Source organism: Pipistrellus kuhlii, unplaced genomic scaffold, assembly GCF_014108245.1.
Source record: "Pipistrellus kuhlii isolate mPipKuh1 unplaced genomic scaffold, mPipKuh1.p scaffold_m20_p_1, whole genome shotgun sequence".
Lineage (NCBI taxonomy): Eukaryota > Metazoa > Chordata > Mammalia > Chiroptera > Vespertilionidae > Pipistrellus > Pipistrellus kuhlii.
In genome coordinates, this window is record NW_023425404.1 from 70,612,798 (window position 1) to 70,756,976 (window position 144,179).

General features: G+C 38.4%; 1 protein-coding gene, 1 long non-coding RNA gene and 2 other non-coding genes across 12 annotated transcripts; 2 read left to right on the top strand and 2 right to left on the bottom strand.

Moving 5' to 3' along the window:
• Positions 1–33,648: 33,648 nt before the first annotated feature.
• On the top strand, positions 33,649–108,346 carry ARHGAP5 (Rho GTPase activating protein 5). Of its 9 annotated transcripts, XM_036451297.2 has the most exons (8): positions 33,921–34,204; positions 38,792–38,884; positions 46,581–50,471; positions 77,865–78,012; positions 95,516–95,593; positions 98,480–98,611; positions 100,185–100,290; positions 104,534–108,153. In XM_036451297.2, exons 3-8 carry the CDS (start codon positions 46,752–46,754, stop codon positions 104,859–104,861), a joined length of 4,512 nt encoding a protein of 1,503 aa, XP_036307190.1. In that variant the 5' UTR covers positions 33,921–34,204; positions 38,792–38,884; positions 46,581–46,751; the 3' UTR covers positions 104,862–108,153. The 9 variants fall into 9 exon arrangements, with proteins under 9 accessions (XP_036307199.1, XP_036307233.1, XP_045441231.1 ...); XM_036451306.2 differs by lacking the exons at positions 33,921–34,204; positions 38,792–38,884 and adding an exon at positions 33,649–33,782; XM_036451290.2 differs by lacking the exon at positions 38,792–38,884.
• Positions 53,526–69,689, bottom strand: LOC118726492. The gene is made up of 3 exons (XR_004990309.2): positions 69,679–69,689; positions 69,036–69,041; positions 53,526–53,700 (listed from the first exon to the last, which is right to left on the bottom strand). It is a non-coding gene; the product is annotated as an uncharacterized LOC118726492 (long non-coding RNA).
• Positions 108,347–118,918: 10,572 nt separating the features above from the next.
• On the top strand, positions 118,919–119,025 carry LOC118709774. The gene has a single exon (XR_004985129.1). It is a non-coding gene; the product is annotated as a U6 spliceosomal RNA (small nuclear RNA).
• A 906-nt stretch (positions 119,026–119,931) lies between these two features.
• LOC118709775 lies at positions 119,932–120,038 on the bottom strand. The gene has a single exon (XR_004985131.1). It is a non-coding gene; the product is annotated as a U6 spliceosomal RNA (small nuclear RNA).
• Between the last annotated feature and the right edge of the window lie 24,141 nt (positions 120,039–144,179).

Here is a 144,179-nt window from a genome sequence, read left to right on the forward strand (position 1 = left end):
TTCCTCCAGATGCTATGCTCCATAACCACCTCAGTTCATTACAGTGATTGAGAATTTGGACTCTGTAGTCATTGTTCTTCTGAGTCTTCTGAGCTTGTAACTATGAGAATCTATAAATTGAGTACAGAAAAGGTATACCACTTAAGGATTACATAAAATAATCCTTTGGAGCACTCACTAGTGCCTGGCACATAATAGAGGCTCAAAAAATCTTTGCCTAATCTTATTATACCAGAAATAGACTCCGAAGGCAGGCAAGAAGTTAGGGCTTGCTTGGGTGGGTACTAAGCAACTACTGTAGCTTCTTAAAGTGATGATTGACATATTGAAACTATCATAAAGAACAAAGGACAGCCCTGACCGGTTTGGCTCAGTGGATAGAGCGTGGGCCTGCAGACTGAAGGTTCGATTCTAGCCAAGGGCATGTACCTTGGTTTTGGGCACATCCCCAGTAGGGGTGTTCAGAAAGCAGTTGATTGATATTTCTAACCCTCTATCCCTCTCCTTCCTCTCTGTAAGAAAATTAATAAAATATATATTTTTCAAAAGAACAAAGGACAGAAAGGAAGACTGGAATCACAGAGGCCTTCAAGAGTTAGTTGCAGCCTTACCTAGGTCTGGAGGTTCACATTCAACAGATGAAAGAAATGCAATTTTATTTCCTCCCAGAAACAAAATTAAGATATATTGATTGGGGATAATTTTTAAATTTCAGAAAAAGACAAGAATATTAAAATTACCCATGATAGCACATCTAAGAAATAATCATCATCAGTATTTTGTTACATATCCTTTTTATTTTTGTATTTATATGTGTTAATTCATGTTTTAAGTTTACCATATTTAACTACAGTAAAATAAACACTTTTGATGTACTGTTCTAGAGTTTTCTTTTTAATATATTATTTTTGATTTTTTTTTTTTTTTCCTAGAGAGAGAGGAAGGGAGAGGGGGAGAAACATCCATTGGATGCCTCGTGCATGCTCCCTGCCAAGGATTGAGCCCGAAATTCAGGCATTCAACCAAGAATTGAACTAGTGACCTCTTGGTACATGGGACTGTGTTCAACCAACTGAGCCACACCAGCCAGAGCCTGTTCTATGAGTTTTGACTAACACATATTGTCATATAGCCACTGGTACAATCAAGATACTGAAGAGTTCTGTCACTCTAAAAAAATAAACCTCTTTTCTTACTCTCATCCCCAACCCCAGGTGACCACTGATCTGTTTTCTGTTTCTATAATTTGTCATTCCTGGAATGTCATAATTGAAATTCTAGAGATTGTAGCCTTTTGAGTCTGGCTTCTTTCACTTAACATAAGGCATCTGAGATACATCTATCAATATGTTTCTGCGTGTACGAGTAGTATTTCTTTTTATTGCTGAGTAATATTTCTTTGTATTGATGTACTACAGTTTGTTTCTTCTTACCAGAAGGATATTTGGGTTGTCTCAAGTTTTTAGCAACCTGAATAAAGCCATTAGTAATAAGTTTTCATTTCTCTAAAGTAATTACTGTGAATGTAATTATTGAATCATATGTTAAATACATATTTGTAAGAAAATTTTTGTTTTTCTTATAATGCCAAATTGTTTTTCTGAGCACCTGTTTCACATTTGCATTTCCACTAACAAGTATAAGGGTTCTAGTTGCTCCACATCCTGATCAGTATTTAGTATGATCAGTTGTTTTAAGCCACTCAATTATGTATACTAGTGTAGTGGTATATAAAGGTGGTTTTGATTTAAATTTCCTTAATGAATAATGTTGTTAAGTATCTTTAGTTGTATTTTTTTAAAATCTTTAAATAGAAAACATTTATTTATTCTTTTCTGATCTCTATGCCCCCTCTATTCTTCTTTTTTTTTTTTCTTGCCTTATTGCATTATCAGCACCTTCAGTATGATGTTGAATAGGAGTGATGAGAGCATCTATCCTTACCTTGCTCCTAACTTAGTGAGGTCTTCACTGCTGGCTTTGATGTTAGTTTTTATTTTATTGTAGATGCCCATTATTAGGTTAAGGAATGTCCCTTCATTTCCTAACTTGCTAAAAGTATCATGAATAGATGTAGAATTTTTTGAAATGCCTTTGCATGAATATTGAGATAATCATATTATTACCAGGATCTGGGGAGTCTAAAATCTCTGACTTACAGTAGTAACCTTAAAATATAACAGATCTCTGATGTTTGTAAATAATTTTTTTCTTCCATTAAAAATATTTTAAAGGAGACATCTGTTATACTTTCAACAATAAAGATAAATTTTAAAAAACAGTTGTGTAGATAGATAGATAATAGACTAAAGGAGCCATGCATACATATGGGCTCAAAGAGAGAGTATCAACAAACTTTTGATAAGTTTTATTCTGAAGCATTTTTTTATTATTATTTTGAGATGTTTCATCCCTGCACAAGTAAGTTTTTTCATTAAAAAAAATAGAAAGAAATGTATTTTTCTTCTCTAAAAAAATGCTTTCAAGACTGATATGCTGTAGGCACCTGCTTTAAGCTTATTTTTAGAATTTAAGAATCTGTTGTTTTCTTTTAGAAAATACAATCTTGTTACTCACAATTAAAATGGCATTGCTTTATTGTATGTGAGAGAAAGAACTTGAGATAATGGCAAATCTTGCCAAGGCCCTCAAGGATGCTAAGCATGAGCTTTGGAGGAATAAGGTTTGTTTTGGTGTCTCTCGTTTCCAGTCTAGGGTTAAGAAGGATCTTGGTTTCTCAAAATGTTTGCACGAGAGGATGAACTTCAATGTTTGCATCGTTTCCCCTGTTTTATACTCTCCTCGCATAGACCGTAGCTTAGAGTTTCAGAGAAAAGGCGCTTTCGGCAAGTGCAAAGTGGTATTGTCGTGTTGCTACTGGAGCTGTCTGTGAGAGCCAAGAAAATAGGACAGGATGAAAAGGAAGTAAAATAAGTCATAGTGAAACCTCTTCTCTCAGAGGAAGGAAAGCAAACATTGAAATATTGCTTTTTCCTGGCTGCTTATTAAAGGGAAAATTTGCCTACTGTGCTGGAAGAGTCTCTTATTCTTCGCTCTGTTGATGTGAATGAAGCATCCAGCTTGTTTGTTTTTGTGTGCATTACCCATTCTGTGTCTTAAGAGGAACTCTGCTGACAGTGAGTACTGAACAGATTCAGCATTTCTTTGATTAGAAAAGATGTCAATTTGTTTTAATCATTCAATAATTTATATTAGACCAATTCCCTCAAACAGTTCAATTTAAAAATGTTTGCTGAAAAGTCCATTTGGATTTCTGAAATGTATGGATTCATTATTTATATGAGAGGGAAGATCTCGTTTTATTTTTAATACGGATTCATTCTTTTGAAATAAGATGCTATTTGGATATTTTGTGGAACTTACATAATTTTGTCACTTTCAGAAATAAAAGTGTGTAAGGTATTGTAAATTAATTAACATAAAAACCTTGAGTTTATAGGTATAGAATTGTAGTGTCACATCATGCAATTAAATATAGCCCATTCTATTTTTGTAAGTTCAAGGTCATTGGTCTAAATTACAATGACATAATTTCTGTTATGATTGTTGGTGATTGGTATAATTTGACTAATTATTGCCTAAACAATGGAGGTTGGCTGGGACTCAAACTGAAACCAATGCTTTTTTATATGAGAAGAGCAAGGAGACTGAATGCGTTTTCTTTTGTCATTCATTATGATGGGCTGCAAGTAATCATAAATATTGCACTGAGCGGTATAGGAAGCTTTCTTTTCCAGGATCATCTTTCTAGAACAGAATAGAAGGCAACCCTCCAGAGAAAAATAAATGATTGTGTTTAGTGAAACATCGCATTGGCTGACTAATTGGAAGGACAGTGGAAAAGTCCCACAGGAAATGGTCAGGAGCCTGTGACTTTTATAGTCAATACTCTTCTTAGACAGAGCAAACATTCCTTTTAATGACATAAAAATCCATTTAAATTGAAGTAACATCTGCCCAACCTTTTTATCTGACCACAGGGTCAAGGAACACCATTGCCAGGTAAGGAAATAATTAAATGTTTTGTAAAATATAGGAGGAACTTGTGTCTAAACAATAAGAGAGCACAAGTTTCATGCCTATGTGAATTCCCTATGAGCATGTGTTAAAAGTTTGATTTTCTCCTGTTTAAAAAAACGATGAGTGCTACTTTTTTAAAAGACACTTGTGCTTTTAGGTAATTTAATATCCTATGTAATAAGAGGCTCATATGCTAATTGTCCCCTCAACTGGGAGTTTGACCAGGGGGTAGAGCCTACCAGCCAACAGCCTGCAGCTCCTTACCCTGGCTGGCCAGACCCCATCCATGCACGAATTCGTGCACCAGGCCTCTATGTTACATAATTTACTAAAACCTTCTTGGCCTTTTCACCTTTTCTAGTAATTTCTTTGTCTGTTTTGACCACAAGCTTTGAATAAATGGATGAAAAGAGAACTTGGTCAATTTCCAAAGGCATAGAGATCTGTGTGAGTACGGATAACCAACCCCACAATTCAGAATAGAAAGATTAGGGGAAAAAATAGTGTGCACTGTTTAGCTGTCATTCTAATACGTTAGGAATTGCTCAGGGCTCTTAGGATTTCTTTCTATCTCTACTAAAGCTAAGGAACCCGCTGGTCCCTGGAGGTGAGGGGTGAGCTGTAAGGGTTCACTTCTGAGGAGGTGCTGCTGGGACATCCCAGGCTCAGAGATGGCAACAAGCTTCTTTCAAGAGCCTCGAGGCAGTGAGGTTGTCCAAGCCAAAGCAACAAGAGTGAGAATTCAACCTGTCTCACAGTCACTTCCACAAATTCTAGGTAGAGTTGCCCCATCTTCCCCAACTCCTTGCGAGGAGCTTTATTTGAGAGTGTTCACAGAAGCCATAAATCCAGGTCCCTAAATGCTGAATCCTTGATGCCAGAGAACTTTTTATAGAAAAGAACAATAGATTGTATAAGGCAAATCTTCCATGCTAATATCACATTCCAAAATTAATTCTGTAGTATTGAATGAAATAAATTGCCTTTAGTACAGCACAATGCGGGGGGGGGGGGGGGGAGGGGGAGAGAAAAGAAAAAGTAAGTTCCTTATTTAAATCTCATTTGAATATTTGATGCTTCTCATTTTAGAGATTGTCTCATTTCCTTAGCAGCTAATGACAGGTAGGCAGAGACAAGCGGACTGTTGTAGAGCTGGACTTTATGGAAACAAAAGAGGCTTTCTTGAAGACAGTATATCATACTGTTTACACATGTCAGATCTGGAACCGTGCTTCCTGGTTAAATTCTTATTCTTCCATTACCAACTATGAATCCTTAAGCAAGTTACTTAACTTCGTTGGATCTCAGTTTCCACATTTGTAAAATGAAATATATAATTATACCTAACTCAAAGGATTATTGTAGGGTTTAACTAAGATCACTCATGCCTACTAGTTGATAATATTTTAGCTGTCATTATTATTAATTCATTTCATCTACTTTGATATCCCTTTTTCTGACCTTTTAGACACCAGGATTATTCAGAATTATTACTGAGAATTATTTTGCCTATCCAAACTTTGAATGGATATAAACAATAATTCTAGGAAAACTTCTCTTAGCTACTAAATAGACACATTTTCAACAAGGCCTATCTCTCTGTGTTCTTCCCTGCATTGATAGAATATCCTTAGACCATAATTATACCCAAAGTTATTTAAAAGGGGCCAAAGCCTCAAAGAAATTAGGTAAATGCAATGGGCCATACTCTTCTCATTGGTCTTGGTAGAGGGAGCTCTGCAGTTCCATCAGCCCCTTCCAGGCTCACAGAACTGTGTTTCATTTTATTTTATTTTTTTAAAAATATATCTTATTGATTTTGTACAGAGAGGAAGGGAGAGAGATAGAGAGTTAGAAACATTGATGAGAGAGAGTCATCGATCAGCTGCCTCTTGCACACCCCCTACTGGGGATATGCCCGCAACCAAGGTACATGCCCTTGACCGGAATCGAACCCGGGACCCTTCAGTCCCCAAGCCGACGCTCTATCCATTGAGCCAAACCGGTCTCGGCTGAACTGTGTTTCATTTTAGAAGGGGCAGTAAAATGGGAAAGGAGAGGTGCTTGAGCATGAACATAGCCTAGTGCCCATCTGGTCTTTGAAAGCTCACCAGTGGGTTGGTTCTGAAGTTCATATTTTGAGTTAATATATGCCTTAGAAGTTATTGGCTAGAATTTTTTAAACAAGAAAAGAAAAAATTACTTTGTTTTTTTTTTTTTTAGGTCATAGCATTTATGAATGTTTATTAAAGATTAGTATGGAATATAAAAAATTGTTTTCCTCCGAATTCTTGACCTAAAAAAGTAACCTTTTCATTTTAACTTCTAAGCCTACCTTGCAATACAAGTAAATACACTGTAACAATATTATACTCCTGAGCTGCAGCAGAAAACATTTTATCTTTTTTGGATGCTGCAAAATCATAAACTGGAGAAGTCAAAGTCAGTTTATGAGCTCTCCAAGATCTTACTAAGGAAATAGCTAGAAAAATACATAGAAAAAGTATATTTATTTTATGAAACATGCAAAATAATTTCAGAGCACCTCCCTAAGTGATTCTATTGCTATGTTATACAGACTATGTAAGATTATGAATGCATTGAGTTTACTTAATATGATCCTTTTGGGAACATGGTTTAATTGAAAGCTTTGGAGTTAAAACTAGCATCAAATAAATTGAAAAGTTCCTTTTTAAATAAAAGCTGCTAAATTATATTGCAAAATGCTGGAGAAAATAATACACACTGTGTAAATGTGAAATTAATGTCTCCCTCAACATGGCTCTTAGTGCATCTCAACTTAGTTCATAATTGGGTGAGTTGTTTCTTTTGTTTCTGGTGATTCAGATTTACCTCTTCATAATATATCATTTACTTGTCTCTTCCTGTAGCCAAATTCGCTAGACGAGGCTGTTTGCGTAAGCAAGTAGTGCCTTCTAGGAAGGTGTTAATAAGTCACAGAGCAAAGAGGAATATTTCAAGGGAGGTAACCATACACACAATTTTCTGAGAGTGCAGCAGGTTTGCTTAATTATTTTCCTCCTTGAGCTAGAGAGCTATAGATTTTTACCAGTGGTCTTCCTTCTCGTTTGTAACTTGTTTCTTCATTTGTGTGATTCATTTCACTTGTTAAACTTGCCTCCACTGACACTACACTTTGGGCATTCTAAAACAAGATGTAAATCAGCAATTCTCAACCTGTGTTTTCAGTTCTCAAGGGTATGTTGATGTAAATCAAAGGCTATCTTTAGTTCTTTGAAAACAAACTGAAAGTAGCTTTGAACTTCAAGATGCTATGGAAAATTAGAATGAATGATTGTGTAACAACATGCTTTCTAAGATATGAAATACTATATACTTGAAGAATTCTTTGTATAGATGTAACTACTGGATTGAAGAAATTCGTTGCTAAGCAAACAATTGAATTGAATTGTTTTAAATATATAACTTAAGTTATACCTGGTTCCATCTTTGGATTCTCATTCCTTTCCCCCAAACTCATGGTATTTGGAGGCACTGTGTTAACATAATACAATTTATAAAGCAAGACTCTGCTTCTTACATTTAACCATTGAAATGCGTGGGCTTCATATATCATTATCATTTTAAAAGTGGCTTATTTAGCCAAATAAAATCATAGATGTATGATTTTAAAAAAATCTTCATTTTACAAATGAGGAAACAGAGGCCCTCAACAGGTAAACACATTGTTTGAATTCACCCAACTGGTTAGTGGCCTCTCTCCACCAGGATTTTATTCTATTTTTTTCTCCTGCTATACCAGATTACTATTTTATTGGCATGGCTCCATATACAGTATCTTAGAATAAAGCAGGTGGCAAGATAAGAGAATAGTAAATTGAGAATTGGCAATTTGGGGTTAGGTCTACGACATTGTTTTTTGCAAGTGTATGTAAAGATCACCTATGTCACTTACCCAGATGCCTGTCTAAAATGTAGATTCCTAGACCCTACCCCAGCCCTATTGAATCTCAATCGTCTAGGGGTGGAAGTCAGGAAAATGCAATTTAAACAACCTCTCTAGGTAATTTTTCTGCACACTAAGCTTTGTATTCTAGAGGCCAATGTTGTCCTACATGCTTCACTATAATATTATTTAATATGTTTTAAATTACATAATAACATAATCTAGTCCCATTTGGAAAATGTGTAGTGCTTTGCAGTGGATTCTAAGAAGTGGTACAGAGGAGGCCTGTGGTGAAAGGGAAGGGCACTGAGTTTGGGCTCCAATCTAGACTCTGCCACTTTGCTACGAGGATCTGGGCAAGTTACTTCCCTCTCTCGGACTCTTAATTTTTCTCCTTTAAAGAAAAATAATGCTGCCCTTGCAGGATTGCTGGGAGGTAATGGATATAAAATACCTGGCAGGCACTGGGCCTAGCATAGTAGAGGCATGCAGCTATAATTACTGTCATTACTTAAGCTAATATAACTATTATATTCCATGCCTCTTCTCTTACCTTTTGAAGTAGAAATACACTGAATTCTAGATTATTTCAGGCCAAGCTCCCATTTTGTGGAGTATTTCTGTCTTTTGCTCCTTCTTCCCTCCTGTGTGGCTTCCAGCCTACCTCTTGGCTATTTCACTATTCAGTAGTCACCTCCACCAGGAGAAAAGGGAAAATAAGAAATCAACTCAAAATATCTATTTTCCTTATCCCTTATTACTTTCCGTAAGAGATATGGTTTGAGGGAAAGAGGCTGAATCACTGGCCAAAATGGCATTTTTTTTCTCTCTCCAGTTTTATGAGAATTTGGATAGTTTTTAATTTTTTAGATAGTTTCTGTTTCTGCTCTTATAATGGTTAAATGGTAGTCCTCTACTTACTTGCTTTCATTGGAATTAGTTATTTTAATCAGCATTGCATGATGAAAGGATATTTCTAAATGAATCATTTTGAATCTTGTTTCCTTCCTTATTTTTTAGGGAAACTAAGAAGATCTGGTTTAAGAAAACTCATTAAGAGCCTACAGAGAAGGTGCCTGGGTATGAAGTAGGTCAAATCCCGTCACCCCGGTCATGCCCTGGAGGCACTGCTGACATGCTTTTCTAGCTTGGCAGAGGTGGCCTGTGTGGGATGGATTCCTGGATTGCACAGCTCCTGGGGAGGTACAGGTTTGGACTCAATGAGATCAAGAGTCTTGATTTTCATGTAAAATAACCTCAGTTTTTTTCAGATTTTCAGATTTTTCCTCATGAAAAGTTCTGTATCCCAGGTATTTGGTGTTTGGGGTCTGCTGCTTGGGACAGAGAGCTACAGCCTCAGCTGCAAGAACTGTGGGTCTCCAGAGGTGTCCCACACAAAGCATCATAGGAAAATGCATCATAGGAAAATGAGTGTAGCAATAGGGAACGTTTTTCTTAACCTGCTGGTATGTAGTCAGACCCTGGCAGGAGGGCAGGGGTGCTGGTGAGAGTGGAGGGTGTTAGGTATTTGAAGGCCAGGTCTTCTCTTCTCACTCTTCACCTATTGCCGGCCCTGAGTCCTGAGAGGGTGTCTGAGACAGGCCCTCAGGTGGACTGATGGTCTAGTTGAGATATGTGACATGACCAGTCTACTAGAATGGCCTCTCTTGAGGGTAGGTATTATTGTCTACTTCATTCCTACTGTTGCTTTAATCCCACTGCCTAGAACCAGGTCTGGCATACTCAATAAATATTAGTTGAATAAATGGATGAATTAATGATCAGTGTTTATAAATGTTTGTTAAAGAAAAAGAAGAAGAAGAAGGGGTAGGGGGAGAGAAAATGAAAGAAGAAAATCATGAGATGATGCTTGGCATGGTTGAGTCAATCTGATTATCTGAAAATGCCCTTTGGCCAATATTTCTTTGGCCAAAGGTATATATGATTTCTGCACTGCTAGACTCTTCAAAGAATTCTAGTGTCTATCTCTGTGAGCACTAATTCTAGTGACCGGTTGGATGGAAAAATAATTATAGTGAATAACAATAGTAGCAGCACTTACACTACGTAGATTATCTTTACCAATCCATTTGTAAAACTTAATGAATGATAATGCAAGTATAATTGCACTTTGCCACAGTGATGTAAAATTTGATATGATGTAATCTCACTGCCATTGAGTCACTGGAATGCAATGTTATAAACCAGTCCTGAGGGAAGCAGGCTCACCTGGTTTCTCTATACAGACAATGTGTGTGTGTGTGCGTGTTTATGCTTGTGTGTGTGAGTGTGTCCATCTAAATGCACAAAGCCTACTCAAATCGTTTTAGTGATAACCTTGATGCCGGCAGTTGGGTTACTGAGTAAAGCAAAGTGTGATTTTCACCCTAATACCACATCCTTTTTCCGAGGTCATAGTTTTCTGGGAAGTTTCCAAAGCCACAAATGCAAATGAGATGTGCATCTCTAGAAATTTCCCTTTTAAGAGAATGGCAGCGCGCCAGCGAAGGTGAAGCACAGGACATGCTTTAAAAAAAGAGCCCCTAACTAAGCCCGTGTTTTATAGATCTGCTTTTTCACCCTTACTTTGTCCTCTCTTTTTGCTTCTTTAACACTTTGGCTCTTGTAGACACTTTATTTAAAGTCCATGAAGACAAACTGGAATGAGGAGAACTATTAAATAAACTGTAGTGTCCTTGAGTGTGCCCTCTGTGAAAGGCCGAGGGCTTTGGAGGGAGACATAAGTGGGAGGTTTGGGTTCTAGTGCTCATCTAAATGAACTTTCTTACTAGAGTTCTCTTCTGCAAAAGAGAGAATGAAATAGCCTCTAAGGGTTGTTGTGACAATAATATATATAAAATGAATAATATATGTAAGTAATATATAATGAATAATACATAATGAATAACATATATAATGGATAATATATATAAAAATGCTTAGCACAATATCATGGCATGTATAAGGTGTGTACATAATTATTGCCCTTATTACCTGATATTATTAACCCCCTCAACATCCTGCACAAAATAGGCTGCCTCAGTACCTGAAAAATCCCCAGAACTAGAGTAAATTAAGGGGGGAAAAAAATAGTTATGCTTTCTTTGTCTTTCTCCTTTACTTTCACACAAAACACATCACTTCTGACACTTCTCGTCAGTAAATGTGTAGGGTTCTCCCCAGCTACCCTCTCATCCCCCCCATTCCCTCCTGCCAACAACAAGCATTCTCTTTGACATTTGTTGGATATTCTACAATTTAACTCATCTCTGGTACCATCTACCTGAAGATAGTGTCAGATAAGGGTTTCAGCCCCAAAGGAAAGCCTCCATCCCTCTTTAGATGCCATCATAAGTAGTAGGTTCCAGGGAACTCACAACTACTGTCTGACTTGGCCACAAAGCAGAGGTTCCCATTATAGACTCCTTGGGTCTGATTAATTTGCTAGAGCAGCTCACAGAACTCATACATTGATCAGTTTATTAAAGGATGTGATAAGGAATACAGATGAACAGCTAGATGAAGCGCTATGTAAGGTGAGGTCTGGGAGGGTCCCAGTGCAGGGCTTCTGTCCCCGAGGCTTTGGAGTGTGTCACTCTCCTGGCATGGATTCATTTGCTTTCCTGGAAGCTCTCCAAACCCCTAACTACTGGGATTTTGTGGAGACATCATCGCATTAGCATGATCAGTTACTAACTCCATTTCTAGCCCCTCTCTCCTCTCTAGAAAAGTGGAGTGGGGGTGGGGCTGAAAATACTAAGCTTCTAACCAAGGCTGGTCTTACTGCTGACCAGCGCCCATCCAGGCGTCACCTGGGAACCCACGGAGTCACCTTGTTAGAATGAAAGATGCTCCTGGTGCCCTTCTCACTTAGAAATGTATAAGGGTTTTAGGACCCCTGTGACAGGGACTGGGGACAGAGGTCAAATATTTTTCTTATTATAAATCACATTACCACATCGAGCCTCAGGGCAATCCTTCCTTCTCTCACAGACTATTGCAGTTAGAGGTAGAATTGTTCCCCAGCTCATTTTCATAAACACACACACACACACACACACACACACACACACACACACACGCATGCACACACGCACGCACGCACGATCTTTTATGCTGCTCCCTTTGTTGTTTGTTGCTGCCTACAGGATAAAAACTAAGCTCCTTGTTGAAGCATGCAAACCTTCCTCATCTAGCTTTGGGTCTGTTGACTCATTTCTTGCTGATCCTGAACTGTGTCTTCAACCTTGACATGCCCTTTCACACTCTGTGCCTTTGCATATGGCTTTGTTTTTTTCCAGCCTCCAGTGCTCTTCCACTCCTCTTCAGCCAGTGTATATCCACTGTTTCTTCTTTCAAGGTGAAGCTCAGTGCTCTCTCCTCTGTAAAGCCTTTCCGGAATGCCTGAAGCCAAGACAGTTACTTACACCCTTTCTGCCTTTCTGATTCTCATGGCTCTTTGTTTATATCTCTATTATAGTTGGCTCATGTAGTAATTAAAATTCAAACACACCTAGTAATGCCGCTTTCCGGATGTCTAACCTTGGGCAAGAACTTAACCTCTATTAGCCTTGTCTTCCTTTGCAAAGTGGAAGCAATACTAGAACCTATCTGAGAATTATTTATGTTTTAAATGAGATCATTCATATAAAATATATAGTACAACACCTAGAACATGGTCTCTTTGGATCTATCTTTGCTAGACTATGAGCTACGTCATTTTTGTATCCCCAATACCTTGCAAAAAAGCCTGGGACACAGGAGGTATTTAATATATGATCGTTGGAAGAAAAGAAGGGAGCAAACAAGCTACCTTTCGTCTGTATTAACAAAGAAAACAGAAAATGTTAAACTGTATTTATGAAGAAGGCTCATTAACTGTCCTTTCACACTTTATTTAACACTCCTGGATCTTCAGCTACAAAAAATGTCTGTTCCACTCCTCCCTCAGAAAAGCTATACAAGAAATAACATGCAAAAATTACACAGCCTTAAGTTCTCCAGGCACTTCTTAGCTACAGAAAATAACCAACACTGTCCCCCAAAAAGTGAAGAAAATTATCTCCTATATTAAGAATGCATATAAACTATGAAATGAAAGAAATTTGGTACAATGGAGGTCAGATAACACTGTCAATAGCATTTCTAGAGTCCTCCATTTTTCTGCATATAGTGTCAATACTTTTGTTTTCAGGAAAATTCACTTTCCAATTATCAATTCTTTTCTCTTCTCTATTATTATTATTCTTTATTATTCTATATAATAAAAGCCAAATAAGCAAATTGCCCCTTCAATTGAAGTTCCACTGAGAGTTTCACTGCTTGACCAGTCGCTATGATATGAACTGATGACCAGGGGGCAGACGTTCCAACCAATAGATTAGCTTGCTTCAGGTGCTGGTGGGATGGACTGGAAAGTGAGGTGTGACCTGAGAGCAGTCAGGAACTTTTAAGGTTGGGATTGGGACTGGGCAAGATGGCCCTGATTGGCCTTGATTGCTGGCCAGGTGGAGGGACTCCACCCATGCACGAATTTCATGTACCAAGCCTCGAGTTGTTAATAAAAATGATACTGTTGTCTTCTTATACTTAAAATTCAAAGCCAAAATTTTAAAGACAAACACTGTATTTCATTGTAATGATATAACAGCCCATTTCTTTCTGTCTAAAAATGAACATTGGCAGTAGGTAGCAAAATTTGGGGATTCTAGTTCAGGGGCAGATATTGGCAAGTCAATTAATCCACCCAATTTTATAATTTTACCACCTTAATATTGATAGCATTGCTAATTAGTTCTTAGATGCTTTGAAATTTTTAAGAATTGTTTAATTTTTCTGCAATTCAAGTTTCTCATTTGCAAAAAGAGGGTAAAAATACCTATGTGAAGGTATGAATGTTAAATGAGTAATGTGTATAAGATATCTAACATGGTGCTTTTCATGTAATAGGTACTCAATAAATGTTATTTTCTTTCTCATTAGGATTTTGTTATGACACCATGTTTTAGTCAGATTAGCATGTTTACATATGGGTCTACCTCACTGTTCTGAAAACTCATCCAAGGCAGGAATTCTGTCATATTCATCTGGATTCCTAACAACCAGCAAACTGCTTGACACAAAACATGTGTTTATACACAGTTATGGAAGGCAGGAAGAAAGAATGGGAGAGAACAAAGAAAAAAGAAAGGAAGGAGAAAGTGAAAGATAAAGAACTAAATAATAGGTACAGTTGAGTATCATAGAACAAAAATCTATATAATTATTCATGATACTGCATTTTAAATATTTGTTTTACACATTAATTCTAATAATTCTAGGATATTACTAACATTATAAAATATAGTTGAATATTCTTTCATAATTTTGAAATGAAAACAAAAACAACCCTGATATACTGTATGTCTCCTTTTGTTTTATCTCAATATTCATAAACAAGCATTACTGAATGAAAATTGCTTGTCAAAAGTGTAATTAATGTGAGATGGAGCTATGATTTTGATGGCATGTGTTATTTACGTCAGCAAAACGAGAGGAGTATCACCATGTTTTAGGGCTCTTATGTGGCACTTTGAAAACTCTGTAGTCTGCAATTTACTTGTTCTGTGACCTAGTCAAGGTGACTTGTCACGGGGAAAAAGCACGTTTCATGCTTTTTTAATGACATGTTTGACACATAATATGAAATGACATAATCTATGAAGTATAAAGTTGGAGTGCATACCAATCAGACATGTTATACTTGTTGGTTACATAATTTACTGTTTGAAAATTCCTTATCTGATATCAAGAAGAGAACAAGAAGCTGCTACAAATACAGGATTTCTTTTTCAGTCTTCTCAAATAGACTTCCAGTATCCCTCTAACACATGCTATGGCCCTAACTTCCTTTTATCTTAGGCTTTTTGTTGCTGTTACTATTCTTTTCTCTTAGTTGACAGTTGATGAATACTGGTTTTTTAATTTTTTATAGCATTTAATCATAAAAATGTAAACAACATAAAATCATAACAAGAAATTAATCTTTGACATATCCTTATCTACTTTTCTTGATCTCCATCTACTTTCTTCCATGAGTATGTATCCTTCCAAACCTTTTTAATATATTAAATGTATGAACAGATACATATATTTTCTAGATAAATGGGATCCAGCTATGTATATTTTATTAAGCAACATGCTTTTATTATTTTTTTACTTAATACGTCTTGGAGATATTTTTATGTTTATACATATAAATTGATCTTATTCTTTCTAATGGTTGCCTAGTATTCCATACTATGGTTCTAACATAATTGATTTATCCATTCCTCTTTAATCAGAATCAGTTTGTTTTCCTTTTCATACAGCAATGGACATTCATGTCTATTCACCTTTCCACAGGATAGAATCCTAGAAGTGGGATTTCTGTGTTAACGGGCACACAATTTTTTGAGTGCCACAGTCTATTGCAATATTTAGTAATCATTACTATTTGGTTATCATTCCCCATTTTACACAAGATTGGCTTCTACTCTGGCTTAACTGATTCTTTGAATACATTGAGATGTCAGCATAAAGAAGCTTTAACTTCTTTTTTAATTTTTAATTTATAATTTTTAGAGAAAGAAACTTGATTTGTTGTTCCCCTTATTTATGCATTCATTTGTTGATTGTTATATATGCCCTGACTGGGAATCAAACCCAGAATCTTGGCATATCCTGGGGATGCTCTAACCAACTGAGCTACCTGGCCAGGCCTATAGAAGCTTTAGGTTTTTAAACAGAAAGGGGAAATGGAAGTTTGTGCTACTTGTGTAAATGTAATCAGAAATGTTTAATGGTGTTGTAACATTTTATTTTCACCATAAGATTCATTTTAAAGTTGAGTTCAGTTTAAGTTTTATATTTCTTTTATCTTGTACCACATCCAAGGGACATTTAACTACTGGTATTTAAATGGGTAATCACTTAAAAATTATTCTACAGCCCTTCCCAGTGTGTCTCAGTAGATAGATCACCGGCCGCACACTGAAGGGTCTCAGGTTCCATTCCTGGTCAAGGACACGTACCTGGGTTGCAGGTTCCATCCCAGGCCCTTATCAAGGCATGTGCAGGAGGCAACCACTCAATGTGTCTGTCTCACATAGATGTTTCTCTCTTTGTGTCTCTCCCTCCTTCCTTTTCCCTCCAAAACCAATGAAAAAATATCCTTGGGTGAAGATTAACAAAAATAAACATAAAATAAAAATAAATTATCCTACAGAATGAATTTTAAGAGGAATAGCAAATATAGAATGAAGTGTTTCTCAGTAGATTAGACAATTGCAATCCAGTTCTATTGAAGCCCTACAAAATGATTACTGATGAATTGAATGTACGTTCTTTGGGTTTTGGGGGTGGGGGAGTGGGGAAGACAAATGCTTTCATTATTTCCTTTGTATCACAGAAAGGGAAACATCTAAGAATCCTGAATTTTTAAGTGTTAAAAATGAGAGATGTAAGGTACAACTATATGGGTCATGCTTTGAGCTGTCTTTTCTAAAAAGATCACAAAGATTTCTAAGAATGAGATATATCACAGCCTCTCAAATGGGAAGTTATAAATGCTGTTCAAGGTGGATTGAGGAATTAAGGCCATATAGTTTGGGAGACTGTCAGATGATGGTTTTTATGGGTTGTTTGGCTTCCTGGCCTCCCTCCTGTATTCTCTCCAGTATGCTCCCTCACCTGTCCTGACTGCTATGGTCACAAAGAAAGTTAACCTTCTTATCACTTTATTGCTAAACTTGTGCCATAGCTTCAAACAAAAATAAAACAATTTTTAAAGTAGAAAAGAGTCCTTGGAGATCATTGACTCCTTCCTCTTGCCCTGAAGCAATGAAACTGTGAGCTGCATTCTGGTGTAATCACAGGTCATCTGTCTTTCCAAATGGCTTCTACCAAGTTTCTGCCATCTCCTTTTCTATTTTTTTAATTAAAAAAAAAAGCTTATGACTAAGGAAAACACAATAATCAAATCAAACTCCTCCCTCTCCCCGCACATATGCCCATTCCTTGGCCCTTCCCTACTCTCTCACTATCATGGCTCCTTCTCCTTTTTCAGACTCTGGTCGGTCATCAGCTCCTTGGCGATGGAAACCTTTCTTAATATACTCTCACTTCCAATGGAGAGCATTCTAGCATGCTTATCTATAACTTGATATTGTTCTCCCATTAAACAGTGAAGATAGGGGATTTGCCTTTATCTTCATATCTCCAGCACCAAGTGCAATATCTAGTACTCAGTCTTTGTATAGGAGAGATAACTACTTATTTTAAAAGGTGACTACTGTCTGATTTGGTGTTTGTTAAGATGCCAAAAGGCATCATGACACCAAAAGACATTATGTCCACTGATCATTTTGTAATTTAGCACATGGAAGTGACTAAAGACTTGTGTTGTAGAGACCTTGAATCAATTGAATTGGACCAAACTGATTTATAAAAATGTGGATTTCTCAAGGGCATTTGTACCAAGAAACATTTCCAAATTTGTGTGGGGTTGTATTTAGGTTTAATTATCTTCTTTTTCATTTTTAGATGAGGGCAAGAATGATAAGACTTTTATTGAAACAAAATATGCTATGGAAACTACTTATAGTCGCATTTGGGAAACGTTTAAATGTGCGTGCTTTTGCAAAAGTGATTAAACTAAAACAGAATTAGCAAAAATTTAGGGTTTGAGATTAGCATAGAAATTAATTTCTAAACAAGCAGGTTGTTTTGTTTCATTTAATTGCTCCCTGTGTGATTATGTAAAGCTGAAATTAATTTCTGAACTTTTTTAAACCATTAAAAACTATGGTAGTGTTTTTCAAGTTTTTTTTTTTTAATTTAATGTTTTCTTTTTTATCCTCACCGAGGATATTTTTTCCATTAATTTCTAGAAAGAGTAGAAGGAGGGAGGAGGAGGGTTGAGAGAGAAACATCAATTGGTTGCCCCACATGCCCCAACTGATAATCAAACCCATGACCTTTTGGTCTATAGGCCAATGCTCTACTACTAAGCAAACCAACCAAGGCTCAAGTTTTTCTTTCTGTCTGTGTCTAGATTTCCATTTTATGCCTTCCCATCATGCAGTGCTCAGGCAAGGGCCTATTTATACCCTTGTACATTTCTGACTAGTTGCTTCTGAACCTACTTATGTCATGCAGCACTTTCCAGACTGTATCTGAACCACTCCTTAATCAGAATATTTTTTTAAAAGATCATTACCCCACCGAGAAGTCCTGGGAAAGCTTCATGAGGAGACTGCTCAGCAGCTTTGCATTTGCAAGTGCTTAATCAGGGTGCAAAGCTTGCTCCAGCTTGCAGTCAGTTTCCATGAATGCAACTGTATCCACACAGAAGAGAGACTATGAAGGAGGGCAACTCCTTCTATGGGCCCACAATGTGGCTCATCATCCTAACTCATTCAGGACCAGGAAGTATAAAAAGAAGGAGGAGTTGAATTGAGAAAAGTCTTAATGCCATAGTTCCTGGCTCTATAAAAGTTTTTGGGTTTAATATCTCTATGATTTGGGCTCTAATTTTTCCCTTTTCATTGCCAGCTAAATCCCTGCACTTTTATCATGCTTACCTTCACATGACTGCTTAGACTTTTTACTCAATATAATTTTTATACCTAGGTGAAATGTAAACATTGTAAGCCCTTGTTAAACTAGTATGGTTTATTCTGGATGACAATTATATTGCTCCAAATTAACAGCTATTCTTCTTCTAAGTACCTTAAATGCTTAATAGCTCTTAAAACATTGGCTATCCCAAGTTTCTTGGAGTACAACTCTATTTCTAGACTCCTAGTATTTATCTATTTATTTATTTTAAATTAATTTATTTATTGATTAAGGTATCACATATTTGTCCTCAACCCACCATTCCAATCTCCCACAATCTCCACTTATGCCCCCATCACCATATTGTACTTGACCACTGGTTAGGTTCATATGTATGCATACAAGTCCTTTGGTTGATCTCTCCCTTTTATCCCTACCCTCTCTTTGAGGTCCAACAGTCTGACCCATGGCTCCTTATCTCAGGGTCTCTTCTTATTCATCAGTCTATGTTGTTCACCATTTCCCCTAGATGAGTGAGATCATGTCCTACTGGAAATATACTTATAAGAATCAAAAATGAGACAAGCAATAATCATTATGCTTAAAGGCATATGAATCAATCTTTTTAGTGAGCTTCTTTCTGGGCCACCAGTTCAAAATCATTAAAAAAAGAAGAGCTGAGTGCATGGTGTTTAAGTATTATATAAGTATATTTGTGTAAAAAGTCATATTAGCTTTGTATATAAATTCACTTTTTAAAAATGGTCAAAATATGCCTGGCAGCATGGCTCAGTGGTTGAGGTTTACCCTAGGAACCAGGAAGTCATGATTCACTTCCCGGTTGGGCACATTGCCAGTGTGGGGGTGCAGGAGATAGCTGATTAATTATTTCTCTCATCACTGATATTCCTATATCTCTATCCTTCTTCCTTCCTCTCTGAAATCAAAAAAATTGTTTTCATTAAAATGTGGCCCTGGCTGGTGTGGCTCAGTTGATTGAGCAGAGTCCTATGCACCAAAAGGTTGTTGGTTCAATTCCTGGTCAGGGTACATGTCTGAATTGGGCTTGATCTCTGGCAGGAGGCATGCAGGATGCAGTCAATCTCATTCTCACATTGATGTTTCTCTCTCTTAATTAATTAGTTAACTTATTAAAATTCAACTTGATACTTTTAATTAAAAAGTTTTGGGGTTTAATAATATTTATTGAAACTTACTAAGAACTGCACTTCTTAGAATTCGACTAACTCAATCACTCTCAAAATTTTCCTGCATGTGCTATTTACATAAGCAATAATAATATTAATATTAAATATTTTAAGGTATAGTTCAACTTCAGCATTTAAAAATACACACAAACTCTGATACAGCAGCATTATAATCTTTTAATCAATTGCAATCAAAATACTGAGTTAATAGTCATCTGTAATTAGGACAGGGATAATTTTAGAGAAGAAAATCACCTACAGTGATTATTTCAAAAACTTATTACTATGAAGAGAGCATAAACAAATTATTTTAGCATTCTTTGCAGAAATTATCTCCTAATGACAACTCCATTTTAAGCTATTTAATTGACTTACTTTGTGATTCCTTGGACAGATTTCACTGTTTCAATCTATAATAGAAGGACAAGTATGTTAAAACCTAATTTTTAAAATTTAAATGAAATATTAAATATAAAATAGTATTTAATAATAAGCATCTGGATATTTATACTGGATTAACTAAACATAAATGTGTAGAAATATTGATAAATTTTTATAAGAACAACTTTCCTACCATGAAAAACATATTAATATTGCTACATATTGACATTTACAACCACATGTGAGATTTAAATCCAATTTTGTATGGTTACTAAATAAAGGACCTGATACAATCAAAGAAGTTTTAGAGCTCAAAGGATTCTTAAAGAGCAGCTAATCCAACTACCTTATTTCATAGATGAGAAAATTAAGATTCATGAAAGAGAAGACATTTGTTCATGTGTTCAAACAGCTACTGCAGACCCAGATCTCCTCAACTCAGGTTGGTCATTACTTCCCTTAAAGGGCTGACTTTTGTTGGGACCTTTAAATATGCATGTCAAATGTTGTCTAGAAATTTTTTAACATACAGGTACAATTTTCAAATGTATAGAAATGCTACAGGGATTAACAAAATGCAAATATTTTAAAATGATAAGAAAATTTATGTAGTTTTTTCTTGTCCTTTTGTATTTTTCTCATCAATAGACTTACAAAATGCTATTACATGGAAACCACTGAAATTTTTTTAAGTGAATATCAAAACTTTGGGAACCATGTCACAATATTCCTTCTTCTAACTATTAATTAAAATTTAAAATGATTTTAAATGCCAAAAATATTAAAGGGATAATGATTTCTTTATTAGTTATTTTATTATTATTATTATTAATTGTAGTGTAGTAGCAGCAGCAGCTGTTGGAATAAAGGACCAGGACTCCTCATGCAAAGATGAGTGGGCTCCGACAAGTAATCCAATGAGACAAAACAAGATGATAATAACTCTGGTATTGGTACGTATCCTGTGCCACTGGAGCATTATTTACTCTGTGCTCTCATACCAAGTGAAAGGTAATCTTCTTGTTTTATAGGAGTATTGAGACACACAGAACATCTTATTTTAATGGCATTTTTTACTGGCAAGAGTAGTATCATAGGAATATGATACTGGCCCTTTATCTCAACTTTGCTAGAGGCACTCTTAACTCTGGTTTTTAAATCTCTCTAGAGAAGCTTGCAAAACCTTATATTATCTAATTTTTTAAATCAACACTATCAGGTATTCCTTCTTTTTTTTAACCTTATGGTAGTATCAGCTCATTTCCTTTTGTTCATATGTCACTGCATCCTTTATATGCATAAAAATCATTTTTCTTTTCTCAAGTAAAAGAATCCAAGTTGCCTCGGTTCTCATGGAGTTATTTCCCACAAGTCAGTGCACTCAGAAGTGTTTGTATTAAATTGTGGACCATGAGTAGACCATGCGCAGCACATCGCTGGAGCAGAACACTCTGCCATGAGTCTGCACAAAGGAAGGGTTCAAGAAAACATTCCCAGGCTCTCCCCGATGAAACGAGGACTTGGAACACAACCCTTATTACAATTCAACAAACCAACCGCTCATTCACAGAATGTTCTCAAAGACTTCTCTGCTATTATATTCTGTGGGTTCCATGCTCGCCTGATGTACACGCCTCATCCCCATTAACTTTAATGAGTTTTACCCACACATCAAAAGAGGCTGACCCACGTAAGTGGGGAGCTTCCATATGCTGTCTTTCTCGGGAAACAAGATGCCACTGGCGTAATCTTACCTTGGTCTTCCTTAATGCCTTATTCCATAGCAGAATCTTTTCGTTTCATTTTGCACTTGCAGTGCTTCAAATCCAAATAAACCTCTCATTTGAAAGAAGAACTAAGGTCTTTAGGCTAAGAGTTTGGCAACCCAGAAAAACTTAGCTTTTGTTTAAGCAATTGAGAAATAACACACACAGCTAAAGAATTGTAACTATTACTTACGTTGTACTAAATATTTATATATATGCACCAAATATTTATATATATATGTATTTTAATTCTCACCCAAGGATATGTTTTTATTTATTTGGGGGGGGGGGAAGGAGAGAAAGAGAGAGAGAGAGAGAGAGAGAGAGAGAGAGAGAGAGAGAGAGAGAGAGAGAGAGAGAAGCATCAATTGGTTGTTCCTAAATGTGCCTCCTATATGCACCCCAACCTGGGATCAAAACTGCAACCTTGGTATGCGCTGTGATTGGGAATGAACCCGTAACCTTTTTGGTATAAGGGAGTACGATCCAATCAACCCAGCTGGGGACTAAATATTGATATTTTTAATTATTAGATTTTTCTAAATTTATTTAAATGTGTTTATGTTTTGCATATTCTGTATTATAACTTTTTCATACTATTATTACTGTTCCTGCTGTTACTAATAATCCACCAAAAGGACTTACTGAGTAAGAATTCTGTGTTTGCTTGTCTAAAGCACTTCCCTTTATCACTTTTCTTGGAATGTCCCGCTAAAAGCTTAGTTACATTGGAGGAAATAGAAACAGTATATGAAAAAGGGTGGCTTTTATGAAATGGAATTTGTGGAATGCCCTTACTTTGGATGAGTTGCAGACTTCCAAATTCCTCAGAAACCCAAATGAAAACAGTTATGTGCCAGTTAAAACAAGACTTCACTCAGTCTTGGAATGGTCTCTATGTCATTTGGTGGTATGGCACTAACCTAAAGATTGCAAAAAAACAAAGCCACAATACTACAAATTTGACAAGACAGGAGAAAAATGAGTTGATTCAAAGTGTCTTCAATATCTAGAATCTGAATCTGAAAATACCCTAATCACAAAATAAATTTGAACATGTTAGTTGGTTAGTTTGATTAAGAAAAAATTATTATCCATTTAAGTTTGTCATTTCAGAAGATTTATCTATCTATTTCATTTAACATGTTTAAAATTAGGAATTGTAAATGATGAAGCTCTTATAGAATAATAGAAATAAATAAAAGAAAAAGACTTACTTTTTCTTTATTAAAAGATGTAATCTATGGGCCTACTTCTCAATTAAGATTCAGTTCTAGACATGAAAATGAGATAACTTCAGGCATAATCCATGTCTTTCATATTTATATTTCTGATTTGAGCACAGCCTTTGGCACTTAGAGGGTACAAATTGATAATTGTTGAATTGGAGAGTATATCAAAATGGTATTCCAAAGAGATGATCTACCTAAGTTTCAAAGCTCTTATTCATTGTATTCTGTCAGTCAGTGTAATTTTAAGGAATGCTGTGAATGAGAAGTTATGAATACTATGTGCAGCATTGAGAAATATCCTCTTTTTTAAATTGTAAGAAAGTGTATATGAGAAAGTATATAAGATGAGCATGTAAGAAAGTATATATGATAAATCTTTTTCAGAAATCTTTTTAAAAAGAAAGAAAATTACCCAGGATAGTCACTGTTAATATTTTTATATGCTTCCTTCCAGGCTATTTAAATATTTATATTTTTATATTTGAATAAATTTGGGATCACATATATCAAACTCCAAATATTTTCATATATAAAATAATCCATGGTAAACAAAATATTATTCTATAACCAGCTTATATTTACTATATATCACTTTAAAACAATAAGTGCTCTCAACAAAATTAATCTAGAACCTAAAACTGAAGCAGATTTGGATCAAGGTAATAGGACTCAAGAGACTTCCTAGGTCTCCAGGTTATCAGCATTTCTAAAGTGTTTCCACTTTATATGAAGACTTTACCATTTTCAAATAAGGACATTTCATTGTAGCAATGTCACAGAGTGTTTATTAGTTATGTATTAGGGAGTTTAATAGCATTCCCTCTAAGCTTCAAGTATACATAGCAGCATCTGATCTGGAAAACACCTTTGCAAATACCTATTGTGATGATTTAGCTAAAAATACTTATCTGAATGGTGGGTTGTGGCAGTTGATTACTGCAAGTTAATTGGTGAGATGATTGGAGAAGGTAAAGAGTTTTACCCTCAGGCAAATTTAAAAAATTCTTAACAGCCAGTCCTAATACAAAGCAAACATACAGAACACTGTCAAAGCCAGATCTCTTATTAGAACTAGAATGACACTTGGAATGCATACCACAGTAACATGAAGCCACAGGCTACACTGTGGATGTACATAGAGTAAATCAGAACTGAGTATCCAAACTGCAATAGCCTCTTTTCTTTATAATCCCTAAATCAGTGTGGCACATGATTTCTTTGGGGCCACATAGTTGCCTAGCACTGCAAAAATATTAAAAGGCACGGCAGTGTTTCCGGGTATAAAATGAAAAGATTACTTTGAAGTGCTCTAAAATTATACTTTCTTCATTTAAAAAAGTTAACTCACTCTCAAAAATATAAATTAAATGAAAATTAATCAGGCACCAAGAAGGTTAGTTGTAGTGTGGTCAGTGTGGCTCAGAGGTTGAGCATCGCCTATGAACCAGGAGGTCACAGGAACATGTAGTCAATGATCCTCTCTCATGATTGATCTTTTTATTTCTCACTCCTTCTCCCTTCCTCTTTTAAATCAATAAAAAATATATATTTTTAAAAAACAAACAAAAAACCCCAAAGGTTAGTTGTAGTTACTTTTGACTGAAATGCCTCGAAAGTCCTGCTCAAGGCTCATGTTATTGAGATAGAGATCCCAATTGTCCCGGATCAGGGAGCACATCACTCACTATTTAATAATCCTTCACCCAGATGCTCTGATAGAATGAGTGTACTATTTCTAACAACAGAAATCAAGTAGAAAACTGACATGAAGCTATTCTGTTTGAAAAAGAAGGAATGGGGAAAGAAAGTCTACGTAATGACTTTGTATTGCCAATTAAGTAAACTGCCTGTAAGAATGCCCTAGAAGAGAAAGTGTTTCACTTCAGACCCATTACAATGGCTATAATTAAATAAAAAAAAAAAAATAAAAAAAGGCAGACAAAAACAAGTATTGGCTAGGTTATGGAGAAACGAGAATCCTCATACATTGCTGATGGGAATGTAACATGGTACAATCACTTTGGAAAATGTTTGGCATTTCTTATAACAATAAATATAAATTTATTATATGATCCATCAATTTTACCTAAAGGCTTATATCCAAAAGAAATGGAAACATATATTCATGCAAACTATTATCCATAATAGCCCAAAGGTGGAAAAAATATATAAATGTCAATTAACTGGTAAATAGATAAAATGTGGTTTATCCATACAATAAAATACTACTCAGTAATGAAAAGGAAAAAATTATTAAAACATGCTAAAATGTGAGTGAACCTCAAAAATTTTATGATGAAAAAAATAAGCCAGATGCACAGACCACATATTGTATGATTCTATTTATATCAATGTTCAGTCAGAATAGGTGAATCCTTAGAGATAGAAAGATAGTCTGAGGCTGAAGATGGAAACAGGACTGACTAAATGGGTACAAGGCAGATAAAGACATGGGTGAGACCATGAACAGTGTGAATGAACCACTAAATAGGATTGTGGGAACCCAGGATTGGTTACTTGGATGCTCTGGATTGCACCGTTGGGGATGGGGGTGGGGAAAGAGGAGTGATGAGTAAATTGTGAAAGTATAAAGAACTGGGATGGGGCAGGCTTGTTCTCAAAAATCTGGAGGTCGAACCCTAATGAAAGAGATTTTAGGGATGGGTTTTGGAGAAATACAAATTAACTTGGTTTCATCAGGATAAAGTGTTTTTCTCCACCCCCCGCTTGGGGAGTAGAGGGAGGATGGAGTAAGGGCCCCAAACAAAATCAACAGGGAAGAGAGTAACAGCTTTGTCCTGGGTGTGATGGTATGTGTGCGTGGGTGTTAAATTGTGAACCAGGAAAAAGTGAAGCCTGGTCTGTGGGCTAACTCTGCAAAATAATTTCAAACCAAATAATGTCAATGTAGCAAAGGATTCATCTTTGTGCACGTGGAAATGTCAGCTCAGAAAGAGCCAAAGGTTTCTGAAGCTCATACAATCAGCAGAATCTGAGACACATATTTTGGGTCTCTGGAGTCCCAGTTTGGTGGTCTTTCTACCTCAGACTATGTAATTTGTGCCCCAGCATTCCTTTGTACTGTAGTAAGGCCATTTTTATATTTTCTTTAAACTGGTAATTGATTGTACTGTGCGGAGGAGGATATGGTGGAGGAGGAGCACTACAAGACAAATGCTCCAACTTAGAAAAAGCAGCCTTTAGTTTCCTGGGGTGATGGAAGACATTTCGTCATAAACCTTACAGTACAAGAGGAAATACCAGACCATGTGGAAACATCAGCTCAGGTTTATCAGTATTAAAGAAAGTATCTATTGTCTATACTAACAATATTTTAAAAGAATCTTAGTGTAGAAAAGGTTTAAAAATTGAATCTGTGCCATGAGACCATCAGGAATGTAGGCAATACTATAGATAAAATTATGTCACTTAAAATAGTCATTAAATATAATAAAATGTTCTTTGATTGCTTTGTTTTGGTCTGTAAGAACTTAGACAAAATAAAAAGCAATACAAGGAAGCAATAATATGTTTACCTAGACCACTTCATTCCATTCCATTAGATGTTGCTGCAGACAGAACCAAGGTGGCCTGTCAAAGGCACAAGATATAATTAAAAGAAAAGGAAAAGAACAAGAAAAATCAAAAAGTAAAAAGAAAGGAAGAAGGAAGAGACATTTAAAGTAGGAGTAAGAGGACAAAAAAGAGAGAAGAAAAGGAAAAAATAAAAGGTAAAGGGATATATTATATGTAGCAGACAGTTCAGTTGCTTCAAGACAGTTTGTCTCATCCTCCTTTATACAACGCTCTCAATTTTCAACACCCCTATAATCCAAATTTTATTGCACAATAAGTATATTCACTGCAAAAAATTAGAAAATAAAAAAAAGCTAAAAGAAGAAAATAGACATTAGCTATAACCCCACCATCTAGATCAGTGGCTCTCAACTTTTTTAATGCCGTGACCCTTTAATAAGTTCCTCATATTGTGCTGACCCCCAACCATAAAATTATTTTCACTGCTACTTCATAACTAATTTTGCTATTATTATGAATCTTAATGCAAATATCTGTGTTTTCCAATGGTCTTAAGTGATCCTGCTAGTGGTTCTCAACCTGTGGGTTCCGACCCACAAGTTGAGAACCACTGCTGTAGAGCCTAAGACCATTGGCTGCTGTAAAGCCTAATATATTTACATTATGGTTCATTAACAGTAGCAAAACTACAGTTATGAAGTAGCAACGAAAATAATTTTTTAAATATATTTTATTGATTTTTTTACAGAGAGGAAGGGAGAGAGATAGAGAGCCAGAAACGTCGATAAGAGAGAAACATCAACCAACTGCCTCTTGCACACCCCCTACTGGGGATGTGCCCGCAACCAACGTACATGCTCCCTACCGGAATCAAACCTGGGACCTTTCAGTCCGCAGACTGATGCTCTACCACTTAGCCAAACCGGTTTCGGCCAACGAAAATAATATTATGGTTGGTGGTCACCACAACATGAGGAACTGTATTAAATGGTCACGGCATTAGAAAGGTTGAGAACCACTGATTTAGATTAAATCTTTGTATACATGTAGGCCATTAATATTGTCATTTTGCTTTTAAAATATTTTCTTTTATTTTTTAAAAATATATCTTTATTGAGGGAGAGGGAGAGAGAAACAGTGATGAGAGAAAATCATTGATTAATTGCCTCTTGCACACCCAACACTGCAACCTGGGTGTATGCCCTGACCAAGAATCGAACTGTGACCTCCTGGTTCATAAGTTGATGCTCAATCACTGAGCCAGCCAGGCTAAACTATTTTCTTTTCACAAAAATAGAATCATATACCTTTTATTGCTTTGTATCGATAGCCTGTTTGTTTTTTTTTCCACATAAAATATTATGGGCATTTTTCTACCTCTATAAATGTATACTTTTAAAATATTTTAAATATTGTTTCCATTCAATTTTATAAGAATTTTATTTATAGGACACATGTAGCTCTTTATGATTTTCTGCTATTTTACTTATACTCTGTTATCATACTTGTAAAATCTCAGAATTCTTAATGTAAATATTTTTTGGGTGGGGGGACAATAAAAAAAAGTTATTCAATGTATATTCCTATGGGAACCAAAGCTAGAAATAAAAAAGCATGTGTTATAGCTTGAAGAAAGATGAGAAGCCTATTTGGGAAAAGATGAGTATTATTATTTCTCACTATGTTGTAGTAGATGTGTTGAAAAATCTATGCATCCATCAGAAAAATGACATTGTTATTTGAAAGCTGTTTGAAGACAATGCAGAAGCATGATGTGGCAATTCAAACATTTACCACCTACTACAGCTTATAGTAATAGTGAAAAATGACAAAGCATTCATTGTGAAGTGATTAGACACCTTATTATTGATTCAGAAATTCTTATGCTGCACAGTTCTTTAAAATGTTCCCTGATGTTTTGGATCCACAGCCATTTGTTGCTAGTGATTCACATTTACGTACTAAAGAGATGTTATGTAGAAAAGTGTGGGTTGTCCTTGGGGAAGAGCATTTAATTCAACTTTCACAGGCTAATTCAGCATTTTTTTAAAAATATGTTTTTATTGATTTTTAGAAAGAGAGGAAGGAAGAGGGAGAGAGAGAAACATCTATGCAAGAGAGAAACATTGATTGACTGCCTCCTACACAGACTGAGGATCAAACCCAAAATTGGGTATGTGCCCTGACTAGGAATCGAATTGGCGACCTTTTGGTGAATGGGATGATGCTCAATCAACTGAGCCACACCAACCAAGGCTCAGCAATTTCTTTAAATGATCTGTATTTTCCAAAGTGAGTATCTCAGCTGGTACTTCAAAATATAATCTAAAACCTTCTGTTATCGATAAATCCACAGAAACCCATAAAACTTAGTGTTTCATATTAGCTTATTATCAAACATTTATTGAGCTTTTTACTAATAATATTCTAGTTATTGTATAGGGCCAAACATGAATTTGTGATCCCTATCTAGAGGGACTCACCATCCAAATTTGACCTGAAGAGAGGAGGAATTCGAGATATTCGAGATTTGTTCTCTGGTTAAGTAGTCATACAATAAACATTCCTGCTTCTCATTGTAATGATTTACAAACAACAATGGTAACAATCTCAGAGAATTCAGCAACCTTTGCAATTGTTTTTTAGCTTTATGGGGTTAACCTTATTGGGGTTGATTAAATTCAAGCTGCGATCTTTCATAAAAACTCAATGGAGAGTCCAGATGGCCCAACAATACCTCCTTTTGTGAAAGGAAATAACTTGAAGATTTTTGTCTAATTAAACTATTTGAGCTGGTGGGACCTGAATGAATTGTTATTCCTTTAAAAGGACTGGGCATTACAAATAATCTTTATAAAATACTAATTATTCAAAAATAGAGTTCTGCTTTCACTGTTTCAGTTAAGCCCTAGAACCAGAGAGGCATGAGCATGACATTTTGAAGTTAGCCTGTGATACCATCTTTGGGATTTAAGTCTGGAAATACAGTTCTGGAAACATCAACAGAACAAGGCCCCGTGGAACAAAATGCCAGGAAGGTCAATGCATTACTTTCCTACTTGTTCCAGCCCCATGCTCACAATTACCTAACTCTTGTCAAAATATTTTCTACAATAACAGCCAAAACATAATTAGCACCTTTTCTTCATGCTGAAAATATCATTGGTAGCCATAAAACAAATTTGAAGAAAACCTTTCAGCACCTTAATCCAGCAAATGGCTACTATGGTTATTAGTGTATCATTATTTGCCTACTAGTGAGAATGACATATCTTACCCTGCCTGCTCTCATCCTGATGGTCCTAACTCTAAGAGACAGGGAGAAAGACAAAAGTCTAGGCAAGTGAAGTGGGGTGGGGTGGGGTAGAAATTAGTTGTGAAAGTCAATGAGAAATTAAACAATCTTTCAGTGCTTTGGTTACTGTCTTCATTATTTTCTAACTTTGTGTATTTTGTCGGTAATAAAGGTGATATTCTGAAGTAGTTTGTCCCCACAAAGTATGTTTTGTAACAGACAAGAAAATGTAGTGGTCAATTTTGTCATGAATGGAAAGTCTCTTTATTTGGCTTTTTATATGTTCTTGGCTGAGGCTAGAAAATTCAAAGTAGTTATGATCAGAAATTTCCAGCAGGGGGTGCAGTTGCTTCTGTAGGGTAAATTCTTTTGAGGCTAACTCATGTCAAACATCTGCATCTTGTGTAACACTGATGGTTCAAAGCTGGAATTTTGATAACATTGTTTTATGGCTTTCATCTCTTTTGATCCTAAAAAAAGGCCATGCATATTAATACTTTATTAGAACGTGTTAAAGAACTAAAAATGTGTGACTATTTAAATTGAAAGTCTAAAATTTCTGACTAAAATCTTATTCTACTAATTTTTAAAAAAATATATATTTTATTGATTTTTTTACAGAGAGAAAGAGAGAGGGATAGAGAGTTAGAAACATCGATGAGAATCATCGATCAGCTGCCTCCTGCACACCCCTCACTGGGGATGTGCCACAACCAAGGTACTTGCCCTTGACAGGAATCGAACCCGGGACCCTTGAGTCCACAGGCCAATGCTCTATCTACTGAGCCAACCAGTCTCAGCTCTACTAATTTTTTTTTCAAATTAAATGGAGAACAAAGCCTCAAGTGATTTTACTTATACACTATCGTAGAACAAGTGCTTAAATTTTTTATTTTAGATAAGATGAATAGTTGATCTAAGAGGGCTGGTAATATTTATCTCTCGTGTGTGTGTGTGTGTGTGTGTGTGTAGACTAAATTACTTATTGTCTCAAAATTTCTCCTTTTGGATGAGAGGGAGGGTGTTTAAAGCTATTTCTTTGAAGGCATGGAATTCTGTCAATTTTAAAAAATGCCACCTTATCCTTTCATTTTTATTTTATTTTCTGCTCTTTATTTTTGTTTATTTGTAGACTAGAAGCCTGATGCACAAAATTCATACAAGAGTAGGTCTTCGTAGCCCCTGCTTTGTCCCGAAGGTCATCCAGACATTCGTTCCACTGTTCCGCTATTTGGTCGATTTGCATATTATGCTTTTATTGTTATATGTATCTGACCATTTTCAGCCATAGAATTTTGTCCCCCAATTTCCATTCTCAGATTTTTATTTGTATTGAAAACTGTATGCTTCATTTTTTGAGAAGACCAAGACCAAGTCTCATAAAAACAATAAAAATGTGTTAGCTTATTTGTACTGGTAAGCAGGTTTAGACTAACAGTATCAATAAGGAACAAAGTCCCAAAGCTTCAGGTTTCTTTAATCAAAATGAATGATGTAGGCTGACTAAAAATAATGAGTTACAAAATTATTGCTAAAAAACCATGGTTTTTTTTTGTTTGTTTTTTTAGTTTCTGGTGTCTTAATGAAGAGAAAATGATTTTAAGTCTTTTTTACCTTTACCTATATTGATTTTTAGTATCATGTTTGTTTTAGAGGAAATATTAACATATAAAGCAGGTGTAATTTTCACCTTCTTTATATGTTAATGTTTCTTTTAAAAAGCCCTGACTTATTTGACTTTGCTTTAGGTCGATACATGTCCATGGTTATAAAATTTCTGATTTAGGAAATAATTTTTTAAATATTGTAGGGTAGATAGGCTAGAGTATTTTAACATTTCAAAATCAAAGTTATGAGTTTGAATTGGCTTCTTGTATTTTCAAGGACTTTTAGTACAAAGGTCAAGAAATGCATTTAAATGCATGAATTTTCCAATCTATACAAGCAGTATGCGATTAGTACCACACTTTGAAGTTTCCACTCTCTCTCCTCCAATTTCCTCCTCTCTTCTTTTTCTCCTTTCCCTCCTCTACCTTTACTTTCATTGCAAGTGTCTTCTGCCTATGGCTTGTAACTGAAAGAAGTACCTCAGACCTTACTTAACCTATTAGGTTCCATTCAGATGCAAGGCAGTGGCTGGAGTAAGGAATTTCAGGCATGCCTTTCTAAAATTAGAGAGTAAGAGATGTAGAGAAATTAAACACCTCTCCCCTGCTTTTGTTTATTATGTTTACCTTTGGAGAAATATGGAGAGAAGAGCAGGGTGGGGAACAAACGAACAGAACTTCTGGAATTATGTGACAGATTTACTAACAAATACTTTCTAACAGATTTTAACCAAAAGGCAGTTTTTGCTTTCCTTTACTCAGAGACGGTAAATGTACGTGGCTGGCAGCAGCTGCATCTTTATAACACACACACACAAAAAACCTTGGCTAACTTCAGTACCTTATGTAACAGAAGAAATAAAGAATAACCCGAATTTTTAAATATTTACTGATGAACTGTTTTCAGTGTAGGAAAGGAATCTTCCCTCACAGAGCAATCCTAGTCCAAATTACTTTTCTTTTAGACGTAATAACGAATTGGGGGCAGATCTGTGTGTTTGCTTATTCTTTTGTCTGCTGGCAAACATTTTAAGACCTCTAAATAAAACAGATTCTGATGACCTTGGGAAAACCACAAGACCTCCGTTTCAATGGTAAAAGGAAAGGCATTTTTCCCCTACTGTTCTTTCTCTACTATTCAATGCCAGTGCCCAGATGAGAAATAATACCCTGAAAGCCCAGGGTACCCCCAAACTTGTGAAATCGGGGGGGGGGGGATTGTATATATTGAAGGCAGAATAACAAAATCCAGGTTGGGCTGGTGGTGGTGTGAACACGGGTCTTTTGGGGGAACCCTAAAACCCAACCCCAGCTTGGCATTGCGCTCAGTTTCCAGACTAAAGCGAGGGCCCGAAGCCTCCGGGTGCCTCGTGGACGGAGACAGGCTCCCGGTGGCTCCCAGGGAGCTTGCCTTCTGGGCGCGGGCGCCGCCGGGAGGGTCCCAGGCGGGTGAGGTCTGGAGGGGGCGAACGGTCCCGGGCAGCACGCCGGCTGCCCTTCCAGGAGCATTCCCGGCGGGCACGGCCCCGGGAATGCGCTCGGGCGCAGACGTCCCTCCCTCCAATTCTCGAACGCCCAGGGACCGGAGGGGGCTTTATCCAGAACCATTCCGCGCCCAGGCACGACGTTCCGCCAGGGCGAGCACCAAGTGGGGTTCTCTCGCAGGGCTGTGGCTGCTGGCTGGCTCCGGTTCGGCCAGAAACCGGAACGGAAGGAGAGGGAGAAGGCAGGGGAGCTTCGGGGTGAGCCGAGCGCGGGGAGAGGGGAGAGCGCAGGAACAGCCCTCACGCCCATGGGGAGGAGGGAGAAGGTGAGAAGGAATGGAGCAGGAGAGGGAGCCAATGGACGGGAGAGACGGAGGAAGCGGGGGGAGGGGCAGGAGCCAATGAGCGAGCCGGGACGCGAGCGAGGACGCGGCCCCGCGCCCGCTCCCCCCACCCCGTCCCCGCCCCCCGCCCCCCGCCCCGGCTCCGGAGCTCGCGCCTTTCCCGGCTCCCGGGAGACGAGGGGAGGGCGGGGCCGGCCCAGCGTGCGGCCGGGAGGCGTTGCGAGGTGAGGGCGGCGGGGGAGGGGGTGGGGGGGCTGCGCGTGCGCGCGTGCGCGTGCCCCGCCGAGGCCGCGCCGCCGCCGCCGCCGCTCCGCCCCCACCGGGTGTGTGGCTGCGCGCGCGCGCGTGCGTTCCGGCGGAGCGCGCCGGGGAGATGCTGAGGTAAAGTTCGGGAGAGAGGGAGAGAGAGAGCCGTCTGCGCGAGGGAGCCCGAGTGGCCGCCATTACTGAGCCCCGCGCGGCGGCCGGCGCAGGGGCAGGGGGGAGGGACGGGGCCGCCGGCGGCGGCGGGGCGGGAGGGAGGGTGGGTTCCCGGGCCGCGGGAGCCGTAGGGCTTCGAGGTTTCGGGGCGTGTGTGTGTGTGTGTGTGTGTGTGTGCGCGTTGTTGGGGAGCGCCGGGGAGGTGGCCGGAGGAAGGGACGCGGCGCCCGGCGAGCGCGCGCCGGGGAAGAGAGGCGAGCCGAGAGTGGAGGAGGAGGAGGCGGCGGCGGCGGAGGAGCGCTCCCCAGGAATGTCGCTGCCGCTGCCGCCGCCACCGCCGGGGCCGCTGCGGTTGAGGAGACGGAGGAGACCGACGGTGTTAGGTAGGACCTGGCGACCCCCCACCCCGCCCCCGCCCCTCCGGGCCTGCCCGCCGCCCCCTCCCCGCCCGGGACCCTGCCCGTCGCCGGCCGCCCCGCGCCGCCGGTTGAAACCAGTTCAGGGGGCTGGGGCCCCGCCGCCGCGGACGGAACCCGGCGCCGCGCTCCGGCCTCGCAGGCGGGGCGGGAGGGGTTCGGTCGGCGTGAAGGGCAGCGAGGCCGGTGTGTGTGGGGGGGGGGGGGAGGGGGGAAGAAGGGGCGCCTTCTCCGCAGGTGACGGGTTGGGGTCGGGAAGGCCTGGCGGCGGCGGCGGCCCGGCCCGCTTCCTCGCGGTCAGTCCCCTCTCCGCTCGCCCCGGTGGCGGCGGGGCGCGGGGAGAGGGCCGGGCGGCCGCTAACGAGTTCCACCTGGAGCGGGGGAGCGGGCGCGGGCGGACGCGTCTCCGCGGAAACACGATCTCGGTTTGCAAACTTAGGCGCCTTTCGGGAGAAGGAATGGAGCAGGAGAGGGAGGCCCTTTCACTTTTCCCTGCCCTCCCTTCCCGCTCGGTCCCGGGTCCTCCTCTTCGCCAGTGTCCCCGCTGCCGCCTTGAAAAGTCGGGGTGCGCCGGGGAGGAAGTTGCACCGCGCAACCAGAACGCCGAATCCCGTCGGTAGACCCGCTGGCCTGAGGCTCTGATGCCGAGTTTTCGCCCGAAGAAGAATCCTGAGAATCTCCCTGTTTCCACCGAAGAAAAGTATCGGGGTGGGGGCGGGGAGCCGCGCGGGAGCGCGCGCGCACTTACCCGCACGGACACACACTCCCTCCGCACCCCCTCAGCGCTCACCGTCTGCCCGGGAGGTGGAGGCTCCGTGCGGCTGAAAGCTGTGAAAGGTGCTCGGGAAGTCTAGGCAAAACTATTGGGACGTGTAGTAAAAATTCCGAGAGAAAGTTGTAGGGGAGACAGTTATTGCGGTGCCATCTGACAGATTCAGTTTGGGGCCCGTGCTTATTTACTACGTGGGAATTTAAATGTTTTTAAAACTAGACCAAAATAGGCATGCAGATGGTGTGTATTATACGCGCGTTTTTAAGTGTAAATTCCCATTGATATTTGCGCTTTTCCCTTTGTGATAGGTGGGGATCATTAGAGAATGTCCAGCTGTAAAACAGTGAAATACTTCGCTGTAATTTACTGATCTTTGCTTATGTTGCTTTCTACAGGTGTTGGGGGGGGGGGGGGGTGGGGACAGGGGGTGCCTGCTCCACTTATATTCATTTGGACAGAATGAATGTTAGAGAGTGTTTATTGGCATTGTGGATCTCATTCATTCACTACAGGGAATATTTCTCTAAGTATCCCACACCAGCAGGTCTTATTTTGTCATCCTTTGTACATTATAAGAGCTTTGTCACAGAATTATCATTCTTATATCAGATTTTTAGCACCCCTTCCCTATTTAAATTATTCTAGCAATTTAAAAAATTATTTTGACCTGCAAGTTAAGAGTTTTTAAGGAATAAAATATTGTTTTTGCATTCCGTTTTTGGAATTGAAGTTATGGTACAGGTTACAATAATAGTTTTGTAACTCCCTCTTTTTAATTGAAAAAATTATGTCTCATGAAGACTATACTATATTTACTCTTTCAACATTGTCAGGACTTAAGGTAAAGTGTTGCCTTTAGTATTCACTTCTTAAATATGAAATGGCATTATAGAGGTTTTCTTGGTATCTACAGAATAAGTTTCAGTTGTCACGATTTCAGTTTACATAGATATTATTTTAAGTCATCTATTTGGGCTCTCATATCCATGATTTTTTTTTCTTTATATATCAAGAAATTATGACTGAAGAAGCATTGTATAGTGTTCTGTTTCATTAATGTCTTTTGTCCTAAAAGATGCTTGTGAAATACATTTAAAGTACACTAGGGCGATTTAGTTTTAAAAGAACTGGGCAGCAACTTGGATAAAGTGATCCATCATTTGGCGATCTGGGTAATCAAACTATTTAAGTGAAGGTTGTTGTATGTAATTTTATCAAGCTAGGAAAAGCCATTTATGAAATTAAGGAAAGTAGTTATAATGGTAATAATTTTAAAATTTTGTTGTTGTTAATACTCATCCCTTGATTTTTAGAGAGTGGAAGGAGAGAGGAGAGGGAGGGAGAGAAAAACATTGATGTGACAGAGACATCTTCACATTGTTTGGTTGCCTCCAGCATGTACCCCCACCTTACCCTTGACAGAGAATCAAACCTAAGACTTTTAGGTCGAGGTTCCACACTCTTAACCACTGAGTCAAACCACCGAGGGCTATAATGGTAAGAATTTTAAATTCAACTTTAATTGGTGTTCTGACTGTTCATTGGACCTCTTAGGGATTTTTCCTGAGTGTCTAGAGACTTTCTCTAACAACCCACCCTCCCAGACAAAGGCAGCTTCTATTTTTGTCTGTTAAATGTATGTAATTAAATGTAAGATCTCCTTTGAAAAATGAAATCAACTTCATTAAAAAAATTGAAAGCCTCTGATTTGTTATTCATTAATTCAGTCTACCTTTATTTAGTACTTACTGTGTTCCTGGCCTTTATATGTTAGAGATGGCTAGCTTAGACTTTAGTTGAAGAGGTAGTTAACTATAATTATAGGAGTAAATAGTTACAAGTACTAAGAGATGCAGAAGAAGAGAATGGAATTGGGATATTTTAACTGCAGAAGTTTGAATGTAAGAGAGATAATCAACAAGGTTGGGCTTCTTTCATTGTATTTTGGAAGTTGACTGTCCACAATACCTAAAGTCAACATAGGTTGTTATGTTTTGCTCCTTAAATATCACTGGTATTTGTCACTTGGTTAAATAGTTAAGCTTTTCATTATGAAGAATTAGCTGTAAAAAGTGAATTTTCATATTTCTAGCTTTATACTAGATTTAGCCTCGTTTATGATATCCCTGACCAATATTTTAGTAAGTTGGGCACTGTAAGTGATACAAGGAAATAGTAACTATTGCTACCTTAAAAAAGAGCTTATTGCTTTGTTGACAAGTTAGACAATTTAGGAATAGTTAGATGCCAGTTCAAGGCAGAGGAAAAAAACCATATATAAGGCAGTACGTACTGATTTAAAAATCTGCGTTAAGAAATTTAGATAAAGGAGATTTGGAAGTTCCATAAAAAAGACGTAAGTTGAGACACTGGGCCAAAACACAGGAAAGCACAGGATAGATTAGCAGGTGAGGAGAAAATATAAGGTTAAAATGTAAGAGCATCAATTTGTGCCTTCGTGAGTCTAATTGAGAGATTTGGGGAAAAGTATTAACACAGTGTTAATAGAAGGCATGTTCTAGAAATAAATAATGCTTGCATTACTATATTCACTTTGCTATATTTGGTATTGCTAAAGAGCTTAGGAAAAACTACCTTGGCTTAAATAGTGTAGTTCATTGTTTTCCTGTTGATCCAAAATTTTACGCTTCTTTTTATACTTAACTTTTCAGAGCCAAGATAATACCTTTTGTTTACTTATTTATTTTTTTATTTTTGTTGACTAGAGACTAGTGGAAAATTAACATTCCAATGATCTGGGGAATTCAAAGGTCCAAATGTCTGTTCTTCATTAACTAAGAATATAACCCTTTGGATTTTTTTTTTTTTTTTTTTTTAGTATTAAATGAAATGGTCTCTTAAAAAATTTCCTGGAGTTTAAGAGCATTTCATTTCTGTATTTTCATTTGTCTTCAGACATACTGTTACCTGAAAGTCAAGTGATACCACCATTTATTGCTAAAACCAATGAGTTTTCCATAAAGAAACACTGACTTATTTGTCTTTATTTCTTAACATCTAGCAGATAATTACCAAACTTTCTTTGTCTCGGTTTGCTCGTTTCAGGTCTGTGATAGTTCAGGAGCTTTAGTCTCCAGTATTGGTCCATCTCTTGTGTTTTGTGCCCCACCAAATCTAATTTTGCATTCCACTTCCAGTCTATAAAATGTCTTCTTATTGCTTATTACAAGGTCTAATTTCTTTTTGCTTTGAAGACCCTTTATAGTTAGATCTTCAGAAATAAAAAAAAAAGCCTCTTATTTTTCAAAATGGCAATTGTGCTCTACCACTCTAACCTAATCACACACCTGGAATTACTTCTGTTTTAAATCCAAATTTTAAAGTATGTGAATGGCTTTTTTTGCACTAAAGTATGTGAATGGCTTTTTTTGCACTATGACTGCAGAGTAGAATAGTTGTAACACACTATGGAACACAAAACCTAAAATATTTATAATACTGTCTGGTCTTATATAAAAAAGTTTTCAAAACCCTGAGCTATTCCAATTTGTGCTAATCTTTCATTTATTTGAATTACATTTATCATTTCCATGATATAGCTCATTGCCTTCGTTTCCATAGCTATGGTACCATAAAGTTGCTTAAAATTAGTGTGGAAAATGCTTTTGAGCCTTTAAAAAAAAATCCATATTTCCTTGTTATTCTATACCCCTTCCTGAGATTCTTACTTGACCTCTTAATGTTTCCATCATTAAGAAAATTATTAAACTTTACCTAATGTAGTTTGTATAATGAAAAGAATGGTTTTCCCTCCTCTACAGCATTGCAGTATTGAATATCAGATTACATCCTTTCCCCTGCTGCTCAGTCCTCCAAAGTAAGGAGAAAGGACTCAGACAGACCCTGGAAGGGACGTGAGCATGTTCATAGCACTGGTTTAGTGGGCTTCTCTATACATACCTTTGTACTCTCAAAACCTCTGACATGAAGCTAAGCAGATAGTAGCTAAGCCCAGTAAATACCTAATGAGTTGTTTACATAGGTTGATAAAAATGAAATGACCTTTGGTTCTTCTGTTTTCACCACAGAATACGGAAATGGTCTAGGAAGAATTTAGAATTAACATTTACATCTTGGTGACGTGACATGTTAGAAGAAAGTATTGATTAATAATAGGGAAGGCAGTTAATGTGTTTTGGAAGTGGTTTAGGTCATTGGTTTTCATATATTTTGTTAGGGGAAACTTTGCATGTAATAAATACTTGAAATGTTAAAAGATAAAAATGGGTAAAAGCAGAATTACCTTTGGTGAGTAGGGCTTGGGGAGCTTCCCCGGGACCGCCTATTTGGACCCTCCTATTTGAAAATACTTCTATTGAGCTTCAGGCTTACTGTTTATAAACCCATAACTTGTGTTAATGAGCAGCCTATAGTTCTTGGAAAAAATATCTATACTTTTTATAAGAATATTCTGCTGTGGTAGATTTTATAGGCCCATAGTAGCATGTGTTTTTTTTTTTGTTTTTTTAATTGTGACTATCAATGTGACTTCAAGATTGCCTGGTGGTTTAGGATCTAAGGCTGAAGATTAATTCATTTATTTATCAAGTATTTGAACACCTGCTGTGTGTCAGGCACTGTTCTAGGAATATGGTTAAAAACATAACAGAGAATTTTCCTCTTAACAGTTTAATCCTAAATCCTACCAAGATATGCTTCCAGGTTATTTAGTTACTAAATTGGTGAAATTTTTAATAAATTTTCTTTGCAATTCATCTAATTGTAATCTTGTCTAAAGACTAATTCATAGGAATTGTGATTTTTTTTTTTTAGGGTTCCTTTCAATCTTAAGATTGTGTGCTTATGTATAGGATTATATTACAGAATAGGATTGACTCTATTGTTTACTTAGCTATCCTTTATAATAAAAGCCTAATATGCAAATTGACCAAACATTGAAACAGCCAGTTGCTATGATGTGCACTGACCACCAGGGGGCAGATGCTCAATGCAGGAGCTGCCCCAAGATGGTCAGTGTGCTCCCACAGGAGGAGAGCTGCTGAGCCAGAAGCCAGGCTCATGGCTGGCAAGCGCAGCAGCTGTGGTGGGAGCCTCTCCTTCCTCCCCTGTAGGCAGGCAGTAAGGAGTGAGGAGTCCCAGACTGTGAGAGCCCTGGAATTCTAACTGCCGGCTTAGCCCAATCTCTGAGGGGCTAAGCCAGTTGGCAGACATCTCCCCAAGAGGTCCTGGATTGTGAGAGGGTGCAGGCCAGGCTGAGAGACTGCCTAGTATATGAATTTCGTGCACTGGGCCTCTAGTCATATATGTTAAAATGTTTTTTTCATTTTCTTTTCTAATTTTTCACAGCATTAATAAATTTGTCAATGAACATTAAGAAAAATAACAGTATAATGGTATAATATTGTATTCATCTTTCAGTACCAGTTGATGTTTTTATTCTTAAACTATTCTAGATAAGTTTACCTGTGATTGTGGGATAAAGGGTTTTTTGTCTTCTCTTTTGAATGTGTTTATATAAGGGATATTTTATATATTTGACTTAAAGAAGATGGAGTGTGTAATTAAAAATTTCTGTGTAATTAGGTTGTGAAAATGTAATTTCCTATAATAAATATTTGTGATTTTAAAAATGTTTGTGTCAAAAATAAAAATTAGATGGTTGTTCTGGCTGAATACATTGTTACAGATCATAGTCTTCATTCTAGTGGTCTAGTTTTTTATTAAATTTTTGGGACCTTAAAATATGTGTATATTCCCTCCATAAATACTTTTAGAAAACCTTTTAGATTGATAAATTGCAGCACTTTTTATTTTAATATTTATTAGGACTCATGCATTTATTGAGTAGTTGCTATGTGAGACACTGTTCTAGGCTCTTGGGATATATTGATGAAGTGGAATGGGGAAAGGGATAGCGTTCATGAGAAGTAATAAAGAGTTAAGTTGTATAGTATGTTAGGAGATAAGGAGTTAAGCAAGGGGGATTTTGGTGGATGGTATTGGGAAAAGAGTGCAATAGCAGGAACATGCTTAACATGTCAAAGAACAGTTCAATGTTCTTTGTTTTATGACTGGAGCAGAATGAGAGTTGGGCAAATAGAATGAGAGTAGGTCATAGAGAAAGAGGGTTGGAGAAGGCAGATATAGTTGAAAGGACTTGTTTTTCACTTTTAGGAGCCACTGGAGAGTTTGAGCAGAAGAATGGGAGGATCTGACTTACGGCTGCTCTGATAATGAATAAACTAGGGAAGGGAGTGGGCAGAAACCAGGCAAATTAGTTTAGAAGCCTTGGAATAATCTAGGACCAGAGATGATGGTCAGAGTAATAGCAGTAAAGGTAGTGAAAAGTGATAGATTCTGGCTATATTTTGGAGAGCCATTAGGAATTTCCTGATACAGTGGTCCCTCGCATAAAGAACGCCTCGCACAGCGAACGCTGCACACAACGAACTTCATTTCATGATTCATACAACGAACTTCGTTTCACACAACGAAGTCGCCTGAGCTTCCAGGACCGCTTTGCCCGAGCTTCCACGATCGCTGCCGATGTATTGCATCCTTCCGCGCAGGCACTGCAGGCAGTCGTTAGTCACTGCGCTTAACTTAAGCACGTATCGCGGCAATCGTTCTTCATTACAAATTAAATCACGCACGTATCATGGCAGTCGTCCTTTTAAGTTAAACTCAATATTTTTTTTATATCATGATGTATCTAAATAAAAATAATAAAAAATTTATCTTTTTTATGTCATCTTAGCATATTTTATGCTACAGAACGAATTATTTTTTTTAACATGTATTGTTATGGGAAAACGCGTTTCACATAACAAACTTTTCGCATAACAAACTTGCTCCTGGAACGAATTAAGTTCGTTGTGTGAGGCACCACTGTACTATGATAACCTCAACATTTAAAATATTTTTGAAATTATACCTTTTATTAATGACTGCAACAATTTTGTGGAAAGGTACAAACAAAATTTTAGTTTAAACCAAAATTACTAAGAATATTTTTTCAGTTTCTTCAATTCCTTGTAGAACTTAAAAAAAATTATTATTTTTTTTTTGGTGTAGAAAGCCACTTCATGTTATTAAAACTCCATTAAAAGGGGCATGTTATGTTTGAATGGCTTAGTAAAAATATCTTAGAAAACTACGTTGTAGAGATAGCTTCATTTCAGCAGACAATTGTAGGACAGTTTTATTTAAATTTTTTATTGTCTTAATTTCTGTAAGGATAGTTAAACTTTTCCTTGAAATAAGGTTATCTAAAGGCAAAATGAGAAACTGCATTGCAAAATATTAAAAGCTTAATAACTTTTCTAATGCTTAAAGTAAAGATTGGTCATCAAGAGACTGCTACTTTTGTCTCAGTTTCTTCATGAGTAAAAATAAGCAATGATGCTAGAAGTTATAAGACAATGAGAACAAGTTATATTAAAGTTACATTAAATGTAGAAAGATATGAATATATTAACATAAATATTACCATTAGATATATTTAAAAGGAATTTTCAAAATAAACATCCTGCATGTAGACATTGGCCATTAGTTTATTAGTGGAGAGCACAAGAAAACAATGGATTCTTTCTTAAGCACAGAAGAAAAACTACCTTGGCTAGTCATTGGAGGGCAATTTTGACTTGGACATTGAAAGCCAGGGGATAATTCATGTATTTATAAATCAGGTGTTTGAAATTAAATACCCTCATAACTTATTAGAGCCAATCTCATAAAAGCTTGCTTTCTCTCATGAGGTGGTAATAACATACTAACCTAAACAAATGGCAAAATATTCTTGAGGGCAGGGTGATGGAAATTTTTTTTTCTAGTTGAGGGTTTTTCAAACATTTTTAAAATCTGAAAACATTTTTTTAAACTGAGTTAAGTAAACCTGTAAATCAGATTTTAAAAAAAGCACTACTCTGTTGAGATTTGAAAAGATAGCAAATTTATTTGCCCAATATTATTCTTTCCTATCTCTAGGTGAAAGAATTTTTCTACCACAGTTTGAAAATCACTATATGATGATTCATGACATAAGCTTTGAAGCTGACTTAACAGCAGGTAGCCTGCCCAATAGCATTGTTAGAAAGAAGGACATAGATGTTACTTACTGTATCTAATTGGTAGTTTGTTGTGAATTTGCTTTGAAAACCATAAATGTCACACAGACCTAACATTTCTAATTTAAACTTTAATATTCATGATTCAGAAATTACTGCTGTCAAATTAATTGGAGTGTGTTAAAGCTTTAGTATTAAAATTTATCCTCAATATAGAGAGTTTTATTTCTCTATTATATAAAAAACCTTCCAGTTTTCAGAAACCAATGACAGGGTGATGACTTCATGATTCCACCTATCTTCATTTAATTTTAAGGCCCTTTTATTTCTTAGTTTTTTTAAATACATTTTGTGATAGTGCTTTGTTTCTGCTCTCATACTCAAAATACTAAAGTATCTTAGTATTTTGAGGATTATTTTATAGGAGAGCAGAAATAAAGTTTAATGTGTTTGGATAAGCATGAGAAATATTAATAAAAGTATGACTTGCAAGGATTTAATTTATAGTTGAGAAACTTTTACAATACTGGGCCCATATGACATTGCATTGTTAACTTCTCTGTTAGTAACTTTATCTCTTAAACTGTGGAAGGCAAGGGACTGTCTTTGTATTGCTCTTCGTTTTGAGAAGAGATATTTGTTTAATAAAGGACTTATATATTCTAGTGTTTGTACTGTTTAACATAAAAGTTCAAAGTAATCACTAGATGTCTTCTTTTGATGTACATTTTAAAGTATGTTGTCTGCATTTTTTTGTTCGTCAATTAAGGAAAAACACCTCATATTCCATGTTTTTATTCCCCCCCCCCTTGATTGTTATCTATAGAATCATTGTGCTGTTATCACAAACTCATTTTCCTTTTTATCATAGATTAAGGCAATGTTTTTCAACCTTTTTTGGGCAAAGGCACACTTGTTTCATGAAAAAAATCACGAGGCACACCACCATTAGAAAATGTTAAAAAATTTAACTCTGTGCCTATATTGACTATATATAAAGTAATTCTCTTGAATAGGAATCAAATAAACACAAAGAAAGTATTTTATAATTACTTTATTATGAAATATTAAGTAAACAAAATAGTGAAAAATTATAAAATTCTTGTCTTGTCTGCACCTACGGCACACCAGGCAGTGTGCCGCGGAACAGCGGTTGAAAAACGCTGGATTAAGGTGTGTGTTTCTTTTAATTTTAACTAAAACCAAAAAACAAGTTAATGGGATTGGATAGCTCTGTCCTAATCTCTTTTACTTACAGTTATTGTGTAATCTGCTTCCAGATAAATATTTCTAAGGCACAAGTCTGATCACATCATTTTTATAAATCTTTAAAAGCCTCACAAGTTCTAAGAATCAAATTAGGAACTAATATTTATTAAGCACCATTTGTTTGCTATGCACTTAATATTTGAGAAAAGAAAATTTTAAAATTTATATAGATAATGTGGCCCCATTTTATAGATGGGGGAACCATGTCTCAAGAGGGTTAGGGCTTTACTGTTATAAACTAGGAAATAATAGTCCTATTAGAAATCAGTTCTACTTGTTTTCTACTTCTTGCTCCTTCAACATAGTCATATTTTATTTATTATAAAAGTGAACCTAATATTTTGTTTGAATATCACATGGCTGATGTTTTTAAAATTAATATTTAGTTAGGTTAATAGAATAAACTTTTAAACACAAGAATAAGACTGAAATTGTATTTTTAAATATTTTGCCTAAAATGTTAGTCAAAAATTTAAATTATAAGGATAGGTTCTCTTTACCATTAGTTGATAGTATAGCAAATATTCAGTATATCTGAATATCTATTATATTTACTTGAAAATTGAGGTCAGTGAAGAAGCCAGCTGTTAGGAACCAGGTGGTAGTTTTTTCCTTAATTTTTTTCTTCATCTTCATATTTAGTATAACAGGGTTTAAATATGTTAGTGGGCATAACTGAATATTTTTCCTATCTTGTAAAATTTTGATGTAGTGGAAACGATATATTGCTTTTATTTTTAAATACAATTCTACCAATTAGGAAAAAAGAGGGGGGGAGAGCCATGCTAGTGGGCCTGTATTGCTCTTTAAAAAAAAAAAAAATATACATTTTTATTGATTTTAGAGAGGAAAAAGGAGGGAGGGAGGGGGGAAGGGAGGGAGAAATATCAATGATGAGAGAGAATCATTGATTGGCTGCCTTCTGCATGCCCCACACTGGGAATCGAGCCCACAACCTGGGCATGTTCCCTGACTGGGAATCAAACTGTGATCTGGTTCATAGGTCGATGCTCAAACACTGAGCCATGCCTGGCTTATATTGCTTTTAATTCAACCTCAGAAGAATCTCCAAAAAAAATTTTATATGAGACTGATTCATTGCTTCCACATAAGTAACCTAAGTTAAATTACATGGAATTTTTTAAAGTTATTTAATGTTGCTGGTATATAGATATACTTCTTTTTATATTTTTATTGATTTCAGAGAGGAAGGGACAGAAAGAGATAGAAACATCAATGATGAGAATCATTGATCAGCTGCCTCCTGCACACCACCTACTGGGGATCCAGCTGGCATCCTGGGCATGTGCCCTTGACTGGACCCTTCAGTCCACTGACCAACACTCTATCCACTGAGCCAAAATGGCTAGGGCTATATATAAGATATTTTTAAAAGATTTGTCTGAATATATAATATTAAAATTCTTTAGATTGGTGCTGCTCAAAATGTGGTGCACTTTGTAACTACTCTGAGAGGAAATATATGCAGAAATCAAGAACATTGAGAAACAATTTGACAATTTTATGTCTCTTGAATTAATAAGAAATTGGGGCTTAGATTTTAACATTTATTTATTTTACAGAAGTGTGCTTGTAGATATGAAATAAAAAATTAGTTCACCTTAATTTGAGAAATATGTATCTAGTTAAATAATGTCATTATTTGCACTAACTCTCCATTTATTTCTATTTCACCTTGTAAGTATTTGAATATCTTAATTGTCTTTGGGCATAATATTTTATATATTTCACAATGTGCTAAAACTTCTTAAATTTCTTTTCATTCTAAAATCTTACTAATAAATTCATATGAAATTTCATTTTAAGGAACAAGATTAGAAAGCAGGTTGTTTTTAAACGTTGTGAGTTTTTAAAGCAGCTAGTATAATTTAGTTATCACCAAATACAGCCTCCAATCAGAAGGCAGGAAAATTGAGGGGAAGGAAAAGGACTAGTTGTTTTCTTGAACTCAGAAAAGAGTAGAGACAGAATGCTCATTTGGTTAATAAGGGATTGTTTAAAACTTGTGAGATATTAAATCTTGTATTAGTTTAAATTTTAGTTATTTGAATTGTTTTAAATTTTGAAGTCGTTTCACATTTATAACAATAAATCAGACATTTTATGGTGGTTTTTTAAAATACATGTAACATTGTTAACTTGCGTGGTGCTTTGTTATGAATATCTTTAATATGTATATAATTTAATGTATATAATTCACTATTAAGATTTGTTCTTTTTCTCCTCTTTCTAGGCAGATGATCTATTTGAAGATCTTGAAGATCTTTGCACAAAAATGAGGAAAATACAAAGAACCAAATATAGTTCTGAAATTCAGGATCTATATTTTGAGATGATTTTTTATTTTCAGAATGAGAAGTATATCTGGTTATCTTTATGAATGTAGAGACATGAGAAGAGAGTTATGATGGCAAAAAACAAAGAGCCGCGCCCCCCATCCTATACTATCAGTGTAGTTGGACTCTCTGGGACTGAAAAAGACAAAGGTAACTGTGGAGTTGGAAAGTCTTGTTTGTGCAATAGATTTGTACGCTCAAAAGCAGATGAATATTATCCAGAGCATACTTCTGTGCTCAGCACCATTGACTTTGGAGGACGAGTAGTAAACAATGATCACTTTTTGTACTGGGGTGACATAACACTAAATGGTGAAGATGGAGTAGAATGCAAAATTCATGTCATTGAACAAACAGAATTCATTGATGACCAGACTTTTTTGCCTCATCGGAGTACAAATTTACAACCATATATAAAACGTGCAGCTGCTTCTAAATTGCAGTCAGCAGAAAAACTAATGTACATTTGCACTGATCAACTAGGCTTGGAGCAAGACTTTGAACAAAAGCAAATGCCTGAAGGGAAGCTCAATGTAGATGGATTTTTGTTGTGCATTGACGTAAGTCAGGGATGCAATAGGAAGTTTGATGATCAACTTAAATTTGTGAATAACCTTTTTGTCCAACTATCAAAATCAAAAAAGCCTGTAATAATAGCAGCAACTAAATGTGATGAATGCGTGGATCACTATCTTAGAGAAGTTCAGGCATTTGCTTCAAACAAAAAGAACCTTCTTGTAGTGGAAACATCAGCACGATTGAATGTCAACATTGAAACATGTTTCACTGCACTGGTACAAATGTTGGATAAAACTCGTGGCAAACCGAAAATTATTCCCTATCTGGATGCTTTTAAAACACAGAGACAACTTGTTGTCACAGCAACAGATAAGTTTGAAAAACTTGTGCAGACTGTGAGAGATTATCATGCAACTTGGAAAACTGTTAGTAATAAATTAAAAAATCATCCTGATTATGAAGAATACATCAATTTAGAGGGAACAAAAAAGGCACGAAATACTTTCTCAAAACATATAGAACAACTTAAACAAGAACATATAAGAAAAAGGAGAGAAGAGTATATAAATACCTTACCAAGAGCTTTTAACACTCTTTTGCCAAATCTAGAAGAAATTGAACATTTGAATTGGTCAGAAGCTTTGAAGTTAATGGAAAAGAGACCAGATTTTCAGTTATGTTTTGTGGTGCTAGAAAAAACACCTTGGGATGAAACTGACCACATAGACAAAATTAATGATAGGCGAATCCCATTTGACCTCCTGAGCACTTTAGAAGCTGAAAAAGTTTATCAGAACCATGTACAACATTTAATATCAGAGAAAAGGAGGGTAGAAATGAAGGAAAAATTCAAAAAGACTTTGGAAAAAATTCAGTTCATTTCACCTGGACAGCCATGGGAGGAAGTCATGTGCTTTGTTATGGAGGATGAAGCCTTCAAGTATATTACAGAGGCTGACAGCAAGGAGGTGTATAGTAGGCATCAGCGAGAAATAGTTGAAAAAGCCAAAGAAGAGTTTCAGGAAATGCTTTTTGAGCATTCGGAACTTTTTTATGATTTAGATCTTAATGCAACACCTAGTTCAGATAAAATGAGTGAGATTCATACAGTTTTGAGTGAAGAACCTAGATATAAAGCTTTACAGAAACTTGCACCTGATAGGGAATCTCTTCTACTTAAGCATATAGGGTTTGTTTATCATCCCACTAAAGAAACATGTCTTAGTGGCCAAAATTGTATGGACATTAAAGTAGAGCAGTTACTTGCCAGTAGTCTTTTGCAGTTAGATCATGGTCGCTTAAGATTGTATCATGATAGTACCAATATAGATAAAGTTAACCTTTTTATTTTAGGGAAGGATGGCCTTGCCCAAGAACTAGCAAATGAGATAAGGACACAATCCACTGATGATGAGTATGCCTTAGATGGAAAAATTTATGAACTTGATCTTCGACCAGTTGATGCCAATTCGCCTTACTTTTTAAGTCAGTTATGGACTGCCGCCTTTAAACCACATGGGTGCTTCTGTGTATTTAATTCTATCGAGTCACTGAATTTTATTGGGGAATTTATTGGAAAAATAAGAACTGAAGCTTCTCAGATCAGAAAAGATAAATATATGGCTAATCTTCCATTTACGTTAATTCTGGCTAATCAGAGAGATTCTATTAGTAAGAATCTACCAATTCTCAGGCATCAAGGGCAACAGTTGGCAAACAAGTTACAATGTCCTTTTGTAGATATACCTACTGGTACATATCCTCGGAAGTTTAATGAAACACAAATAAAGCAAGCTCTAAGAGGAGTATTAGAATCAGTTAAACACAATTTAGATGTGGTGAGCCCAGTTCCCACCAATAAGGATGTATCAGAAGCTGACTTGAGAATTGTTATGTGTGCCATGTGTGGTGATCCATTTAGTGTGGATCTTATTCTTTCACCCTTCCTTGATTCTCATTCTTGCAGTGCTGCTCAAGCTGGGCAGAATAATTCCCTAATGCTTGACAAAATCATTGGTGAAAAAAGGAGGCGAATACAGATCACAATATTATCATATCATTCCTCAATTGGAGTAAGGAAAGATGAACTTGTTCATGGATATATATTAGTTTATTCTGCCAAACGGAAAGCATCAATGGGAATGCTCCGAGCATTTCTATCAGAAGTTCAGGACACCATTCCTGTACAACTGGTGGCAGTTACTGACAGCCAAGCAGATTTTTTTGAAAATGAGGCCATCAAGGAGTTAATGACTGAAGGAGAACACATCGCAACTGAGATCACTGCTAAATTTACAGCATTGTATTCTTTATCTCAGTATCATCGGCAAACCGAGGTCTTTACTCTGTTTTTCAGTGATGTCCTAGAGAAAAAAAATATGATAGAAAATTCCTATTTATCTGATAGTACAAGGGAATCAACCCATCAAAGTGAGGATGTTTTTCTACCATCTCCCAGAGATTGTTTTCCCTATAACAACTACCCTGATTCAGATGATGATACAGAAGCACCGCCTCCTTATAGTCCAATTGGGGATGATGTACAGTTGCTTCCAACACCTAGTGACCGTTCCAGATACAGATTAGATTTGGAAGGAAATGAATATCCTATTCATAGCACCCCCAACTGTCATGACCATGAACGCAACCATAAAGTGCCTCCACCTATTAAACCTAAACCAGTTGTACCTAAGACTAATGTGAAGAAACTTGACCCAAACCTCTTAAAAACAATAGAAGCTGGTATTGGCAAAAATCCAAGAAAACAGACTTCCCGGGTGCCTTTGGCACATCCTGAAGATATGGATCCTTCAGATAACTATGCGGAACCCATTGATACAATTTTTAAACAGAAGGGCTGTTCTGATGAGATATATGTTGTCCCAGATGATAGCCAGAATCGCATTATTAAAATTAGAAATTCATTTGTAAATAACACCCAAGGAGATGAAGAAAATGGATTTTCTGATAGAACCTCAAAAAGTCATGGGGAACGGAGGCCTTCAAAATACAAATATAAATCTAAAACTCTGTTTAGTAAAGCCAAGTCATACTATCGACGAACACATTCAGATGCAAGTGATGACGAGGCTTTCACTACTTCTAAAACAAAAAGAAAAGGAAGACATCGTGGAAGTGAAGAAGATCCACTTCTTTCTCCTGTTGAAACTTGGAAAGGTGGTATTGATAATCCTGCAATCACTTCAGACCAGGAATTAGATGATAAGAAAATGAAGAAGAAAATCCACAAAGTAAAAGAAGATAAAAAGGTAAATTTAATTTATGACCACTATGTTTATAAAGATTCTTTTTTTTAACCTTTAATATACTTTTTTTCTTCAATTTAATGAATTTGACATCAGTGAGAACTTAAGCTGCCTTATGTCGTTTAAAATTTTCAGAATATTTTATGAGGGTCCTTTTATTTTTATTTTTTATTTTTTTACTGATTATATTGAATTTCACTTATTTGTGCTTTATCTTCTTTGGGTAATTTTATCTCATATTCAGCATGGAAATTCTGCATGAATATAGTCTCTATAAAAACCCAGATATAAAGTGACTTTGTGGTTTTTTTCCTGTATTGTAAGCGTCCATTTGTCTGGTTTTTCCCTTCTGAACTATCAGTTTTGCAATATTAATTTGATATACCTATCTCACACAAGCATGTTAACAGTACAATAGACTGTAGTAATTTGTAGTCTTTTAAATTTATTAACTTTTTGGGCAACTTTCTTTGTGGATTGTGGTATACAGCCTACAGATTTGCAGAAAGGTTTCTTAAATTTGAATTGTAGAATTCTGTTCAAATAGCAAGTTTTAGTCTGTTTTATTTTAAATAGTTACTAATTTATCTGATGGTATGAAGTTAGTTAGAAACCTAAAATATATATGCTATTAAAGTTGTATTTAATAATTTTTATTTTTATTAAATGTTTTTCACAGTAGTTATTTAAGCACCGTTATTTCTATCTGTCATGAGTGTACATAAACTTTTATTCAAGGTTTTCAGATAGTATTCAATAGATTTTTATACTACATATTGGTAATTTCTTCATCCAGTAAGTCCAGTCTTAATATTTAATTTACTGTAGCCAACTACTATTCATTAAACTAAATTAAAGATACAGATACTTTGAGTAACCTTATCCTAGATAGATTACCTGTATATAGTAATTGCTTCCCTATAGTTGGTAGCCTCCATTTTATTTTCTAAGTTTAAGCTGCAATATTTTAAAATTTATCATTGTTTTTCAGATTAGACATGTAAATGGGAAGGCTCATCTAGATCTATAACACAAACTCAACTTACAACACTCTACTAACTAAATATCTCTGGCATCTTTTCACAGTCACCCTATTATCACTAGTCCTCACTACATATTTTATCACTGCCAAAAGACTTCAGTACTTTTTTTTGTAATTTGCTTATATTATTGAAACTATTGAATGCTTATTAACAAAAATAAGCATACAAAGTCTTTCCATTTTAAATTATTGATTTTTTTGGTGTTATTTTCCTTTTTCTTTTTTAATCCTCATCTGAGGATATTTTTTCCATTGAATTTTTTGAGAGAGAATGGAGTGGAGTGGGGGGAGAGAGAAAAAGAGAAAAATTAGCCGGGACCGGTTTGGCTCAATGGATAGAGCATGGGCTTGGGGACTGAGGGGTCCCGGGTTCAATTCCAGTCAAGGGCATGTACCTTGGTTGCGGGCATATCCCCAGTAGGGGGTGTGCAAGAGGCAGCTGATCGATGACTCTCTCTCATTGATGTTTCTAACTCTCTCTCTCCTTTCCTTTCTGTACAAAATCAATAAAATATATTAAAAAAAAAAAAAAGAGAGAGAAACATTAATGTGAGAGAGGCACATGGATTGTTTGCCTCCCTCACTCTGTCTTGGGCCAGGGATCAAACCCTCAACCCTTCGTTCTGCAGCCTGACACTCTAACCACCAAGCAAAACCAGCCAGGGTTATTTTCTTATTTTTTATCATAAGTCTGCTTAATTGTTTTAATAACTATTAATTTTAATATTTTCATATTCTTCTTTATTCATTCCACACTTTATTTTTACTTAAAAATTTTAATGTTATTTTAATTATTGCAAGTGTCCCCCTTTTTCCCTGGAATTCTTTGTCCACCTTCATCCACCCTTGCTTCCCCCTTCCTTGGCCTTCACCAAACTATTGTTTGTGCCCATAGAATACGTATGCATATATGTTCTTTAGCTAATCTCTTCACCTTTATCCTGTTACCCCCACTTCTCACTCGTCAGGTACTGGCCAGTCTGTTCCATGTATCCATTGCTTCCAGTTCCATTTTGTTTATCAGTTTCTTTTGTTTATTAGATTCCACATATGAGAATATATGCTCTTTGTCTTTCTCTGTCTTATTTTGCTTAGCATAATACTCTCTAGATTAGGGGTGGCAAACTCAATCAGAGAAGGGGCCAAAATCTAAAATCCAGCCTAAATCGCGGGCCGAATGGTTTACTGAACAGTCATAAACTGTCATTGTGATGGAAACGAAGCGGAGTGCAGTGATGACAGCGCGGTGCGGGCCACATTGCAAGGCCTGGCGGGACGGATTTGGCCCGCGGGCCTTGTGTTTGACACATGTGCTCTAGATCCATTCATATTGTTGCAAAGGGTAAAAGTTCCTCTTTTTTTTTTTACAGTGGCATAATATTCCATTGTGAAAATGTGCCATAGCTTTCTTATTCACTTACCTGCTGATGGGCACTTGGGCTGTTTCCAGATTTTGGATATTTGTAAACTAGTGGCCCAGTGCACAGATTTGCGCACCAGTGGATGTCCCTCAGCCTGGCCTGCACCCCCTCACTGTCTAGGACCTCTCGGGAGATGTTAGAGAGCCTGTTTAGGCCTGATCCCCACAGGCCAGCCCGAGGGACCCCACCAGAGCACGAATCTGTGCACTAGACCTTGAGTATGCATATAAGATTTTTGATTAATCTCTTCTCACCTTTTCCCCTACCCGCTTCCCTCTGAGATCAGTCTGTTTCTGCTCCTGTGTTGAGCCTCTGCCCCCTCGTGGTCAGTGCACATCATAGCTACCGGATGGTCAGCCAGTTGTTTGGTCGTTTAGGCTTTTATATATATAGGTATTGCTGCTGTGAATAAAGGGTTACATATATTGTTTCTGATTGGTGTTTTGAAATTCTTGGGATATATTCCCAGAAATGGGGATTGTTGTGTTAAAGGCAGTTCCATTTTAAATACTTTGAGGAAACTCCATACTATTTTTCACAATGGCTGTATCAGTCTGCATTCCCACCAATAATGTACAAGGGTTCTCTTTTTTTCCACATCCTCCCCAGCACTTGTTGTTTGTTGTTTTATTGTTAGTATTTATTCTGACAGGTATGAGGTGATACCTCATTATAATTTTTATTTGCATCTCTAATGATTAGTGACCTTGAACATTTTTTCAGATGTCTATTGGCCATCCATATGTCATCATCTTTGGAGAAGTGTCTGCTAGGTGTACTGGTTAATAATGTGGATTTTAATCAAAGAAAACATGATAATTTCAAGAGAAATATCAAAAGTGTTTTATCAAAGTAATGTCCCATTGCTAGCTGCACATTTCCCCATCTTTCAGGTAATTTGTGGATACCATCCCAATAGAACTTTTCAGAAACCCAATTTTCCACTTCTTTGTATGTTTGAAGTGCACTCAAAAAGTGTATATGCCAGCAATCAGAACAAATAGTAATCTGAAGGAGCAACGTCTGTGAATACAGCTGGTGGGTTAATACTTCCCAGGCAAGATCTTTCAATGTGTCTTCAACTGATTTTGAAGTATGTGATGGTCCATCATCATGAAGTAAAATTACTTTACCATGTCTTCTAGAACATTGTTTTACAATCAAAGCCTGGTTCAAATTGATTATTTATTGTCGGTAGTGATCAGTATTAATTGTTTCACCTGGTTATAGGAGCTCATAATATACCACAACTTCCTGTTCCCACCAAACGCAGAGTATGGTCTTCTTTCCAAAGCAATTTGGCCTTGCAGTCAATGTTGATGATTGACCTGGATCAACCCATGATTTTGTGCATTTGGGGTTCTCAAAAAGAAAAAAACTTTTCATCACCAGTCACAATTTGCTGCAAAAAAGACTTCGTGCCCATTGAAGCAACATTTTACTGATGACTTTTCGGTTTTCCATTTGTCTTTAGTTCAGTTGATGTGGCACCCATTTTCCTTCCTATAAATATTTCCCATTGCTTATAAACGATCAGATATTGTTTGCTGAGCAATGTTTAATCTCTCTGCAAGTTGTTTTTGAGTTTGACACACATCTTCATCCAATAATGCTTGTAAATAGTTGGTCTTCAAACTTTTTCGGTTGACCTGGATGTTCTTTGTCTTTTACATCGAAATCATCACTTTTAAACCAGCGTTCACAAGTATCTTGAGATGGAGCATGTTCTCCATAAGCTTCCTGAAGTATTCAGCAGCACTTTTCTTAAAATAATGAATTATAATTTCCCACAAATGCTTTTTTTTTTTTTTTTTGGCACGAAATTCTACATTTTTAAGTGTAAAACTATCTATGATGTTAACAACTTAAGCAAATTGACATAGGAAGTTTTGAAGCTTGTCAATAAAACAAAGTAGCATACATATCAAATTGCATATATATCAACATTTGTGTAACTCTTATCTATTGAAAAAAAATCATTATTAATTAACTGGTACACCTAATATTCAGGTCCTTTGCCTATTTTTTATTTGAATTGTTTGTCTTCCTGGTATTCAGTTATATAAGTTCTGTTTCATGACTTAAATTTAAGTCTTTTATCCTTTTTAGTTCAATCTTATGTATAGTGTAAGTTGGTGGTCTAGTTTCATTTATTTTTGCATGTGCCTGTCCAATTTTCACAATACCATTTATTGAAGAGACTATCTTTACTCCATTGTATGCTCTTGCCTCCTTTAGCAAATATTAATTTGACCATAGAGATGTGGATTAATTTCTGGGATCTCTGTTGTGTTCCATTTGTCTATATGTTCTTAAGCTAGTAGCAGACTATTTTAAAATGGATTTGTAGTATAGTTTGATATCCTGTATTGATACCTTCAACTTGTTTTTCTTTCTTCAAGATTGCTAAAGCTATTCGGGGCCAATTTTTGGTCCCATGTAAATTTTTGGAATATTTTTTCTAGTTCTGTGAAATATCCCATTGGTGTTTTAATAGGAATTGCTTTGAATCTACAGATTGCTTTAGGTAGTATGGATATTTTAGTGATGTTAATTCTTTCAATCCATGAACAACGAATGGTATATGTTTCCATTTATTTGTATCTTCTTGAATTTCTTTGTTTAATGTCATATAGTTCTCCGAGTTACAGGTTTTATATCCTTTGTTAAATTTGTTCCTAGGTACCTTATTTGTTGTTGCAATAGTAAGTGGGATTGTTTCCTTAGTTTCTGTTTCTGATAGTTCATTATTGGTTTGTAAAAATGCCATCAATTTCTGGATCCTAATTTTATATTCTGCAACTAGTCTTTTCGGTGGTCTTCAGGGTTTTCTGTATACAGTATGACATCGTCTGCAAAAAATGACAGTTATACTTCCTCCTTCCCAATTAGATGCTTTTTATTTCTTCTTGTCTGATTGCTATGACTACAACATCCAGTACTATGTGGAATAAGAATGGTGAAAGCAGACGTCCCTGTCTTGTTCCTGATCTTAAGGAAAACACTTTTAGTATTTGCCCATTGTGTATGATGTTGGCTGTAGGTTTTTCACATATGGCCTTTGTTATGTTGAGGTATGATCCCTCTATTCCCACTTTGTTGAGAGTTCTTTATCATGTATGGGTGCTGGATTTTATCGAATGCTTTTTCTGCATCAATTGATATGATCGTGTGATTTTTATCTTTCATTTTATTTATGTGATATGGCACTTTTTTTGATTTGTGAATTCATTTCTGACTGATTATTTACATTCTTGCATCCCTGGAATAAATCCCATTTGATCATAGTGTATGATTTCTAAAAATTTATTGCTTGATCCAATATGCTAATATTCTGTTGAGAATTTTAGCATCCAGGTTCATTAGTGATATTGGCCTTAATTTTTTCCTTCTTGTGTCTTTATCTGATTTTGTTAATATTAGGATAATGTTGGGCTCATACTAAGAGCTTGGAAGTCTTGCATTCTATTGAATTTATATTTTGATGAGGATGGGTGTTAATTAGTTCTTTGAATGTTTGGTAAAATTTGCCTATGAAGCTATTTGGTCCAGGACTTTTGTTTGCTGGAAGTATTTTTTATTACTTCTTCAATGTCATTAGTTGTTATTGATCTATTCAGGTATCCTGCTTCTTCCTGATTCCATTTTGGAAGATTGTCTTTTCTAGGAATTTTTCCATTTTGCCCAGGTTGTCTACTTTGTTGGCATATAGTGGTTTCTAATATTTTCTTACAATCATTGGTATTTCTGTGATGTCTGTTGTTATCATTCTTCTTTCATTTCTGATTACATTTATTTGGGTCTGTTCTTTCTTGATGTGTCTAGTTAAAGGTTCATCAGTCATGTTTTTCCTTTCAAAAAAGAACCAACTTTTGGTTTCATTGACCTTTTGTATTTTTTTGTTCGTTTGTTTTTAGTTTTTCTCTAATTTTTATTATTTCCTTCATTTTACCTTGGCCTGTTCTGATTCCACTTCTTTTAGGTGTAAGGTTAGATTATCCAGTTGACTAGCAATTCTTTCTTGTGTATTCTATATTTCAGTTATGGCATTCTTCATTTCTGATTGATTATTTAACTTTTTATTTTTATATAATTTCAACTTAAAACTTGCAGGAAGAGTAAAAGGAGCTCTTGTGTACCTTTTCCTGAGATTTGCCAACTGTTTATATTTTGCCCTACTTGTTTGAGCTGTGTGTGCACATTGTGGTTTGCTTTTGAGCCCTTTAAGACCAGGTTGGAGATACGGGATTTTTTTTTTTTTTTTTTTTTTTTTAACCATTATAAACCTCATTGTGTATTTCCTAAGAAAACAAAGACATTTTCTTAAATAGTAACAGTACAGATACCAACATTAGGAAATTTAACAATTATAGAGTACTATAGTAGTCTCTTCTTATCTGTGAGTGATACATTGAGATTCCCAGTGACTGCCTAAAATTGTGGATAGTGTCAAGTCCTGTATATACTGTATGTTTTCTCCTATGCATATCTATAATAGAGTCTAACTTATAAGTTAGCACAGTAAGAGATTTAACAGCAGTAATTACTAATAAAGTAGAAAAATGATAATAATAGGCTGTAGTAAACATTATGTGATTATGGTATTATTGAGTAAAATAAGGGTACTTGAACATAAGCAGTGTGATACCAGGACAGTTGATCTGCTAACATAGCTGGCTATAAGTTAATAATAAGCTAATGGGGATATGCTGGACAAAGGGATAATTCATTGTCTTGGGCAAGATGAAGCAGAATAGCGAGAGGCTTCATTACACTAATCAGCACCTAATTTAAAACAAATGGCTTATTTCTAGAATTTTCCATTTCATATTTCTGGACCAAGAATTATGAAGGTAATTGAAACTGAGGAGGTGGGGGGAGAGTACTATATTATTTATTTTATTTATTTATTTTTGAAGCTTAAGTATTAGTATTTTATTTCCAGCACTCATGTTCATGCCTAAATTTAAAAAGTATGTTCTAGGCTCTAAGGAGGTCTTTTACAATACACTTATCTACTTGTGATGGAGAAATCAACAAGCACCAGCACATAATTTTTCAATTACATAATTTATATCCCATAAGAGACTATTTGGCTAGCACTCTTCTAAGCTGCAGTGCTATTTCACAGTACCACCTAGGGTTCCACTGATCCACACCTAGTGGTGCCTAAGAAACATCTATGCTTCCTACCTATGGGATTGGGCCTAAACCACCAGTCGGACATCCCTCTCACAATCTAGGACCATTGGCTCCTAACTGCTCATCTGCCTGATCACCCCTAATTGCACCCCCTGATGTCCTGGTCACCCCCAATTGCCCCCACTGCTGACCTGGTCTTCCCCAACTCCCCCCACCACCACCACTAGCCTGGTTGCCCCTCACAGCACCTCCCCTCCCTCCACTGCCAGCCTGATCGCCCCTCACTGCTCCCCTCTGCTGGCCTGGTTGCTCCTCACTGCCTCCCCAACCTGCTGGCCTGGTCACCTCTAATTGCCACTCTCCCCACCCCCTGCAGGCCTGGTGGCCCCATGTAGCCTGCTGCTCAGTCGTTTGGTCAGCCCTCACTAACCCTTCTGCTGGCCTGGTCATCCAGTTGTTTTGGTTGTAGCGGTCGCTTAGGCTTAGATATAGATGTAGATGTAGATGTAGATGTAGATGTAGATATTGATATTTTATGATTCCAAAATCCTTTTCTGTCTTTAACTTTTTAAAATCTGTTAAATCTGCATGAGTCTAACAATGACATGACATAATTTAACACAGGGTTGTTTTGGTGGGTTTTTTTATTTTTAGAAGTACATCAAATTAATTGTGCTGCTTTAGTCATTGGCATCTTAAATTCACTTAGTAATTTGTCTTTAATTTTTATTGTTATTTCTAGCCACAGATACAAATGGGAGTTAATAACAGATCTAGATTCTCTTATTCTACACTTGCAAATGGTTCATATATTTGATTCAGTGCTTTGTGTAATATATCCCTTGTCATTTGGTATCGGCCAGACTTTTTCCTTACTTGTATTGAAATGATGAGTTAGCTGAAACCGGTTTGGCTCAGTGGTAGAGTGTCGGTCTGCGGACTGAAAGGTCCCAGGTTCGATTCTGTCAAGGGCATGTACGTTGGTTGCGGGCACATCCCCGGTAGGGGTTGTGCAGGAGGCGGCTGGTCGGTGTTTCTCTCTCATCGACGTTTCTAGCTCTCCATCCCTCTACCTTCCTCTCTGTAAAAATTCAATAAAATATATATTTTTTTAAAAAAAGGAAATGATGAGTTAGGTTTGAGTTGTGCTTATAATCTATTTTCTGTTGACTTTACAGTGATCTTGGCTATCTTAACTTTTAGAGCTGTTATAGAATTCCCTTGCACTTTTATATTTTTTAATTTTTTTAAAATTTTCACCCAAAGATATTTTCCCATTGATTTTTAGGGAGAGTGGAAGAGAAAGGGAAACACAGAGAGAAAAACATCAATGTGAGAGAAACACATTGATTGGTTGCTTCCTGCATGATCCCTGACTGGGGCCTGGGTTGGAGAGCATGTAACCAAGATATGTGTCCTTGACCAGAATCAAACCCAGGACCCTTTGGTCCACAGACCAATGCTCTATCCACTGAGCCAAACAGGCTAGGGCTCCTTACGTTTTTATTATATAATAACACTAGGGGCCCAGTGCATGAATTTGTGCACTTTGAAAGGAACTATGGGCTATGAGGCTGCGGTAGGCACAAGGGCAGGTCTCAGCCCATCCTCCGTGTCCCTACCCAGCCCTTTCCGCTGCAGCCCCCTGTCCACTGGCAGCCCCATTCCCACTGCCACTGCTCCCACCTGCTGACTATGCAGAGCAATTGTGACCAACTCCAGCAGTAGGTGCAAGCAAGGCTTTCACCATCAGTGGGTACAAACAGCAGCTGCTGCCCAATAGCCCCTCAGGAACAGGGGGAGGTGGAGAAGCCCTCAGAGGCGATCAGGGCTGGCGCTGGGCACCGGCAGTGGGTGCGAGTGGCTGCTCATGTGCCAGCTGTGGGTGCAAGTGGGGCCGGCGCTGGCAATGGGTTCAAGCAGTGGCTCTGGCACTGGTTGAAGGTGCAAGTGGGTCTGTACTGGCAGCAGGTGTGAGCACCACGTGGGACCACGGCGGTGTGCAGGAGCAAAGAATTTTCAGTAACCATCAAAGGCTCTCCCTGATGACAGCGTCTGGTGCCCTAGCTCACCTTCTCCACCATCCTGTCATTGCCAACACCTGCCATGTTCTGCACATCCCCCCTTGTGGTCAGTGCACATCATAGCAACCAGTGTTCCGCTGTTTAGTCTATTTGCATATTAGCCTTTTATTATATAGGCTTGTTTTAATTTTTAAATTTATGTGTTATGATAGTGGAACTCCTAAGAAAATTGGAAAAATTATATTTTAGACACTTTTAGACCTATAGGTAATTTTTAAAGTCTGGTGTCACTCGAATGTTTGTTTTCTGGACTCTAATGTTTGTTTTCTGGACCTATGGTCTTAAAAAAAGAAACATACCAGTATATTACAATGCAACTTCATAGACACATTTTTATGCCACAGTTATATTTTAGGGTTTTGTATTTATATATGTACCATGAAATGCCTTGGATCTCTCTATGGCTAACAGTTATTCATGATATATATCTTAAAGCATTACAGACAGGCTAGAATACTTTAGTGCAGCTTAGTTTGCTTAAAAATTATTTTCATAGTATAAGTTGGATTTGAGTAATTAAAGATGTCTTATGTTTCAGTTCAATAAGCATTCACTAAAAACATGCTTAAGTCTGTAAAAAAGCTGTTGGAGGGTATAAAACGTTAAAAGAGCAGACAATACCCTGTGGTTGGGACAGGGTTAGGAAGTACTACTAGAGCAATTTAAGGAAGCATAATATAATAATAGTTAAGAGCACATGCTCTAGAGCCAGATTTTGGGGACTTACTAGCTGTGTAAGTTTGTAAATTTTTGTACTTTCTTCTAGAAAAACTATGACAATCCTACTTCTTAGAGCTGTTATAAGAAGTAAGTTCATGTTGATTTAATGTATTGGCACATGGTAAATATGTTAAGTAAAATTGTATACGATTTGTTGGTAGTATTGTTTAAGTGTAAGTATTAATGAAATGGAATACAGGGTGAGAATACCATAGAGTGGTTGGAGTTTCACAAAATTTCATGAAGTGTGTCAATTGCCATTTAAGAAGGAGAAAAGATATTTTAGATGGGGAAAATCACTTGTACAGAGGCATACAATTAAGACTAAGCAAGGTGAGAGATAGGACACCATCCTAATGTAGGGTATTTTGAAATAGCATTGCATTTATGAGTCTGCTAAACTGAAGAGCTAGTTTAAATCCAAAAGCAGTTTACTTATTAAACAGGTCCTGAACAATAAAGGAAGTTGGGTTGGACTTCAGGTTGCAAGATGGGAAGAGATTGTCAGAGGCTGGTGTAGGCATTCAGTTTTAAAGTGATAGGGGTACAGAGACTAAATGAGAAATCAACAAATCTAGAAGTTGATTCTTTAAGAAGACTAGAAAAAAACAGACAAATGTCTGGCAAGACTGTTAAGAAAAAAAAAGAAAGAAAAAGGCATACATAAACATTGAGAATGAAAAGGGGAACATAATTACAGATAGATCAGATTAAAAAGATAATAGAGAATACTATCAACAATTTTATGTCAACAAATTTGAAAGTTGAGAAACAAGCTAGTAGAAAAATATAATTGACCTCTATTAGAAAGTTTTGGAAAAATTCTGTAACTATTAAATAAGTTGTGAAACATTTAATTACATTTTGTAATTAAATAAGAATATCAGGCCCAGATAATTTTACAGGAGAACTTACAAGGAACAAATCATTGCAGTATTCTATAAACTGTTCCAGAAAATACATTCCTTAATTTATTCTCTGAAGTCATCTATCCTAGAACAGACAAGGATGGTATAAGAAAGGAAAATGATAGTCCCATTTTAATTATAAGTATACATGCATAATCATAATTTACGGGTCCATAGTCTCTTTTTAAAAATATATATATTTTATTGATTTTTTGCAGAGAGGAAGGGAGAGAGATAGTTAGAAACATCGATGGGAGAGAGTCATCGATCAGCTGCCTCCTGCATACCCCCTACTGGGGATGTGCCCGCAACAAAGGTGCATGCTCCTGACCAGAATCGAACCCGGGACCCTTCAGTCCGCAGGCAGACGCTCTATCCACTGAGCCAAACCAGTTTTGGCAAGGGTCCATAGACTCTTAATTGCAATTTTGATTTCCAGTAACCTGAAAATCAAAAGTTCTTTTCAAAAATTGGCAGCACAACCTATTTGACCTATTCTTGGCAAAACCTTAATCAAACTAATGTGGGACTACTTAAAATCAATGTTTCTCTTGAATATCCATACAGTTCACTGTAGAACTATTAATGTATTTGAGTATAGGGTACTCAATTTGCTGAGGTTGCTATATAAGATATTTATCTGGGCCGGCAAGGGCAGGTGGAAAGCTTGGTTTCCTCCATTGCTGGGGAAACCCAAGTCTCCTTCTGCCCTCCATGGCTGCAGCTATCTTGGTTGTTTTTTTTGCATATTTGCTCCTAGTTGGTTGGTGGGTACGGCTTGTGGGTGTAGCAGAGGTATGGTTAATTTGCTTATTACTCTTCTATTAGATAGTATGCTGAATGAATAGAATGTTTATGTGATGAGAGGGAACATAATATGTGTTCTTTAAAGGAGGTCACTGCAGCTGGTCATTGATCTAAGGCAGTGTTGGCATTCTTTCTGTAAAGAGCCAGATAATAAATATTTTAGGCTTTGAGAGTAATACAACCTTATTTTACTAGTTGCAACTAGTAAAATCTGTTGCAGTATAAATGTGCCATAGAAAATATGTAAATTGGTGAATTATGGCTATTTTCAAATACAGGCAGCAGGCTAGATTGAATCCCCAGGCCATAGTTTTGCTGACCCATGATCTATGGGAGAGAAATAGTACAAGACAAGACTTGAGAGTGGGGACTAAACTGGGATCTTTTAAGCAATGTTAGGAATTTTTGTTATTTAGACTAGTTGTAATTTGAAATTAGACAGTGATTGGATATGAGATCACATGGTTTTAGTGTGGAGAATGGGTTGAGTAACATTGAAAACCGGTTGGCATATTATAATACTCTAAATGAACCATGATGAAAACTTTGAGTAGTTGGAGTGGGAAGGGAGAATGGTGGCAATGAATAGAATGGATTTGAGATACTTAAAATCCGTAAGATTTGATGCTGTTTTGTATATGTGGTGTAGGGTGATGGTGATGAACAAAGTAGGAAAAATAGCTCATTGATTTCTAGCTTGTGCAGCTTCATCAGTTGATGGTGCTGTTCTTCGTGTATACAGTGTTTCCCAAACTTTTAACATACGTGTACCCCTTCAATAATTTTCGTAACGCTGAGTACCCCTCATACTCATGAGAACGTAGCATTAGATGCAGCTAAGCACGGTGCAGTGCATATCCCCACCAAACTCCGGTGCAATGTGTACCCCCACCAAACTCTTCCCGTACCTCCAGGGGTACGCGTACCACACTTTGGGAAACACTGTTCTGTAGAACATTGGAAATTTACCTGGTGTTGGAGTGTGAAAATTGTAATTTTGGTTTTAGAGTTCAAGTAGAGATGTTAGTTGGGTAATTATGAGTTCTCAGAGGAGATCTGAGTTAGAGATACATATTTAGTGGACAGTGAAGTAGTGGTGGCAATAGGTAAAATGACTCTGGGAGTGAATACAAAGCAGTGCCTATCAGAGCCTTGAGGAACTGCCAATGTTGAATGGCCAGATAGGAGGGATGATTCTTAAGAAAGGGTAGGTAGAGAATAACTAAGATTAAACCAGTTACCCTTTCTTAGCTGGCTCCTTTGCCTGTAAAATAGGAATAACAGATGGTCCCAGACTTAAAATGGTTCAACTTGTGGTTTTTTTTGTTTTCTTTACTTTATGAAGCCATACATATTCAGTGGAAACCATACTTTGCATTTTGATCATTTCCCAGACTAGCAATAAGCAGTACAGTATTGTATTCTCTTATGATGTTAGGCAGGGGCAGCGAGCCGCTATTCCCATTCAGGCATGCCATCATAAGGTTAAACGAATGATACTCTGCAGTGTACTATACTGCCAGCATTTTGTAGATAACTGTGTTCTGAGCATGTTTAAGGAAAGCTGGGCTAAACTCTGATGTTCAGTAGATTAGGTATATTAAATACATTTTTGACTTGCATGACATTTTCAACTCATGATAGGCTTATTTGGATATACCTCATAAGTTGAGGAGCATCTGTGTAATACTTTTCTTGGAATTATGCTAGAAATTGGAACTATGCTTTTTATTTACTAGAGTACACATTTGCCTTTTAGTAAAACAAACTGACATATAGATGGTAAAGTTTGGTAAAAAAAAAAAAAAAGGATTATCAGGTTAAGGGATTGCCTTCAACCATTCAGCCAACAGCAGGGTAATACAATGCTGATTTTCAGCCCTGCTGAATATCAAAGTCCATTAGCCTTCTAGTATATATATACACACACACACACACACACACACACACACACTACCACTGGTCTTTGCCTCCAGCAAATTTGTACATATTGAGTCCCAGTTATTAATTATTGAGTAACAGTAATTAAAACATGCAGTGTCTGACTATTTAATGTTAGTAAATAGTGAATTGATATCGTAAATAGTGAAATGACTAATATGGTAGTCATTTAGAATGTAGTAAAATCTTAGGTTTAGAATTATTTGACTTCTAAAACCTCAGTCTTATATTAAGTAAAATGCCTTTTTAAAATACTGTTAACCCAGCAGTGGTGGCCAGAATTTTCTCTTGAACCATAAAGTGTTAATTTAGATATGAAAATAATAAAATATAGGAAAACATTTTGGTATTGCGCTGTTGTTTGTATCAAAATGCATAAGTTATAGATTATAAGTACTTTTCATTTATAATAAATATCACTTAACCTCTTGGCAGATAATTTGTTGTTCACATCTGAGAGAAACTAGTTTCTTGAAAGAATTTCAACTAAGACTAAATAAAAATTGCTAGCGAAACCGGTTTGGCTCAGTGGATAGAGCATCAGCCTGCGGACTTAAGGGTCCCGGGTTCGATTCCGGTTAAGGGCACGTATCTTGGTTGCGGGTACATCCCCAGTAGGAGGTGTGCAAGAGGCAGCTGATGGATGATTCTCTCTCATCGATGTTTTTATCCCTCTCTCTTCCTCTCTGTGAAAAAAATCAATAAAATATATATATTTTTAAATTGTCTGCTAAATGGCTTACTGTAGAAATAGTAATACTTATAGATCCAATACAGATCAGGTAGGCTTGTACTTGTTTAGTAAACAAGATCGTTTTACAAAATCTTGAGCTTCTTGAAAGTTTCAGATTTTCTTTTCTTATTTTTGGGGAATATGTTGGTTAGATTTTCTTGGCAGTTGATACAGGGTCTTCATTATAATCCATTATTACCTGCAAGCATTTCCTTCAGGGGTTGGTGGAAGTGAGAATTACTTTTGTAAAGGAAGTATGTTCAGAAGAATGAGAAAGCTGCTTTCCCAGACCCCTCAACTAGCATCTTTTGCCTAGAGTTGGGTCCTGTATCCATCCATTCCTAACCAGTAAATTCTGACCAGAGGAATAGAATTACGCTACTGAGTGTAAGCCCAAGCCTTTATTCCTAGGGCTCTGGGTGAATTTTGGCTTTCCCCCAATTGGGATTAATTTTGTAAAGGATGGAAATCGCAATATCTACTATAGGCAAGGTATATATTTTGTTCATAATTGATCTCTATAGTCTAGCACAGTGTATTATATTGTGATCAGTTGAAGTCAGTGTGAGTATATGGCTTTGTGTTTGTAGTTGTAATTAAAGAGTTGTTTATGTGTTTGTTTAAGTAATTAGAATTTATTTTGATTCAAGGAAACTCAATTCATCAAACATCTTACTGAATGCCCGCTATACGGAATCACTGTGAAGCTAAGGTTACATGGATAACTTATTTATTCATTCTGCTCTCAAATTCAGTCTAGTAAAATTGATTTTATTGAAAATTAAACATTTTTTTATTTTTAAAAATATATATTTTATTGATCTTTCACATAGAGGAAGGGAGAGGGATAGAGAGTTAGAAACATCAATGAGAAATAAACATTGATCGGCTGCCTCCTGCATACCCCCTACTAGGGTTGTGCCCGCAATGGAAATGACAATTGTTATTATTGTAAAACTTATAGGAAAGTGTATAGGGTTGTCAATTTTATGTGCTATTATATTTGGTATACTACATATTTTCCCACTCAATCCAAGAAGACTTATTTTTATAATTTTGTAATAATTATTTTTGGTTTTATAATTAGCTTTATGATTTCTAGCTCTGTAATGTTTTCATTTCAGTATTGTGAAAGAGTCCTCAAGTAAATAAGGCTTATTCTATGACTGTATAAAGAGAAACTCCAGTAGAAGCACTGCTTTTTAAAGCAGTAATTTTTAATATTTCCAATTTTTTTAAAAATAAATTTTTATTAATTTTAGAGAGGAAGGGAGATGGAGAGAGAGAAACATCAGTGATGAAAGAGAATCATTGATTGGCTGCCCTCTGCACGCCCTCTTCTGGGGGTTGAGCCCACAATCTGGGCGTGAACCCTTGATCTGAATCGAACCCATGACGCTTCAGTCTACAGGCCAACGCTCTATCCACGGAGCCAAACCAGAGAGGGCATATTTCCAATTCTTAGAGCAAAACAAAAGGGTATGACCAAAGTGACCTTGTGATTTTATCTAACTTTGTTCAAATAGAAAATATACTTTGCATATCGATACTTTGTATAGAGTGTTTGTTTTGATCTTTTTTGAAATTGTTGTTAGCCTTTAAAAATCTCAGCATAGGTTTGGGTATTTTCCCTGGGAAAAAATGCACGTGCACAAAATTTTATTAGTATTTTAAGGATTTCATGTATTTGTTAAATCTGTGGATTCCAACATAAGAAGAAACTCTGTTGATGGTAGGGAGAAGGAAGACACACTGAAATTTTTCTTCATTCTTCACTGATGCTCTGATTGGCAGCCATTAGAGTAACAGAAAGTACCTAAAAGATAAGATGGGAAGCAAAGGGAGAAGCAATAGTTTTAAGAATGAAATGCTGGGTATAATATAAAACTTACTTTAATTTGAATACACTTTTAAAATATATATTTAGGAAAGTTGGGAAGAATTCTCCCCATTATTCACTTGAATAGCTAGGTGTTTTGCTAGGCTCCTTTTCAGGTGATTCCAGGTGCATTGTTTGTTTGTTTGTTTGTTTGTAGAGTTTTAATGGCAATAATAGAATACCTACCAGTTAGATGATATGTGTTGAAATGCTTAATAGGAATATGCTGTCTTAGAATTAAATTAATGCTAGAACTAGTTTATGTGTTAGTGTATAGAAGAATCCAGACCACATTTATTTTCTCTTCACTTTTTTCACCTAATGTTAACTTAAAGCAAGCATGTCAAACTCAAAGGCAAACACAGGCCAAATAAACAAGTTTTAAGTTTTGGGGGGCCACAATAAAACAAAAGCTTCAATTTTCATAGAAACATAGGTTTATTTTGATAGAGACAAGCTGAATACAAAGGGCTGAAATAAAATAAATGAGTACCGTAATCATTAACATAAAACAATGTTTTAATAAAAATTAGTATTTTTTCTTGAACATTAACTTAGCAGACACTGAATAACTACCCAAACTAATAAGCATAATGCAAATAAACCTATTTTTCTTGTTATCCGAAAGTGAAATATTTTCTGTTGCATACACCAAGCAAGTCAGATGTGGCAATCAGTTGCTAAAATATTAGCTGCTAGTATTAGTGGAGAGAAATGGTGCACCTGTGCATAAGGCATGTAAGGAAAATGAATGCAACACGGTTATAGTAATCAGTCATTAGCGAACGTTGTAGTTCGTTATTAATAATAGCTATGATAAACACTGATAACCGGGGGGCAGAAGCTCAACGCAGGAGTGGAAACCACAGGCATGGAATCATGGAACAGACCAGTGAATCTCAGGGGGTAGGGGGAAGGGCAGGAAGAAATTAACCAAAGATTTTATATGCATACTAGTGGCCCTGTGCACAGTGGGGTCCCTCAGCCTGGCCTGTGGGGATTGGGCCAAAATCAAACTGGTGCATGGAAACCGGCTTTCCAACACCCCCTGATGGGTTCCAGATTGCAAGAGGGCACAGGCCAGGCCAAAGGACCCCGCCTATGCCGTGCACTGATCCTTTAGTTATATGTATAACAGGATACTGTAAAAACTTAGTTATGAAGTTTTTATTAACATGTTTTTTACATACTGTTATGTTGGCTGGGCCACAAGTTTGACATGCTTGGCTTAAAGGTGTGAAAGACCCTTCACAACATCCCTGATTTTCAAAGTGTGTTTTGATTTCCATCTATCATCTATAGCTTTTATAGACTTTTTTTTAAAGGGGGTTAACTAGCCTGGCCTATTTGTTCAGTGTTTAGAGTGTTGTCATGTGGACCAGAGAGTCCCAGGTTCAATTCCCAGACGAGTATATACCTTGGTTGCATGTTCCCCAGCCCCATAAAAGCAGGAAGCCACCAATCAAAGGGTCTCTCTCACATGTTTCCCTCTCCCCCTCCCCTTCCCCCCCTTTTCCCTTTCCATCACTCTCCCCCTCCTCCTCCCCCTCTGCTGCCGCTGGTTGCTGGTTGGTTGCTGTCTGCAGGACGATTGGTCAGGGCTGGACACCCCCCCCCTCCCGCTACTGCCACTGGTCACCATATGCAATTGGGCCCCCTCTTGCACCCATCTTGGCCTGGCACCACCCACTCACCTGCTCTGCGATCCTGCTGCAGTCCTGCTTTCATCAGGGCCCATTAGGGCCTGCAGCATCTCCACTGCTCCCAGCACTGCATTGCCAGCACTCCTGTTCCACTCCTGTTCCATTGTCAGCACTCCTGTTCCACGCAAATGTCATAGTGAGCTGTCGAACTCCCAGTTGAACAGCTGCCTGAAGGGAAAGTTTGCACATTAGGCTTTTATTATACAGGATGTTTTGTTTTTCTTACTTCATTGTAAGCCTTTGGGGGGCAGTTAATGATTATCATTCATTTTTGTGTACCCTACAGTAGCGTTTCTCAATCTTGAGTTCTGTATTGACCTATTTTTAAAGTTAAAATTTTGAGTTTTCCAAAATAAGTCTGTGGCCATCTTCTAAACTTGAATTCTTGGTCAACCTTGCTTTTTTTAGCCTAGCAGAGTGGTTTTCAACTAGGTCAAATTTGCCCTCCAGGGATCATCTGGCAATGTCTGGAGACATTTTTGGCTGTTATAACTGAAATGGGGAATTGCTGCTATCCTGTTTCCCCGAAAATAAGACAGTGTCTTATATTAATTTTTGCTCCCAAAGATGCGCTAGGTCTTATTTTCAGGGGATGTCTTATTTTTCCATGAAGAAGAATACGGTACACATTTATTGTTAAATGAAAATAAAGGAAATTTATTACCTGTATACGGTACGGTAGTACGGTAGTTGTCAACACACACCAGACAAACTGTGAATCCTACAGTATCAAGAATTTACTCATTTATTCAATGACAATCATGTCATCATCTTCTGGAACATCATCATAATAATCCAATTCCTGAATTTCCTGGTGAATTTCTTGTGACTCCATTTCTTTCAGAATCAGTGGACCAAATCTCTCATGTTTAGCCTAGGGGGGCCTTATTTTCGGGGGATGCCTTATATTTCACTCAGAAGGAAACCTGTAAGTAGGTCTTATTTTTCATAGGATGTCTTATTTTCGGGGAAACATGGTAGTATCTATTGGGTAGAGGCAAGCAATGCTGCTAAATCTCCTATAATAAGTGATGCTCCACAAAAACAGATTATACAATCCAAAGTGTCAATAATATTATATAAAGAATGTGGTCTTTAAGGAGATTCCTGTGAGATTCTAAAAGTAATTCATACAAATCATGTTTGTACCTGCTCATTAGGAAAGACATGTTTTTCCTCATAGGTGGTAGATTTTACTTCCCAAAATATATTTTGAAGAAGGAGCTACTGTGGTCCAAAGCTACATGCTATTGCTATTTGTCCCACATAGCTCATCTTTATTCTGCTATAAAATATGTTTTCATTTTATTGTCACAGATTTACTTGAGATTGCCATAACTTCTTATTAGATTACTAGCGACCAGTTGTAGGAATATTCCTGCAAGACTTCCCTCCCACCACCCCCACCTCTCCCATCCCCCCATTTCTCCTGCTGGGCTGGGCAGGGCAGGGTGGGTGGTCCACTGTCTCAGCAGCCCCAAGCACTGCTACCACTGCTGTGTGTCCCACCTTGCCCACCCTACCAGCCACGCCCGCTGCCCCCACTGCCTCTTGCCTCCGCTGCCGCCGCCACCGCCACCGCCACCTCCACCTCCTCCTCCTCCTCCTCCTCCTCCTCCTCCTCCAGTGCCTTGCTTGCACTGCTGCTGTGCGCCTCGCCCCGCCCCGCCCAGCACGCGATGCCACAGCGGCCTTGCTTTCCACTTAAGCTCCCCTCTTCCTTCTATTCTGTCTTCAGTCTTCACTCCTCCCTCCCTCCACGAATGCAGATTAATCGCCATCTTTGTTGGGTTAATTTGCCTACTCACTCTGATTGGCTGGTGGGCATGGGTTGTGGGTGTAGTGGAGTGATGGTTAATTTGCATATTACTCTATTAAGTAGGATTGCAATGAACTTTCTTAAAAAAATCATTTAAATTTGAGATAATTGCAGGTTAACACGCCATTGTGAGATAATGCAGAGATCTCTTTGCCAAGTTTCCCACAAAAATAGCATCTAAAAGTATGGAGTAATATTGCAATAAGGGTGTTGATATTAATGTGATCCACAGATTCTTATTTAGATTTCCCCAGTTTTACTTATATTCATTTGTGTGTGTGTATTTCGTTCTATGCAATTTTTCACATGTAGATTTGTGTATCTGTCACTAACATATCTTTCCTGTTGTCCTTTTATAACAATACCTTCTCCTCATTCCCTTCCATATATAACCCATCCCTAGCAACCCAACCACTGATAGGTTTTCCTTTTTATCATTTTATAATTTGACAGTTCCAGGATGATATATAAATGGGATCATAGAGCATGTAACTTTCTAGGATTGATTTTTTTTTTTAATTCAGTATAATTCCTTTGAGATTTAGACAAGTTCAGGTCATTCCACCATTCAGTCGCTGGAGATATATATATATATATATATATATATATATATATATATATATCAATAGTTTCTTTTTATTCCTGAGTAATATTCCATGTATAAATATAGCACAGCTTTATAACCTGTTGTAGGACATCTGTATTATTCCTAGTTTGGGGCTATTATGAATAAATTTGCTATGAACAATCAAGGACAGATTTTTATATAAATATAAATTTTCATTTCTCTGGGATAAAACCCCAAGAGTGCAGTTTGTGGGTCATATGCTAATTTTATATTTATTTTTACAAGAAACTTTTCTAGAGTGGGTATACTATTTTAAATTCCCACCAGCAATGTATAATTGCTACTATTTCGCCATATTCTCACCATCATCGTTGGTACAGTACCTTTTTTAAATTAAATTTTTAAAAACTAATTTTTAGGGAGAGGGAGAAACACATGACAAGAGGGAGAACTGGCTGCCTCTTGCATACCCCCTCCCGGGGATTGAGCCCACAAAGCATGCATGAGCTCTGACCAGGAATCAAACCAGCAACCTTTCAGTGCACAGGTGACACCCAACCTATAAAGCCACACTGAATGTTGCTTCTGGGCGATACTGTTAATAAACATTTCTAATCTCTCTCCCTGCAAAATACATGTATGTAGCCACTGTATAAAATTCAGATTAATTAGGCATTAAAACCATCTGCAATGTGGCCCTTGCCTACCTTCATTATTAATTCCTATACATAGTTTTTAGTTCCAGGTGTGTTGAAATAGTAGCTATCTGTTGTAATGATTAGATTATACATATAATATTACCAAATTCGTAATACACAGGGTGGGGCAAAAGTAGGTTTACAGCCAAATCTGGTTTGGCTCAATGGATAGAGCGTCGGCTTGGGGACTGAAGGGTTCTGGGTTCAATTCTGGTCAAGGGCATGTACCTTGGTTGTAGGCATATCCCCAGTAGGGAGTGTGCAAAAGGCAGCTGATCGATCACTCTCTCTCATCGATGTTTCTAACTCTCTCCCTTCCTCTCTGTACAAAATCAATAAAATATATTTTTTTAAATAGGTTTACAGTTGTTTATAAGGAATACAATAATCCTATCTAATAACTAATATGCAAATTAGCCATCACTTCGCTACACCCACAAACCACACCCAACAGCCATGCCCAATAGCCAATCAGAGTGAGTATGCAAATTAACCGCAACCAAAATGGTCACAGCCACAGAGAGCAGGAAGGAGGCTTGGGTTCCCCTAGCAATGGAGAAAGCCAAGCTTTCCAAACATCCTTGCAGGCCCAGGCCTCCATTCAGGGGTACAAAGTTTCAATTATAGAAGGTAAATAAATTCTAACAGAAATGGTGGCAGCCATGGAGCTGGAAGAGCAGGAGGCTAGGGTTGCACCAGGCAATGGAGGAATCCAAGCTTCTGCAGCTCTGGCCCGCCAAGGCCTCCACTCCAGGCTACAAAGTTTCAATTATAGAAAATATATAAATTTCAACAGAAATGGCTGCTGCCATGGAGCGAGCAGGAGGCTTGGCTCTGCTCTAGGCTACAAAGTTTCAATTGTAGAAGATAAATAAACCCCAGATACCAGGGCCTCAACTTGGGTGGGGGGGAGGGGGTGGCTGGCCTGCAAACCAACACAGGCCCCTTGCCCAAGCCACTCCATGCCCCAAGGGAACCCCCCACCCTGATCCAGGACACCTTCAGGGCAAACCAGCCAGCCTGCATCTGTGCACCAGGCCTCTGTCCTATCTAATAAAAGAGTAATATGCAGATTGACCATCACTGCAACACACAATATGGCCGCCCCCATGTGGTCAAAGATCCTGCCCCCATGTGGACACAAGGTGGCAGCAGGGGAGGGCAGTTGGGAGGGACTAGGCCTGCAAGGGAGGGCAATTGGGGGCAATCAACCCTGCAGGGGAGGGCAGTTAGGGGTGACCAGGCTGGAAGAGGCGGGAAGTTGGGGGCAAACAGGCCATCAGGGGAGCAGATAGACATCAATCAGGCTGGCATGGGAGTGGTTAGGGGGTGATCAGGCTGTCAGGCAGAAGCAGTTAGAGGCAATCAGGAAAGCATGCAGGCGAGCAGTTGGGAGCCAGCAGTCCTGGATTGTGATCAGGCCTAAATGAGCAGTCAGACATCCCTTGAGGGTTCCCAGATTAGAGAGGGTGCAGGCTAGGCTGAAGGATACCTCCCCACCATGCACGAATTTCGTGCACTGGGCCTCTAGTTAATAAATAATAACAGAATAAACTCTGTTTTGAGTATTAACAACTGAACCTACTTTTACTCCACCGGGTATACTAAGCAATAAACAAATGGCAAATTCTAGTAATTTCTGAGAGCTTATATTGGTATATGGTATGTTTAGAAGAGTGAGTGAACTGTGGATAGACTAGATTTTTTTTTTTTAATATATTTTTATTGATTTTTTTACAGAGAGGAAGAGAGGGATAGAGAGTCAGAAACATCGATGAGAGAGAGACATCAATCAGCTGCCTCCTGCACACCCCCTCCTGAGGATGTGCCCGTAACCAAGGTACATGCCCTTGACTGGAATCGAACCTGGGACCTTTCAGTCCGCAGGCTGACACTCTATCCACTGAGCCAAACTGGTTTTGGCTAGACTAGATTCTTTCTAAATCCTGAAATGTTCCCAACCTCATCTCTTCTTTTATAAGTTCTTTCTTTTAAAGTCTGGGTTTAAGCCTATGTCTAATTATTTTGACACATAATCATATGATGTTTTGTATGTGTTACTAATTAAATGACACAGTGAGATGTTTTTTCTTCACAATAGTCTTGAGGCTTGGTGCACGGATTCGTGCATGTGGGTGTGTGTGGCCTCCGGGGATTATACTCTGTGGGACTGGCACTCATCCCTGAGTGGCTGTGGATATCTCCCTCCCCCCAACACTCCTCCCCCCTCCCCTCGTCCCCTTCCCCTGTCCCCCCGAGGACTGCTGAATGAGGAAATTAGTCTGAGCTGATATTTTGGGGTAATGTCTTGGGTAAAAGTGTGTTCTGTGTCCTGGAGGAACCTGGCAGAAAGCTTTGTACCCCAGAGCCACTCAGTGAATGTCCTTTATGTGTGATGTCAGGTCAGTGACACCATCAGGAATGTTCAGAGCATCTGTGCTCCAGGATCCTCAGCCATCAGGACAGCCTCCCCGTGGAGTCCACAGTCACATCTCCTCTTGCCATCTGCCTATGCCAGCCCCCTGCGCTCTTTCTAGAACACACGTTAGAGGGCCTGCATCAGCTGATGGGTCAGGCAGAATCTGGATTGTCTCAGGTATTTGATATGTGCAGAGACTCAGCCTCATCCTGGGCCTGCTAATGACTGCTCCCACTGCGGGAGCAGCCGCTCATCCCTGTCAGCTGAATAGCGCTCCCACTGTGGGAGCGCACTGACCACCAAGGGGAAGTGCCTGCAATGAGCATCTGCCCCCTGGTGGTCAGTGCGTATCATAGCAACAAGTCAACTGGTTGTTCTGGTTTTTCCACTGTTCAGTTGCTGGACTTTTATATATATATATATAGGTCATCTGTTTGGTGAAGTAAATGCCTCTACTTCCATTCATTCATTTTTCTTTTTAATCCTCACCCGAGGATATACATGTTTTTTAAAGTTACTTATTTTTTTTCATTAAAGTTTATTCCCCAGTAATGAGCAGGACTCATCACAGAGGTAGATAATTCAGAATTGAAGGAGTGGGGAGAGGAGAAAGGACCCACCTGGGCTGCCTCCACAGATGGAGATGGAGAGAGCAGCACGTGGAGGGTCAGGTGAGCATTTTGAGGGGAGGAACAGGAAAGGGTTGGACCCAGGGCGGAACAGGAAGGGGTGGGCTCCAGGGCAGTTCAGCACGCGCTGATTGGTGGTTCAATGAATTGGGGATGTCTCTGTGGCAGATGCCAGTAATGTCATAACTCCGCCCACTAGTTGGGGGGAGGGAGGATTTCATATTCCAGACTCTTTGATATATTATATTTAAAAAATTGAGAGTCCAGGCAGGGGTTTTTTTTTTTTTTTTAAGTTTTTTTTTGTTTATTGTATTACATAATTTTCCATTTCCCCCATTGACCTCTCCCCAGTCACCCCAAACCCCAGCACATGCTCTGACCCCTCCTCTCCCCCACCCCACACCTGTGTCAGTTGGTTATGCTCATATGCATGCATACAAGTCCTTTGGTTGATGTTTTATTCCCTCACCCTCTACTCTACCTTCCCTCATATACTGGACAGTCTAATCAGTGCTTCTGTGACTCTGATTCTGTTTTTTATCAGTCTATATTATTTATTATATTCCACAAATGTGTGAAATCATGTGATATTTATCTTTCTCTGACTGACTTATTTCGCTTAGCATAATGCTCTCCACGTCCATCTATGCTGTTGCGAATGGTAGGAGTTTCTTTTTAACAGCAGCATAGTATTCCATTGTGTAAATATACCACAGTTTTCTAATCCACTTATCTGCTGATGGGCACTTAGGATGTTTCAAAATCTTAGCTATTGTAAATTGTGCTGCTATGAACATAGGGGTGCATATATCCTTTCTGATTGGTGTTTCTGATTTCTTGGGATATATTCCTAGAAGTGGGATTACTGGGTCAGATGGGAGCAGCTAGTAGTTTGTAGGTTAGAAAGTACTTTACTGCTCCTAAGAGAGGACTCAGTCAATGTATTCCTATCTCAGTTTTGAAATTATAGTCTGTTTATTTCCACTACCTTCCATATTGTACTATTTTGGTGGTGGTGGTGGTGGTGGTGGTAGTGGAAGGGTCATTTAAGGAGTAAGGGTCCACATACTACTTGACTTGGTGGGTTAGTTCTAGAGCCAGAGCAAACATGCAATACTTTGATGACAACATTCCAAACATGTAATTATATTGCACGTACACTGGAGAGTGATAGTACATGAGGATTTAGAAGTTGGATTTTATGAGCTCTGGAGGTTTGCTAGATGCAGCGACCTGAAATTGAAAGTAAGAAAGGACTTAGTTAATTTTTCAAGATATCCAGAGACTTAGAAGAATACAGTGGGGATCCATCCAAAGGAGAGACTCTTCCAGAAAGAATTGGAAATTAAGATGAGAATTGTTGCTTTAGGTATTGAAAGCTTTACCTGTGCTCTCTTCCCCACCCACCCACACTTTTCTGCTTAGAAATTATATTTTTTATCCTGTTTGTAAATCAGTAAAGATCTTTTTGACAAATGTGAATAGGTTGGTTATTTATACCAGAAAAAAAATTATAGATAAAATTGACTAAAAAGGAATAATGGCAGTCAGTAAAGGTGCTCTAAAATGTATAAGTTACTGAAAACTTCCTTTTTCTATATTTTAGATACTCTCAATTGGGAGTGCATAATAGAATCATCTGTGGAAATGGTTACTATACCCTACTCCAAAAAGACTAACTCAATTTCTTCAGAGGTTGTTGAATTCCAGACAGTACTTTTGAGATGTTCTCTCCCTGGGTTAAAACCTACTTTCTCCCAGTGCTAGATTGAAGTTAAAACTCTGTAACTTTTTTTTTTTTATTGTGAAAATGCTGTGTTTATTACTTGTGCAAATTATCTTTAAGAAATAGGCCCTGACTCTTATTTCTTGGCTCAGTTGGTTGGATGTCATCCTATGCACAAAGGTTGCTTGGGGCACATGCTGAGGTAGATGGACTCAATCCCCAGTAGAGAGTGCGCAGGAGGCAGCTGATCAATGTTTTTCTCCCTCTCCTTTCCTCTCTAAAATCAGCCAAAACATATTTTTTAAATATGAAGAAATAGCCCTGCTGGTGTGGATAAGTGGTTGAGCATTGACCTATGAACTAGGAAGTTGTGGTTTGATTTTTTGTTGGGGCAAATGGGAAAAGAAGGGTCAAATGATGGGGCTAAAAGTCTGTGGAGTTACATAGGTTCACTGTATGTAATTAAAGTTATGTTCTTACAAATACAGCCATACCCCAAAACCTCATATAACATGTCCTAAAGACCAAAGAAAATTAACAGACCACTCCTAAACTGAATTAAGGATTGCTTACTCCTAGTTTCTCCTTTGTGTTGGCATTGAAAAATGATTTTTCCTAATCTTCCTACCTATCCAGTTTTCCACTGTTTTCCAAAAGAAACATTTTTTTTCTACTCATCTATTTTCTCTGTTTACTTTTATCTCACCATTGCTTAAGTTTCTGCTTTTATCAGAATTTATTTAATGAGTACCATTTTGATGGGCATGGTTGGATGTGGCTTTTATTTATTCATTATTTTTCACTGCTTTTATTTTTTTATATGTTGTTGTTAATCCTCACCTGAGGATATTTCCATTGATTGTTAGAAAGAGTGGAAGGGACAGGGAGAAACACAGAGAGAAAAACATACATCAATTGGTTGCCTCCCACACAAGCCTCTACTAGCCTGCAACCAAGCTATGTGCCCTTGACCTGAATCCAACCCGGGACCCTTCTATCCAAGGGCTGAAGCTCTATCCACTAAGCCAAACTGGCTAGGGCTGGATGTGGCTTTTAAATACTTCTTTTGATACAAAAATGTATATTTATTTTGCTTAATACTAATGTTATTCTAAAGGAAATTTTAATAGTTTTAACTTGAATATGTTTTCTTACAGCAGAAGAAGAAAACTAAGAACTTCAATCCACCAACACGTAGAAATTGGGAAAGTAATTACTTTGGGATGCCCCTCCAGGATCTGGTTACAGCTGAGAAGCCCATACCACTATTTGTTGAAAAATGTGTGGAATTCATTGAAGATACAGGTAGGATATAAATATCATTGCACGAGGTTTGATTTAAATTTTCACTTTGGCTGCACCAACAGTTTTTTAAAATGCTCATGATTCATTAAAGCTAAGTTTTGAAAGAGATGTATAGTTATTATTAGGATCATCTTGAGTATTAACTCTAGATATAACCATCTGATATCTGAGAGAAGTTTTGTTATTGGCCAGCATGTTTTTGTAAAACTTCCCTTTAGTAAGTGGCTAAGTCGAATGTTAAAATGTTAATAAATTCACCTTATTCTGGAATTTAGAATAACTTGGTTGTTAAATCATGCTATTTATTCATAGGTAGTTACGATTTAAATATATAATTTGAAAGTTTTTAATATTTTAAAGTAACACTTGATTTTTATTACTTATTTTACTCATGAATTTTTCTGTTAAAAAATAACAATAATTGCCCTAACCGGTTTAACTCAGTGGATAAAGCGTCAGCCTGCGGACTGAAAGGTCCCAGGTTCGATTCCGGTCAAAGGCATGTACCTTTGTTGTGGGCACATCCCCAGTGGAGGGTGTGCAGAGAAGGCAGCTGATCAATGTTTCTCTCTCATCGATGTTTCTAACTCTCTATTTCTCTCCCTTCCTCTCTGTAAAAATATCAATAAAACATATTAAAAAAATAAATAACAATAATTATGAATGTCTGGTCGAGGCCAGTTTGGCTCAGTGGATAGAGCGTCAGCCTTCAGATTGAAAGGTCCGGGGTTTGATTCAGGTCAAGGGCATATGCCTTGGTTGTAGGCACTTCCCCAGTAGGGGTGTGCAGGAGGCAGCTGATTGATGTTTCTCTCTCATCAATATTTCTAACTCTCTATCCCTCTTTCTTCCTCTCTATAAAAAATCAATAAAACATATTTTTAAAAAAATTATGAATGTCTGATCAGTGTTCTGCTCTCACATTGATATTTCTCTCTCCCTTCCCCTTCCTCCTTCCCCCCCTTTTTTTTCTCCCTTTAAAAATCAATTTTTAAAATCCTAAACAAAAAAAAACCTGAATACCCATATTCTTTCTAAAAAATCAAGCTCACTGGCCAGTGTGACTCAGCTAGTTGGACTATTATCTGTACACAGAAAAATGGTGGGTTCAGTTCCTGGTCAGGGCACATACCCAGGTTGCAGGCTTGATACCCAGTTGCTAGTCAATGTTTTTCTCTCACATCGCTGGTCATTTTGCTCTTCCTCTCTCTCTCAAACATATGAAAACATATTCTTGAGTGAGGATAAAAAAATAGAGTCTTGGTCAAGTCATATATCCTTACTGATTTTCTTGTTGACTTTTTTAATTAAAGAGTACTACTGAAATCTGAAGTCATGATTATAAATTTGTTTGTTTAAATTTGTCCTTAAAATTCTGTTAAACTTTGCTTCATGTGTTTTGAAATTCTTTTAGTTGCATATGCATTTATAATTATGTTTTTTTTATGAACTGACCTATTATTATGAAGCATTCTCTTTATGCTTTGTAGTATTCTTTGTTCTGGAGTCTGCTTTGTCTAATATTAACATAGTCAATGGTATTTTCTTTTTAGTAGTATTTATTGGTATATCTTTTCTATCCTTTTACTTTCAACTTTTATATTTAATGTAGTTTCTTGTAAACAATATTTCATTGGGTCTTACAATCCACTTGTTTTTATTGGAGTGTTCATTATGTTATTGATTAGTTTTTAATGTAGTTATCAGTATAATTGATTTTAAATCTCTCATCTTGTTGTTGTTTTTTCTACTATTTTTCCCATGTGTCCCTTCCCTTTTTCTTCTTTTCCTGCCTTCTTTTGGATTAATTGAATATTTTTAGTTCTGTTTTAACTCCAATATCAGATTATTATCTATCTCAGATTTTTAGTGTAACTCTTAAGTTTAAAATATACATCTTCAGTCACAGTTCATCTTCAAATATTGTAATATTGTATCACCATAATGTGTAGTTTAAAAACATTGTAATAGTATATTTAACCTTCCTATCTCTCGTTTTATTATTATATATTTTAATTGTACAACGTTTTAAACATCTCAGTACATGCATGTTTATAATTTTTGCTTTAAATAGGTAATTATCCTCATTTTTGAAAGATAGTTTCTTTGGTTATAAAAGTCTTTGTAACAACTTTATTGAATATAATTCATATACTCTACAATTGATTTGTTTAGGAAAGTTGGGGAACGTCTGGCCCTAGGGCCATATAAGGTCGAAAAAATCCTTTTGTCTAGCCCTGCCAAGGCATTATGGGTGGGTTAATTAAATCTTTGACTAAAGATAGCAGTCTAATTTTTAAGTTGATAATTTTTTTTTTAATTAATTAATTTATTTATTTTTTACATATTTTAATGATTTTTTTTTGCCCCCCTCCCACCCTCCCCCTAAGTTGATAATTTTTGTATGGACTACGAATGATGTTATAAAAACCCAAATGGCCCTTGGCAGAAAAATGGTCTTCCAACCCTGACTTAAAATGTACAGTCTAGTCGTGTATTCAGTTATGTGGCCATCAGCACAATCAATTTTAGAGCATTTTCATCATCCTCATAAGAAACCCCATACCATTAGGTAATCACTCCCTATTCCTCAAACCCACCCACCCATCCTTAACTTTCTGACTCTATAGACTTACTTGTTCTGCTTTCTTTCAGTTAACATGTTTTCAGAGTTTATCCATATTGTAGCATCTATCAGTATTTCATTTTTATTGCTAAAACTTTTTTCGATAATGAACATTTGAAGTTGTTTCCACTTTCTGGTTATTGATAATAGTGCTGCTGAATAGTCTTATATAAGTTTTTGTATGAATGTGTTTTTCACTTCTCTTGAATAAATTGCTAGGTCATATGGTAACTCTATATTTAACCATTTGAGGAAACTATACCAGTCTGGTGTTCCGAAGTGGCTGCATTATTTTACATTCCCGCCAACAATATTTAAGATGTCCAATTTTGCTAAAACTTATTTTCCGCTTTTTTGATTACAGCCATTCTGAGCAGGTGTAATGTGGTATCTCATATAATTTCAATTTGCATTTCCCTGGTGACAAATGATATACAGCATATTTTCAGGTGCTTATTAGCTATTGTATATTTTCTTTGGAGAAATGCCTATTCAGATCCTTTATCTATTTTTAAATTGAGCTGTTTGTCTTCCTGTTTAGTTTGTAAAATTTTTCTCATCTATAGGTTGTCTATTAAAATTCCTTGATGGAAAAAAAAAAAATTCCTTGATGGTATTGTTTCAGCCACAAAAGTTTTAAAATTTTGACATTGTGCATGGTATCTAAGAAGGTTTGCCTAATCTAAGATCACAAAGAATTATTCCTATACTGGAGGCCTGGTGCACGGATTCATGCACCAGTGGGGTTCCTAGGTCTGGCCTGTGGGGATCTTTGTCATCCGCTAAGGGACCCCCACTGGTGCACAATTGGGGGCGAGATCTCAGAGGGGCTCTAGGGCGTGTCCAGCCAGTCCCAATCTGCTGGACCCCAATAGCAAGCTAACCTACTGGCTAGAGCATCTGCCCCTGGTGGTCAGTGCACATCATAGCAACTGGTTGAATGGTCGGACACTTAGCATATTAGGTTTTTATTATATAGGATTATATAGGGTATTCTAAGAGTTTTATGTTAGCTTTTATAATGAGATCTATTTATCCATTTGGAGTTATTTTTTTATAGGTGGTGCAAGGAAGGTTTTCAGCTTGATTTCTTTTGCATGTGGATATCATTGTCAAAGTCCCTTTTTTTTTTTTAATTGCCTTGACATACTTTTGAAAATGAGTTGACCATGATCACGAATGTGTCTGGACTTATATTTCATTGATCTATATGCCTATCTTCATCTATTGTTGGATACCTAGGTTGCTTTCATACCTTGGCTTCTGTAAATAATGTTGCAATGAACATATGAATGCATATATCTTTTCAAATTATTATTTAGGTTTCTTTAGAAATACCCAGAAGTGGAATTACTGTGTTCTTATTTATCTTGTTATAGCCTTTGTTTTAAAGTCTATTTTGTCTGGTACAAGTATTGCTACCCCAGCTTGTTTTGTTTCCATTTTTATGAAGTATCTTTTTCTGTCCCTTTGCTTTTAGTCTGTGTGTGTCTTTTGATCTGAAGTGAGTTTCTTGTAGATAGCATGTGTACCTGGTAAGGGTATTGTTTTGTTATCCATTCAGCCACTCTCTTTTAATTAGAGCATTTAATCCATTTAAATTTAAAGCAATTGTTGATAGATATGTAGCTATTGCCTATTTTCTATTCATATTTTTTATCTTTATTTTTCCTTTTTCATAAAGAAGTCCCTTTAACATTTCTTCTACACCTGGTTTGGTGGTAACGAACTCATTTAGCTTTTTCTTGTTTGGGAAAGTCTTATTTTTTCTTTAATTATAGATAATATCTTTTCTGGATAAAGTAGTCTTGGTTAAAGGTCCTTGCTTTTCATCACTTTTAATATTTTATCCCAGTTCCTTCTAGTCTGAACATTTTCTGTTGAGATATCAGCCAATAGTCTTCACTTTTTTCACCCAGCTCCCTAGCAAGTAACTAATCTCTTCTCTTGCTTTGTCTTGGTGTGGGCCTCTTTGGGTTCACCTTGTTTGGTATTCTCTGTGCTTCTTGGGCTTATATGTCGATATGCTTTGCTAGGTTAGGGAAGTTTTCCATTATTATTCTCTTAAATAGGTTTTCTTTTTTTTTTTCTCTCTCTCTCTCTTTTCCTTTGGGTACACCTATGATGCAAATGTTGATATGCTTGATGATGTCCCAGAATTCCCTTAAATTATCTTTTTTATCACCCCAAATAAAACTCTATACCCATTGTGCATCTACTTTTACCTAGTCCCCTCTTGCCCCAGCCTCTTGTACCCATCAACCTGCTTTCTGTTTCTATGGTTTTACTTATTCTAGATATTTCATATAAATGGAATCATACCTTATGTGACCTCTTGTCTGTCTGGCTTCTGTCACTTCACATAATGTTTTTGAGGTTCATTTATCTTGTAGCATGTCATTGTATGGACATATGCCATGCTTTATTTACCGGTATTCATTCCTCAGTTGGTAGACACTTGGTTTGTTTCCAACTTTTGGCTATTGTGAACAATGCTGCTATGAACATTCATGTACAAATATTTGAGTACCTGTTTTCTTTTTTTTCTTTATTGATTAATACATATGTGTTCTTATTCTTCCATTGTTCCCCTACCCCCGCTCATGCTCTCACCCTCCCTAGTGTTTGTCCATTGGTTATGCTTATAAGCATGCATACAAGTCCTTTGGTTGACCTCTTCCCCCTTGCCTCCCCTGCCTTCCCTCTGAGGTTTGATAGTCTGATCAGTGCTTCTCTGTCTCTGGATCTGTTTTTGTTCATCAGTTTACCTGGAGAGCATCAGACTAAGCAAAATAAGTCAGTTTGAGTACCTGTTTTTAATCTTTTGGGTACATAACTTAGGAGTGGAATGCTGTGGGTCACATAGTAACTCTGTGTTTAACTTGTTTGAGGCACTGTCAAATTGTTTTCTATAGTGGATGCACCATTTTACATTTTCATCAGCAGTGTACAGGAATTCATATTTGTCCACATTCTTGCCAACATTTGTTATATTCTGAATGTGTGTGTGTTTTAATTTTAGCGATTCTATATCTTTTGATAGAGATTATTGGTAATATTGTCATCTTAACAGTATTAAGCCTTCCAGTCCATGACCACTGGAGGCCTTTCCATTTATTTAGGTACTAGGAGCTCATTTGCAGGAAGATTCCTGCAAGCGGCCACTGGGGCCACGCGCATCCACCATTGCTACCTGTCCCGCCCCGCACACGCCACTGCCCCTGTTGCTCGTGCTTTCCCTCTAGCAGCCACCTTGCTTTTCACTTTTCCTCCCTCTTCCTTCTAAACTGTCTTCAGTCTTCACTCCTCCCTAGCGTATGCAAATTAACCACCATCTTTGTTGGGTTAATTTGCATACTTGCTCTGATTGGCTGTGGGCGCAGTGAAGGTACGGTCAATTAGCATTTTTCTCTTTTATTAGTGTAGATATTTTAGTTTTTCTCATTACTGCTTAATAGTTCTCAGTGTACAAGTCTTGCATTTCCTTAGTTAAGTTTATCCCTAGGTATTTAGTATTCTTTTGAATTATGTTGTAAACAGAAATTTCCCCCCCCCTTTTAGGTTTTTTATTATTAATTAAATTTATTGGGGTGACATTGGTTAATATGACCATATAGGTTTCAGGTGTGGGTTTCCATGTCAGAAGATCTGTATATTGCATGAGTGCCGGCCACCCAAAGTCAAATCTCCTATTACCAAATAAAAAAATTTTTTTAATTTCATTTTTGAAATTTTTGTTGCTGGTGTATAGAACTAATTTTTGTGTTAAGATCTTTTAGTCTGCAACCTGTTAAAAAAAATTTTATAGCTCTATTTTGTGTGTGTGTATTCTTTGGGATTTGAGGTCATGTCCTTTATGAAGAGAGATAGTATTACTTCCTTTTATTTTTTTTTTTTCTTGCCTAATTGCTCTGACTCACACTTTTGCTATTTTTTACTACATAATAGCTGTAGTAAAAGCAGGCATCCTTAGCTTATTCTTTATTTTAGAGCAAAGCTTTGATTTTTTTTCACCATATGTTACCTATGAATTTTTCAAAAATATTCTTTAGTATATTGAAAAAGTTCCCTTCTGTATTAGTCTCCTGGGGCTGCCATAACAAAGTCCTACAAACTGAGAAACTTAAAACAACCAAAATTTATTCACTCACAGTCAGAGGCTAGAAGTGTGAAATCAAGGAGCCAGCTGAGTCACACTTTCTTGGAGACTGGATAGAATCCTGCCTTGCCTCTTCCTTGCTTCTGGCAGCTGTGATACTCCAATTCCTGGAACCTTTAGGCTCTCCCTGTGTGTCTCTGTCTTATACCAGTCATTGAGTTAAGAACTCATCTTACTCCAGTATGACCTCATGTTAGCTTAACTAATTATATCACAGTGGCCCTGTTTCCACCATAAGTCAACTTCTAGTTTGTTGAGTATTTTTTGTTATGAAAGGGTGTTGAATTCTGTTAAATGATTTTTCTGTGTCAACTGAAATGATCATGTGATTTTTTTTTCTTTCATTTTTTCTTTTTTTTAATATATTTTATTGATTTTTTTTTACAGAGAGGAAGGGAGAGGCATAGAGAGAGTTAGAAACATCGATGAGAGAGAGTCATCGATCAGCTGCCACTTGTACACCCCCTACTGGGAATATGCCCGCAACCAAGGTACATGCCCTTGACCGGAATCGAACCGGGGACCTTTCAGTCCGCAGACCTATGCTCTACCACTGAGCCAAACCGGTTTCGGCTCATTATTTTTTTCTTACGTTGAACCACACTAGCATTCCTGAGATAAATACCGCTTAATCATGAAATATAATCCTGTTAATATGCTATTGGATCCAGTTTGTTAGTATTTTGTTGAAGATTTTTGCATCTATATTCATATGGGATATTGCTCTATAGTTTCTTTTCGGTGTCTGTCTTTTGGGCCATAGTATCAGGGTAGTATCTCATAGAAAGAGTTTGGAAGAGTTTCTTCCTTTAGAGTAGTATTTTAATGAGAGCTTTCTCTGGTTCTAAACGTGTGCTAACTTCAGAATCTATTGAGGTATACCTCAATATGTTAGAGACTTTCTAAATTTTTTTCATTTTATAGTTTTTCAATTTGGGGCCTTTTGTCACTGTATCTGCTGCTAATATTTTGCTTTTCCAACTTGTAACTTCTAATCTGCTGTAAGTCAAGAAAACATGGCAGAATTAGCTTAAATTGTGCATTTTATTAGATTAAATGGACTCTGGAAAAACAGGAAGTGGTGCTCCTATAAATGAAATAATATATTAGTGCAAGGGCTTTGTGATATCTTTTTGGTTATTTTTTGACTTTTTTGTTTCCCTTCTCCCCCACCCCCTCCCCCTCCCCCACCCCCACCCCCTCCCTCAGTTATGTTAGATGAAGTGATCAGATGACCAAGTTCCAGATACGTGAGGAATTTTTTTCATCGCTATTTGCCAAAATTTGTATTTGCATGTAAACATAGTTAATCTGGAATGCCCTCACTATTGCAAATGAATTATAAAGAAAGCAATATAAAGCTTTCAAGTTATATTTCTTATAAAACTGAGTTAGGGCAAATGCCAATGAGGTTCTTTAAATATAGTTCTAAAAATTGTGTGTTGCTCCAACACACCAATGATGTGTTGGAAATAATTGAGGTGATGTAGATGAATGAATCTTGGTGTTATCTCTAAAGTAAATATATGTATTTTTAAAGAAATAAAGCCTATTAATCTAAACTTTAATCATTTCCATTTGGTGTTTTGAAGAATTGGTTATAGTCTCTCATTTTTATGTTCACTCCTTTGCATAGCTCTTCAACCCGTACCATGCTTTTCACTTGGCAAAACTTGAGCTTTGGTTAAACTAACTCCCTGCGTATTCTGTGGTTGGACCAAAAAGTGGATCATGGTTGTAGAAAAACATAAACTGTGTATTTCACTTTAAATATATGACCACAAATCTGAAATAATCATTCCATAATTCCCTAGCCAATTTATTATCTTGCTTTTGTAAAGGATTACTTTTTTAATAACCATTTTTTCTCTTAAATTTTGAAGAGTTTTGAACTTTCAGAAATGTAAGAACAACATGATTAAGTGCCTATATATACCTTTCACCTAGATTCACTATTAACTTGTTGCCATATTTCTTAAACTTTTTTTCTTCTCAGTTAAAATTAAATTATGTAATATTCTGTGTATATTCAAATTCCCCCATTGACCTAATAATCTTCCTTAAAAACTTTCATTCTTTCAGTTTAGGATCCAGTCAAGGATCATTAATTACATTACTTGTTGTCTCTCTTTGGTTTTCTATAATTTAGAATAGTTTCCTAACTTTTGTTTGTGTTTTCATGATATACCTTTTAAAGATTTTAAGCCCCCTTTTCCCCCCTGAACATTCCTAAATTTATTTTCTAATTCCTAGTCAAACACTAGTTAAACATTTTTCTCTGGAATTCTACATAGGACTAATGTATCCTTAATTGCATCACAGGTTGCATTAGGAGACAAATGATGTCATTTTATAAAGGACTTTTTATGTTGCTTTTGGAATTCTGGGCTGATAATAACTTTACCAATGTCATTCAGATATGTGGTAAAAGTTGATATCATTGACATCTGAATGTAATGATTCAAGTGACCTGTTTATTTTTGATTGAACAAAGAGGAATATTATATATTAGCCCTTAAAGCATTGTTTAGAGAATGCCTATGTCTGGCAGGAATTCCATAAGGTTTTCTGGTATATTAATATTACCTTTTATGGTTTCTAGTAGCTTTTTGAAGTATGTTTTGTTAGCAAGAACATTGCCTTCTTTTTCAATATTTGTTGTTATTGATAGTATTACAGATATATCTCCCATTTTACTCCCCATTTCCCCCCTCTTACTGGTCCCTATCCCCCACCAACCCCCAGGTCAAAGCATTGCCTTCTTGAAGTTGCTGGTCATTGGGTTTTAGCTAAAGCTTTAAAAACATTTTTTCCGCTGAAACCGGTTTGGCTCAGTGGTAGAGCATCAGTCTGCAACTGAAAGGTCCCGGGTCAAGGGCATGTACATTGGTTGCGGGCATATCCCCGGTAGGGGGTGTGCAAGAGGCAGCTGGTCGATGTTTCTCTCTCATCGACATTTCTAGCTCTCTATCTCTCTCCCTTCCTCCTCTCTGTAAAATATCAATAAAATATATATATTTTTAAAAAACACATTTTTTCCTTTATAACCTTTAGATCATAATCTCCATAAGAGAAGATACCCCTCGGTTCTAAAACAGTCTATAATTAAATTCTTACTTAGTACATTTTTTAAAAAGGTGCTTCAATTTTTTTGAGAACCATGAGTCTTTGTTCTTGTGATATTAGTTACACATTAATAATATTTAAGTCTTTATATTCCAAACTAGAATTAACATTTGTGTGTTTTTTCCTACAAATACAAAGAATGCGTGATCATTGATTGCTAAAGATGAGAGAGAATAACAGCATTTATGCTACAGTAAGGTTTTTCAAATTTTATCTTTATATACCAACTGAATAATTTGGATTATGCTGAGCCACTAAGTTGTAATATAAGTATATGGATTTTGCATTATGTTGATAATGGATGATGAAAGTGATGTACAACATGCAAGATTCTCTATGGTTATGACAAGGAAACAAAAACTATTCTTAAGTAAAATCTGTCTTAAATGCTTTGTTTCTTAAGTTAAATTGAAACCTGCCATATTGTAATTTTTGTGGTTGCCAACCAAATTATCACCCCAAGGTCACGAGGTCATGAAAATTTACTCCTGTGTTTCCTTCTAAGACTATGGTTGGCAAACTGCGGCTCAAGAGCCACATGCGGCTCTTTGGGCCCTTGAGTGTGGCTCTTCCACAAAATACCACGTGCGGGCACACACATACAGTGCAATTGAAACTTCATGACTTCACAGAAGTCACTTTTCGGCTCTCAAAAGAAATTTCAATCGTTGTACTGTTGATATTTGGCTCTGTTGACTAATGAGTTTGCCGGCCACTGTTCTAAGAGTTAAATCAACAATTTAGGGATAGTTATACTTCATTCCTTTTACATTTTGGATTCCTTTATCTTTTTCTTGCTTAATTATTCTAGCTAGAATTTCAGTACAGTGTTTATTTAGAAATGACAAGAGCAAGCATTCTTTTTTTGTGGTTCTTCTGTTCTTTTACTTTATATTTATTTATATTCATTCTAATTTTTCCTTTCATTCTGCTAGCTTTGAGTTTAGTTTGCTCTTTTTTTTTTTTTTTCTATTTCCTTAAGGTTAACTTAACCTTCAAGTTGAAATTTTGAAATTTTTTTCTTCTATTTTAATGTAGTATATATTTACAGCTACAGATTTCTTTCTCATCACTGTTTTTGCTGCATTCCTTAGATTTTTGTATCTTATATCTTCTTTTTTTAATCAAAGTAATTTCTAATTTTATTTGTAGTTTCTTCTTTGATGATCTATAGGCTATTTTTAAGACTATGTTGTTTAACCATAGCCGCTTTGCGCAGACCAAAGGTTCAAAGGGCATTTATCTTGGTTGCAGGCTCCTCCCTTGCCCAGGCCTTGGTTGGGACTCCTGCAGCAGGCAACCAATCTCTGTGTTTCTCTCATATTGATGTTTCTCTTTGTCTTTCCCTGTCTCCTCCACTCTCCCTAACAATCAATGGGAAAATGTCCTCCGGTGAGGATTGACCAAAAAAAAAACAAAAAAAAAACCAACATTTAATTTCAACATATTTGTGAATTTTCTTTTTGTTACCTACTTCTAGTTTCATTTTTTGTGGTCAAAACATATTGGCATCGTTTCAAAACCTTTAAATTTATTATTGTTTTGTGACCTAACATCTAGTCTGTCCTAGAGAATATTCCTTGTATAGTGTGTTGCTCCTCAGTGGGTGTGCAATGTTTATTTGGTTTAGTTGCTTTACTATATTAGTAAGTTTTCTATTTTCTTGGTGATCTGTTTAATTGTCTATTCATTATTGAAAGTATAGTATTAGACGCAGGGGTCCTCAAACTTTTTAAAGTGGGGGCCAGATCACGGTCCCTCAGAGAGCTGGAGGGCCGGACTATATGAACTACTAATTCCTACTGTAACACCTCGGCTGCACTCACTGCCCAAAAAACCTGGCGGGCCGGATCAGACTCCTCTGCGGGCCGCAGTTTGAAGACGCCTGTAACAGTTAGAGTCTCTAACTTTTATAGTTGAATTATTTCTCCCTTCAATTTTGTCAATTTTTGCTTCATATATTTTGGGACTCACCCTGTTAATCAAAGTTTTATGTCTTTGGGTGTCTCTTATAACAATTCTTGTCATAGTTTATCTTTTCTGAAATTAGGGTAGCCACCTAGTTATTTGGTTATTATTTGCATTGAATGTATTTTCCCATTCTTTTACATTCAACATATTTGTTTCATTGGTTTATAGAGAGTGTTTTGGGAGTTCATAAACTTGGATTATTTTGTTGTGTAACCCATTTTAAAAGTAATTTCTGAGAACTTAATTCTACCATTTCCCTATTTTATGTGTTAAACTTTTTGTTTCTCAATTCCTATAGTATTGCTTTCTTTCGTGATTTTTTTCTAATGTGACCTTCGATCCCCTCTTGTTTCTCTTCTGTATATTTAAAAATTATTTTCATAGTCGTCATTTTGGGCATTAAAATTAACATCTTAACTTTATAGCGATCAGATTTTAATTTAAAAAAACTTTGTTTCAATAGTATATAAACTCTGCTTCTTTACAACCGTCTCCTACTTCTTTGTATTGCTATTGTCACAAATTACATTTTTATACATATATACCTATAACATAGATGTATAATAATTATTTTATGCATTTCTTTAAGTCATATAGGAACAACAGGAGATTTACAAATCAAAAATACAGTATTTGTATACTTACCTATGTAATATCTTTTATCTTTGTTATTTAGCTTTTGTATGACTTCAGGTTACTGGAGGACCCCCACTAGCATTCCTTGTAGTATGTGTCCACTAGTGATAAACTCCCTCAACTTTTATTTATTTAAGAATATCTTTAACTTTTCCTTCATTTTGAATGATAGTTTTGCCAGATACATAACTCATGGTTGATAGTTTTCCCTCTCTTTTTCTGAAGATAATTTTTATTGTGAATTCCTAGGATGTAATGACTCACTTCTCTCTACTTCTCCCTCTCTCTCTTTTCATGTAGCTCTCTTGAGTTCATCCTGCTTGCAGTTTCAACTTCTTAGATGTGTAGATTTGTGGAATTTTTGTTTTCAAAATTTAGGTTTTTCAGCCATTATTTCTTCACATATTTTCCTTTATATCAGGGAAAGCCTTTGTATGTATATGTTGTTATGCTTGATGGTGTCCCAGAAATCTCTTTGGTGCTATTCATTTTTCTTCATTATTTTTCTGGTTTTGCTCACTGACTGGATAATCTCAAACAATTGTTAAGTTCATATATACATATATACATACATATACATATACTTATACATACATATACATATATATATAATATATATATATATATATTGATTTCAGAGAGGAAGGGAGAGGGAGAGAGAAGTAGAAACATCAACGATGAGAGAGAATCATTGATCAACTGCCTCTTGCACGTTCCCCACTGGGGATATAATTCCTGTGAATTTTTGAAACTGTTGATTTAAAGTCTTTAGTAAGCACAATAACTGTTTTCCTCATGGACAGGTTGTATTAATTACTTTTTGTCCTGGAATGTACCATCCTGTTTTATTTCTTTGCATGCCTTTTAATTTTTTGTTGAAAATAACAGTTTTCAGCTCTAACCGGTTTAGCTCAGTGGATAGAGCATTGGCCCACAGACTGAAGGGTCCTGGGTTCGTTCCAGTCAAGGGCATATATCTTAGTTGCAGGCTTGATCCTTAGCCCCTGGTGGGACACATGCAGGAGGCAAACAGTCGATGTGTCTGTCTCTCTTACATCGATGTTTCTCTCTGTGTGTCTCTCCCCTTCCCTTATACTCTCGCTAAAAGGTCAATGGAAAAATATTATATTCTTGGGTGAGGATAAATAATTAAATAAAAATAAGTGTAAGGAAAAAAAAGAGAGAAAAATAACAGGTCTTACATATTATATTATAACATATCTGAAAATCAGATTGTTCCCCATCACCAAGGTTTGCTGTTGCTGTATATTGACTATGTTTGCTTGTTCTACGACTTTTCTAAATGATATATATTTTTAAGTATATTTTTATTTCAGAGAGGAATGGAGAGGGATAGATAGAAACATCATTGATGACAGAGAATCATTGATCAGGAGCCTCTTGCATGCCCCCAACTGGGGATTGAGCCAGCAAACAGGGCATGCCCCTTTGACCAGAATCAAATCTGGGACCCTGCAGTCTGCAGGCCGACACTCTATCCACTGAGCCAAACCAGCTAAGGCTCTAAACTATATTTTTAAAGTCTATATTTTCTTACGTTGTGTCCACTGAAGTCTGTATTCTGGAGCTTAAATGGTTAGCTAGTGTTTTGACAGTTCCCTTAAAATGCCTGAGCCATGGAAAGAAATTATTTCTAAGTCTTTGCAGATTAGCTCTGTGGAACTCTTTCAGCCCTTAAACCAAACCATTTATAACTGCCTAAACCTTCACCCTCAGCTTGGACATAGCCTAATGGCCAGCCAGAGGTGAACGTTTAGAATCTTGCCAGCCATTTTCTGAATATACATCCAGCCCTAGGCGTGCATGTGGATTTCTCAACTCCCCAGTACTATATGTAGGAGTTTATAAAAACCCTATTCCCCTACTATCTATTTTTCCCAACATCTTCCCTCCTAGGCTTTTCAGTTTATTGCTGGTCCTAACTTTTGCTCCTTTCCCCACATTGATACAGCTAAATTTATGCCTTTGAATGCTTGAGAGAAGCTACTCCAACCCTGGGAACACTTCAGGTTGAGTAAAATATAGGCAAGCTCTTAGCTTTTCCTTTAAGGAGCTGCCAAACAGGTTGAAATCCACAACCACAATTCTTTTTTTTCCTTTTAATATATTTTTATTGATCTTAGGGAGAGAGGAAGGAAGAGGAATAGAGATGTAGACACATCAACAAGAGAAACATAAGTCAGCTGCCTCCTACATGGCCCCTATTGAGGACTGAGCCTGCAACTCAGGCGTGTGCCCTGATAGGAGTTGAAGTGGTGACCTCTTAGTTCATGAGTCGACAGTCAACCTCTGAGCCACACTATTCAGGCCAAAACAACAATTCTTTGACAATAAGATCTGTATTGCTCCCTCTGACACTTGCAGCCTGCACCCAGAGTTGCTAGTCTGGGGTGTGGTGGGATGGTAGGTGGGCAATTTAAGGCTTCTTTCTTCACCAAACCTTTTCTGATAGTTGTGACCTTTTTTTACTAGATTCTAGGATTCTGCAAAAGTTGATTCTGACACTTTTTGGCAGCTAATTTGTGGCTTTTATGAAGGAACCAAATCGTGAACTTGCTATTTTCATTTCTTTTGCTGATGCCATTCCCCTTGTACATATTTAATTTATGGACTATCTATATACTTTACTTCTTCACCCTTTTTAATTTATTTTATGACATAATTATTTCAACCTGTAGGTATAGCGAAACAAAGGTGAAACCCTTGTATATGTTAGCAACTCAAAAGAAATCAGTACCATTTTAGAACATTGGCTATCAAGAATTCTGTGTGGTGCAATGGTTGGTTACCTACTAAAAGAAAAAGGATGGTGCTACTTGGTTAAAAGTTACCATTTTAAATTTTTATATTTAATTCTGGAATGTTGGGATAGATTTCTAATGCTTTTGTTATTTGTAGGCCCTGAATAAAACCTTTGGGATTTAAATGATTGAAGTCTAAATAAAAGTTGGATAATTTACATTTAGATAATTGAGTTAATGTTTTTGTTAATTTTTTTTCACATCTTTCAATTATTAGTGAATAGAAGGCAAGATTTTTGGCATAGATGATTAAGGACCTTATAATTTTCACTTAGCAAATAATACTAAAAGCTTATCACTATGTCAGGATATCTCAGCATCAGTACTATTGACATTTTGGGCTATTTAATTTTATTAGTGGGGCAGCCCATGATCTAATCTAGATACATTGCATTTAGTGATCATGTGTTTTTCAACACCTTTAATTTGAGAGTTTCTAAACTTCTTTGGTCTTTCTTAACTTTAAGACTGTCGTCATACTTTCAGCTATAAAGTCTTAGTCTCCATTGATGATTTTTTTTTTAAATCTCTACTATTTTCTCTATTTATTGGTTGGCATTTTACTGTATGGATGGACTTTTTTTCTACCTCAATTTCCCATATTTCCTCATTATTAGATTGGAATTACACATTTTGTTACAAATACTGCCAGTGATATTGTATCTTTAGAAGTGCATCATATTTGCTGAGATAGGATGTCAGTTTGTCTTGATATAGGTGATATTAATTTTGATCATTTGGTCATGTCTGCCATATTTCTTTGTTGGAGTTAAACTATGGATTTAATAATTTAATATTTATTTATATGGAATGGTCTCATGTATTCTTATTATACTCGATGGGTTATAATCCATGCATGTCCTTTTAAGATCTGGCCCCATAATTCTTTAAGTGCTTCTTTTCTGTCTGTCCTAAGATGTACCAGGCTTGGCTTATACTTTCCTGATCCAGCCTTGGAATCAGCCTTTTCTTCAAAGAGCTCTGACTTGGGATATTATGCTATGAGTATTTGGATCATATCTAAATATTCTATTTTAGCTGGCCTCTTCTGGCCTTAAACTGTCAGGGGAGAAAGGCTGATTTGCTACTGCAAGGTGCGGGTATTGAGTCTCCACTAACCTCTACTGACACTGCATGGTGGGGAGGAGAGAAGGTCCGCCTTACCTTGAAGGAGGGTGGAAATTTAGGCTATCTTCTCCCCCTTCTGACACTCCAAGGATTTTAAAGGGCATTTAGTTACTGTTGGGTAGAGGTGGAATTCTAGTTTCTTTACTTGGTCATCAGTGATATGTGTGAGGAGTGGTGGGATCAGGGCATTTAACTGGAGTTAGGGTGATTATAATAAAAAAATGTTTGTTTTTATTGCTATGCTGTACCGTTTCTAATTTGTTCACTAAAAAGAGCAGGCTTTTATTGCTGTTGGCTTTCTGTGTGTTGTCTTATTTTTATATTTTGCCTGTGCTCATTGGTGTTCTGGGTTGCAGGTTCCTCTTTTGCCAGGTCAAGGATATATAAGAGGCAAAAAAGAAAACCCAGGGAACTCGCTGTCATGTTGTTCCTCAAGATCCAGGGTCACTAGCCAGTATACCTTCATTTCTCCACCATTCAGAGGCTTTTGATGTTTGTTTTTTATATATTGGATTCAGGGGTTGTGTTTAGTGGAAGGATTAGGGAGAAATGCGTCTTTTCATTTGTGTGAAACTGAATATCCTAAATGGTTTAAAATAAAAAGTCTACCGACAGTCCTTGGATTAGGTCAGACTCGATGTATGTCATTACGTCGCCATCTCCCATTTATTTATATTAAAAAAAGTTCCGTCATTTTGATGTGCGTATATATGTGCTTTATGTTTTTTATTATTTAGGTCAGGAATTGTTATCTTTCTTTTAAATTTTTTTACTATTTCACTTCATTACTGCTGTGTATGTGCTCCATGTGAGTGACATAGGTGCTCATGTAGGTGGGTTCCGACTTATGGTGAAAATCACATTACGTCACACCTTAGGAACCGATCAACATAACCTGAGGACCTACTGTATTAACAACTTATTTTAAGTAAAATACTCAAAATATTTACTCTTTAAAATATTTTACCACCATATATTTTTTTTTAAGTAGCTAAGATGTACATAAGAGTTATATATCTCTCTTTATTTTTTTAGGATTATGTACTGAAGGACTCTACCGTGTTAGTGGGAACAAAACTGACCAAGACAATATTCAAAAGCAGTTTGATCAAGGTAAGGTGATAATTATATAAAATAAAATTGTTTCATTTTTCTTATTAAAATTTCATGGTGGGAAGATTGATTTTCATGTGAAAACCTAAGGATATATATGTTGAAGGGAGAGAGCTTTGAAGTGGAATTAGAAATAAATAAATATATATATATATATATATATATATATATATATATATATATATATACACACACACACACACACACACATACATACACACACACACACACACACACACAGACATACATGCAGATATGGTTAATATGCTAAATGTCCGGCTGGGTAATGACATCACATAGCAATACCTGGCTTCATCTCCCTAGCGACTAGCCTCCTTCCTTGCAGTTTCTTCAGCCCAGGAGCACAACTTACTTGATAGCCAGGTGGAAACATTTTACACTAACCAAATGTCTGTGAAGTGTTTTTTCATGCCTCGTCTCATTTGATCCTCACAGAAGTCCTGGAGTAGTTAGATAGGAGACTCAGTGGAATCCTATTTTCTTTCATTAGCTGGAAAACGGAGATTTAGAAAGCTTAGAAACTTGACATGACTGAAAAGAAATAAGAAATGGTGGACCTTGAAAATGATTTCAGGCCAGACCAGCGTGGCTCATTGGTTATGCGTCAATCTATGAACCAGGAGGTCATGGTTTGATTTTCCTGATCAGGGCATATGCCTAGATTGGGGGCTTGATTTCCAGTGAGGGGTGTGCAGGAGGCAGTCGATAGGTGATTCTCATCATTTATGTCTGTCTCTTTCTCTCTCTCTCTCTCTCTCTCTCTCTCTCTCTCTCTCTCTCTCTCTCTCTCTCTCTCTTCCTCTCCTTTCCTCTCTAAAATCAATAAAAATATGTATTTTTTAAAAAGAAAATGCCTTCAGATTTTCTCACTATGCAGAATATAGTCAAACACTGCTACAGTTAAATATTTTACCCTTTGTTCTTCCTGCATGATATATAATAATAATCTTCATATTGATATTTACTGCTATGTTATGCATGCATGATACATATAAAGCTCTCTCTAGCAACCAATGGCATGTGTGTATGTTTCCATCATTGTCGATCGTGAATTTGGTTGGCACTTACATTATAGAGAAAGGGCAAATAGCAACAGTAAAATATTTATTCTAACTAATTTCCTTTCAGTGTGCATGAATTTGTGCACCAGGCCACTCATTTAATAGAAGATACCACAGTCAAGAAACAGGAGAGCTATAACTCTACTACCAGAATTAGAAAAATAGCAAATTGATTTATGACACATTAGCATCTTTGTATATCACAGATAGTACTTATTTAAAAATGTGATCTAAAAATTTTTTTCTATGATATTGGTCCAACTAATTATCCTAATAATATAAAAACCCTGGGTTGTAATGACCAACTGGAAGTCAGCCCTGCAGTCAGTGCTGGATTGCTGTGGTGACCTTCACAGCTGCTGCCACATGCTGTGGGCTCCACTGGTCGACTCCTCCCAATCCATAGGGAACTAATGAGCTGCAGCAGATGGCAAGCAGTGAGTGGCTTGTGTTGGGCCAGCCCCTGCCCTCCCCCTGCCAGCAGTACAGTGGAGCCCATGCCAGGTAGAGGCAGGAGAGGTGTGTCCTGCACCATGCCAGGTTCTCACACACCCCATGCCAACCATCAAGGCCTCGGATGCCAGAGCTTTGTTATCCCCCACAACTCTGAGCCCCAACGCTACCAGGCAGAAGTTTTGTGCACCTCACCTATCCGGCTCAGTGCCAATTTCTCCATCTACTCTTGCCACTTGCTGCCTGCCTGCTCACCCCAACTGTCCCCCGTCCCCATTGGCCTGATCACCCCCAACTGCCCTCTCTTCCTGGTCTGATTGCCACCAAATGCCTCTGCCTCGGCCTCGCCACCATGGCTTTGTCCTGAAGGACATCTGGAAGTCTCCCAGTCTAATTAGTATATTACCCTTTTACTGATACAGACTAGGGGCCCAGTGCATGAATTTGTGCACCTTGACAGGAACTGTGGGCCACGATGCTGCTGTAGGCATCAGGCCTCCACATCCCCACCCAGCCCTTCCCACCACACCCCTTGGTCCCCTGTCTGTTGGCAGCCCTGATCCTGCCACCGCTGGTCCCATGCGCTGAAAGCGATTGGAGCCAGCACCAGTATTGGGTGCAAGAGGATCAGTGGGTGCAAGCAGCAGCTGCTGCCCCAACCACCTCTCTGGAGCAGGGGGAGATAGAGAAGCCCTCACGGGCGATTGGGACCAGTGCCCGGCACCAGCAGAGGGTGCAAGCAGTGGCTCTGATGTCTGCTGTGGGTGCAAGCGCCAGGCTGGACCACAGTACACGGGAGCAAAGAATTTTCAGTAACCACTGGAGGCTTGCCTTGATTACAGTGACTGGCATCCCGCCTTGGTCTGGTGCCCCCATGCACCTTCATCCTGCTGCAGCCAACGCCCACCATGTTCCTCGCATGTTTCTTGGTGTTGAGCGCATGTCATAGCAACCGGTTGTTCCACCGTTTGGTCTATTTGCATAGTAGCCTCTTATTATATAGGATTATTATATAGGATAGATTTTTAAGTATAATTTAAAAGGCGTAAATTTGAATTTGTATTTATAATTTCTCTGTTTTGTATTTGTTTCTTTATGGCCTCTTTTAAATAGCTTATATAAACAAAATATTTTAAACATAGATATTAGTAAAAGCTAATGTTCTTTAGTATACTAATTAAGCTTCTTGCTTGATTCTCTGTTTCCTTATCTTATAGTTTATCTATGTTAACACATGGAGGAGAGATGAATCAGCCTGTAAACAAAGGTGGCTGATGAGAAGACTTAAGTACTTCTATAATAACTTAAGTTTATTACATAAATTGTAAATTAATATATTTTTGTCTTCTAGATCATAATATCAGTCTAGTATCAATGGAAGTAACAGTAAATGCTGTAGCTGGAGCTCTTAAAGCTTTCTTTGCAGATCTTCCAGATCCTTTAATTCCATATTCTCTTCATCCAGAGTTACTGGAAGCAGCAAGTAAGTATAAGCCTTTCCTCCCTCCCTTCCCTTCCTTCCCTTCCTTCCCTTTCTTCCTTGTCTTCCCGCCCTCCCTTCCCTTTCCTTCCCTCCTTCCCTTTCTTCCTTGAGAGGGATGATGAGTGTTGTATATTGATTGCTATGTGTTAAAATTAACCATGCACTGGAATGTGTAGCTAATAATTTTTTTTCTTATAACATTAAGCTATATAAATAAAACATCAAGATCCTTGGAGTTGGTCCCCAGAAATATTTAGTTTTTGTTAGTCTTCCAGTTGAGTGGATACCCCTAGAAGTTGAAGATCATTGTATTAGAAGTTTGAGAGTTATGTTTTTAATTCAAACTCAAAGGCATTATAGGAAAATTAAATAAACTTTTCAGTTGGAGTGAAATTAACTTTGGCCTCATGTCTAAAGTCATTTAAAAGAAGGCGGGAAGAAAGAATACTTATTTAGTACTTATTCCTGCTTTGGCGTCATTTATCCCGCTATTTCTATTAAACAAATACTCATTTGTTACCTGAAAAAATGACATAGAAGATCTTTTCAAGCATTGGGTAACTTAGTGCTCACTCCACAATTTCTCCTCAAAAAATGAGTGTTTTTTTAAGTGTTTCTCTCTATTTCCTTTTGTTTACAAGTGTTAAGGCTCTTTAAAGTGAAACTACTTTCTTATAATTTTGATTATGTTAAAGTTCTCAGTTAAAAAACTTTTCGTTAAAAAAAAAAGTATATAGTATAAAGCCTTACACAGACAGTTTCATATATAAATTGGAAAATGGTTCACTTGATAGCTTATATTTTCTTAATAAATAGCAGCCTCAGAATTTTCCTACTTAGGAAGTTTTTGACTACTGATGTATAATAGAAGTAATCTGTGGCAAATCACATTTGTTAGTACTTGGTTGTACTACCTACTGTGAATTGGTATGCAGATTGATCTCCAGAATAACCATTGTTACTTTTTGGAAGAGCAGTAAAGCACTCTCTTATCTCTTACTTACTGCAGAACCAAATTTCTATTATCCTGTTTCATGATTTGCATAAATTTAGAGAGTAACTGAGCTAAATGTTTGTACTGCTTGTGAAGAAAGATTTTCAGTAAGCAAAGTGGATTATAAATAGGGTGCTTTTAAATCAGGTATTGGCAAACTATGACCAACAGGCCAAATTCAGCTGGCCATCAAATTTTTATAGGTGTTTGCAAGCTGAGAATGGCTAAACAAAATGAAAAGAAAAAGGAATTTGGTGACACTTAAGAGACTAACAGTTTCATAAGTAATTAATTGATTCTAAATTAATATAAATTGTTGTAATCTTTCCCATTTTACCATCTTAAGTCAACTTTGTTCTATAGTGATTAGCTTTACGTGCAAACAGGCTATTGCAATAGTTGATAATGTGTTTTTAGCAGTTTCTTTATAACATTTTTTTTTTGTTTTTGTTTAGCTATCCTAATATGATTCAAACACATTCCTGATTGTTTCTTTACAATAAGGATAGTAAGAAGCCTTATAAAATACTTTTAAATGTATGAGTTTCACACAAATACCTTACTGCTTTAACTTTACAGAAATCCCAGATAAAACAGAACGTCTTCATGCATTGAAAGAAATTGTTAAGAAGTTTCATCCTGTAAACTATGATGTATTCAGATATGTAATAACACATCTAAACAGGTATTTTTATGTTTTTATCCTTTTGCAAATAAAATTCAGAACAAATTTCAAACATGTAACTTTATAAATTGGTAATTTTAAAGTAGAAAGAGAGACACGACCTTATTTAAGCATATAGTTCAATTTTAGTTTCTAAATTATTTTTTATGTATTATTAAAATAGATTCTCATCAACTTTTTAAGGTGTATGACTCTTCATACATGTAATGATTATTTAGATAGAAAGTGTGGTAAGTACATGTGGGTTTTTTTTTTGTTTGTTTGTTTTTTAATATATTTTATTGATCTTTTACAGAGAGGAAGGAGGAGGGATAGAGAATTAAAAACATCGATGAGAGAGAAGCATCAATCAGCTGCCTCCTGCACACCCCCTACTGGGGATGTGCCTGCAACCAAGAGTATATGTTCTTTAATGTTACTTTTATTCTTTAATAGTTCTCTTTTGCAGAATCTTAGAACTTTAAGTATACAGTTAGATAATTAACCAAATCAACCTATTTGAAGTTGGAAAAATTGAGGTTTAAAGGAGGAAATATCACATCCTATATAATAAAAGCCTAGGTGGCGCCACGCGATGCAACATTGTCACAAGATGGCTGCCCTCACATTGTCACAAGATGGTAGGGAAGAGCAGTTAGGGGTGACCAGGCCTGCAGAGGAGGACAATTGGGGGCAAACAGGCCAGCAGGGCAGGGAAGTTGGTGAAGATCGGGCCATCAGGGGAGAGCAGTTGGGGCGATCAGGCCAGCAAGGGAGCAATCAGGCAGGCAGGCAGGCAAGCGGTTAGGAGCCAACAGTCCTAGATTGCGAGAGGGATGTCTGACTGCTAGTTTAGGGATCGGGCCTAAACCAGCAATCGGGACATCTCCCAAGGGGTCCCAAATTGGAGAGAATGCAGGAGGGTCATACACACGCCCTAACCCCCCCACCCCCGTGCACGAATTTTTGCACTGGGCCTCTAGTAATTAATAAATGACACATGACCAGAATCCAGATCTTTTAAGAGTTTATTTGCTTTTTCTATCACTGTTACTTTTGTGTATTAAGCTTGTTTTGTTAGAATATTTGACACAATGAAATTTCGTCAGAAACTTGAATTCATATTACTATTCACCTTGACTATTACTTAAAATGCAGGACATTAAATCTATTATTAGCAACCCTAAATATACTAAAATTCAAGCTTATCCTTTTGTTTAAATATACTCTTCCCAATGCCATACATTAAGTGAAAAGGCAGTATTATATAATAGCTTAAATCTGAGACTATGGAATCAAGCAGGTTTGGTCTTGAACATTTTTAGTTCTGTGACCTTGGGCAAATTACCCTCATTAAGTCTTGATTTTCTCACTTATGAGAAGAATGAGATTCACAAAGTTGTTGGTACTGAATAGAATTATCTACATTTGTATTAATTTTTTAATAATCTATTTCTCATAATATGAACTGAAGTTTGTTTTTTTAACTAATAATGTCAGTGCTCAAACCAGGTAAATTTCAGCCTCTTCCTCTTAGAAGAGAATATTAATCAATATTTAAGTTTTATTGCTGTCATTATAGAATAAAATTAGCATGAGAAGAAGGGGCAGGAGCTGAAAGAGGCAGCTCCGGGGCCTGAGCAGAAAGGGGCTGGGCCAGAGTGGAAAGGCAGTGCTATCATCCAGGGATAGGAAAGCCCATTCTAGCACGAATCTTTGTGCATCGGATTTCTAGTTTCTTTATAATTGAACTCTCTTCCTGCCAGTTAACATCCTATATAAAGAAAAAGTCCAAACTGTTTAACATTAAGTTGGTCTGATTCTAACTTCATCAGTAGTTTTTCTTTTCTCCCTAGCACCAAGTAAATGCCACTGTTTTAAACCAAAAAGTATCGATTTTTGGCTGTCCTTGTAACATCTTAACATGACTTCAGTCTTTCTCAAAACAGTCCTCAAAGCAGCAGCAGCACCTGGAACTTAAGAATACAAATGATCAGGCCCCATCTCGTGCATATCCTTCACTTTCTCTGTCAACAAGCCCTCCAGGAGGTACCCATATACACTGAAGTTAAGAAAACCACAGGTTTAAAAAAAAAATATATATATATATATATATATTATTGATTTTTTTTTTTTACATAGAGGAAGGGGGAGGGATAGAGAGTTAGAAACATCAATGAGAGGGAAACATAGATCAGCTGTTTTACTGGGGACATGCACTCAACCAAGGGACATGCCCTTGACTGGAATCGAACCTGAGACCCTTCAGTCCACAGTGCAATGCTCTATCCACTGAACCAAACCCATTAGGGCAAAAACCACAGCTTTTACTAAATTATTCTTCCTACCATTATAAGGCTCATCACCCTAGACTCAACTCAAACATTACCTTTTCAAGGAAGCCTTCCCTGATCACCCTCATCTCTGACTAATTTGATACCTTTGTACTTTAAAAAAAAATGTTTTTATTGATTTTTGAGAAACATGGATCATCACCTACTTCCTGCATGCCCCCAACTGGGGATTGAGCTCCAACTCAGGCATGTGCCCTGACCTGGAATCCAACTGATGACCATTTGATGCATGGGACAATACTCAACCAACTAAGTCACTGGCCAGAGCTCATTGTACTTTTTGATTCAACAATTATACCTGATGCCTGTACTCTTACATTTTTCAACGTTATAGGTATTTTCAGAATCTACAATTGCTTGCTGCATAAAAACACCTGACTTGGGCCACTATGTTTATTCTGAATATTGTAATTCAGTATCTTAACAAAGAGCAGTAATTTACCACAGCAAACATGTTTTTCGGTTACATATTTACCTTAGATGAGCAACTCCTATGTTGGGATTTTCCTTTGGTTTAAACTTTTTTTGTCATGTAAATTTAAGTATAACATTTTCCTACTACCTTGCATACTGGATTGTTCCTTTTTTTCTTTTTCTTTTTAATATATATTTAATTGATTTTCCACAGAGAGGAAGGGGGAGGGATAGTTAGAAACATCAATGTGAGAGAAACACTGATCAGCTGCCTCCTGCACACCCCTTGCAACCACAGCACATGCCCTTGACCAGAATCAAACCCAGGACCCGTCAGTCCGCAGGCAGGCCAACACTCTATCCTCTGAGTCAAACCGGCCAAGGGCTGGATTGTTTCTTTATGTGTAAAATGAGAGGGTTGGTAAATACCCAAGATTTCTTCTCATTTTAATAATTTTGAGTTATAATTCAGGATTTGTGTTATGTTTCTTATTTGTTATAGATGATGGTAGAAATGCTTGTGCACATATTTAAAGGACTGAATGCAAATTAGTTAATAATGTTTATCTGTACTTTTATATTTATACTAAAGGCCCAGTGCATGAATTTGTGCATGGATGGGTCCCTCAGCCTGGCTGGCAATCAGGGCTGTCTCACCTAGTCTTGTTCGGGGCCAGTGGGGGCCGGCTGACTGGGCAGAGACCACGGGAGAGCTCCAAGGTGTGTCCAGCCCTCTTGCCCAGTCATGATCGGCTAGGACCCAGGCAGCAAGCTAACCTACGGGTCAGAGCATCTTACCTCTAGTGGTCAGTGCACGTCATAGCAATTGATTGAGTGGTCTGCTGAACAGTCGGCCATTTAGCATATTAAGCTTTTATTATATAGGATATGTTCATAGTTTTAATTTTAAGGTGGAATATGTTTCTGTGATCAGTACTAGCTTTAAAATTAAGTTTGTAGCAATGTACAAGGTTGATGATTGAAAATATGGCTTTTTTTAAATACTAGAAACTACTTTTTTTTTAGAAGTTGAAAGTCTAGGTTGGAAGATATTGAGTAATTTTTCCAAAGTTCAAAGTTTTATTTTTCAAAGTTCAAAGAGATGGCACATTATGGTTTGTCCTCTCATCCCACTGTAGGGAATTTGGATATGCATTTTCTGTTTCTGTTGCTAAAAACTCATTGAAATTTGTCACCTGTCCTTACACTAAGAGAAAGTTTTTTCACATAAATAAGGTAGCTTCTATAAGTAAATTATAAAACCCTAAGCTAAAACATTTTTAAAAGGCTATCTTTGATTTCTTTAAGGAATGGATTTTACTACTATTTTCTCCTGTTACAAGAATGTAGTTGAACATAGAATGCACAAAAAATTATTTTAAATTTAAAGATAAGAGTTAAAACTAAATATCTGAGATCAATTCTAGCTCCAGGATATTTTTAATTGTCATGAATTTATTTGGTTTTCTAATCGTTTTTTCCTATTATAATTTCAGGGTTAGTCAGCAAAATAAAATCAACCTAATGACAGCGGACAACTTATCCATCTGTTTTTGGCCAACCTTAATGAGACCTGATTTTGAAAAAAAAGAATTTCTGTCTACCACTAAGATCCATCAGTCTGTTGTAGAAACATTCATTCAACAGTGTCAGTTTTTCTTTTACAATGGAGAAATTGTAGAAATTGTGAATACTGTTGCTCCTCCACCGCCTTCAAATCCAGGACAGTTGGTTGAACCAATGGTACCACTTCAGTTACCACCACCTCTGCAACCTCAGCTAATACAACCACAGTTACAGACTGATCCTCTTGGTATTATATGAGTGGGAAGTGATTGCAGACAGCCTGAAATGGACAGACAGCAAACCTAGACATGCATGTTTCAGGGTTCAGTAGTATACTTCATATTTCTTACAGATTCAAAATGATGAGACATTTTCTCTTTGAACTATATGGTATTCTTTATTCATTTACATTACAAATTTAAGACCATGTGCTAAGCATGACTGGAGAGGTTTAATTTTTATAAACAAAAATAGCTATAAAATACAAAAACTGCGTTGCATGCAACCTCATTGCAATCAGTGTATCATTCCTGTGGCATTTTCTGTCACATTATATTGTGAATAAAATTTTTCTATAGAAATTAAATGATTTAAAAGCTCAAATATATGTAACATTTAATGCTTTTCAGCCTACTTTATGGCTGGTTTTGTTATTTGATGTCTAATTTGGGCAACCTAATTTACTTTACATTTTAACAGTCAGTGTAGATAATTAAAAGCCCATTTAAGTATTTTATAATTTCAGGCTACTTATGCCATGTTTGGGGTGTTGTTTGAAAGAAAGAAGAATACACTTAACATTTTTCTGCACCTTCATCTTTACTTCTAAGTAAACCTGTGGATGACATGATGAGGGGTAAATGAGCATATTTCTTGTACACACATACCAAGGACACGCTTGTGGCTAAAGTGAGTTGATAATGTTGTGCAAAGGATAGTTGTCACCAACTCATTTCTTGATGGTACATATAAAATAAACATCTTGTATACTGTTAATTCTATAAACAGATGCATGTTTAAAAGATCTATGATGGTCTTGTAATCTTAATCTAATATATTTTAGATATTTTAATTTTTTCCCTCTTGGGAAATACATTTAGTATAGTGTAGAAAATACTTCATGACATTTTCATATAATGTTATATAACTTTTCATACATAAACATGAAATTCGTTGTAGAAAATTCTTTAAACCAAACATTTTAATCTAGGACTTCAATTTAATCTGTTTCTTGAATCTATTTTTATGTGGCCCTTAAAAACATCCAAAAATCCATTGCTAATATAGCAATAAAAATACTTTGGGTACTGACAGCCTCTTTGGAGTGTGTAAATGTATAATTGCAACCTTGTATTCATATGATTTTCTGTGATATGTTGTACTAAAATCGAAAGTTGTCTTTTGCACCGTTTTTTTAACCATTTTTTTCCTTTAATGTTGGTACCAGATTTGCTATAAGTGACTGCTGCTTCCGGGGTTATTTTGTTAGTGAAGATACACCAGAACACTAATTACAGATAAAAATTTCAGAATAGGTGGCATAGGTAAATTTTATTAGACTTTATTCAAAATTTGTTCATTATCATTCCATGCCATTTTTTTTTTTTTTTCTTTTTCTGGAAAGGAAGAAAGCGTTTGTTTTTTATTGTTTTGTGTAGTAAAGAGAAAATTCTTTGGTCTATGTTGTAATCTTTATCATGCTACAATTTTAAGGTTGTCTTATGTGTATTATAGTAAACAGACGATTTTGAGATTCCAGGCTCCTAAGAGTTTGATTTGCTCCATTTTTTCCTAAAATAAATGTTGTCTTTCCCAACTGTTATGTCCTAGGTATGTACTTCTAATTTCAACTTCAGAATCAAGATGTTGACATGAACCAGGCTGCTGTTGAAGTACATGTATATTATAAATTATCTTACTTGTGTTATACTCTTACATGTTATTATCTTTTCTAAGAAAACAAAGTCCCTATTATTCCTATTGCAAAGCACACAGGAATTAAGAAAGTACAGTAATTTTTAAAAAGAAAAATCCGGTAAATGTAGTATTCTTAACTTGTTATATATTACTTATACCTGTCTATATAGCTTTAATTTATAGCTGTCAGTTTAACATTGGCATGTTTGGCAAAGAAAAGTAAACTTAAAGAGTTTTATAAACTGTTTCTAGGTTGCTAAAAAATTTATTTTTCTACTATATATGGTATAGACAAAGCTCAAAACTATGTACAGGAAAAAAGCCTGACCATTTCTTTGGAAGTAGGCTGAAAAGAGAATTTTCAGAACTGTTTGTGTCTTCAGTTCACTTTCTCATAACTTGGCTATTGTAATATGTGAATCCCAGTTTATTTAAGCTATTCTCTTTTATACTGTGTTAATTTAACTTTCATGTTCATTTAGAATCATCTTTGTAATTAAAACTAGCATTTATCATTTTCTACATTAACTACCTTATACCTTCCCTAAAACTTATCTCCACTTTTTTATGCATACTCTAATTGATTTGAAAATCTTCAGAGTGAGTCATTTCAAAGTCTACATTTGGTTCAACCAACCAGAAGATTACATTTAATTGAAAATTAAAGTACAGTTTAAACCTCAGTCTGTTACACTGAATTGATTGTGTTTATTTTACCAAGGGTTTAGAAAATATGTTTTTAAATATAAGAATAATAATTCTAAGAACAGAATAATATAATTAAACTTTTTTCTGGTAAGTTACTGGAAGGTTTCATCATTTAGGAACATATCTATGAGACTTCTTAAGGGATGGAAAGACTGTTAGTCTCATAATTATGGGTAAACATTAAGGCATATTTTACAATTTTAAATAAAATTCCATCTACACCCATGTTGCCATTGTTTCATTTAAGCTTGTAGTTACTATAATATTGTACTTAATAGTATCTATATTAGTAATATGAAGAAGTATAGTGGTATTCTTTCAAACTTTCAGATTTATTGAAAGTCAAATGCTGTTCAACAATTAGAATATATAATTAAATTTAGAACAAAATTTCAGGCACAAAAATACTTCTATTTGAAATGGAATTTGCTAGTAGTGTTTCTCCCTCTCCCTCCCAACATTTGTAATGTAAAAACAGGTAATAGCAGTCTAACCTGAATAGCAGCTTTTAATTTTCCATACTGTTTGTAAATAATGTAGACATTTTATTTGAGGTACTAGAATTAAATTTCTAATATCTCTTAGATATAAATGAAAGGGAAAAATAAGAATAAGAACTTAGGCCTTAGCTTTACATGGTTATTTTTAGTTTTTTTATACAGTAATAATTGTGATGCTTTTTGTCAATATAAATATATACCTATGTATATAATTTTTTAAAGTCAAAAGTGCTTTGTTTTTTTGTTTATAATTAATATCATTTTGTGTTTTACCCCACAGGATGCTTTAGTATCAGTGAAGCTTCTGTATAAAGAATGCTATGAATAAAATATTAAGAAGCTGTGTGATTTTTAAGTTCTAGTTGCTTCTGATTTTACCAGTTCATTGGTAAAAATCAACTAATTTTTTTTGTGCATAAAATAGGGGGGAAAATGAATTGATGTCAAGATGATGCAAGTTTTATTAGAGAAGTATAGTACTGAGCTTTTACTGTATCATGAGAGGAGTTTAAAAATTCATTCTGGATATATACATACAGATGAAAATTCATTTTTTAAGTGTTCAGGTACACAAAATAACACAGATTTGTAAGACTCAGAATAAAATTGCTTTCACAGCCTCATTTGTATTCTTAAGGATCATATAAAGTAATCCCTTCATGATTTATTAATATTAAGCTAAATTTCATGAGTGTATGTTAGATTCTCTGGATCTAGTGAGGTCTCTTTGACTTGGATCTTTGTGTGTGCTTGACTTGAATTTAATCATTTTAACCAAATACCTTAATTCTTAGGCTGAACAATTTCTGATTTGCTTCAATACTTACGGGACATGTTTAATTTTTTTATTGTATTTTAACTGAAGTTCTCGGTAGCCTTTTCAATTTACTAATCTCTGAAAATAAAATTTTCTAAGACTTAAGGGAAGGAACTAGTCTTCAAAATTAATTTCTTATGGTAAGACATCTGTGAGTAGTTGTGAAGACTGTAAACATTATTATTAGCTCATATTAGCGGGTTTATTTAGTGGATAAGAGTGTCGGCCTGCAGACACTCTTAATAACCAATATTCAGTTATTGGATAATGATATTTGGATATGAGCTATTAATATTTTATGTGAAAATTGGTTACTAATTTTGATCCAAGTACCATTCAGTTATTACCACGTTTAATATAAAATTAGAAGCCTTGAAATTACTGCAGGGCTGTCATTTCTGGTGTTTGTCATTGTTACCTTAGTAAGGAATACTAAGTTGCAGTATATGAACTTTGAGTAGTTGTCAAGTAATTTGTATTTAGAAACAACTTATTCCCACAGGAGATTTTCTATCAGTTTTGTCTCAAGTGGTAAAAATTATTATGAACAAATTATTAATGACTCTCCTTTTCTAATAGTTTGCCCAATTTTTGAGAATTTCTTAGTATTATAACCTATTTTTCCAAATTTTTATTTTGCATTGTCCCACCACCACCCCCACCCCGAGAAGAAGGGAGAGGGAGAGAGAAAAAGAAACATCAATGATGAAAGAGAATCATTGATCGGCTGTCTCTACCCTGGGGATTGAGCCTGTAACCCTGGCATATGCCCCTTGACTGGTTTCAACCCTGGAACCTTCAGTCTGCAGACTGACACTCATCCACTGAAATCGCTAGAGCTATCTTTTTATTTTTATTTTTTTAAGATGTTTATTAAAGCTGGGGAAGTGAAATAAAGGGCTGGGAACATGAGCCTAGACGGGGCTGTTTGTGCTCACTAAGAAGTCAGAGTACAAGGGTCCTCAGGGACAGGTTCAGGGAGTTTGCCTCGGATGAGCTGCCGGTGCCCATAGCTGCCCTGGTTTCAAGCCTTGTGGAGTCTTAGAGTTTAGGAGATGCCTGCCTGTGAGGAAAGATGGGGAGGAGGGTGGCATGGGCATGCTCCTGGGAGGGAGAGTATATCTGCATTAATTCTTATTCTAATATAAGTGATGTAGGCTTAGCAATTAACCTATTTAATCGCCACTTTACTAATGTATTCAAATTAGTTTTAATTTTGTATTTGTGTTCAAATCATTTTCGGTGACCTTGAAATGAATATTTTTGTCCTAATTCTTTAGTGTTTTTAGGTACTTGCCAGTTTTTTAAATATCTTACCAGTTTTAGATTCGGAGCTCTTAGTTTTTCTTTTCTTTGTATTTCATTTTATTCAAATAAATGTCTTTGTAGGTGTTCAGTGAAGCCAACATATATTTAACACCCTAAAATAATAAGTAAAATTTGAAGCAATGCACATTATCCTTACTGTTACTATTTTTGTGGGACTTGGTTTATTTTAAATGTGTCAAAGATTTTTGTTTTTTAAATCTAGCTATCAGAGGGAATGTAGTATTTAGATATCCCCTGGATTTACTTCTTGGATATTTCATTTTCAGATTTTTCATCTTTGTTGGCACTTGGTATATATATAGAGAGAAAACATTACCAGCAATGCACTTTTCAAATAAAAACTAAAATTTAATTCTTTAATTACAAAATAGTTGACTGATCTCTGACTTAGGGTGTAAAATTAAATCTTACAAGTTTTATCCATTTGGAATAATTTGATAGATTAAGTTAAAATAAGATATAAAAAGTTCTTACAAAGGGTGATGATAATTGTTCTCTATTTTTACAACCTTTATCCCCAAAGGTAATGAGTAAATGCATAGAGCTATGTAGAACAGTTGATAGTTTTAAAATATAAAAAATACATTTAGAAGTTAGGACTGGGATATAATTATATATATAACAATGGAATTGCTTTCCATCTTAATTTGTATTCTTAAGGTTCATTTAAAGTAATATTTTTGAGGGCCTTAATAATATCTCCACACACTACAGAGAGGTTAATCATGATCACTATAGGTAATAGATTAATAAATTGTGACAGCTTAATGAAGTGATTAATGTTCCTAAACTAGTCCAAAAATATCAAAATCCTGTCTGTAATGGATCTAGAAGAATGTAACCGATCATTATTTAATGGATAGTCTCTTCAAAGTGTAGGTTTCTGCTTTTGAAATCTTTTGGGCTATTTTGAGACTACATTTAAGTGCTATATGAGGCAAATCTTAACATTCAGCTTTACCAATAAGTTTAAACAAGTTCCTTCAGCTAAAAATAACCTTAGAGAAGTTTTAATATGCAGGCTTTTGAGTGTTTTTCTGTTTATAGCAGTGGTTTCCAAACATCAGAATCACTTGTGGGAAATTATTAAGGATCAAGCTATCCAGAAGGCACCCAACTACAATATATAAATCTCTGAGGTGCAAGGATAAGATATTTATTTCCAGTTATATGCTTGTAAATTGTATCTGGGAAAGACAGAAGAGTGTTTGAGAGAAATAGTGTGTATGGTAAGGTTTAATTACATAGAAAACCTTGACATTCAATTTTAAACTCATCAATATATAGACTTGATAGTTACTAAGCAATTTTATAATAAACTAGTAGAAGGCCTGGTGCACAAATTCATGTACCAGTAGGGTCCCTCAGCCTGGCCTGTGGGATAGGATTAAAACTGGCTCTCTGACCTCCCCTGAGGGGTCCAGATTGCAAGAGGGTGCAGGCTAGGCCAAGGGACCCCACCAGTGCACTCTCAGGGCGGGAGAGGGACAGCAGGAGGGCAGCAGGGCATGTCTAGCCTGTATTGCTCAGGTCTGATCAGATGGGCCCCAGTAGCAAGCTAACCTACCAGAGTGGTCAATGCACATCATGGCAAGCAGTTGAGTGGCCTTAGCATATTATGCTTTGGTTGAACAGCCAACTGGACTACTGGTCACTTAGAATATTAGACTTTTATTATATAGGACTAGAGGCTTGGTGCATGAAATTCATGCACAGGGTGTGTGTGGATTCCCTCATCTTGGCCTGCACCCTCTCCAATTTGGGACCACTGGCTACTAACTGCTCACCTGCCTGATCACCCCTAACCACCTCTGCCTTATTACCCCTAACCTCTCTGCCTGCCAGCCTGATCACCCCTAACTGCCCTCTTCTGCCAGCCTGATCTCCCTTAACCACCTCTGCCTCAGTCCCTGCCACTGTGGTTTTGTCTGGAAGGAGGACTGGACGATTAGGAGATGTTCAGTCAACCCAGTATAATACCCTTTTATCCTTTTATTATAGATTGTAGTGTAATCAAAACTAAGGCTTTTTTCATAGTAGAGAACTAGGGCATATTGATAAAGAAGTGTGTATGTGTGTTTTTAAATCCTCACCCAATGATATTTTCCATTGGTTTTAGAGAGAGGGAAAGACAGAGAAACATTAATGTGAGAGGAACGCATTGTTTGCTGGGGAAGAGCCTGCAACCAAGGTAAGTGCCCATGGCCAGAATTGAACCCAGGGTCCTTTGGTCTGCAGGCTGACACTCCATTCACTGAGCCAAACCAGCTAAGGCAGTAAGGAAGTTTTGGGAGTTTTTGTTTGTTTGTTTGTTTTTTCCACAGAGAGGAAGGGAAGAAGGGAGAAGGATAGAGAGAAACATCTATGAGAGAGAAACATCGATCAGCTGCCTCCAGCACACCCCTCCTGGGGATGTGCCCACGACCAAGGTACATGCCCTTGACCAGAATCGAACCTGGGACCCTTCAGTCCACAGGCCGACGCTCTATTCACCAAGCCAAACCCACCAGGGCGCAGTAAGGAAGTTTTAATGTTATTTTCTAGGAAGCTTAACTGTTTAAAATTCTCTCTCCCCCTTTCTGGTTAAAAGGGTTCTACCCAAGAAGTAGAAAGAAGGGAGGGGAAAACCGTGATAAAAGAAATAGGGCAAGGAATTGGAGGAGGAGAGTAATTTGCACTGCAAAATGCTATAGCATTCTAATATAATTGTGCATCCTGAATTTTCCAAAGTTTAACATTTCCATTTTTTTCTGCACTTTAATATTTGCCTTAAAAGCGTTATAGAGATTCAGTTTTCCTATGAAATGTAGGTCACACCATATAACAACATAGAAAAGCAGTATAACTTTCAAAAGCCATATTTTTAAAGGCATCGATGTGATATGAAAATAAAGTCTAAAATAGACTCAGTCTCACAGAGGGTAGAATTCTTCATAGGTTAGTGGAAGATCAGAAACCTTTTCCTCCAATTTCCTTTGCAGAATCTCAGCTCAATCTGGGGATCTGGATTTGGTCCGAGAACCATGTTAAGATAAAGAAATCAACCTTTGTTTTTAATGATTAGGGTCAGAGTGACACATTTGTAGTTTTGAAAGTCTGAAAGAAGAACCAACCAGTCTCAGTCAAAGTATTTGTCATATGTTGAAGCTTAGTGAAGCTAAGAAACTAAGCTGAACATTTCTGAGAGTCAGAGCTGAATCCCTTACAGTCTTTCATACCTGTGGAGACAAAAGCTTGGGTTAACTGGAAGTTTTCTAGGTCCATACCTAGGAACGGGGGATGAATTGGGCTAAATCTTAACAGATTGCACCAGAAAACGTGATTAGTAAACTGGAAGACAATATTATCAATAGTAATAATGGAAGAGGATAGGTTCAAAATGTCTTTTAACATGTATTTGAAGTCTTGAAAAAGAGAATGGTGCAGGAACAAAAAGATTATGGCTAACAACTTCCCAAAATTGAAAGAAACTACACCTAGAAACCCATGACAAAAATGCGGAAAAAGGAAAAAAGACACAATGCCTTCAGTTGAGCACCAATAAGTCTGAATTGATACCTTAAGAGAAATTATTAAGGACAGAAGACAATGATGGAGTGGCATCTTTAAAGTTCTAAGGGAGCAGTGGGGGGAGATATCGATGAAAGGTCGTGGTCCAGACAAAAGGTACTTCAACATAGGAGGCCTTCAGTAACTACACACTAAGGAAAGCAGAAGCGGTCCTCAATTTACTGTTGTCATTGACAGTTCCAATAGTTTCATTCTTGAGGGAACTTGAGCATTAAATCATTTTACTTCCCTCTAAAACCCACAAGGTTTGGAGTTTTAGGTATCGGGTACCTAGCCTGCCTCTTCCAGCAGCTCTGAAATTTCAAGACAGCCCAACCCCCTATTGGCTACTATGGAAAGTAGGAAAGACATTGCTTACAGTATTCAAGTCCCTTTGAAGAATTCATATGCAAGAGAAACAATGTGCAGTGAATGTGAACAGGCCTTCATTCATACAGACAGCATTTGAATATCAGAAAATTCGTACTGGAGAGAATATAGTAACTAGAAAATTCATTTAAGTAACCTCAGTGAATATCTCCAAGCATTCAGGAGAGAAATCTTATGCATGCATTAAACATGGGAAGGCATTCACCAAAAGATCCTATCTCTGTACATTGTAGTGCTCACACTGGAGAGGTGCCTGCAGATGTATTGAATCTGAGAAGGCCTTCACCTGTAAGTCAGTTTTTTTTGTTTTTTGTTTTTTTAATAAATTATCAAATTTCATCTTTTTTTTATATTTTATTGATTTTTTACAGAGAGGGAGAGAGAGGGATAGAGAGTTAGAAACATCGATGAGAGAGCATCATCAGTCAGCTGCCTCTTGCACACCCCCCACTGGGGATGCGCCCACAACCAAGGTACATGCCCTTGACTGGAATCGAACCTGGGACCCTTCAGTCCGCAGGCCGATGCTCTACCCACTGAGCCAAACCGGTTTCAGCAAGTCAGTTTTAATGGAAGTTCATAAGATTCACACTGGTGAGAAATCATTTGAATGCGGTGCTCATGGAGAAACCTTCACCCATAAGTCACCACTCAGTGTACCCCAGCATTTCATACTGGAGAGGCCATCAACCCCAAGTCAGACGTGCTTATTGAGTGGTAGCCAGCCTCCAAGATGGCCCCAATATATTGGCTCCTGGTAGTCACACTTTTTCATGGTCTCCTACTTCATTTTCACCAAGATTGATCTGGTGTGACAAATAGCAAATTGCAGGAGTGAAGGTATGTTAGGTCCAAAATCAGATTATAAAAGACTGGTTTTCCTTCTTGGCCATCCACTACATCTATGAAGGAAATTGTCATATTGTTAGTGGCCCTACGGAAAGTCTCACACGGTGAGGAACTGAAGTCTGGGTAGCAACCAGAGGAACTAAGGCCTACCAATAATTTGAGTAAGCATGGAAGCTGACTCTCCTTCCCCAAATAATGGGTTGAATGATGTATCACCAGAAGACCTGAGCAGATATACCTACCTAGCTAATGCATTCCAAGATTCCTTTCCCTCAGAAATGTGATGAGTGTTGCTTTGATCTGCTGAGTCTTGGGGTATTTTATGCAGCAATAGATAACTAGTACAATTGTGCATTAAAGTTCATATTGGGAAGGTAGCTACTTTGTGAATGTGATGATTATATATCTCCTTCACTTCCAAATCACAACTCTCAAGCGTATCAGAAAATTCACAGTGAAACTGAAACCATACTTACATACTGAGTGGAAAAACACTTAAATGCTAGATTAAATCTCCTTACACTAGTACCCTAGTATATCAGAAAACTTTGGTGAAAAACTATCTGTACTAAGTAAGAGTGAGTCTTCATAGATAAATCTGTTTTAAATATATATCAGAGAACCTATACTAGAGAGAAACCTTATGAATGTACTGACTGTGGTAGTTACTTTAGGAAATACCACAGCAGCAGCAGCAGTTTAAAAAAAGGAGAAAAGCTCTGTGTATGTATGTGTAGGAAAGCCCTTGGAGTATGACCAAAGTAGTCATACTTGAGTCACCACTAACACACTGACTCTGGGAAAGGCCTTTGAATCAGCTCCCAGCATATATCAGAGAATTCATGAAGAAAATGTGTTTCTTCAAAGTGAGAAAGCTTCTCACAGAATCATGAAATTGCACATTACAGACTTTATATAGCCCTGAAAATATATGAATATACATAAATAAAACACTAGCAGAACCCTCATCCCTTCTGTACCTTCAATAATTTATGAGCTCAGAGCTGAAACTTAAAATGTTTTTTAAAAAAATTTTCCTAATAATTTAAAAGTAGTTTCAGATAATCTTTTCTTGTTGCAAATTTCAGCAATATTAGATTATGTATTGCTGATTTCAATTATACTGTTACTCTAACACCATGTTGAAATAAATAATGCAGCTTTACAGAGCCATCAGGTGTTCAAGGATTACTCACTGGCAGAGTGTTAAGTATGAGGCTTGATTTTACTAAACTACCAATTTTATACTCTTGGTACCCATTTATTGGGTGCTGCATCCTGGTTTCAAAAATGTTAACTTTGAAAAAATTATGTTCAAGTACTTATGTAAACAAAGGTTCAGTTTTTTTCAAAACATACTTACCGTATTTTTCGGACCATAAGACGCTCCGGACCATAAGACGCACCAGTTTTTAGAGAAGGGAAATGAAGAAAAAAAGATTCTGAAACAAATAGTGTCCTAAAATATTTTATGTGCATTAAAACCCAACATCACAGTCATAAACACATGTAATCAACCCTGTAAAGTAAACAGCAGCATTTAGAACCATTTTAGAGCCAGGCAAGCACACAGAGACCACACAGAGCCGGGCAAGTAAAAAAACTTTTTTTTTAAAGTATATGTGTAGGCTATATTTGGACCATAAGACGCAGGGACTTTTTCCCCCCACTTCTGGGGGGAAAAAAGTGCGTCTTATGGTCCGAAAAATACGGTATATGAATTGGTAGTCATCTCTGCTTTAGTCAAAACACAGAAGCTGATTAACTATAGAACTGAACTTGAGGCTACATCTTTCAAGTATCAAGCACAACAAAGAACCTGGCTAGTGGGCATAGTTCAGTGGTGAGAGTGTTGTCCTATGAAGCAGGTCATAGTTAGATTCATGGGTTTCAGGCTTGATCCCTAGTAGGGGGCAGAGGCAGCCAATCAATGATTTTGACCATCAATGATATTTCTATCTCTTTCTCCTTTTCTCTCTGAAATCAATTGAAGAAAAAAAACAAAAACAAAGAAGCCAACAATGGTGATTTAGTTTTAGCCAAGCACATCGTCAACTGAAATAAATTATGTGATGTTGATTTGAATTGTATTGATATATAGTTTGTTTACAACACAAATCAATAGAACACAAAGCCAGTGTAGTTAGGTCAATTTGTTTTTAGTTTATAACAGCTATAAGAATAAGTTTATACACAGTTTTATGTTTACATATATTTAACAGTATAATAGAAGCAATTTTAGGAATCTTGGAGGTTGAGAGAGTTTTAAAAGGGGTCACAAATAAATTACCTGTGAGAAATTCTGCTGTAGCTCTTTAGCAGCACATTGTTCAGTGCGCCAATGGCTCTAAAAGTATGCTTTTCTGCTATTCTGCTATACATCTCTGATAGTTTAGAGGCATTATAAAGACCCCACACCTCCACCCCGCCAAGGATTTGATCTTTTTCTTTCTTTCTTTCTGTATGTGGCAAACATTTCCTGGTTTTCAGAATATAAAGAGTTTAAACATGGTCATCCAGGAGTGCAGCTTGACCTAAGGAGTAGAGGAATCAAGTTCCTGACCCTGAAGCTCTGACATCCTTCCAACTATGTAGACTCCTCTAACCTTGCACCTTTTTATAAACCGTTTGGTTGTAACGTTTCTAAAGGAAACATGAAAGGTCATTTTTTAGCTATTTCTTCAAGTCATAAAATTGAACTTCAATTTAAACTACTTCTTAAAAGCTTTGAGGTCAGTAATGGCTTATTAGAAAACTGGCCATTAGAAGAAATATATCAAAGCAGACTATTTGTAATTCGACACTTTACTCAATAGGTGTAACATTTCTGCATGAATTTTTATTTTGGGTGGGGGAGAATACAGTGTTTTTAGTACTTTTCAAAGTTTCAAAAGAGAATTAAAACCATAAACACAGGTTTAGCAATAAGCCCCGTAGGTTTTCTGTTCCTTTTCTGTTTTTGTCTCTGCAATAGCAAAACTCATATGGTTTCACACTATTTTCATTTTGTACACCATAAAATTGCGTTCTAATTAAGTAAACTCAAAATTGTCTCTCGCAGGTTTTTATTTCAAAATATTGTGTCAGTTTTCGAGAGAAACAGGACGACCAAAAGAAGGAGGGGGGAAAAAAAAAAAGCAAAACTCCACTTATTCTATACATATACTGTGTTCCTTGTTAAGGGTGCCATCATAACTCAGGCAAATCTATGCTTTCCACTTTACTCCCAATACTTGGAGTGGTGCACCACCTCAATACCACCTCTGACCCTCATTTCTTTCACCTTTGGGCCTCATTTCGCAACGGGCAAGCCTGTTCCTTGAGCAATATAGTTTTTGCAATAAAATCAGAATCCTGAACACTAACTGCGGTATTTCCTTCCCGCTGGTCTGTTCTGCATGTGTCTAATAGGGCAGAGTGAGGGGAGGCATAAGGAACTACAGGAGTGATTCCCCAGTTCAATCCTAACAGTGTAATTCCTGGAGTCCACCTCTCCGGCCCCAGAGGGGGGCCGCGGCGTGCTCTTTGGCTGGGAGCCTGGCTCCCGGGTTTCCCGGGGAAACACCTGTGAGGGGCGTGGCCACCCTCCGGCTCCTCCGCCCCGGCGTCCGGGCTGAACGGCCTCAGGTCCGCGCTCTGGGCGGAGGTTGCTGAGCCCGGGGACCTGCGCGAGCTGCTCGCCGTGCAGAAGTGAGTGGGCGAGGGGGTGGGAGGAATTTCACGGAGGGCTGGACGCCGGGCTCAGGTCAACAACGCCTTTTGCAACTGGCACCAGGTCCCTGTGTCGTGGGTGAAACTGCCATCAGACCTCCCATGTGTCATTGAGAGGACCCGTATTCGACCCCATGCTGCCCACCAGGCAGGCCGCCTGCTCCAGGCTGGACGCTGGGGCCGCCTCCCCCCGGACCTCGGGAGCACTGCGCGCTGAGGCGTGGGCCGTGCTCGCCGCCCGCCTGCTCCGCGGACCCAGCGCCAGGGCCTCACCTCTCACAGCCCCACCTCGCGCTCATTACCCAAGCTGCCCCGGGCGCTCATTTGCATGGCCCGCGCCACAGGTAAACCCCACAGCTCCGTCGCAGCCCAACTAGCATAGCAACCAACACGCGAGCCTCGTGAAGGGATCCTGGGGCATCAATATTCCCCTCACCGTCACGAGGTCACCGCGAAAGGATGCGACTCCGTGACTTTACAGTCACCGTAACTGTAAAAGACAGAGCGCTCCGGCCCTTAAATACCGCGCGGGCGGAGGTTGTAGCGTGCTCGCTTCGGCAGCACATATACTAAAATTGGAACGATACAGAGAAGATTAGCATGGCCCCTGCGCAAGGATGACACGCAAATTCGTGAAGCGTTCCATATTTTGAAACCAGCTCTGGTGGGCTGCAGGATTAGGGCTTTGGATACCTGCTCGGGCTTACTCTCCCACATATCTTTTCCTCTCTGAGGGGCTGGCATTCCTCAACCGCCTTCTGCCTATATTCGTGACCACCAAGTTACATTTTCGTTACCAAAGGATCCTGGTACTTGCTTATGAGTGTTTGGGCAGTGAACTTTCTGATCTAATTTCCCATCACGGATTCCGTCCGTTTTAGGCAAACCGTCATTTCTGAGAGCTCCTTAAAGGCCAGTGAAAACAGGCCCATAAAACCGGTCTCAGAAATACTTGTAAAAGCAGATCCAAATGAACTTGCTGCTTCCAGCCGGTTTCCAGTTGGCCCTGAAACTCCAGGGTCCATGGGCACCGGCCAACATTGCCCTCATCCGCTGTGACCACCCTGTGACAACAGTCTCAGCCTTTGTGCAGCTCGCAGTCTGAGACAGGGCTGGCTTTTGGTTCAGGTCTAAAGCGGCTGAACAGTGTCACAAACTAGACACAACAAATGAACACCAATGTTGCTTACTTTTTTTAGTAAGGACTCATTATTTCACAATAATTTAGTAACAATAAATCAGAAATGATTTGATAAGAATTCACCGAAAAACTTACGTGATCTCTTGCATTCTAGAGGACAACTACCCACCTACCTGGGCCTCTGTGTTTGTGTTGTTGAGGGAGACAAACCATAAATAAATGGAATTCATAAAGTCAGATTTATGAAGGAAACGCAAATTAGCATACTAGCACAAATACCGGGCTGCAAGTACCTCAGAATTGCTTTCATTTCAGAGTGCCTTACATGCTAGCCCCTCAGAGAGGAAAAGATATGTGGGAGAGTAAGCCCGAGCAGGTATCCAAAGCCCTAATCCTGCAGCCCACCAGAACTGGTTTCAAAATATGGAACGCTTCACGAATTTGCGTGTCATCCTTGCGCAGGGGCCATGCTAATCTTCTCTGTATCGTTCCAATTTTAGTATATGTGCTGCCGAAGCGAGCACGATACAGCCTCCGCCCGCGCGGTATTTAAGGGCCGGAACGCTCTGTCTTTTACAATTACGGTGACTGTAAAGTCATGGAGTCGCATCCTTTCGCGGTGACCTCGTGACGGTGAGGGGAATATTGATGCCCCAGGATCCCTTCACGAGGCTCGCGTGTTGGTTGCTATGCTAGTTGGGCTGAGATGGAGCTGCGGGGTTTACCTGTGGCGCGGGCCATGCAAATGAGCGCCCGGGGCAGCTTGGGTAATGAGCGCGAGGCGGGGCTGTGAGTGGTCAGGCCCCGGCGCTGGGTCGGCGAAGCCAGCGGGCGGCGGCGAGCACGGCCCAAGCCTCAGCGCCCGCGCCTTTGAGGGCCCGGCGGGCGGGGGAGGCTCGGTCCCTGAGGCGCCCGCGGGGCGAGGCGGGCTGGGCCAGGACCACGCCGTCCTTTCTAAGCAAGTTGTTCCCCACTTAGGTATCCTCTGATGAATGTCTTTAAACAAGAAGTCATTACTCAGCCAATGTCACACCTTGAAAAGTGAAGGTAATGCCTTAATACCCCCTACTATTCCCTGTGCGTCCTAAAGTCTTTGTTTCAAAGATGCCTTTTCTTGTTGGTTTCCCGGGAGCCAAGCCCCGCCGGCCGCATTGTATTTGGTCACTTCGCCTCTTAGGTCTCACTCTCCAGCGTCACCCGCCCCATCTCTCTGGCGGGAAACTGGGTATTTGTCCTGCGGAGCGTCACAGTTCCTGCATTTGGCCCATTTCTTACTGATAATGTGGTTTAACTTCTCCATCTCACAGGTTCCTTGGGAGGCCACAGGTCCACACGCCCATTGGAGGCTGGACCAGTGCGGTGAGCCTGCGGGCCATGCCGGGCGCGGGCTCCAGGGCGTCCCAGCGGGACCGGGTGTCCTGCTGGCCCTGGGGGCCCAGGGGGGTCACCGCTGTCTCCCCCCCTCCCCCCATTATAAAGTTTCTCAGAAGAGTTTCACTCCATGAGCTTAGGAGACACACCGATGGACCTTGAGAGCTTGTTTGGAGGTTCTAGCAGGGGAGCGCAGCTACTCGTATACCCTTGACCGAAGACCGGTCCTCTCCTCTTGGGGGAAAGTCGTCCTCTTCGACCGAGTGCGCAGCTTCGGGAGGGACGCACTTGGATCGGTGAGGGAGGAGGGGGACACCCGCCTAGCCAGCCAGATCAGCCGAATCAACCCTGGCGATCAATGGGGTCACAGATGTCGCAGCCAGATCGCCCTCACATCTAGGATACACACCCATGGACGGCGCAGGGGGAACTGGCTGCTTTTAAGCCTTTAGCTCGTGTGCGTTAAGGATGCTGACTAAAGGCACCTGCTGTGCAAGTTCTGTGCCCCAAGGAAGAAAACCGAGAAAATAAAACCAGGGAAAGAAAGGAGGGAAGAGTGCTGATGGGGTTTGAGTCTCTGGATCATAGTTTGGTTCCAGGAGCTAACCTCTGTCTCCTTCCCGCCAAGAGGTTCTTCTGGAGCCACTTCGTGTTGGCCCGGAGTGCAGGCTGTCCACCCAGCACCCCCCTCACCGGGGCTCTCCCTCAGCTGCGTTCATTTGTGTCCAATCAAATTGGATAAGAAAATAGCTCCACCTGCCCTCATCTCCGAATATAGGCTGCTGTTTCTTTTCCGGATATTTTCTGACTGTTGTCTTGTCAGGCTATGTACACTGATTATTATGATATTTGAACACATAATAATCTGGCCATTCAGTATTTATCCTATATAATAAAAAGTTAATATACAAATTGTCCTCTCAATCAGGAGTTCTGCCTGCAGGCAGGCCGGCCAACGGTTCATGTCTCCTCCCCCTGGCCAGACCCCACCCATGCACGAACTCATGCACCGGGCCTCTAAAACATATATATATAGATTATTATGTGTTCAGAGATCATAATAATCTGGCCACTCAGTGTACATTTATTGAAAACCCCATCTAGGTCCTAGATTCTAGGACAATGTGCTAGAGGCATTAAAATTTAACATCTTTGGTTTCCTTATTCTGTTCTCCCCTTGCTATTGCACAGTTGTCTGCCTCCTACCCTCCTTCGCTTGTGTTGCCTTACAGTGTTATCCTCCTGTTTCTTCTTCCCCCAATATGCACCCCCCCCCACATACGTCGCATACTTCACTAACTGAACACATTTACCCAGCTCACTTTATGCCTTTGTCACTAAGCTCTTGTCTTCACACCACACATTTGCATCATTAAAACATGATTGACTTCTGCTAAACCTAACAATATTTAGGATTACACATTTGCACTTTGACAAAAACAACTCTTGGTTTTGTCATTGCTTAATTATATGTAAATCTCCAGTCATTTTTTAGAGGGAGATAATGTATGAATTCATTTGGAAGTCATATGCAGAAGTTATGTTAGTTGGCTTTTCAGTTAATCTTTTGTATTTTAAGTTAAGATTGGACTCAAATGAGAAGAGTTTTAATAAGCATTGTTGACAATTGACTCTAGGCAAGATTGATTTAAAGGATTTTTCTTAGCTTATCTAATTTTTTTAATATCTGATTTTTTAACAATATTTAAAAAATATTCTGGAACATTTGGACTCTGTTACCAAGAAATGTTGTCATAATAATTCCAACTATTTACATTAGCAGTGGAGTAATTATCTGTTTTTTCTTAGTAGTATATAAAACCGTGGTGCATCTTAAAAACAATGACATTTTAGATCCAACGAGATTTTTCCAGAGAAGGGAACTGAGGCCAAGTGTGAGTAATCCTTTGGGGACTAAATGCATTGTTCATTACACTGCACCTTGTGGTATTATTAGGTCATACTGTGTGCAATATATTACAAGGGAAAGAACAAAGATGATGTCAAGCCTGCCGTTTTACAACATTTCTGAGTTCTGCTCATTTGACTGCAGCAACAGAATAGCACACACTGATAAGTGGAAGGTCTACCTTTTTTTTTTCTTTTCTTTTAAATTCACATAAAGGGAACATTCAGTGATATGACTCAAGTGAAACAGGCAATTACCACAAGTCATTTCCTCTTCAGGAATTTTGCTCTAATTAAGAAGAAGACACAACCCGAATTTTCACATCCTCTTGAACAGGGAACAGGTGAGTCACTCAGAACCATGGCATCAATGACCCCACTTCACCTGGTACAAAATTGGTTCACTCCAACTGGGGAACAGGCTACAACCGGGCTTCAGGGTGCAATCTCCTGGAAAGCTTTTAACACTCCCAGTGTCCAGGCCCACCCTGAAAGTTCTGACGGAATTGTTTTTCTGTCTTTCTCTCCTGTGAGCTCAGTCTTCACCAATCTGCTCCAGGCTTGTCACAGCCTTCCTTCTTCCCGCTTGAGCGCTGTTTTTTCCATGGGACACACTGTCCGTTAGATGAAGCTTACCCAAATCCCCCAGGAGGCCCCTTCCTTTGCTATTCCCTTCCTTTTGTAGCCATAACCCCTTTCCTCAGGTTGCACCCGTTGACTCCCCAGGACTTCCAAATGTCCCACATAGGAAGAGCTTCAAGGATCTTACGGAACTCACCGCTGCTGGGTTTTATTTATTCAAGGCTCTGCTAGGTAACCTTATAAACTAAAATATGCTAGAGCACTGTATTCTGAATTTGCCAAGTTGATTTCCCTCTATCACTGTGGAAGAAGTTAGTTTTGCTTCCATTTGCACATTCATTTCAACATTCCTTTACTATCAGTGTTTCCCAAACTTTTGACATATGTGTACCCCTTCTATAATTTTCGTAACGCTGAGTACCCCTCGTACTCATGAGAATGTAGAATTAGGTGCAGCTAAGCACGGTGCAGTGCATATCCCCACCAAACTCCGGTGCAACACGTACCCCCACCAAACTCTTCCCGTACCCCTGGGGGTACACGTACCACACATTGGAAAACACTGCTTACTTCATAGAAGTTTGTGGTTTTCCATTTCTCCTTGGCACTGATTACAACATCTGCCGTGCCCCTTCACTGATTAAAACAGGCAGTAATATTTTTAACACATGCTTGTTTTTCATCTGTATGAGAGAGGCATGCTTTTTAATTTTGTATTTATCTTTTAATATTTGGAAGTTCACCTAACAAAACCAGGTATACTTTTACCAGAGAGGTGTAGCTCATTGGCTGCTTCAAGTCCAGATACATCTGTTTTTGGCTCAAAATGACAATAGGGCTTTGCTGACTACCTGCTTTACTCATTTTAATATTGTGGAGTCCTTCCATCGATTGATTGCCCTGCAGCGGGTGGCCTGGGCCTCCCTCTGTGGGGTGATTGCAGAGCCCCCCCAATGGATCACCCTGCCAGCCAGTAGCCTGGGCCTCCCTTTGTGGGGCAATCGTGGGGCAATGGCGCTCCCCCACCCCCACTCCCAACCAATCGCATTACACCTGCCCTGGTTGGCCTTGCACCAATGTGTGGTTGTCTGGATAATCGTTCTGCTGTTTGGCCATTCAGTTGATTTGCATATTACATTTGTATTATTGTAGACTATTTAAGGCCCAGTGCATAAATTAATGCATGGGTGGCGTCTGGCCAGCCTGCCCTGATAGGGGCCAATCAGGACTGGGCTTGGTGGGGGGTGGGGCTGCAGGAAGTTGGCTGCCAGTCCCACCCCTGATTGGGGGGTGATTGAGGGTGGAGCTGGAGGATGGTGAGTGTGGGAGGTTGGCCAGCCAGCACTGCCCCTGATTGGGGAGGTGGAAGCTGATCAGGGGTGTGACTGGCTTGGGGGGTGGGGAGAAGGGTCAAGAGAGATTGAGGGACCAATCGGGTCACCAATTGGGCTGGTTGGCCATTGCAGTGAGTGTCTTGCAACTGGTTTTTCCGTCCTTCTGGTCACTTGGCTTTTATATATATAGATGTCTGCCCTGCTCGCTTTTGAGGGTTGACAGAAGGATCTATAAGAAATGCTTGGGCCGAAACCAGTTTGGCTCAGTGGATAGAGTGTCGGCCTGCAGACTGAAAGGTCCCAGGTTCGATTCTGGTCAAGGGCATGTACCTTGGTTGCGGAACATCCCCAGTGGGGGTGTGCAGGAGGCAGCTGATCAATGTTTCTAACTCTCTATCCCTCTTCCTTTCTCTCTGTAAAAACTCAGTAAAATATATTTAAAAAAAAAAAAAAAGAAAATAAAATAAAAGAAAAATGCTCAGGAAAGTACCTTATGCATTGCAGAGCTCTGCAGGTGTGTAGATAGCTGTTGCCATGAGACACTTTTTTAGCTTTATGTTTTGCCGTGATTGAATATTTTTACTCATTAACTAAAGAAGAGCATTTGGGTTTTTGCATCAAAGGCCTTCACTACATCCTGAAGAGCATCTGCCTACTACGCTTAAATTGGGAAGAATACATCTCAGTATCCATTGGCTGTTACCTTGGAAACTAGGAGCATTTGAAAACACTGGAAAGGAAACAATGTAACTGGGAGGAAAAGCACACCTAGGGCCAATCAACTTCCCCTGTCCTTCCCCCTCCACCTAAGGCTTAAAATATTAGGCACCTACCTGTTTAAATATTTCCTAATCATCTTTTACCCCCCTGACACCCCAATGATATGTACGTTAGGGTCACCCTTATTAAATACAATTCAAAAAGGTGAGAGATAAGATCTGTTGTCACTTTGGGGAACTTAAGACTTACAAGGCATACAACTTGCATCTACTTTGTACCTACTATTGGCCTATTGGTTTTGTCTAGGATGCTTCAGCAGCTGTTAAGAGTCTCAATGTAATTATCCAGGACTTCAGAGGGGAAACAAAGAAAAGAAAAATCCAAGCACCCAGTAGTATTTTCATCAGAAACTTCCTCATCCTTGTGATAATATATATTTCTGGTTCATGCTAAGCTCACAAACTACTTTTTTCTTCTTCTGTATCCTACATTGACTCCTCTTTGCCTATGATCCATAACTGCTGAATACCCCCCCCCTCCATCCCCTGCCACCCTCTTGCCTGTCCCCCCATACCCTCTCACCTGCCCCACTCCCACCCCCACCCCACAAGCCTTAGTGCTTGGATCCTGCTTTCCTCCTCAGTAACTTTGGGTAAATTCTACCACTTGGGGTTTGTTCTTTGCGTGCACACATCTTATGTCTTTGGTTCAGTAGAGGACACGCTTCATTGTGCTCAGGACTTACCTCCTCCGAGCTCATTTAATGCAGATTCCCCGGATTGTGATTTGTGAGTCAGTGGTTTTGGAGAGGGAATTTTGATACATTGACTGCATTATTATTCATCCCTTTCCACAGGCAAGAGCTAGAAAGGAAACCAAGTGGAGGGATGGACTGATTGGATAAGGGCTTAAGTTTCTTCTGTTTTATCAGAGTTAAAATATTAGGTTGTTTTCTTTTAAAAAAAATATTTTATTGATTTTTTTTTTTTTTTTTACAGAGAGGAAAGGAGAGAGGTAGAGAGTTAGAAACATTGATGAGAGAGAAACATTGATCAGCTGCTTCCTGTACATCACACACACACACACACACACACACACACACACACACACACACACACTGCCACTGGGGATGTGCCCGCAACCAAGGTACATGCCCTTGACCAGAATTGAACCTGGGACCTTTCAGTCTGCAGGCTGACGCTCTATTCACTGAGCCAAACTGGTTTCGGCAGGTTTTCTTTTTATATTACATTGACATTCTTTTATTCAATGAACTTTGACCTTGAACTTTTAGAAAGGGAGTACCATTTATTTATTTATTTATTTATTTTTTAAATCAATCTTTATTGTTCATATTATTACAAAGGTTCCTCATTTCTTCCCCCCTCCACCAGGTTCCCACACCACCCTCCGCCCCCTCCCCATCCCCCATTGTCCTCATCCATAGGTGCACAGTTTATGTTCAGTCTCTTCCTCCCTCCCTTTCCCCCGATAGTAAATCCCTTTTCAGATAGTAAATCAGTTACTTAGCATTTTCTCATATCAATAATACCTCCACATGCCCAATGATACACTTCACACAAAAGACATTTCCAAATAGGTCAACCAGCCTCATCCAGGCCCCACTCAAGGCACTCACAGATCAACACCCCAGCGCTATACTAACTCAACACATCCAGATCTAAGCCTTCATCACTTGATTCAGCAGACCCTCAATTTCCCACAAAAGTTTTCAGCCATGTCTGAGAGGCAGCCGTGGGGCAGGGGCAGGCGTGGAGCGAGCTGTTCTGGGTCTGGCTGCTCCGGGCCTGGCCTCTGTTGCTCTGGTTTGTTCCACAACCAGCTGCTCCGGGTCTGGTCACTGCTGCTCCCGACCTAGTTGCTCTGGACTTGGCTGCTGCTGCTCCGGGCCTGGCCGCACCCGACCCGGCTGCTTCTGGCCTGGCCGCTCCCAGCCTGGCAGCCGCTGCTCCGGGCCTGGCCACTCCCAGCCTGGCAGCTGCTGCTTCGGGCCTGGCCACACCCGACCCGGCTGCTCCGGGCCTGGCCGCTCCCAGCCTGGCAGCCACTGCTCCGGGCCTGGCCTCACCAGACCCGGCTGCTCCGGGCCTGGCCGCTCCCAGCCTGGCAGCCACTGCTCCGGGCCTGGCCACACAAGACCTGGCTGCTCCGGGCCTGGCCGCTAAGGGAGTACCTTTTAATGTTTATTGGTAAAATTTTTCTAAAGATGGATAGCCAAATTTTAAAGTCAATATAAAAAACTAGAGGCCTGGTGCATGAAATTAGTGCATGGATCGTGGGATGGTCCCTCAGCCCAGCCTGCACCCTCTCCAATCTGGGACCCCTAGTATGACTAAGCCTGCAGTTGGACGTCCCTCTCACAGTCTGAGACTGCTGGCTCCTAACCATTTGTCTGTCTGCCAGCCTGATCATCCCCTAACCGCTCCCCTACCAGCCTGATTGATGCCTAACTGCTCCCCTGCCACCCTAATTGCCCCCAACTGCCCTCCCCTGCCAGCCATCTTGTGGTGGCCATCTTGTGATGACAAGAGGGCATCACACGAGGGTGTGAGGGCCACCTAGACTTTTATTAGTATAGATATTTCCTGTCCATGCCACTGTTTTTCAGTAGATAGAAAGTCAACCTGTGCACTGAAGGGTCATGAGTTCAATTCCTGGTCAAGGGCAAATACTTGGGCTGCAGGTTTGATTCCTGGCCCCAGTTGGGGTGCATTCGCGAGGCAACTGATAAATCTCTCTCTCCCCTCCATCCCTCCTTCCTTCCCATTTTCTCTAAAAAAATCAATGGGAAAAATATCCTCTGGTGAGGATTAGCAATAACAAAAATATCTCCTGTCCTGAACAGTTGTATACTTAGTTAAACTGAATCTACTAAGACAAAGCTCAGACATGTTTTGAAAATTAAGAAACTATTATGCAGAAATTCAGGAAAGAGAGCTGGCAACAATCATAGCTGCTCTTTTGTTCTTATTCCAGTTCTCTGATGTCTCTGGTAGCTAAGGAGAAGTTCGTATTGGAAATGGCTTAAGTATGTGATAAGTTAATGTGTTTCTTTTCAGAGCACTTATCATGGAGTTTGACAACTGTCCACCACTTTCAGAAAGACAATTCTCAGCCTCCTTTCACCACAGCATACCCCCTCTAAGGCATACCCCCCTTTCTGACAATAACAGAGGTGTACTAAATCGGTTCTCAAAGGATTTCTCCCTTTTGTCCTCTTTGGGTAAGATGGGCAGTGTATGTGTTATTTGAAAAAGTGTCTGAGGTGGTTCTGAAATGCCCACCCATTTTCACTGGGAGTCATAGCTTTCATATCTCCTAATTTGCTCCTTTTAAAATAAAACTAAAATTTATTGTCTTGATTTATCAGGTTCTGAAAGGTTTGTGATAAAATGTACCTTTGTATTTTTAGTTCTGCAAAAGTTTTCATTGTAATTCTATTACTTGGTTTATATAATTTGATGTTTACAAATTCAAGATTGTTATATCTTCTTGGTATGTTTCTATCTATATATAGTATAATTAACTGCATTAACTTTTATATATCTGATATTACTCTTCATTAAGTATGCTTTCTTTTTGTCAATATTTTCTAGTCATATCTTTATTTTCAAACCTTTGGAGTCATTTAAAAAAAATTCTTTTCTTGTAAATAACAGTTTGCATTTCTTAAAAATGTTGACCCACTTCCTTATTCCACTTTTTAATAAGTGGGTTTAATCCAGGGGTCAGCAATCTTTTCCTATAAAAGGCAAGATAACTAATTTAATATTTTTAGCTCTGTGGGCCACATAGTCTGTCATGTAATTACTCATAAATAATCACTGACATATAAATGAATGTGCATGGCCAGACTTGGCCTGCCAGGTATAGTTTGTCAACTATTGGGTTTAATGCATTTACATTTTTGTGGTTGATAATATATCTGAATTTATTTCTGCTATCTTATTTTGTGTTTTCTGTTTTCCATCTGTATTACTTAGGGCAGGGCTAGCTGAGGTTGCAGATGGACCCAGAAACTTCAGTGACTTAACACATTAAGTACGTATTTTGCTAGGTAACATCCAATCAATGGTACAGAGGGGATCGTCTGCCCCACACAGTCATTCAGGAATCTAGGCTCCTTCCATTTTGTGGCTCTGTCACTCCCAACATGTGGGTTCCAACATCACCATAGAAAAGGAAACCAAGAGTAGAAAAGGCACACCTGCTTCTTAACCACATCAGTCTGGAAGCCATTGATGTCACTACTGCTCACATTTTGTTCATGAGAACTGGTCACCTGGTCTTGCCTAGAAGCAAAATGGGCCTAGGACATGAGGTTCATGGTGTGATAACCACTTCCCAGCAACAATTCCTGACTGTGTTAGAGGAGCGTAAATCTTTGGTAGACACCTGGACACTTCTGACACAGCCGCCCTCTTTTTTCCCTTCTTTTTCTTTTTTCCCCTTTTCTGTCTCCTTTGGGATTGAAAAATATTTTTCTATTCTGCTTTATTCACCTTGTTGGCTTGGGATACATATGATGCATTTTCCTTGTTTTAGTGGTTATCCTTATAGTTTTGAAACATAGGCCATCTTGTTACAGTAACCTCTACTTTGTAAAAACTGCTGTTTGAAATTTTAACTCAGCCATTCTTGGCTTCTATAAACATGCTTACTTAAGTAATAGGGAAAATAAGACTACTCCCATTTCAGAGAACCATAAACCATGCCCCAGACAGAGTTATCAAAGCTGGTGCCAGGCCAGGCCTTGAGATATGGTCTCACGGCCCATCACAGCACATGGATTTTTGCAAAGCTTATGAGAGGTCTGGAAGTATAATCCCATATTTGTGAGACAAAAGACTGAGAAAATATAAAAAATGAAAGCTTTCTCCATGTTTTTGCTCAGACTCTGGAAATAATATATCTCTGAGCCCACAGGCATAATAAAGACTCCTAATTACTAATTAATTTGGCTTATTGAGGCATTTCATGTTCAACTTGCTGATTTACAATATAACAGATTTAACATATATATAATACTTAATTTAAATTTTTTTCTATAAAGCTTATGTTTATTCAGTATCAATTCTCTCTGGATAAGAGAAGAATCTCCATGTTCTTCCCCTCCCCTTATACTGTCATCCCACACATCTTTCTTGTTGTCCAGGATTTCATTTCAACTTTTAAAACAACACAAAAATAGTTATTTTTATGGTTAAGAATTAAATATACCATGATTAATTCTTACTAGTTTGTATTTTTATTGAAATGTATACTTTATTGCTCAAGTACATTCTTTAGTTTTTTGTTTGTTTTCAGTGAAAGTTTATGAGTAATAGGTTCCCTTAGTCTATTATATCTGAACTAGAGGCCCTGTGCACGAATTGGGGGTGGGGGTGGTGTCCCTCAGCCCAGCCTGCACCCTCTCCAATGGGGGACTCCTTTGGGGATGTCCAACTGCCGGATCCCAAATGCTCGCCTGTATACCTTCTTGATTGCCCCTAACCACTCTGCATGCCAGCCTGATCACCCCCTAACCACTCCCTTGCCAGCTTGATTGACATCTAACTGCTCCCTTGCCAGCCCAATTGCCCCCAACTGCCCTCCCCTGCAGGCTTGGTCACCCCCAACTGCCTTTCCTCCCCTGAAGGCCTAATCGCCCCCAACTACTCTCCCCTGATGGCTTGTTTGCCCCCAACTGCCCTCCCTTGTTGGCCTGGTCACCCCCAACTGCACTTCCCTGGTGGCCATCTTGTGGCAGCCATCTTGTGACCACATGGAGGCGGCCATCTTGTGCAAGGGTGTGATAGTCAATTTGCATATTACCTCTTTATTATATAGGACTAGAGGCCCAGTGCAAAAAATTCATGCATGGGAGGGGCCCCTTGGGGTGGCCTCATAGATTAGGCCCTAGCTCATACCCTCAGCCCTGCAGGCTCACAGCCTACAGTCCCACCTGGCACCCTGCCTTGGTCTGGTGCTGTCTGCCCCTGTTGCTACTCCTGGTTGCTCGCCTGTATAGCTTCTTGATTGCCCCTAACTGCTGTCTGCCCCTGTTCCCACCCACCTTGGCTTGGTGCCAATGGCTCCCTGGGCCTTCTCCCTGCTGCTGGTTGCCATCTGCTGGGCAACCAGCAGGGCGATTGGGTTCCCTCCTTGTACCTGCTTTGGCCTGGTGCTGCCTGCTCACCTGCTCCACCATCCCACTGTGGTCCCGCCCTCGTCAGGGCCCATTGGGGCCCCCAGTGCCTCCACTGCTGTCTGCTGCCAGCACTGTGTTGCTGACACCCGCCATGTTCCATGTCACCCTATGTTGGTCAGCGCACGTCATAGCAAGTACTTGAGCTCCTGGTCAGTTGAACTCCCACCGGAGGAGACAATTTGCATATTAGGCTTTTATGATATAGGATAGCTACAGTAGATACAGAATTGATACATCTCTTGTCAGTCTACTTCTCATTCCTTCACAGGAGTATGTCTTTTTCACTCTAGTAACTTTTATAGTGTTCCATAGTTTGCTTACACACTATGTAGATTTGTTTTTATTGATTCATTTACCCTCAGAGTGCATTTTCAAACTGTGGACTCTTAACATTTCTCCAATTCTCAAAAATTATTTGCTACTAACTCTTTGAATATTGCTTCTCTTCCATTAACTCTGCTCTTGTGGAATTGATTAGATATGCCTGTGTTATTTCAGTTGCTCTTAAAAAATATTTTTATTGATTTCAGAGAGGGAGAGGGAGAGAGAGAGAGAAACATCAAAGATGAGAGAGAATCATTAATTGGCTGCCTCCTGCATGACTGGGGATCGAGCCTGCAACCTGAGCATATGCTCTGACCAGGAATCTAACTGTGACTACCTGGTTCATAGGTCAACTCTCAACCACTGAGCCACCGGAGCTGGAGAGTTGTTTCAGTTTTTAAATGACTCTTATTTCTCCCTTTATCTCTGTGAGGATCCTGGAAATACATAAACACTTTTGGATTATTCTATTATTCATTGCATTTGTAATGTTGCCTCATTTCTTTTAGTTATCTGTCTTTATTGAGAGATTCTCACTTTCTTTTTTCACTCACACTCCTTTCATGGTTGTCTCTACTCCGAGCCCCCTGGCACCCTGTTTGGAACTAGTATTACATGGTTGGTGGGAGAGTCCTATCCTGGGTGCTAGGGAATAGGTCACAGGCTGGTCTCTGTGTTCATTCATGGCGGCCCTGCTCAGGTCCTTGTTCAGGTCAGCTTGACTTCAGACTGCCAGTGTCCTTCTCTCTCCCTAGATTTGCAATCTCCCAGGAGGCTCAGCCTCAGGCTGCAGCTGCAGTAGTTGCCCCCTCTTGGGTAGGATGGGCAGGAGACACTGGTCCAGCCCTGATTTCTCACAGTGAGCCTAGCTCAGGACACCTGCCATGTGTAGAGCATCTCTAGTCACCATGAATCCCTAAGAGCTGAAATCAATTGGGTACAAGGAGGTCATTATTTTGCTTTAGAGCCCACCTTTAAATATCTCCTTTTTATATTTTATTTGTTACTTTATGTTTAGAGCAGTGGATAGAGGGGTGTGGTTCCTCTTTTGTTAGGAACCAACCCCACTATTCCTTTTGATTCCTTCATTGGTGACCATACTGCTCAGCCAGCTTTTCACACTTCCAATCACAGTTAGATCCCCAGATGCACTCAGAGCAAGAGAGCATGAATTGTTCTTGATATTTGTCCTCAGAGACAGATAGTGGTGTGAGCCGATGATAGCAGCGGGTTGGATTTCATAGGCTGAGCCAAGTGAGCTTAGACATGGCTGGCTTGAGAGTAAGTCCTGACATCATGTTCCCTCTACCTTTGCTCCTCCTATCACTCTGTCCTCAGCTAGTCTGGCACAGACTGATGCCCCGGCACACAGCGGATTGTAAGAATGTTGCCTTTGGTTTGGGTTGATCCAGATGTGACACTGCTGTCATTTCTGACACTCTTCCTTGAGCCTAATTATTACCAGCGTCCGGACTGTGGAAGAGGGCAGCTCTGTGTGGCTGTGAGTTGTGTACTGTTCCTGGGTACAGGAAGCAGTGGAGACTGAAATCATGCCAGTGTTCCACCCACACTGGGCACCCACAGGACTATGTGAGGGCCCAGAGTGAGGCCCTTCTACACACAGAGATGTGAGTTAGACTGTGGTGGCCAGAAAAGATGCCTCTTTCTAGGTGTCTCATTACCTATAAACCCCTCTTTTCTTTCTTTTTTTTTTTTAAACATAAAACTTTTTTTTTTTTTTTAAGTTCATTTTTGGAGAGAGAGGAGGAAGGAGGAGGAGGGAGGGAGGAGAGAGGAAGAGAAAGAGAGAGAAGGGAGAGAGAAGAGAGAGAAGAGAGAAAAGAGAGAAAAAAGAGAAACATTCATTGGTTGCTTCCTGCATGAACCCCAACCAGAGGTCGAACCCACAATCTGTATATGAGCCCTGGTTGGAAATGGAACCCACCACCTTTTGGTGTACCTGATGATGCTCCAGTCAACTGAGCTACACCAGTCAGTGCTAAACCCCCTTTTAGTTGCCCGCATAGACAGAGTGCTGCGGAACTCCATATTGGGAATGCTTCCTACTGAGGTATGGTGAAGGGAGGGCCAGGGCCTGCTGCCTGGTGGTTGTGCCACCTGACTAGCTGCTGGAAGAAGCTCTGGAGCCTGGGCTTCCCTCCTTATTTCAGTATAGAGTTGGCAGTTATCTGGGTTAAACCTAACACATTTTCTACAACCAGTGACACCCTCAAACTTCCAAGTAGCCAGAGCAGTTTTGGGTCTTTATTCCCTCCAGAGACCAGGGAATAAAGTGTACAGCGCTTGGACACTTTGGGCCTGGATTGATTCCTGCCCTTATCTCCCAGCGGCATAGCAATATCTGGCCATAAAACCATTAAAAATTGGCCACAGGGAAGCAGTTGCTGGAAATTCAGCCCTTAGTACACAGGGAAGTCATGGTAAATATCACCTTTCAGTGCTGCCAAGATACTCAATATAAAGTAATACCATAGCCTGACTTCTTCTCTAGGGACTATTCTGTACTGGTGCCTAAGACAGCATAGAAACATGTGGTGTCCAGACCAAATGCATGCTTCCTTTGTTGTTGTTTGACTGCTTTTCAGCAGCCTTGATACTTTTTATATACTTTTTATATACTTTTTATATACTTGCCGGGATTTTAGGAGATGAACAGAAAGAAAAATAGTGTCATTTGTAATAGGAAAAGCAATAATTATAAAAAGGACAGAGATGCTAGAGAAAGAAAATCCAGGAAAAGAGACTGGGAACAAATCCAGTCTGAGGGTTTACGCTGAGGTTGGTAGAAAATTGCTGGAAGTCTCATTCTCAAGCATGTCATGGCCAACCACTGTACCTGAACCCAGTTAGTGGTGACAAGGAAATGAGACTCAGGGACAATGAGGAATGTGTCACATAAAGCTAGGGTGTAGGAATGGGGGAGTCAGCCTAATAAACCTAATATTTAGAATATGGAAACTTTTTAAAAATTGTCTAAAGTTTTACATATGACTCCTTTTTCCCCATTGACATCCCTCCCCCAGCCATTCCCACCCCTAAGGGCAATCCCCCACTGCCCCAGTGTGTGTGTTCATTGCTTATGCTAATATGCCTGCATACAAGTCCTTTGGTTGATCTCTGACCCCTCTCCCCCACCTCCCCTGCCATTTGTATCTGGTATTGTGATCCCTCTTTAGAATATGAAGGCTTTTGATGAACTTCTCTTCTAGGAAGTATTTTACTAGGCTAGCCAGGGTTTACCAGTGCAGGGGCTGGAGGGCAGCATTGATGTTTGGAGCAGGAGCTTTCTTCCTCATGTGGGAAGCGATTTTCAGTTAGGCAGTGAACGCATTTAGACGGCTATATATGCCTTCCATGGCTACTATAAAGGAAATGTCAACCATGGGCCCTGGAACACAATAGAGCAGTGGTAGATAAAATTCCTAGAGAACTGAATGGGCATGGAATTATCAAATTACCTGTAAAACAGTATGCCAGGTGGCTGTTTCCATTCAGATCCAAGAAATCAGAAGTAGAGTTCTGAATGCCATTGGTCCCCTGGGAGAGATGTAGGTATCACCCATAAGAACTAGGGAGCAGAGAGTGTGTTCTTATGATTGAGCCTTCAGGGAGCAGAAAAGGAGGTTTGTGGGTGGATTATAGAGTCTGCAATGGGGGTGGAACTTGAGACCCACCAGAAAAACAGGTTTCCATGAATGTGGCCATTTGGGATGCTAGGAAGCCAGAGTCCAGGAGAACTTTCCCACATTGTGCTCATGGTTTATTCTATGTGTTTCACTTTTCTCCCTACTGCTGCATCCTGTTCCTTCTCTTCTACCCTTACCATTTTACCACTTATAGTCATCCTTTTCAACCATCATGTGGAGAGCTCCTGCAATGCTCTATTATGAAAAAAAAATGTTTCTGTAACATGCTAGGCTTTGTGTACTTTACTTGCATCATCTCATTTCATGGTCCCCATAATTCCAGCAAGTAGTTATGAGGGAACTTTCAGGAAATCTCCAAATGAGGTTTAAGATCCCTGGGCCTGACTATGTAAAGGTATTTTCTTTTCTTTTTTTAAAAAAATATATATTTTATTGATTTTTTACAGAGAGAAAGAGAGAGGGATAGAGTTAGAAACATTGATGAGAGAGAATCATCGATCAGCTGCCTCTTGCACACCCCCCACTGGGGATGTGCCCGCAACCAAGGTACATGCCCTTGACTGAAATTGAACCGGGACCTTTCAGTCTGCAGGCAGACGTTCTATCCACTGAGCCAAACTGGTTTCGGCTGTAAAGGTGTTTTCATCTCATAGGAACAGAGAGTACTAGTGAATTGTGCTCACTGCTTTTTTTTAATTTTTTTAATTTTTTTTTTTAGATTTGTGTTTTTTCTTTATTGATTTTTAGAGAGAGGAAGAGAAAGGGAGAGAGAAACATGATGTGAGATCATGTCCATTGGCTGCCTCCTTCACCCACCTTCCCCTCCCCCACCCAGGTGCAACCCAGGAATCAAACCAGCAACATTTTAGTGCATGGGACAATGCCTAAGCAACTGAACCACACTGACCAGTGTGTAACCACTATTTTTAAACCAGACTAGCCAGAGTTGCTACAAGAAGATCCTGCAAAATCTTCTCTAATGAAGGGAAAATGAGTAATACATGCTTTGCTTAGGTTCTTTTTAATAATCAAACATGTCTGGGAGTCGGGTTTGAATTAGTGAGTGTCAATAGTTAGGGAATGTTGGTACCTTTCTAGACAAGGGGATGAAAAAACATACCTTTCCAAGGAGGAGTAGGGGTTGAAATTGTATTGTTGTAATCACTGAACATACACTGGTTCAGGAGAGACATGGGAGGCTGAGCAATTAATTTCTCGATGGTGAACCTGAGCGGGCTAATTTGTAGCAAACTTGGTTATTTTCTCACTCTTTTTCTAGTAAAGACAGGTGGACATTTTGATCTGAGATGTTTTGCTCTGCTCAGAGAGCTCATAGCTAAAGCATAGCTGTGCACTGTGAACAGACAGTTTTTCTCTAACAGAAATCACCCTGATGAAGTTATGTCATCAGAATGTATGACTGAAGGAAAAATGGGGGCAGTGAGGGGGTAGGAGGCTTGAGTAGGAGATGGAGTGAGCATTTGGTGCCCTTCACATGGAGCTGATGGAAGAAAGAAATTCTCTCTGCCACCATGATCAAGTCATAGACTCATAGAGCTTGAGTGATGGATAGGGCTTAAGCAAACATGCCGCTCATTGTGCAAATAAGAGACTAGGCCCCAAGAGATTTATACAAGGCCACACATTAAGGAACTGATAGAATGAGATTCCAATCCATGTCTCCAGACTCTTAACTTTATTTACAACATGTTACATGGAGTTTAAATTATTTTTTAAGGTTTCTAATTTAGTCCTGTACTTGATATGGCCAAATAACTCTCTTGCTTCCTTTTATGAGGACAGAGATTACAGATTTGCTATTATTTCCTTATTAATAATAATGCCAGAAGCTCATAAGAATTTTACATAGCAGATAATCAACTACTATCATAGTCTGAGAGATAGATTGAAAAATTTTACATTAAAAATACCAAAATCCCAATCAGATTCATGGATCCAATTCTTACTAACAGTCCTTTCTCCTTCTATTTCTTTTTATTTTTGTGATGGTTTGGGGCTACCTGGAGTGAATGTTAATTTATCTTTCACAAAATAGAATTTGTTCTGGCAACCTGCTGGTGAAAATGCTGAGCTAAATAAATGGAAATAGATATAAGTCCCAGGAAGAAATTAGTCTCCTTGCTTAGAAATCAAGCATATACTTCAGTCCTTTCTTTCTGGTAGGTAAAAAAAAAATCCACAGAGCTAAAATATCATCATCTTCTCCATATGTAGTACCTCACTTAAGCTCTGTTCATTTATAGCATGACTAGAGGCCTGGTGCATGAAATTTGTGCACAGTCCCTCAGCCCAGCCTGCACCCTCTCCAATCTGGGACCCCTCGAGGGATGTCTGACTGCCCATGGGATCGGGACTAAATGGACAGTTGGACATCTTTCTCACAATCCAGGACTGCTGGCTCCCAACTGCTCGGCTGCTTGCCTTCCTGATTGCCCCTAACTGCTTCTGCCTGCCAGCCTGATCACCCCCTAACCACTCCCCTGCCAGCCTGATTGATGCCTAACTGCTCCCCTGCCAGCCTATTTGCCCCTAACTGCCTTTCCCTGCAGGCCTGGTCACCCCTAAGTGCCCTCCCCTGCAGTTCTGATCCCTCCTAACTGCTCTCCTTTGCAGGCCTGGGTCCCTCCCATCTGCCCTTCCCTGAAGGCCTGGTCACCCCCAACTTCTCTCCTCTACCGGCTTGGTCACCCCTAACTGCCCTCCCATGCAGGCTTGATCACCCCCAAATGCCCTCACTTGCAGGCCTGGTCCCTCCCAACTGCCCTCTCCTGCTGGCCATTTTATAGTGACCATCTTGTGTCCACGGAGGGCGGGATCTTTGACCACATGGCGGGAGCTATCTTGATCTTGTATGTTGGAATGATGGTCAATCTGCATATTACTTTTATTAGATAGGATATAGGCCTGGTGCATGGCTGGTTTGCCCTGGGGGGTGTCCCTGATCAGAGTGGGGGTTTCCTTGGAGTGTGGGACAGCCTGGGCGAGGGGCCTGTGGTGGTTTGCAGGCTGGCCACAAATGGAGGCCCTGGTATCTGGAATTTATTTATCTTCTACAATTGAAACTTTGTAGCCTGGAGCAGAGCCAAGCCTTAGCTTGCTCAGTGGTATTTCCGTTGGGATTTATGTATCTTCTATAATTGAAACTTTGTAGCCTTAAGCAAGCCAGGGCTGCAGAATCTTGGTTGCCTCTATTGCTGGGGGCAATCCTGGGCTCCTGCTCTTCCAGCTCCATGGCTGCCACCATTTCTGTTTGGATTTATGTATCTTCTATCATTGAAACTTTATAGTCTTGAGTGGAGGCTTAGGCTGGCCTTAGGAAGCTTGGCTTCCTCTATTGCTGGGGAAACCCAAGCCTCCCTCCTGCTCTCTATTTTGGTTGGGTTTATTTGCATCTTTTCTCCTGATTGGCTGGTGGGTGTAGCAGAATGATGGTTAATTTGCATAGTACTCTTTTATTAGATAGGATAGGGTTTTCTTTCTTCTTTTCCTTCTCTTCATTATCACTCATTCTTGGGAGGAGTCTTTAGCAAGACAGAAAAAAAGAGGGACATTGTTAGCACAAGAGTACTAGTATATTGATGTTGTGCTATGAAAGGTGGTCAATATTAGCAAGGAAAATTGTGTTAGAAGTGGTGTCTCTCCTAGACTCTGAAGGACTTAAAATAATCAGACTCACAGGACACAGAGAAGCTGATTCTAAGTCCTCTCCCCAGGGGTAGAGTGATGGCCTTGAGGGAAAGACAGGGATGAAAGAAATAACGAAGACATGGATGAAGAGATAAAAAGGGAGACCAAAGAGAAAAGGGCTTCACAAAGTTTGCCAAAAACAGGCTCTGTGAGGACTGAAGAGTTACTTGATGGAAAAAGAAAGGGCCCTATGTATATATGTCATCATCTAATCAGTGAGACCATTTATTTTGATGATAGACTATATACCTAAGGAAAAATAGAATTTGCTGTCCAAACTGATACTTCTCTGTAAGTGAAAGGAGGCATTACTGAATATACTGATACAGAGATAGAAACTGGTATCATCAGGCAAATCTGGACATATGGTCACAGACTATAGCTATTCCCCTTCTAGATCTCACAGACATAACTAAGAAGTTAGACTTATACTCATTCAAAGCATAGTTATTAAGCACTGATGTATCTGGCATTGTGCTTGGTACTAAACATTCAAAGCTGAGCTCTTCTGTTCTACACCAGATGAGTATTCTTTCTGTGGCTGAGACTTTCATGGCGAAAAAGAGCAAGGCGAAACCTTCATAGGCCAGTTCAAAAATTATGATGCTTCTTAGCAAGCCTTGTGTATATGGCTTGCACTTGGTCTACCTGCACAGTAGTGGCTGCACAGCCTAAAGCATGATGAATGAGACTGGTGTGATTTTGTTCTGCCTCTGACCTGCATATGCTGATTTTAATCAAATGAACAACTAATCCTGTAGTGAATTTTATTAAGCCCTTTGCCCGTCCACATTTTATCTGTTACATGTCTCATTCTCTGTCCTCCAAATAGAATAAGCTTTACTTTTCTCAGACTTTCTTCCTTTCTTCCTTTCTTCCTTTCTTTCTTTCTTCCTCCCTTCCTTTCTTCCTTCCTTCCTTCCTTCCTTCCTTCCTTCCTTCCTTCCTTCCTTCCTTCCTTCCTTCCCTCCCTCCCTCCCTCCCTCCCTCCCTTCCTTCCTTCCTTCCTTCCTTCCTTCCTTCCTTCCTTCCTTCCTTCCTTCTTTCTTTCTTTCCGTGTGTGTGTGTGTGTGTGTGTGTGTGTGTGTGTGTGTGTGTGTGTTTGATGTCTTTCAGAAATAGTCCTGGAGTCAAGAAGTACAGTCCAGCTGGAGTGGGTGTCACTGAAAGTTCTCAGTGTCCTGAGTTACTTTCTCTAAGCCTCCACTTCTCTTATCAGCAGTGATGTCTTTTAATGCAGTGTACTGGTACTGTGGGGCTCTGCAGTTGGTTTCACAGACCTTCCTGCTAGGACTGCAATTACTGGCTCCCTAGAGTGTAAAAAACCCATGGGGTACACAGGTATGGTGTCTTCTTTTGGAATCAGTAGGTCTGTGTCCCAGCCCCACTGCAGAGCCCATATACCTTCTGGTAGATGGATCATAATTTTGCTTCAGTGGGCCTTTCTACTCCTTTTGATCCATTTGATTATTTTACTAGAGGCCTGGTGCACAAAATTCATGCATGGGGTGGGGGTCAGTCCCTCAGCCCAGCCTGCACCTTCTCTAATCTGGGACCTCTTGGGGGCAGTTGGACATCCCTCTCACAATCTGGGACCTCTGGCTCCTAACTGCTCACCTATCTGCCTGCCTGATCACTTCTAACTGCCTCTGCCTGCTGGCTTGATGTCCCTACGTGCTCCTCTGTTGGATTGATCTCCTCCGACTGCCCTCCCCTGCCAGCCTGATCACCCCTAACTGTTATACCTGCTGGCCTGATCACCCATAACTGCCGCTGCCCTGCTGTGTGGGTCCTGGGTGCGATTATCCAGCTCCTTCCTCTCTCCTGTCAGAGTTTGGGGCATGCTGCAGGACCCAGAGTCAAGTCCCCACCCACCTGCATGCACCTTGAAATCGCGAAAGACCCATACCCAGACGGCCCCATTTCCATTGGGTGAGACCCAGACCTGGCCGCCCCCCCCCCCCTTTTCAAGGCCCGCTGGTGTGACCCATCCCTGCCTGGCACCAGGTGGGGATGCAGCCTTCTGCTGATTGGTCACTATGGCGTGAAGGCGTTACAACCATTTGCATATTAGCCTTTTATTATTATAGATCTTATGGATCAAATCATTCATATACATCAAAACCAACTCAGCTTGAAAAGGGACCTCAGGGCCTCTATCCCAGAATAGCAAAAGAGTACAGACAAATCTTCTCCAAGGAGCATATTTCTATTTATTGTAGTTTCTCTCCTGGCAGGTATAATATGATAAGGCTTTACTCTGGAGGTATGGAAAAAATTTAAAAGGTGTTTATGGTGTGACAAATTTGGTTCTCTTTCAGCAAGCACAACCCCAGACACCTAGGCTCTGCCCCTCCTTTGTTTTATTTACTTCATACCTGTGTCAGTTCCCTTCATTTTTACGGTCCTGTGAGGGGAGACTTCTTGTGTTTCTCATCTTTCAAACCCTCCCTTACCCTATCCTACTCCACCCTAGTATTAAATCTATAGTTTTCTGCCAAAACCGGTTTGGTTCAGTGGTAGAGCGTCGGTCTGTGGACTGAAAGGTCCCAGCTTTGATTCCGGTCAAGGGCATGTACATTGGTTGCAGGGCACATCCCCAGTAGGGGGTGTGCAAGAGGCAGCTGGTCGATGTTTCTCTCTCGACGTTTCTAGCTCTCTTATCTCTCTCCCTTCCTCTCTGTAAAATATCAATAAAATATATTTAAAAAAATCTATAGTTTTCCACAGAGAAGGTAATTGATACATGGTTTTCAAACTCAATAAATATTTTTTTATTTTTTAAAAATTGAATTTATTGGGTTAACAAAATTAAATAGGTTTTGCCCTATAAATAAGCGATTTCCTTATTTGCTACTTTCTGTACACTGAACAAGTCACTGAAAGATTCTTAGATGGAATGCAGGCATTAATGTTCTTTTAATAATAAGGCCATGCCAAAATGTAGAAAATATGAAAGTCACTCTGTGTGCAGTCCTAGGCGGAGGTTTTGCTACTTCAGATGCAGAATCTTCAAGTCCCTAGCAATACAGATGAAATGTAAGATTGATGCCACGTTCGACCTTTTGATTCTTCTGCTTATTGCTGTTACTGTCTGACATACAAACATTTTGCCATAGATGGAAGAAAAGGTGTCTTTCACCTAAGTATACTCAACTAAATTAAGGGGCCTGCCTTAAAAGGAGCACCCAGAATCCTTGGTTCGCTTCCAAACCAAGTAGGCTAGTATGTGCCCCACCTGAACTAGACAGGAATCAATCCAGCCTTAAGAAAAACAACTAAGGGAATGACATTGGACAAGTGACCACTTGATTCTCTACATCCTATTCATATTTATTTAGTGTTTCAACTCAGCTGTAGAATGCATGCACTTTCCCATATTTGACCCTTTAAAGTTGCTTCTCTCTATTAATAATCATTTGGCTTCTGGTTAGCCACAAATGATTATGCTTCATTACCCCCTCTAGGTAACACTCTAGTTGCCAGGAATTCTATTTGTATTGTATTTTAGAACAATCCAAGTTTCTGTATCACCGAGTGCAATAGAGTGTGTGTGTGTGTGTGTGTGTGTGTGTGTGTGTGTGTATTGGCCCTTATGAACAGATGATGGAAGTTCAAGGCATTAGGAAACTTCACATGAATTTCCAAGAAGAAAATAAAAATGCAAAATATAGTAACTTTCTGTGCTTAGAAACTAGGTTCTCTCAGGGTTGGGTAGTGAGAAACCTGGGATACTGTCTCCTGTCCTCTCTTTGCCCAGAGGGGGATGCTTTTTTGCAATTCTAGTAATAGTAATCCTTCTAGTCATCTACCTACCAAGAAGAAGGAAATCTATCACAAAGATCATGACTTTGTCATCAAATGACATTCCTAATTCAGCGAAGACATAGAAGACAGTCTTTGGATTTTAGATAGGCATCTTTGCCAAGTGGCATCATTTTGCTGTGTATGTGAACAGGAACATCCCAGGAAAGCTGGCTCTTCCTTCTGCCCCTTTCCTCAGTTCCAGTATTCTAAACTTAAAGATTCTATCCAGCACTGCCTGATGCAACACTATACACAGTTACTAAATGCGGAGCTTCTGGCTACTGAGAATCCTGGGTGGTCCATGCCAACTGGAGAGCCTTAAGCAATAGCTGAGAAAGCCAATAGAAATTTAGAGTTTTTTAATCTAGGATAAACAGCCAGTTGGGCTTTCTTTGAAATCTATAAATTGGGAGAAAAATATGTGGGCGCTGGATTGGCAGGGAAGGAAGTGAAGGATTCTGGTAAAAGGGAATATAGGCACAGGCCAGTTTTGTGAAGGATAGATAGTTTCTTAGTTTGGTGAGAACATTACATTTCATGAAATGAACTAAGTTTTAGCAACTTGAATTTTACACATAGAATTAAGAGAAGCAATGAAATTGCAAGTTTAATAAACATGGATATGCTAAAGTAGTGTTGTGCCCTTGGTGGGCACTCAATACATATTCATTGAATTGGATTAAAGGTCTGATTTAGAAGTTTTTTTGAGTCCCTTTTCTCTGTGCAGTTTTGTGATTCTGAAAAGGCCAGGAGGCGAGAGAGAAAGTAGCAGGCTCGAAATCTGAAAAAGATTTAGTATGGCTGGGCCATGAAATGCAAAGGAATTCTAGTGAGAGATGAGGCTGGAGAGATATGTGGAGGCCAAGTTATGCAGGGGTTCTTCAGTGGGTTAAGACATTTGGACTTACTTCAAAAAGCAGAGGAACTACAGAAGGACTTTTAACTAGGGTTATAACACACTTAGATATACATGTTAGAAAGATCATTGCGTGCAACATAAAGAATAGATCAGAAGAGCTCAAGTAGGGACAG

Bases quoted from the DNA above. Each gene is read 5' to 3' on its own strand.
- ARHGAP5 (XM_036451306.2), top strand. From the start codon at position 46,752: ATGATGGCAAAAAACAAAGAGCCGCGCCCCCCATCCTATACTATCAGT. The intron at 98,612-100,184 runs GTAAGTATAAGC...TTAACTTTACAG, and splicing joins AGAGTTACTGGAAGCAGCAA to AAATCCCAGATAAAACAGAA. The intron at 100,291-104,533 runs GTATTTTTATGT...TTATAATTTCAG, and splicing joins GTAATAACACATCTAAACAG to GGTTAGTCAGCAAAATAAAA.